We start from the raw sequence: 141,192 nt of genomic DNA on the forward strand, positions 1-141,192 counted from the left end.
GGCAGGGCCGGGCGGGCAGGGGGTCCTCCCCTCGAGTTCGCAGAGGGGCCCAGCCCTGCCCGCGCCACGACCTCAGGCTTGCCCTCGGGAGTGTGAGGCGATGGACACCTGCCGTGCTGGCCGCCTGGCTTGCGGTAACTGGTCACAGTGGCCGGGAAGCCGATTCTAACCTCCCTCAGGCCTGCCCGTTTGGGAAACGCACCTGTCTGAGGTGCTGGACAGCACTGCCACATGCCTCGATTCCCGGGGCCACCGTCACCGTCCACACACAGACAAATTTCACCTCGGGGGTCCCCTGTGTCCCCCTTTTCCAGCTGCAGCCACTTACTTCCTCGCCTGACCCCGTCCCGGGTTGCCAGTCCGTTCCCAGCTCTAGGAGCGGAACCTCAGTGCACAGCCTTCCAGATGGGCTTCCCCCGCAGCCCGGTCCCCGCGAGCCCTGCCCCAGGCTTTGCAGGTACCGTGCTGGCTCCTCGTCATCCCTGGGGGGGATGTCACAGTTCCTTAGCCGCTCACCTGTGAGGGACATTTTGGTTGTCTCCAGGCAGGGACTATGACAAGTGAACCTACAGAGAACATTTCTGTAGTGGTTTGCGTGGACATAGCTCTTACTTCCTCGGATAAAGGCCCAGGAGAGCAGCTGCGGGGCGCGTACACGGTAAACACCTGTTCAGTTGCGTAAGAACCGCCCACGCTCTTTCCCAGCGTGGCTGTTCCACTTCCATCCCCACCAGCCGCTGCGAGGGAGCCCGTTCTCCTCACCCCCATCGGCCTTGGTGTTGTCATCATTGGCGTGTTGTGTGTGTGTGTGTGTGTGTGTGTGTGTAGGTGTGTGTTTTAGCCATTCGGACAGGGGTGCAGTCTCCTATCCTGTGGTTTTAGTTCTGCTCATGGTGTTGAACATCTCTCCACGGGCTTATTTGCCAGGAAAGGTGTGCCCAGCTTTCCTCACCTCCCAACCTCCTTCTTGCTCTGACATGGTGCATGTGATTGCTCAGGTTTCTGTTGCTTTATTAAAAACCCCTCCCCTGATGTCATTTCAAGCGGGCACTTGACGTGCTCCCTCGCTCTCCAGCCACCCGCATTGAGGGGACCCCCCAAGCTGGCCGCCGCTGTGGCCGGTGATGTCCAGGGTGTGGATTTGATCGGCGCAGCTCCAGGTGGTTACGGAGCGGGGTGGGCGGCCCACGTCCTGGCTGCCGACGGGCACACCGGTGCTTATCAACGCTGCCCCAGGCGCTCTGAACTCAAAACTTGAGACTTCGGAGGGGCAGAGCCAGGACTTTTCCTTCTTTTATTACTGCCAGGCGTGGGCCACTAGCGACTCACCCGGATGCCTCACGCAGCCGCGGCCGCCCGTGAGCAGGAATAGCCGTGTGGGCTGAGCAGCAGGAGCACGGGGGTGGGGTGGGGGGCAGCCGGGGCGGGAGCAACTGCCGTGCTACCTGGAGGACACCTGTCCTTGTTCACGTCACCTCGCTCTGGCGCCGGGCAACGGACCCACCCGATTGGTCCCCTGATAGCTGCAAGCTATCCCCCGATTCCAATGGGATGCGCCCTGGGAAGGCTTCCAAGGGCAAGGGACCCCGCATCTGCCCATGGTCACTCTACCGCATGCGGGCATTCGCGCCAGCTGGGCGGCAGAGGAGGAGACCCTTCCAGACGCTCTGTCCCCAACGTGTTATTTCCTGAGGACTCATAATCTCCCCAAGGGCAGACTGCCACGTCCACCCCATGGGAGAAAGAAGACACCCGTGACTGAGTGAAAGGTCGCGCAGGGCCGCTCTGGAGCGGAGCCCAGGGCCCGGCCTCCTGTGTCGGGCCCAGGCTCCTTGCGGTCGAAGACCCGGGGTTCCCTGGAGGACCGCGGACGGTTTGCGGCTGCCGCGGCTCTTGCGGCTCCTCTTCTCTGAAGCAGCTCGCCCTGTTCCTGTCGTTCAGGGCCCGCGTTCTCCGAGAGTCCAAGGAGGCTTGGGATTTTTTTCTCTCCAGCGTCCTGTGATTTGGATTGGGTTTGTCTCGCGGTTTTCTCATGGGTGATTTGAGGACAGACGTTTTTGGCGGGAACATCACATGGAGGATGTGCGTGGATCTGGAGACACGCACGACCCGTGTGAGTTTGTCCCATCATTGCTGATGTTTGTTACTGTTTTTAAGTACACATTACCCTTTAGTAAGTAACCTGTGCGGTGACCTTCTGAGACCACGTGAGTATCCTCTTCCTCAGAAGCCTTCTACGCTACGGTTCAAGCCTCAAATCAGACCCTCACCTGAGTAAATTATAACACTGGTGGCAACAGAGCGGCGGTTTCTGTAATTCTAATGCTGTTTCTCTCCTCATTCGCTAGGATTATTTCATAAAGAAGATCTGCCCCCTCTTTTTAAACATGCTATTTTGGATTCATGAATACTTTTCTAAAAAAATTCAATGTATTATCAATTTTTTATACTCAGATTATCCCAAGGCTGTGCAGACAGGCCCCTCGAGTCAGCTACTTGGAGGCCCCCATTCACCTCCAGGCACATCCTTCTTCCTGGTGCCGTAGGGTGTTCCAGGCTGACCCTGTACTCGCCCGGCTCCAGGCCCCGGTGGCCGCTTTTCCCTTCGGTGGAAAAAGATGTAGAAACCAGGTCTGGGCACTCCGTGCGCACACCGCTGTTGGGGGACACCATTCCTCTATCTCTTCAGCGGAAAGAGAGCGTCAAACATGTCTTTTAAAAGAGCATGAGCTCACGCGGACGCCTTCGCCCCCCGCCCCCAGCGTCAGAGGGGCCGCCCCCACTGCCCCAGGCCTCCTGTTGCTGGACGTCGCCCCGCAGCAAGAGCCTGTGTGTCGACGTTTGTGTATTGCTGCATTTGTGCGACTGAATACACGTGACATAGCCTTCTCATTGCTGCACTGATATCGCCGCTGAAAACAAAGCCATTGGGTAAATTTCAGCATGTCTTTATCCTCACAAACATGTCCCACCGGAGGGTGTGCAGTCAGAGTGACCTTTTCAAAGGTTACTTGAATTAATTGTTATTTTTCTATGCGATCGTGATACCAGTTTGGCGCATAATTAGATTCATCTGTCCCTGTTTGCAGTCCATTGTGTTTGATGCCAGTAGCAAAAGCCAAGGAAAATAGGAGATCACTTTGTATCAAACACGTACAGAGCCCAAGGACAATGAAAAATGTCACTCAGGAAATTAAAATGCCAATTTTAACTTCAATTAAACACAATATTTCTGAGCAATGTGGGGGTTGGGTGGACTGGGCTCAGACGGGGGTGGCCCCTGGCTTTTCTGTCGCTGCTCCTGGGGCGAGAGGAAGACTTCCCCACGAGTTGCCCAGTCAATAAGGGCGAGGAGGAATTTCGGAGGCGGGACTGGGTCCCGAGAGGTGACCGTGAACCAGCTAAGACAGGGCAAGCACTGGCTGCTGAAGGAATGGAGGGGCCCTTCGTTATCTCAGTGGGTGGCGAGAAAATGAAAAATCAGCCTCCATCGGAAAGTCAGGCTCGCCAGACGTTTTTCTGAGTGACAAGTAGGGGGGCTGTGACCGGCAAGACAGCGCCACAGTGCGGACAGGCCTGCGTGGAACTCGGAGGGTTTGGGTCAGCTTCCACTGGGCTGATTTGTCACCGTTTCTCCTGGGCACACAGCTGCCATCTGATTTACAAACTCTTCTGACTGAAATCTGGCAGCCGAGCCGGTCCTTTAAATCTGGATTTCCCCAAAGTGCAGCTTGTAATGTCAATTAAGAACTCGATCCTCATGGGATTCACCTGTCCCATCATTTCTGCACTTAGTGTGACGTCTTAAATTGTGATCTGGGGAGGACTGACCAAGCAGTCGCTGCATCTGAGACTGAATGGGCAATAAAATGAAAGTGTCAGGTGTGGGTGACATATATATATTTCTGCCTCAATAAATAGCTGAACGCTTGCACACTGTGAGTTCAGCCCCGTTCCCCTGTGCCTCTTCTTAACGTTACTTAGCAAGGCTCCCCTCGTCAGCCTGGGTTTCCCTGGAAACCATTGATAAGATTTCAAAACATTTCAAAACAATATAACCGTTCTTTCGAGATGTTTCCTGGGTTGCCGAGGAAACCTGTCTCTTATTTTGGTTCCGCGGTGAAAACAATGGTATTCCTGTGTCAGGAGCTAACCAGTATCTGAAAACTCTGGAAGGGAGGCTCAGCCCTGAGTCTGAGGGTCCTTGGAGGTCCCTCCCCTGCACCCATCGCCCGCGCCCCTCCCGTTGGGGGCCCTTGCGCCCCAGGATGGCCGTGCTGGGAGAGGCGCTGCGCCAGGGCCCTCAGCCAGCACCCTCCTCTGCCCACGGCGGGGCGTGCCCATGGGTAGGGGCCGCGTGCGGCAGTGCGGGCCCCTCGTCCCCGCTTCTTGCTGCTTTCCAGAGAACACGAGAAATCAAGCCAGGTCCCACCCGGTCTTGCTGCTGCGGCCGCCCCCTGGCTGTGGGAAAGGCTCTGGCCTGGGAGGCAGAGTGGTTAACGCCACCAAAAGGAAGTGGACTCAGGTGGCCTGTCCACCCCTCCCAGGCAGGTCGCTCCTGCCCTGCCCCCCTGGTCTGGTCAGACAATGTGGTGGGGCTGCTGGGGCTGGGCTGGGGGCACGGGCCCCCGGGGGACGGGATGGGAACGGGGACTGGGACAAGGACGAGGGGCGAGCGGAGGGAACGCGTGGAGACCCGCTGGGCCGCGTGCGTCCCGGACGGGGCACGGCTGGGTGGGACCAGAGAGCGAGAGAGGACCCTGTCCAAAAGGGGGAGCCTCCGCAGGGGAGGGAGGGAGGAGTGCTGAGGGGGGCGTTCCCAGGAGTGTTCCAGAAGGGGCTGGAGGTTATCAGTGTCCAGCCACAAGGTGAAGAACCCGCTCCCAAGCGGGAAGTCCGCTTTTTGGAGAAAGCACAAAGATTTCCAGGGAAGGGAAACGGGGTGCTCCTCAGGCATGAGTCTGACTCAGGCTCAGGTGTGCTTCCTGGTCCTGCCCCTGCCCGCTGCCAGGGCGGAGGACAGGGCTTCGCAGGCTGGCGGCCTTTGGGCACACGGGACGACTGGGCGTGACTGAGTCCGCAGGAGAGAGCGGGCGGCGGGGGGCGGGGGCAGGCAGGGGAGGCAGCGTTGGAACCGAGCCTGGTGTCACACCTGTGGCTCCTTAGAGGCGGGCCGGAGGAAGTCCCCTGCAGGAGCAGCACGGCCAAAGCCCAGGGCCCGGCTGTCTGAGCCCAGTGTCCGGCAGGGGGACAAAGTGGGGGTGTCTGAGCAGCATCAGGGAGCCTGGGGTCCCTCCGCAGACAGGCGGCCGAGCCCACAAATAGGGCCCCAGCCACACGAACTCCCTCGGAAAAGTGGGGTATCTTCCTCTCCAAGGAAAAAGGGGAAGGAGGCAGGATCTTGGGGGATTTGGGGCAGGTAGGGGGAATAGTTTGGGTCCGTGGCTTCTCAAATCCTTGCAGTCGGGAAGGTGCGTCGTGCGTGCAGTGGGTGGGTGCGGAGCTGGCCGCATGTGCGCAGCACTGAAGTCCAAGCGCCTGGCTCTTCCCGGGGGAGGACGGCACCTGGTCAGTGAGGTGGGCTCCTCCGCAGGGGCCCTGGGGAAGAAGCCTGTGTTTGCCCCACGTTCCCTCCTGTCTCTTCACGGTGTCACCCCCAAAGCTCCCTTTCCCGCATCATCAGATTTCCAGCTGCTGGGTCACTCCCGCCGGCAAATGCACTGAACACACATAAGCACCAACTGCCTCGCGACCTCGCCTGCCCCATGGCTGCTGCCCTCGCTCTCCTGGCCCCTCGCGGCTCAGCCTCCGGCCTCCGGAGGGAGCCATCCCGCCTGCCTGCTGCGCCTCCCCTCCCCCGCGTGCGCCTTCTCCCTTTGCACTTGGGCCTCGCGGAGTCACAGAGCGGGATGCTTCCTGACAGACACTCACTGTGGCTCCGTGGGCGACCCACATTTGTTCCTTTGCTCTTTTGGTTATTTTTAAGCACCTGAGAACTCGCCTCCCAGAACACAAGCCAGCACTTTCACGATGCCCTACATGCCGCCGCGTGGTTTCCCGCCCTTCGCATCCTCCCAGCAGAGGCCGACCGCCACCCTGAACGCAGGCCCGCCGTCCCCTCGCTCGCCTGTCTGTGTCGCGTTGCCGAGCTGTGCTGTACTAGTACAGGGCTCATTCGTCCGCTCTTCCTTGAAGTGGTTCTCCCAGGCCTTTGCTGAGGCCGCCAGGGTTGCAGTGAACATGGTTGTGTATGTTTTGTGCTGTACGCGAGCACTCGCAGCCGGGGCTGCTGGCCGGAGCACGTCCGCGTGGCCTCCCGCGTGGCCTCCCGCGAGGCCTCCTGCGTGGCGCCGGCTTCCTGGGAGCGTGGCGGCCTCAGGGCGGTCGGACTTCTCTCAGGGCAGCGGGGGCTTCCAGAGCAGATGCTCCTGGAGACGTTGCTGAACTCCGTGACGTCCTTAGTCCTGGCCTCAGACGTCACACAGCATCAGTTTCTTGCTCTGCGCCGGTGGGGCGGTCACGGGCCTTCCTGGCTCAGGGGGTTGCAGAGGGCGCGCGTCTGACCGAGGAGTGGCTGGACGCCAGTGTCAAACTGCAGAGAGGAAGGGGAGGGACCGAACGTGCAAGAAAGGGAGTCCCGGCCGGGAGTGCAGGGTGGCGGTAGCCCCGCCCGGGGGCGCATTTCCCCAGAACTGTGTCGCGCCCCAACCCAGCCCATAGGGAGCAGAGCCAACCGCCCCTGCACAAATCGCTCTGCGGCCCGTGGTCACCCTTGCAAATGTCCTCGCCCCTGTCATTTCGGCTTGGCAGCTCCTCCTCCCATCGGATGGGATGGGGTGGAATTCAACCGGAATGAATCCATTCTAATGAGAAAGAAAAGTCTTGGCCAGCCAGCTGTCGTGAGACCATGTTCGCACCCACTGGCTTTTCGGCTGCCCAGAGGGAAAGGGCCCGGGGGCGGGGGAAGGAGGCCCGGGGTCTGGACTGAGGCACGAGGTGTCCTGGGACGTATGGAAGCGTGGGATGGGGGCGGGGGCGGGGGCGGGCCGGCAACCGATGCCTTCTTCACTGCGGGAGCGGGAACAACTATATCTCTACAATTTATTCCAGAGAAAAAATAAAATGTTAGGTGTATGGTTAGTAAGAGAACCCTGTGTTCTTCATGTTGCTGGCTTTTAAGGGGTTCGTATTTTCCCTCTGGGGATCGTTTTGAGAGAGGTGTCTGGGATCCAGGGCTAGTGTTGGGGACAATTTCTGCGTCGACAACGTTTGGATCTCGCCGTTATGCCCTCCTGGCCCCGCGAATGTCCACGCCGCGCACTGTGACTTCTGGCGGGGGCCTCCCCCTGCCCCCTCGCCATTCCAGCTGTGCCTGGGCTCTGGAATCCCTGAGACCCGTGGATAACAAGACCCACCAAACTCCAAAGCATGTCCTTGATCTGGACCCACTGCTGGGGGGGGCTTCTCATGGGAGGGAACAGAAGCACCCCCTTTACAGGCATCTGACACGCTCCCCGGGGGCTGGCGGGACAGCGGCCTGTCCTTCCTGGAGAATTCCTAGGGGGATTTTCAACATTTTCCACAAAGATACTTGGATTACAAAAATATTTTTTACATGCTTGTGTTGTTTTCCTTCAAAAAAATATCTTTGGGCCAACCATTCTTTTGGGGACCTGGACAGGTGGCCTAGTGGGTTGGCACATAGATCGGCCCGTGCGCCAAAATGTTGTGGGCTCGATTCCCAGTCAGGGCGCATGTGGAAGGCAAGCGATCAGTGTTTCTCTCTCACATCGACGTTTGTCTCCCTCCCTCCCGCCCTCTCTCTCTCTCTAAAATCCAAAATCCTCTGGTGAGGATTAAAAAGAGAAAAAGAAAAACATTCCTTTGGGGCACACTGCACCTCTCTGAGGGTGTGACCTCGCCGCTTTATGTCACTGTGTGGGCAGGGGCAGGGACTCTCAGGCCAGGCTGACCCGCGCTCACCCTGGGCTTCGGACGGAGCCGGGCGTGTTTAGAGGAGAAAGAGCGGGCGAGCACCGGAGGGCCCGAGGCCGACCCCCGAGCTCGGCGGGGAGGGCCACTGTGACTCAGGACAGTGTCTGTCCCACAAACCGTCGTGACTCAGCCCGCACGGGCTCACGTGGCTTAGGCAGAGGACCCAGAAATGGAAAAGTGACCGAGATGGAGCAGACGTCCCTCGTCCCAGGCCGCCCTGCAGCACTGGCTGCGGCAGAGAAAGGATGCGCGGTGGGTGGCTGTGTGGCCTCTCCAGCGGGCGGGGGTCTTCCCAGTGACCGCGGCTGCTTTCTAGGAGAACCGGTGGCCTCAGAGGCATTGGCAGCTTCGACCTGCACAGCAGTTGGCCCCGTGGGGAGCTGGGCCGGGGCCTGGGCCTCCTACCTTCCTGGGGCCTGGAGTGCAGCGACGACCCCCGGCACCGTGCGTGGAATGGGGTCTGCATGCGCCGCCCCAGGGCTCGGCGCCGCGGGCAGGAGGCGGGGCGAGGAGCACACCAGTGCCGTGCAAGCCGGGGCAGAGGCCTGGCCGGGAGGTGGGGAGGCGCCTCCTGGAGGAATCAGTCCCCAACTTGACAAAGCAGTAACAAATCAACACTGACTAACAAAAATCGATGGGCCCGATTTCTCGGCTATGGAGCCGGCAAAGATATTTTAACATGACAATTCCACGGGAGAGCTAAAACCATACAGCGAGAAGTTGATGGGGGCCTTTCTCAGGATGGGTCAGTCTGACAACGGCGGACCCCTCTCATCTTCACGTGGCAGAAGGCGGGCCGCCCAGACCCGGGCCTCCTGGAGCTCCAGGACCGGAGGTTCACGGGCTACCTGTGACGTATTGTTGTCTATACCTTGAACCTGGACCTAACCAAGCCTCTATCTCTAGACCGATTCACAGGAAATGTAAGGTTTAGAAGGAGTTTAAATGACCCCCCCAGGGGTTCAGCCAGCCAAATCCAGGCGTGAGACATTCTCTGAGGCAAATGGCCTGGAAAATCACTCGGCTGTTTCCAGCAAATACCTGGCGTGGAGAAACTAGAGGAGGAAGTGAAACAAGAGAAGTAAGCAACGTGCCAGTGGAAAGCAGCGAATGGGACAGACGAACCCCAGAGGCCAATTCCGGCTTCCGGAGGCTGCCAGGAAGAACCGAGAGAGGATGGTTATTAGGTAACACGAAGAAATTATCGCTGATCGGTCGGGTGCGATGACGGCATTGTGCGTGTGCGTTTAAGCTTTGATCGCCTCTGTGTTAGGGATCAACGCTGCAGTATTTCTGAGGGAAGTGATGTGGCATCTGGGATTTGTTTTAATTGCTCCAGGAAAATAAAAGAGTTTTGAAAGGACGGATGAACCACAAAGAACAGAATGTGGGTGATTGTTGGACCGGGGGGTGGGCACTGGGAGTCCATCATATTCTTCCCTAGACTTTTGTGTCTGTTTGAAATTTTTTTTTTCATATTAAAAGGTTAACAAAGCACGATAGTTCCCCTGGACTGGCAAAGATGTGGAGAATTTTTTTTAATTCCAGATATTGTATTATCCAGTTTAGCGGTTATCTCTAATTTCTCTCCTAAGTTCTTATTTTCCTTAAAACTCTTGAGCATAGGAGTCTGTTTTAAAAAAATAAAACCTTTCTTGACAAAGTCCATTTTCTCTCCATCTTCTAAATCTTTCCTGGGTCTGTCTGTGTGACTGATATTTGTCCTGGCTCTGCGTCATATGTTCTCACAGCTTCACATGTCCAGTAAATTTTGATGGCATATTGGCCATTGTGAATACTACACTCTTGAGTGTTCGATGTTGCGGGGGTTCTTGAGTGTCCAGTTGTTGCAGTGTTGGTGGGGAGAGGGCGGGGCAGGCAATTATTTTAATTTGGAATCCGGTTGATGATCTTGTTCTTTCTGAGTCTTATTTTTCACTTTTTTAATGACAGGTTTGGACGAGCCTTTATTCTCGGGCTACTCGTGTCTGTGACTGAAGCATGGCCTTTTGAGTCCTTTTCTGAATGCTCTGTTTATCCAAAAGGTCTCTCCCGCTGACTGGCTGGAACTGCGAGTGCTCTGGAAGCTGTCGACCTCAGAAATTCCAAGAGCGGTCCTTCCCCTGGCCTTGGAGAGCTGGTCTTCGCAGACGCTGTAGTTCACCCCTGAGGATTTGCGAAGACACGAGGCCGCAGTGCTTCCGTGTGGCTCCTTCCAGCCCATCGCTCTGCCAGTCCTGGCCGCCTGGGCCTCCCTGTCGCCAGTCCCCGATCCCAACTCAGTGGGACCTCAACGACCTGCTTGGATTCCCCCCGTTCCCGGGCTGGCTCTGGATCTGGGCAGGTGGTGTCTCCAGGTGGCGACATCAGGGGACTCCCCCTGACTTGTTGGTTGGTCTTCTCGCAGAATCCTGCACTGACTTTGGTCCAGGGTCGAATAACATTTGTTTCCTGTACTTTATCCAGTTTGCTGGTTGTGTATGGTTGGCGGGCAAGTTCAGTGCTGGTTACACCACCTGACTAGAAGCAAGAGTCCAACTCGCTCACTTATTTTTTTAAAAAGTGATTTAACCAGTCTATAGGCTCCTTCCATGAAATGGACGGAGGCAGGCCTGAAGGCTAGACCCAACCAGGAGCGGCATTTTATGGCCAGCATGAGGGACCCCCCGGGGGGACAAGACCATGGCGCCTTACATTGTTTCTTCCTTTGCTATTTTCACAGGAAGAAAAGAGCAGAAAAGTAGGAAAAAAAATACCCAGACAAAACAGTAAACCAGAGTAGAAGAGGGAACCTGTCCCCCTAGGCCTGAAAGACTTTTAAAGGAAATTCCATCCTTCGAACGAATAACGAACGTACAAGCTACCTGGGGAGAACAAAACCAAACCAAACAGAACAGAACGGATCGCGGAGGACCTTGCTCCCCGCCCTCTACCAACAGTAGGTCCAGAGGACGTGGTCGCCTCCGCGCGGGCAGCAGCGTCCGGACCGAGCCCGCCGTTAACCCGCACTGACCGCCACCCAGGGGGCTTGAGGTGCTTGAGTGGACGGGTGTTGGTATAAAACCGCTTTTAGGGGGAGTGTGAATTCCAAACAGAGAGGCCTGCTCCGGGCGGTGAGCAAGTTGGGAGTAAAATCCCCGTTCACCCGCTCTTCCGGAAGCTGCCCGCCCTGCTCTCTCTCGCGTCTGGGTCCGGGGCGAGGCGGCCTCCCGCTGTGCTGCGGCCCGGGTCGCCTGCGTGCGGCCACAGCCGATCTTGCAGGAGGACGGGCGTGTCTTAGAACCAGCGGACCAGGAGGAGGGCACCCTGCTCACTCGCGGACCAACATTCCCCGGTGATTCCCACTCGCCACACAGAGAAGCAACCACATCCCTTTACGCGAGGCTCCGCATGACTTCACAGAGGTCAGGCACCGCTGGGCTTCCTCCGTGGACCCCGGCATGGGGATGTGTAACTCCGGAAGGAAACGGGGCCCTGGGAAACGTTCGCGGTAGAGCCACGGGCAGCAAGGGGGCGGTCAAGGCTGTGCGTTTCTCCAGAAGACTAAGAGGCGCTTTGGCGGAGCCGCCGTGGGTCGTGGCAGCCCTTTCCTGACAAAGCTGAGCTGCAAAGCCACAGGTAATGACATTAGAGCCGGACCCCCGCCAGCGGCTTTCAGAGCCTGCCACACTTATGTTCGGCTCCTGCATAGGAGGTGGTTTATAAAATACGATGGCAGATTTGCTCCTTTACGCGCTGCCAGGCACAGCGGAAGATGCTACTTAAACGTGACATGAAGAACACTAAATGAGCAGCAAAGAGGAGGTTCCCGCATTAGCGCTGGCAATGGCTGGCTGTCTGCATTTTGGATATAATAAAAGTGCCAGCAAAATAAATACGTGTGCAGCTCCAACTTTGAGCTCTGCAAGGCTGTCAGACCAGACCGTCCGTGCAAGAATTCGGGTGACTCAACAGCATGACCCTCTTGTCCCCTCCTCCCACTTCTTCCCCTTCCCTTCCCTTCCTGCCAAAGGTGGTTACTGTGCTGGTCCCACCTGGCCACCAGGGGTGCAGGTGAGCGGAGCCAGACAAGGCAGCAGCCTCGAGTCTCTTGGGGGAGCCAGGCGTCAAGGAGAGAATCGTATTAAAGGCGGCGTAACCGCAAAGTGAGAGACGTTCTCTGGAGGAAAGGGTGATGGATCTAAGAGTGTTTCACAGCCTCCCACCCCCTGGAAGTGCTGCAAAGGGAGGGGCCGAGGGGACGGCCGGGCAGCGGTGGGAGGGAGGGAGCCGTCTCCAAAGAGGGAACCCTGTTTCGGACACGAAAGCTCGGACAATGGGGCGCAGCCCCCAGATGTGACTTTTCAGGTCTAACGTCACCCTCTGTACATCCTGTCCCTAGAGAAGGCCCTGCTAAGGCACAGCCTTACCCAGGCCGCCCGGGCGGCACTGTGGGGCCCCGAGCACACACAGATAAGAGGGTTGTGGCTCCCTCTTATCAGCGCCGCAGCCCTGGGGGAGGGCCTGCGCCCGACACCCGGGAAGCCTGCGCCGCTGGCTTCAGCCCCCGTGTTTACAGTGCCTGGCGCCTTTCACTGGCTAGTGCTTTAATTACGTTTTCATGCAGCTCCCAGGGACAGCTTAAAGCTGTTGTAGAGGCTCCCAAATCCTCTATGGAATCAGAGGACGTGAGATCTACCTCTTCAAAACATTGCAGAGCAGGGAAAAACAGAGGGCATTTATGTTAGAGAAACACGGATTAAAATTTATCTTCAGAAACCCAGTAAAAGGATTGAGATTCTCTCAAATCACAGCTATTGAATCACCTTACAGGTAGGCCTTTGTGTGCACAGAAAACATAAATGAAAGGCATTTTGGGTGATTTTTGAAAATACCGTCATGTGTGACCACGAAAAAGGAGCCACAATCTGAACACATCCTCCCATGAAACCTCTAAGAGGCTGAGCAACTAGCCAGGTATCCTGAGTTTTCTCTTCCGGAAATGAAGAAAATCTCCCTTTTTTCCCTCTTAATCTACTGGCACTTCTGCAAGGACAAACTTGACCATTTCTCCCTCATGCATTAACTGCTGATCCAGGCAAATGCAGCACGTTTAGAACCACCATTACGCTGTGATGAACAGGAGGGAAATGTTGAAGGCTGTGTTTTTCCGTCGTCTCTCCTTAAATTACAAGGTTTTCAAATTAGACCTTCGGCGTGAATGGAAAGGAGAGGGGCGGTTTCCAAGGGCGGGGATGCCGTTGGGCTGACACTTGGTTTCTGTCAGTGAGTGGGTTCTTGGCCTTTGGGGAAACACCACATTGCAGACATTTCTTAGCCTAATGTCCCCCAAACATTCGGCAGAGAAAAAGGCCGCTGGACCAAGAGCTTCTCTGGCGGGCTGGCGGGTGCCGGCGGGGCCGTGGAACATGCCTTCGTGAGACGCTGAGTCCACACCACGGCGCTACCAAGTCGGCATTAGTTCACTCAATGCAAAGCCCGCATCGCTGGGGACCCAGGGCTTCTATGGACACATTTAACCTGCTTTGTCACTCAGTTCAAGGGTCTGCATCCTGTCACTTCCAGCTCCTCTGTCTTCCTTTGAAAGGCGTCCCCGGTGGCCCGGCTGGCTCGCTGCCCCAGCCCTGGCCTTGGGTCCTCTGTTGGGAGGGATCTGTCCGTTCCTGCCACTCCGGCATCTGGTGGCATCTAGGGAGCCCAGAGGAGCCTGGTTGCTTCCGCGGCGTCTCTGCGGGCCGGCTCCTGGGCCTCCGGTGCAGGACGAGGGGCCCCGCGTCTGCCCGGGCTCGGAGCTTTGCCTGCGTTCCCCAGGCGGCCCAGCCCTGGGGCCATTTCATGTATTCTTTTCTTGTATGTCGGTTTCATTAAAGGGCATTTTACATTAAACTTACAAGCTTATCAAACTCATAAACCATACATGGATACAGCGCTGAATGTCAATGATATCTCAATGAAACCGAAAGAAAAGGCACTTTGCTTTCATCAGGAATCCTTTACGAGGTATGGGGATTACATGTGAGTCGTTACGAGCCACGTAATTACAGGTGTCTTTGAATCCTGTGGCACCAGCGCGTGCAGGTTTGTACCTCCCCAATAGGTGTGCAGGCCAGTTGGTGGCCCCAAATGACCTGCAGCATGTCCACGCCTGCCAGCCTGCTGTGGAGGAATAGCCCCATATACACATGCTCCCACGCACATGGCGGGGGCTCCGCTCGGACCGCACACTCTCCACTGGCCCTCCCCCTCCACCCTACAGGAACTCCAGTGGTTCAGATATCCCGCAGCCAACTAGGGGCTCCCCACCCTCCAGGTGACTGCATAATGATACTCTGGCTAAAGAAACGCAATGGAACTCTCCTGAGCGTAGCTGGCCAGGAAAGTTCTTGTTTCCCTTGTAAAAAGAGACAGACTGAGCCGGCCGACCCCACACCCTTGGTCTGTTCCCCTTCTGGCTGCCTGGGTCAGAGCCCCGGAGCCCAGCCGCACTGGCCTGACTGTGGGACAAAGCCACACGCTAAGGATGGCTGCGTGGGAGACAGAGGAGGTGGTTCCCGGAGCGAGGGCATAGGCCCCAGGCCCTCACCCACCTGGACTGCTTGCCGGGTGAGAGAAACAAGGCCCTTCCTGGGCACAGCCGCATGTGGCCAGTCCCCTGCTGCCCGCGGCCCAGGGCAGTCCTGGCCGGCTGGCCGAGGAGTTGTTGTGCATGGGACACGCACAAGGCACCTGGACAGGCGTGCCCTGGGTGTGTCGGCTCCTCCCTCCCGCTCCGGCCAGCTTTGTGCTGCAGGGCCCTCTAACGCTCATTAAAGCCCGGAATGGTGTAGTCTTTTGTGTGAACCATCTTTTTCATAGCTCTAGGCTAGAGGCTCTTAACCTTCTGTGGATCATAAACCTGTATGAGAATCTATTAAAAACCCTGGGTATTCTCCTCAGAAGATGCACAGGCCATAATAAACAAAAAGTGAGCGCAGCACCGGAGGGTTTCAGAGACACCCTAAGACCCCTCAGGGGGCTCTGGGGGGCCCGTCTGTGCCAGGCACACGAATCAGTCGTGATTATCTGCCTGTATGTGTCCACGGGGCTCATTAACACTATGCAAATTAGTACTTGTTTGAGTTTTAATTTTGCAAATGGGGTATCCGTCCTGTTCCTTGGATACTTGCCGCTAATTCTAAATGACTCTCATTTCATAAATTATTATCCAGCAAGAAATAGAGAGAGAGAATTATGACGATACCACCAGTACCGAGCAAGAATCAAAGGCACAAAAAGATACCCGGTGGAAACCGAGCCCTCCCCCAAATGCAGATTCCCAGGCCCCGGCAAGCCCACGGCCAAGTGTCTGGGGTGTCAATTTAGGAGTGATTTGTGCACAGCCCTGGTTTTTTTCTTTTTCTTTTTTTCCTTTAACAAAATGGGAGATTGTATACTCCCTGTTCCATTTTTTTTCACTGCCTGTATCTTGAAGTTCTTTTCACACCCGTAACTATGGACCTGCCCGTCCCTTTGACGGGCTGAACAGCACTCCGCCGTGTGAATGTCCTGCAGCCTGTCTGCCTGCCCCGTTACTGCTGACATTTATGTTGCAGCAAATTTAAAGCGCGCTCGGGGCTCAGCAGGCTCCGCGCCGCTTCCTTGTGGCCGCTGACGTCTGCGGGGGGTGCACGGGCTAATTACGTCTGCCCGGCTGAGGGGAGTTAAAGAGAGAAGCTTCTGGCGCGCCCTTCCCCACTTCCCATCACCTCCATGGGAAACGTTCTAAAGCGAAAAGCACCGTGTTTTGCTGGTTACCCCTTTGAATTAGGCACGTCGCCATTTCTGTCTCCTGCTGGACTTTTTGAGCCCCAGAGAACTGTCACCTGGGTATGGCAGCAATGGGGGCGACGCAGCAAGGACCCCGAGCCAGGCTGCCTGGGTTTGAATCGCGGCTCCACACTTCGTAGCTGTGTGACCTTAGGAAAGTGACTTAACTTCTCTGAGCCTTACTTTCTCCTCTGGAAAACGGGGGTAGTAATTGTACTTCTCTCACAGGGAGCTCTTGAGGATCAAACGAGTTAAAGTCGCCCAGCTCTTAGGACTGTGACAAGCACAGCGGAAGCGCTGGTGAGCGTTGGCTGCGTTCAGGCAGCGTGGCCTTGAAATAACACTGAGGAGCCCCTGCTTCGCGGTGATGGCGGCGTCCCCGGTCGAGGAGGCCCGGGGGCCGCCTCGGAAGCTCCTCGGCCTCTGGCGCAGACTCACGCCCGGCCCACCCAGGGACCTGTCCGGCCTGCCCTGGTGTGTGGGGGTCCCCGCAGGCCCTGCCCGAGGACACCGCTGACCGAACGGGAGGACAGTGCGTCTGCCCAGGCGGTGCCCACCAACGAAGACGGGGCAGCCGTAGACAGCAGCCCCCGAACTCAGAGCCCTCGTGAGGCCAGGCCGGTGGCACCGTGTCCAGCAGGGGAAGGGGAGAGAAGTCACTTCCTCTGCCCCACAGGGAGCCTGAGAGGCACCAGGCAGGGAGAGGCGGGCCACTGCTGAGCACCAGCCGCCCGCTGACCCGCGAGTGCCCGTGGCGTAGTTTGTACTGGAGAAGGCGCCCTCCGAACGGTTGCCCGGATCTTCATTCAAGCTCAGCAGGAGGTGACTGCCAGTGGGACGATGCGTGAGTGGCATTGTGGCTGCTGGAATATTCAGAAATCACAAAACAGAGCCCAGGCCCGTCCCCTCCTGCTCAGACGTGGAAGTCGTGTACGTGTCGTTCCTGTCCTGTGTTTCACCGTGAAATTCAGTATCGAGCTGGTCGTCACACTCCAGGGCACCTCAGAACCAGGCGGGAAGCCTGGTGGGGCGGGGGTTCACTGTGATGGCGGCAACCGCATTTTGAAAAATGACCTTACATAGCTGGATTCTTTCATTTTCTCAAAATTGCTAGGCTGGTACCCGTTTCACCTCCTCCAAGAGCTGTGGGTAGAAGACTGTACATGGGAATCAAAATAATATTAATATTCCAACCAGAGCCCTGTTGTGATCCAATTCACTGACTGGCAAAATACCCAAATAAGAGCGAATATTATATGCATTTGAATAACGCAAAATAAAGCATTACATTTTAAAGGCACTTTTGAAGTAATGATACTAATAAACCACCTGTTCGAGGTGAAATACTATGCGAAGCTCTTTCGTTTAAGGAGAGACAGTTGCCTGGCGACACTGAAGGTATCTAGTCATATTTTAAACAGAATTTTTTAATATGTTGCATGTCACAAACGGAAAAGGGAGTTAAATGGAGTTGCCTTTGCTTGGGTAGGGTGTGAATTTCTGAACGCAAAACAAATTTATTCTTATTTTGAGAGCTTGAAATACCCTGTGCATGACACGGTGACACCAGCCACCAGGACATGGCTCTGAACTTTGCCCAGTATTTGAAAAATGACAGCTGTCACCCACGTCCTGGGAAAGCACATAAATCTCCAGGGCGTGCGTGTGTGTGTTATTTCTAACTAGGTCAGTGCCCTGAAGCCCTCAATAGGCTTTCATCACCTTTTTCGTCTTCAAGTTTTCAACTCATCTATCACATGCAAAATGTGATAATTAGGAATACAGACGGGTGTTTCGGAAAAAACGCCTTGGAGAACTGGACTCCACTCACACGGATTTTGAACACACCTCTTGCTGCGCGAAGAACACACCTCCGGGGGGCGCTTCTGTTTGTACACACGGGGCCGCATTTGTCCGTCTCTGTGGCACAAGTGGCCAGGTGACTGGCCGGCACAGATTTTGCTGTGAATTCTTCATTCCGTAGATGTGGACTCTGACCAGGCTCTGAGTGAAAACTGAAAGTCACTGAATTCTGCAGGTCCACCTCCTCTAGACAAGGACCAAGGGCGCCTATCCCAGGAGTTGCCAAGCAACTGGCCTGCCTGCCCAGGGGGCCTGCTCATCTCCTGCTTCCTGCTTCCCTCAGGGGCCCAGGTGACTCTCTCCAGTGAGGCCTGTGACACCAGACAGCTCACCTGAGGCTATAGATGCTCACCAAGTCACCAAGTGTCTGCTATTCCCACCCAGGTGCGAACGTCCACACCTGGAGTGTGAACTGATTTTGCATTTGAAGTGTAGAAAAATATGTGGATATGTGAAAAATACAGCAAAATTACTCCAAAGTGGGGTTATTCCAAACCTGAGCTAAATACATATAATATTAGAGTGGGAAGACCACTGAACTGAAGTGAGTAGACACAGAACTTTCTAGAAAAAATTCCAGCATGGCTCTCCACCACCCCAGCCATCACGCTTATATTTGATCAAAGGAAAATCACTACAATTTCAAACAAAGCTCCTCAGGTACTTAGCCTCCTTCCCCTAAGTGACTTGACCCACAGTGGTCACTGGGAAGATGTTCATTCAATCAGTCATCCAACCAAGAACTTACTGAGTGTGACTTTGTGCGTATTGAGTGTCACTTTGAATTTGCTGCATGTCAGCGGGGCGCTGGGGCACCTCCTTGCCGGGTTTACAGCCTGGGGCACGTGCACATGCACAGCTCTGGTGGACAGACTTGGGTTCTGTTCACGGGAGGGGCAGAGGGACATCCAAAAAGATGTCCCAGAAGCATCTGGTTATCAGAGCAGAATCCTGAAGGAATAAAAAGAGTCAGAAATCAAGGTGCTTATTTGCAACCAACAGAAATTAACAACGAATAATCCTTCCTAAAAAGGACCTTTTAAAGGACAAGTGGGTAATTTGGCAGAGGTCTGGGTGATCGAAAGAACCATGTGCAATTTGGAGCTTCCAGAACTGGCTTCATGAGGAAGAGGTCAATGTGTTGGGGACACTGCCATAGCCCTGCATCCCTGACGGAGGCCACGGCTGGGCCAGGCCCTCCCCGTGACCACTGCCACCACCAGCCTTACCTCCTGCAAGCTGGCGATCGAATCAGAGATCCACGTGGTGGAAACCAGACATGCCCACACTTAGCTGCAAGGGAAGCTGGGAGCGTGTTTTGGGGGTTCCACATACAACGGCTGTTCTCAAGATGCTAAGCATCCAGAAAACATGCCGAAGTCACCAGCGCAGTGAGGAGGGCGGTCCAGGCAGGACCAGCCACGAGTGCAGAGGGCCACGGAGATGGTTTCCCCTCGCGTCTCCCCGCTTTGTCCAACGGTCCGAGTCTCGGAGGCGGCGCCGGTGCCATCAGGCGGCCCCTTCCTCTGCCGAGGAAGGCATTAGGACAACGACCACTATGATTTACTATCACCATCACTTACCAAAATAAAGGGCATTGAAACACCAAAAAGGACTGAAGGGCTTAACCTCGGCACCAGGAAGAGTTACTTGCTTGGCATAAATCTGGCCCTCAGGAAGACCCTCGGTGCACTATTTCTCTCGCTGTGCGTGTCGAGCTGGAAGCTTCATGGGGACTGACTATGAGCTGTCAGCTGGCACCTTCCATCTGCTCTAAACACGGGGGCCGCGGGAGGCGGGGGTTAGGCACAGAGGCAGGGGTTGGCACCACAGAAGGCTGGGTGGAGGGGACAAGGCTGTGGCTGCGGGCAGGGGGGAGATGGTGGTGACCGGGACTAAAGAGGCAGCCCCCAGAGAGAGAGAAGGAGAGGCGACTCGGCTGGACGCCCCCGTGGTCAGCGTGATGGGCGGGAGGGGTGCTGCCCGGGAGTCTACAGCACTTCCGGCCTCTTCCTCGCACTGGATTTCTTGGTCTAGAACCTTTTGGCTGCCCCTGAAGTCCTACTCAGAGCCAGGGACCTGAGCGCCTCCCTTACCCCCCCCCCCCCCGCCTGCCCCCCACCCACAGCTGTTGACACTCCTCCCCCGACGTTCCAGGGAAGCCAGTCCTGGACCTCGGGTCCTGACCGGCCCTCTCAGAGGCTGCCGGTCCCCTTGGCCTCGCTGGCCACCCTGCTCCTGCCCAGCTTAGTGACATTCGGAGTTGACTGTCCCTCCGCTGCCTCCTATGTTCTGGGCCCACGGCTTGCAGGTCAGCCTGGAGGCTTAGGGACTCCAGGTTCCTCCCCACTAATCCTGCTGACACCACCTGTCCAGGTGTATCGCCTCCCATCCCCACTCTCCAGGCCCCATGCCTGGCATTCAAGGCCACGCACCCCTGGCCCCTTGTCCTATCCCTCCCCTCCCTGGGCCCCTCTTGAATCCGTGCACACTCCAGCTTCTCTCGGGGACTCACCAGTCCCCCAACTTCCTCCCCCAGCTCCCCGCCCCCGCCTCAGGTCATAGTCTGTCACCTCCTTCTTCATAGCCCTTCACCACCACCTGACCTGGCACTGAATACTGACCTAGTATCACCTGTGTCCCCACCTGTGGGGCAGGGACCACGCCCCAGCGCCTGGAGCAGCGCTGGGCACACACGGGGTGCTCAGTCAATGCCTGGCTATCAGCAAACCCTCCCCACCCCCGAGGATCTTTCCCAGATTCCCTCCCCCACGACCCTGGGCATCCCTTCTCTGAATATTCAACCACGCTGCCCGTTTCTCAGACTCTTTCTGGTCAGCTGACGGAGCGCTCTAGCCCCCTGGAGTCTCAGGTGTGGCTGCCGGGCCTGGTGGCTCCTTAGTGGCCTGCACACTGGCTGGGGGGGTCTCCCTGGACAACAGCCGCTGGCCCTCCCCCCGGGGTTCTTCCCGCCCCTCAGTTCTGGTGGCTCTTTGGCTGCCCCCAAAGGGGAAAAGTACATTGAAATGGGAAATTCAGACAATTAAAAAGGATATTTAAAAAGTCATGGACACAGCCAGTTAATCAATTAATTTTTTTCAAGTTTCCCTTCTCCCCTGTTAAGAATATTAGAAAAGCAAATCTTTAAAAATACCATTCTTGCCAGCCTGGAACAGAAAATACTTCAAGCAATTCAAAACAAGGGGGATAGCAGAGCTGGGTGACTCAGTCTCCTTAGGAGGAGCTTTTTCCCCTTTTTTTTTTAAAGGGGAGAATCACATCATTTTCATTAACCTCGAATCAAACATTAGCAGTTTCTTCACGTGTGCATGTAGATAAGGAAACCCTGTGATGTTATCGCAGAAGTCCTTGCGATTTTGACGATTCGTAAACCTCAGGTACTTTTACTTCCATTGCTGCGTCGTAGCTGTCACGACGCTCGTCACGGCACTGAGCTTACAGCGGACGTGGCATCTGCTCCTGGGATGTGATTTAACGCATAGAAAGTACACGTGGTACACCACAATTTTAAAAATCTTTTGGTACCCGTGCGTAAATACAATTGCCTTCATTCGCGACCCCAGGTGTACCTTGTACATTCCTGTTATTCTGAGGAGCCCACGGGCTCCAGCAAACTGTCACAGGACCCAGGGCCTGAAAAGCGTGGAGCCGTGCACGCTCGCTCCACGGCCTCTACTCCCGCTCAGACGTAATCACACACGGTGAGTGCTGCCAACAGGACTAGGCATTTTTTCACATTAAAAAAAAAGTTGTGATGGAACATACATAGCGAAATGTGCCATCCTATTTTTCTGTGGTTCATGACCGCTCAGCAGTGTCATTAAGCACATTCACATTGTGCGAGCAATCAAGGATGAGCTAGCTCTTCACTGGAAATGACTGGGCCTTAGAAAAGGAAAGCTTTGTTTACATGTCAATGACACCTCCATTCCGCTGACATTTTGTTTTAAAAAGACGACTTAGATGGAGCGTAAATATGTGGAACAGTGAGGATTTTAGGGAAATGGACACCCAATAGCAGTTAAGGCCTGTTTGGCCCATATATTCCAAACGTGGCTCTGAGGGCCGCATCAAGGGGCGACAGCCCATTTCTCTGCACTCGAAGCGCGGTCGCCGGTGCGCGCCCCCTCTTCCTGCCACGGCTGATGCTGCTCCCTGTCGCCCGTGCTGTTTCAGTGGCGCGAGGGCACACCTGCGGGCGGGCGGGACTGAGCACCGGCCTCAGCGCCGGCCCGGCCCGTCTGCCCTCCCCGAGCCTCAGTTCCCTCCTGTCTGAAACCAAGGTCATCATGAAGGTTAAATGAGACAAACCCTTCGCAGACATAGCGATCGCTGGGCACTCCCGGTCACTGCCTTCCCCTCTCAAATTCAGGTCATTTTTTATTGTTTAGGATGCGACCACTTTAATCTATTTTATGTAAAAGCAAATTTTATTACAGCATAAATCATGGATCAAACCCAGTTTCCCTCATGCCAGGAAATGAATCATTAGGAGATGTAATTGCTTTTGGTGTGCACATCACTGCATTCCATCCTCCGCCGCAGGCTCCTCATTGAACTCTTCGTAAAATTGAAGCTGGTTTTGATGCAGTCACTGCTGGACAAATTTTCATTTATTTTTTTTTTACGTTGACTGTAAACACAGCATGAAGCCCATTCCACCCTCCTCCACCAGCCGCAGCCATCCGTGCCAGGAGAGAGATGCGGCCCTTTCTCTCACACAGGAAGTACGAGCACACCGGGCTCTGGGGAGTCGGCGGCGGGTCTCTCCGCGTGCGGCTGGCGGAGACGGAAGGAAAGGTGTCCGAGCTCAGGGACAGCTCAGAAAGACAGGGAGGTTGAGAATGGAAGACGGTCAAGAGAGGTTCGCAGGACAGGAGGCTCAGCCCTGAGGCGGCCACAGGGAAGGAAGCAAGAGGCTCCCTAAGTCTCGCTCTTGTCCCCGTAGACGGGGAGGGAGCAGAGCGAGAGCAGGAAGGTGGCCCAGTTGGGTGGTGCTAGAGTGGTTTGGACCAAAATCAATCCATCAATCAATCAAAATAAAAAATAAATAAAGAGGAGAGCCAACGGAGAAAGCCCGCCGTCTGTTTACAGCTGGCCGTGGGGACCTGGCGATAAAGATGCCGCCGAGCCGGTGGCGCCTCCTCTGCGGCGACTGCCTGAGCGTGGACCCAACTGCCCTCTCCTCAGGGAATCAGCTTTTCCTTTTTCCCAACTAAACCTTCCCCTGCAATACCGATTATCAAAAACACCTGCCAATACCAAAACCTTACATGCAAATTGTTACCATCATCAATGTCAGAATCCACTTCGGTAAAGGACTGGACATGTTGACTGAGCTCCTTGGACTGGTCTAGGGCACACTCAGTGAAAATATCAAAGCCACTCCCATTCATACCGGTCCTGGGCAGTTCTGGACTTGGCAGTCCCCGAAAAGGGCTCGACTGAGCTTTCTGAACCTCTGCCCGACACACCTCAGACGGCATAGGGATGTTTCCCTTTTAAAGCAAAGCCGACTCCCCTCCGGCTTCGGCATCGCTGTCCCCATCCCCTTGTCGCACGTGAGATGAACAGTGACGCCTGTAACTTCCAGCCCTCCCAGCCCCCGCCCCGACGAGGCTTCCTTGTTTTATTTAAACTTTGGTTGGTATGAGAAAAAAAAACACACACACAAATATCCAAATAAAGTTTACTGCAACTTTTGTAGAATTTAATTTGTGCTACAAGACATGTTGCATAGGAAACTATTTTAAGCCCCTGAGGAAAAATATCCATGGTTTAAGGTGCAACTGGTTTTGTTTCTTCTTTGGGGAGAAGGTGAGAGAGGGTCTCGGAAGAATGAAGGCGGATCGTCGGAAAGCGGAATTTAAGGTTATCTCGTGGGATGATTGGGGAATTGTGTTCTTGCAGCATAAAATATGTAGTGTTTTTTTTTTTTTGTTATCTTTTTTTCTAGCCAGTTGATCTTCAGGATCTGGATCAATAGATACTTAAGAATGTTTCAGCCCAACAAGGGATTGTACATTGATTATGCTGAGTGATTCATGAGTCTCAGGAAAGCCGATTTGGAGAATGAGCTTCGGGATCCACGTGTGTCCTGGCCCAGCTCGGCGGGGCCGCCAGGGTGGACAGTGTTTCTTCCGTCGAGCCCGACTCCCTCGTGAGGCGCCACAAGGGCATCGCCATCGTGGGTTCAACACGGCCACTCGATCTGCAACTGGAACAACGATCGGTGTGACCTGCCGCCAGGTCCCCGATTTTATGTGGGAGGCGCTTCCGTTTGCAGGCCATGTCCACCCTGCGCAGGCAATCTTTACATTGTACATGAACACTGTTTCCCCATGTGCTTCGCTTCCAAGGAGACGTGGGCTTGCCAGGAAGGGAGGGGTCGCATCGGGATGAAATGAAGTGGAGGGTTTGGCAAACGGCAGCAGGCACCTTGCACAGGGGATCCTGGGTGGCAATGTTTCCTTCAGGACCATGGTGGGGGGGCAGTTTGGTGGGGACCACCTCACTCGCGCCTCGGGCTGCTCTCTGGGACAGGCAGGAGCCCTGAGGACGCCTGCTCCCTTAGCTCAAGGGTGCCGATCGGTCACTCACGTCGGACTCAACTGCCCACAAAATGGTTCACGTGCACCGCGGCCGCTCCTTTACTGCACCAGGAGGCAAAGGTACAGGAGATAAAAAAAAAGAGGGACCGGGATGTTCTCAGAAAGGATGGGCGTGAGCTACACTCATTCACTGAAAAGCCACGGTTCCTATTTGATTTACATTGTTTTACAAACACGGAGTGAAACGAGGTCCAACACGCGAACAAACGCCTTCTGCGCTAGGTGCTGAAATGCGAGTGTGTCTCGGACGGAGCAGTGTCCCGGCGACTTTTAAATACATATGCACACCTGTAACATAACTTAAAAAGGTCTGTAGGGAACACAGAAACCTCAACAGCATCTGCCCCATCAAGTATTTTTTTTTAACCTTTGTGGTCCATTAAAAAAATTAGATACCACCTTTCTCATACGTCCCCCCTCCTCCCCATACTTTAAAAAGGGATTTTAAATTTAAATTTGTACTCAACAAATAGAAAGCTATTTGATTGGCAACAACCTGCGGTTGGAATTCCCTTCAGGCCCCCCCATGAAGGAGGCGGGGGCGGGGGGGTGGCATTCGTGTGCTTGGTCCTGGGGCGCGGGCCCGCCCGGAGCCGGCCCAGGGCAACCCTCACCTGCCCGGGCAGCTGGCCCTCCCCCTCCCTGCAAACGTGACCGCACGGGCGTCGGGGCAGACGGGGGCACGAGCCCCAGCGCAGCGGCCGGCCAGGGCAGCCCGCTCAGATCACAAAGTCGTCCTGGTCGGCGGGACTGAAGGCAGCCGCCCGCAGGACGTCCAGGGAGTTCACCAGGATGAGCGTCCCCGTGAGGTGCTTCCAGCGCTTGGTGATGGGGTTCTTCATCCTGTCCAGCCCGGTGTGCAGCTCCTGGATGACGTCGCGGTAGCTGTCTCCGATCTGGTGGCTCCAAGTCAGTAAGAAGTCATACGCGGGCTTCCACATGGCCTGCAGGGGGAGCCGTCCGAACGAAAGGAGCGGGGAGAGACAAAGGTGAGGAGGGACGGGAGGACTCTTGACCCTGTCCCCAGCCGCAGCTCCCCTGCGCGCTATTTAGGCTACCCTGGCCGCTGGGCTGTCTCTGTCCCCCGGGGCCAGCACACTTCAGAGGGAACAGCGCCTTCTGTGTGACAGTGGGGATGCAGCACTTTCTCTCGGGGCCATTTATTGAGAAATTCACCGTGTTAATAAAGGACCCCCTTAGGCTGGGGACTTCCTGCTTTCCAGGTCTCCAGAAGCTGAAAGCGACCCCCCCAAACACGGGAGAGAACAGTGTCTGAGCAGGAACCCAGCAGCGCCAGCCCACGTGACACCGCCTGCCAGGCCTTCGTGAGGCAGGGACCTGAGGAGAGACCCGGCTAGACCGGGAAGTGTCGCCAGCACACGCCACTCACTCTGACGGAAGGTAAGTCAAGGCGGGGATTCGCAAGCGAGGGGCGGTTGTGCCGTCCCACGCCACGGCAGCGGCCGTGCCCACGCCAGGGAGGGAGTCGCCACTCAACACTGGAAGGAGGATGAGACCCACCCCCACTCAGTGAGGACCTACTGCGTGCTGGGCACACGCTGTCACGCGCTCTCTCATTTTGTCCTCCTAAAAGCGCCATGAAAGACAGGGCCACGCCTGCATCCGACAGGCTGAGACGCGCTGCCCAGCTCACCTCGCTGTCCACGACCCCATTCCTGTCCCGGTGGGGAGACTCGTACGCGTCCATCTGCTGCTTGGACACCTTGGCGAGCTTCTCCGCCAGCTCCCTCCAGCGCTGCGCCACCTCGACGGCCGTGGTCAGGAGCACGAAGTCCTGGATGAGTCTGACCACCAGGCCCTGGCAGTCCATCTTCAGTAGGGCCTGCAGGCGAGGAGCAGGGCGTGAGGCGGGGCCGCTCTGAGGCCCCACACCGCCGCCGTGACTCCCAGCACGGGGCAGAATCGCTGATTTGTCACGCGGGGTGGACGTGCACCTAGAACCCCAGCCTGTGCCCAAAGTTGGAAATAGTCTTTGCAGGTATGATGAGGTAAAATGAGGTCATACTGGATTGGAGTGGGCCCCTCAGCCAATGCCTGGTGTCCTTACAAGACTAGAAAGAGAGACACAGGGACAGAGAGAAGTGCTGAGATGGCAGCAGAGACAGGGTGATGCAGCCACGTCACTGGAGCAACCAGGAGCCAGGGCAGAGGCGCGGACGCAGCCTCCCGCAGAGCTGCCGGGGGAACCAACGCTGCCGACAGCTCCAGAAACGCGAGGGAATAAACTGGCAGGTTTTTTTTTAATCCTCACCCAAGGACATCTTTTCATTGCTTTCAGAGACAGAGGAAGGGAGAAGGAGAGACATCGATGCGAGAGAGAAGCATCAACCGGCTGCCTCTTGCATGTGCCCTGATAGAGAGTGAAACACATGACCTTGTGGTTCGAGGGTGACGCACCAACCCACTGAGCCACCCGGCCAGGGCTACGCTGGCACTTTTGAGTCTCCACTTTGGGGCACTTTGTCGCGGCAGCCCCAGGACAGTGACCCCCATGGTGGGCGTGGACGTCAGATGCTCATCCTGCTCCCACTCCCGCTGGGGCAAGTGAGAGCAGGCGCCGCCCTAGGCCAAGACCGACAGCAAGGCCTGGGGTTCTGGGTGTGCGTTTTCCAGAATCAGCAGGACTGCCAGGCCTTGTCCAAGCGGAAGGAACTTGCTGCGTGTCCTCAGGACAGAGAGGGCTATGAAGGGACTCGGAGGGACAGGCATGCCCAGCACCCCGGGAAGGAGGCAATGGGACAGACCCGGCTCATGTCCCTGCTGGGCCCTGACAAGCACGGGGCCACCTTGCAGCTCAAGTCCCTTCTAGGAAAGGGTTGGATGAGGCAGGTTGTCCGACACGGGGCTCCATGGCCCAATGTACCCGTGTGGCCCCAGCATTTCTGGTTTCAAGCAACAAAACAAGACCCGCCACAGCAAGCCAGCAGGCTCGCTGGCCTGCCTCTGGCGGGACACATGTGGCTCGCCACCCCGTGTCACACAGGTCTGGCTCAGTCCTGCTTATGACGGGAATCACAGCCTGGCTTTGAGAGGCCAGGACGACATCACCTGATGGGACCCCTGGATCGGGAGGGGTGTGCCAGGCCCTCTCCAGTGCCACGAGGGCACCCCGAGCTTAGAGCCTCTCCGCTGCCCACACACTGTCCCCAGCGCCCCAACAACAGAGGAGGACTTGAGTCCCTGGGAAGCCGGCCCGGGAGCCCCCTGGAGATGGCTTCCCAGACTCCCTCGGGCCCACGTCTGACGGCTCCTCCTCCGCGTCCGGCGGACCATCCTGCCAGGAGCACGGCCTGGACCGCAGCCTGTGCATGAGTGCCCTTCAGGGCGCCGGCCCCGCGAACCGGGAGCCATCGTCTCTTAGGCTGGAAGCCTCTTGTTCAAGGAGAACGCTTCGAGTTCTTAGCAAGCCGGGCTCCTCGGAGCTCTGTCTGCGCCCCTCCCAGCGCGCGCGCGTGCATGCACACACACACATACACACACACACACACGTGTGCGCACACACAGTCTCTCATCTCTCGTGAGGGGGCGACCGCCCGACTCCACAAGGGACGACAGCCTGAGCCGAGCCCTCTCCTTCCCTCGGGGCCGCGGCCGTCACGGGACGAACGCACACCGGTACCTGTTCTCCACCCGGACCTTCAAACGCCCTCGGAAAAGCTTTTCCAAGACCCACAACGTGTATGGGAAGAAGCATTAAAGGACTTATATGCCCTGAAAACAAAGTATAGACTTTGTTGTTTTCTCCTCTTCATAAAACAAAACAGAAACTCCGACACTGAGACAGGGCTTACAGGCGCGAGGAGGGTGTGCGTGCACCAACGGGGCCTCCCTGTCCCCGCACCTGACACCCGCAGGACTTCCCAGTGATTTCCGGTCACTCTGGAGCCCTCTCCTTTCAACGGTCAGGGGCCCCAGGGACACTGGGCCCCCTGCTGGGCGGCCCGGCACCACCCCTCCCCCCGACTTGCAATACAGTCTGGGGGCGTCACTGAAGCTGGATGATCACAGGCATGGCTTCTGCTAGAGAGTGGAGTGGGTTGGGCACAGAAAGGTCATTCCCTGTGGTCACAAACCGTGGGGGTGACAAAGGGCAGGCAGAACACCCCAGGAGGTCCCTGTGGTTATACCAGGTGCCCCCTCCCGACCAGCTGACCTGGAAAACAGGCACTAAAACTGCCAATAGAGGGAACGGAGCCAGAGGACGGAAGCACGGTCTGACCTCAGGAGATTGCGGAGGTTGGATTCTTGGCAGGCGTTCGTTCCCCTACCAAACATCTGAGAGCCCAGGACGTGCCCGGCCCCTTCTCTCGTGGGCTTTGTACTCAATTAGGGCAGTAGCAAGACTCATGAACCCAAGTCAACAAGGCCGTTTCAGATTCTAGGAAGCAGCACTCAGACGACATTAAGGGACGATGAGGTGCAGCGTCCCAGGAACACACAGTGGCTTTATCAAGCGTTGCAGGAAAGGCCTCCCAAGGGGGGGTTTCAGCTGGCGCCTGAAGGAGGAGAAAAGCCAGCCACAGGGGACTGGGGGGCAGAGAATTCCAGGCAGAGGAAGCGGCGCGTGGAAAGCCTGAGGCTCCAGGAGCGAGCCAGGCGCGTGCAAGGGACAGCGAAAGGGCTGGAGTGGCCGGTGGGCAGGGAGCATGCATGGTCCCCAGCGATGGGGCGGGGGGCGGAGGATCGGCCTGGACTCTGAGCGCAGGGGACAGATGGACCTGTTTCCTTCCCATCTCCCCCTAAGTCTGCTGTCCAAACACTTTCCCCATTTCATCACGCTCTCCGAACCCAGGGCTCGTTAGTGAACAGAGAACCATCTGCAAGCGGAGAGCGGTGGGGAGGGCGAGGCCTGGCTTCCAGTCAGTCCTTGGTTGGCGCTGGAGGAACCCTGGCTGCTCAGTGATTTCTGAGTCCCTGTAAATCAAACACCTGGTTTCCAGAAACTCCTCAAACACGCCGGGATAAGCCGGTCGGCGGTTTCTAGAAGTCTGGCCAACCACTCAGATGGATGGCTCAGCGATGAGGAGCAGATAGTGAAGGAGTCAAGAGGAAACGTGGCAAAGCCGGTTTCACTCACCAGCCCCGTCTCCCCCGGGGCACCTTCCCGCCAGGGTCGGTCTGAGTTTCGCTTCTGCCTCCCGGGGGGCTCTGGGAGCCCTGGGGGCGTGGGGCTGGGGGAGGGCCACAGGGTCCCACACGCCCAGACCCCCACCTCACACAGACTCGCCTAAGCAGGCCAGGCGAAAAATCTACTCTGGGTTTCCCAAGTTGAAAACAAACAAAAAAGGAGTGATCACTAAGCCTTCTGAAAAGAAATGAGGAAATGAGATAAAAGCCACCTCTCCTCAGAGGTTTCCCACAGCCCGGAAGGGGCTGCGCCGGGGTGGGGGGGGGGGGCGTCCTTGTTCGCCTCTGCCCACTCCCGGGGAGCGGCTGCCGCAGCTGCGAGGGCACGACCGTCCGGCTCACGCTCCAGGAAAGCACGCGATTCCATCACCGGCGGAGAATTCTAGCCCCAGGCTGGTGGGAGGCGGCTCAGCCCCTCGCTGTGTGGGGTCCCCCAAGGAGGCAGGCGGGGCGTGGCCTCACAGGTGGGCCAGGGGGCTGTGCCCGAAGGGACCGGAGGCATCCCCGAGCGGGACCACACCTGGTGCCGGGGAGCTTCCCTGTGGCCCTGCTCACCCCCCAGCCATGACAATCCCGTGTCCTTGCCACTAAACCTGCCCACGCCCCCTGATCCCCTAGTTGCCAAGGTCACCCCTCGACCCGCCATTTCCAGCTCCTGGCTCCCTCCTCGGGGCAAGGCCAGCCTCCCAGGTGTCTAGCACTTTATACCTCCGTGGGCTGCAGTCAGGGCCTTGCTGTACGCCCGTCCCTGCAGCAGAGCCCGGGCCACGGTGGACCCTGTCCCTGCTGTCCCTGCTGTCCCTGGCTCCAGGGGGTGGCAGAGAGTTGGCTGTGCCACCAATGACCCTCAGGTGCACGCCCATGTCCTCACAGGCCCCTTAGACACACATGGCCACACCTGTTCCGAGAGGTGCAGGGTGGCAGGTGCTGGGGGAGGGGGCGGCAGGCGGAGGAGCAGAAGTGGCAGAAATGCCAGGGGTGCTGAGTCACACCTCACCGAAGTCAGGAGGCAGGAGAGGCTCTCTGGAGTCTGGAACGAGGGAGGGAAGCATGCGACCAAGGCACCCAGGTGATCCCATAGGACACCATGCTGGGAGGACGGGGGAGGGGGCCGCCCTGACGTGGGACCCTTTTCCACGTCGGCCCTGGGACCCCCACCTACAACTCCGAGCAGCGCCCGGCCCGCTGGAGCCACCAGCGGTGGGTGAATGCTTCCTGGGGGCCGGGTGTACCCTGCAGTGTGCCACCCACTTCCCCCTGTTAATTCTCTGGATTCCAGTTCTCGGCTGTCCTGGCAAAACAGGCTGTTCTGGCCCCGCCTCAAAGGCACATGTGAAGGAGGGAGAGGAGGCAACACAGAGACCGGGTGGAACCTTCCAGTGAGACGTGGAGAGATAAACCCGCCAAAATAAAGCCAGGCTAGGGGACCACGGTTCTTAACATGTGAGTCACAGGTACCCTTCAGAGTCTGATGCAACAGACCCTCGCCTAAGAGATCTAAAGGGAGGTGGTTGGAGCGTAGGCCCCCGGGCGCCCCCACCCTGCTGAGCTCCCAGGGGTGCATTCCAAGACCTCGAAGGGGCCCCAGAGTCTGCGGGAAAAGGGTCCTGAACAACCTTTGCCCTGTGGCTCCTGAGCTGTTTGGGCAACCCCCGCCCCAGGTCCCACGTGAACGCCTTTCTCCACATGTAAAACCCGGTCCCTGCCATCTGGGGAGCAGAGAGGAGCCCAGACACCGCTCGGACGGTGTCAGGAAAAGGCCGAGTGCCGCCCTCCCGCCCCCAGCCCCGGGCCCGCTGGGCGCTCACCATCATGAGCTCCTTCTGGAAGGACTTCCGGTCTTTGTTCTCTGCGTTGTTACAGTCCTCCTTCAGCTTCTCCAGGACGGAGGCCACCCGCTCGGGCTCGCTGTCCAGCTCTGCGCGGCAGAAGAAGGTGAGCGGCAGGTTCTCGTAGCCCAGGGCGTCGGCGAAGGCGCGCCAGCTGCTGATGTTCTCCATGAGCAGCGTCCTGACGGAGGCGTAGATATAGGTGAGGAACTTGCAAGGCCGCAGGATCTGCTCCAGCAGAAGCGAGGTGCTCAGCTCGGGTCCCGAGAGGATGCCGGGCCGCGCCCTGCCCACCACCAGCACGTTCTTGGTGTGCACCAGGCCGACCTTGCCCTGGTGGAAGCCGATGTACCACTCCTTGGTCCGCAGCTGCCCCTTCAGCCGGATCTTCTCCTCGCTGAGCAGGGCAACAGCATCCCCCTTCTTGTACTCCAGCAGGTAGTGGTTCTTGCTCTGCCGGACCACGGTCTTGAGCAGCTTGCCGAACTTGAGGCTGGACACGGGGCGGTCCTGAAAAGTGGGGTACTTGGTGGTGGCAGCAAACGGGGACAAAATGATTTTGCCGACTTCGTTCTTCTTGAGAAACCGCCTCTGCCCGGACGGCTTGATGGCACTTTTGGGGGGCGGCTGGGGGGTCTGGACGCAAAACTGGGTCAGGATGGCCTGCTGGTCGTCCTTCACCTGCACCCTCAGGGTGAAGTCCGAGAGCTCGCCAGCGCTCTGGCAGGTGATGGGGAAGATGAGGCGGCTCACCTTGCCCAGCTTCATCTGGAAGCCCCGCACCACCCTGGCCTGCTCGCTGGCCTGGACCTCGTAGTTCGTCACGTTGGAGAACATGCAGACCTGGAGGTCCTGGGGCCTGGACAACACAAACTGGTGCCTGCCCCAGAGCTGCAGGGCCACCGGGGCGGGGCTGGGGGCCTGGCGGGTGACCTCGCTGACCAGGAGAGTCTTTGGGGCACAGTCATGCCCGAAAATGGTCACCACCGTCTTGAAGGACGGGTGGATGTGTTTGGGGCCGTAGAGACCCACTGTGACCTTTTTGTTGATGAAGTCCCACACGGTGGACGGGTAGAGGATGTTGGGCCCCCGGGCCACGATGACCAGGTACATGCAGGGCTCCAGGTTGTCCAGGTGCACCTGGACCGTGTCCCCGTAGCTGTAGGTGAGGGGGATGGGGACGTAGGGCCCTTCCTTGAGGTCGCTCCTCAGGCACTGGAGGCCCACTGTGCTTTTGCTGAAAATGTCGTTTTTCACCTCAGCCGACACTTTCATCTCCAGGACGATGACGGTTTTCACCTCCAAGGTGCTCAGCTTCACCTCCAGCACCGGGCTGATGCTGCAGCACCTGTCGCTGTTCAGTTCCAAGGGGGGGTCCAGCAGCGCTTTCATGGAGATCTGCTGGGTCTCCCCGGGGGCCACGTGGCCCTCAGGCACGTGGATGCTGATGCTAGTGTCGGGAAGCTGCACGGAGCCCCCGGAACCGTCCAGCTTGCACACGATGTTCGTCTCCACCGCCTGGGTCTGGCCCCACCCGGGGCTTTGGCCCAGCAAGTCCAAGTCGTGGCAGGACCGCGCCAGCTTCCGGTGGCTCAGCCAGGCCGCGCGGAAGTCCTCCCGGCTCTGGAACTGCTCAGGGGCCGGGGACTTCAGGCCCGTGAAAAACCCCGACGAGGCGGGCGCGTCGGACTTGGCCTGGAGGACGGAGAGCTCCGACAGGCTGTAGGAGCGTTTGCTTCTGAAGAACGGGTTGTCCCGCCTGATGGGCCCTTCGGGGGGGACCTGGTTGGTGGCCGGCGGCTCATCGAAGATGCTGCCGGTGCCGTTCGTGGCGGCCGAGCTGGAGTCGGGGAAGGAGGAAGAGCCCGTGTCGAAGAGCAGCAAGTCCACGGTGCTTTTGGGCGCCGGCTCATCTGCGCCGGGCACCGCCGGCACGTGCCCATTCAGAAAGGGGTTGGTTTGGGCCCCGTTCCAGAAAGGGTTATTGCTGTAGGTTTTGCCCAGTCCCTTCTTGTCACCCGTCCATCCTCCAAGCAAATCGAACTCCTTGGCTCCTTCGTCTGGGCTGTCGGGAAGGTGGTCGATCATCCCGCTGTCACTCAGGGTGGAGTTCCGGTAGCTCAAGGGCTGCACGTAGGAGGAGGGGATGTAGCCCATCTCCGTGGTGTTGTGCGCGTACCACCACTCCCCGCCGGACGTATCCAAGACGTAGAGGTGGTCGCCCTTGGAGAACTTCAGGGTGGTGAAGTTGTTGGGGCAGTAGTCCTTGATGGCGATCACTTCCTTCGCGTTTCCAAAAGGCGTGGGATTGTCTCCTAGCAAGGCACTGGGGGAAGGCACTGCAAGAGACACACAGGACAGAGGGTGAGGCCGAGGCCGGGGGGCTGCCGGGTGCTGCCCGAACTAGGGACACGGGCCCGAGAAACACCCGCCGCCAGGTGTGGACCGTGAGCCTGGCGCGTAACTCGCGGCGGCGAAGCAGAGCGGAACCTGGCGTGTGACGGACACGTGGAAGAGCGCACCGTGGTTTTTACCACACCTGGCCACGTCCAAGTTTGACGCACACTGTCCGGCGAGGCCCTCACGGCAGCCTCCGCACCGCGCACAGAGAAATGCACGTCAGCACAGTGAAACAGTCACCGCGTCCCCGTGTATCCAACGCCTCGTCTGGATCGAACTGCTCTTTATCTGACTGACTGACCAGAACTGCCGCTGCGCAGTGAAGCGCCGCAGGGCAGGCTGCCCCGCAACGCACCCCTTTGGCACGTGGATTATTTCGATCTGAAGACAATCGAGGCCCCGAAGACTCAGGAAGAGCTTCCTTACTTGCTTACAAGAATTTAGACAGAGGGCCTGTTCCGGGAAGAGAGCTCGCACCAGGGCGACGACACAGGGAATGGGCCGGGCGTGGCGGGCCGGGGGGGGCTCCCAGGGCTCGGAGACCACACACGTGTCCCCCTGTCTTTGCAGGGCGGTGGCGGGGGGTGTGTGTGTACATTTGTCTATCAGCCATGGGTCTTCCCATCTCCTTGCAAATTGTCTCCCTCTGAAGCCCGACGCCCGCCCCCTTCTTACCTCGCCATGGCACGTACTCTTTTTGCCTGACTGCCTGGTCTCGTGGTCTTAGGGGGGCCTGTGTATGTCATTAAATTTTCCTCCCGTCGATGTCTTATGCCCATTTAATGATTAGACCAGCCTCAGAACCCGAAGGGCAGGGGGAAAAAATCATCCTCCCCCAAAGTAGGGAGAGACACTCAATGGGATTTCCTTAGAAACCACAGAGGTGTTCCGAGTTCGGTAACCCCATGGCTAGTGGCCGGGCCCTGGAAAAACCTCCGAAGGGCCCCTCACGTGCAGGGGCGGAGTCCACACTCTGCCAGCCACACAGAAGGCGCGCCCTCCACAGGCCTGTCTCTCCACCTTCAAGTTGAGTCCGCCCTTCATCTAACTCTTTATGTGACACGGGATTTTTCAGGCCAGTCTCTCTTGTTCAGCCTCCTCGAACGGATCATTCAAAATAACAGCCTGGAAACAGCCTCTCCCGCCTACCATAAAAATCAAAGGTCTACGACGGGCTGAGTTCACGTGCCTTCTGAACCACGGTTTCGGCAGTCCGAACAAAATCCCAACCCGTGAAACAATGACTCAGCGCATTCGCGGCTCTCGACATGGAACTACGAGTGGTACCACGATGAACAACGGGGAGGGCCAAACAAAGTCATCTAAACAAGCGGCTTTGAACAATAACAGGTAATTTCATATCTAGAAGTTTTATCTGCCTCCCCTACACGACAGTGCGCACTCAGAGTGCGACATTCCTTCTGATGGAAATAAGCCTCACCCCCACCCGAACAGGCCTTGTTTTACAGTTTGCTCAGACTCCGCCTGCCTGGAACACGCAACAGAGAGAAAGGAAGCCTTTTTTTATACGCTGCCGTTGTAAACGAGCCACGGACGGGCTCCCCTTCTAGTTGCACCACAGTAACGTGTGATTAAATCAACAGGCGCTGTTCCTCCAGGGGCCTCCAGGGGCCCCCAGAGAGCCCACTTCCCACCCCGTTTCCCTTTCCCTCGAAAGGAAGTAACGAGCCTCTATTGCCTTTCCTCGGCAGAGTCTGCAGCAGGAAGTGTCGGCGCACCTGTGCGAGCGGGGTAACAGGGGCCGGTACGCACCCCTGGCCCCGAAGACTGTTACCCACACTGCCCCCCGTCCCGGGGCTGCAGGGAGCCTGGCTCTCGGGCCCCAGACCTGGGCTTTCAGGCCAGGCCCTCAGACCCCAGGGCCTGAGATTCTGTGACGCAGACAACGCCTCCTTCTTCAACGGGCTCTGGTGGGGATTAAAGGAAAGCGTGCTGAGAAAGAGTTGAGTGTAACGATCGTTTCGTTACCGTCGACACCTGCATCCCAGCCCCTGTCACCAACCACTATAGCAGGCACCTCACATATGTTTAGTTTGGGGGCGGGGAGGGCTCCAGTGCCCCATTAGGGTAGAAGCTCCAACACGTAGCAGGTGCTCAATAAATAAATATGCACTGAATTACGTATGGATCATCTCTTCTTGTCTCCTTACAACAGAGGCCGTAGCAATGCCGCGGGGTCACGGTCATGGCCAAAGGCCAAGTGAGGATTCTGCCTGGCTGTGCCCTCTACTATGAAATCACACTTAACTCCGAAGGCCCGAGAGCGAAGAAAACCAGCAGCACAAAAGGCAACGGCTTCGAAGGGGCGGCGGGAGGGGTCAGTCTGGGGCCAGGGACAATAGGAGACCTCCTCTCCCGCTCTGTCGTCTGGCCCAGTAACAGAAACGATTTTTGTTTTCTTGACACCTCTAATGAAAATGTCACACGAAAATGAAAACCAAATGAAAATTAAAGAAAACCTGCAAGCTATTAAAATCTTGTTAGAATCCCTCAAAGGTTACATCCCTCTACCGTTCCTCCAGAATAATTCCCGTACAGACATATTTTTTAAATTAAAAAGCAAAGCTATTAGGTTGGCTTTGTACATAGCCTAAGAAAATGTATCGATGCAAATTACCACTTTAGTCTTACCAGGATGAAGAATAAACATGGCTTTACTTAAAATTCCCAGCACTCTTCTCAGAAGGTTATTGTAATAGATTGCGCCCAAGGACCAGGCTCCTTCCCGCGGGGCTGTTCATGCAAGTGGACAGCGGTGTGAGCCCCCTCCTGGAAGGGGCCCTCCCCCCGCCGCCGCCCGCAGGGCGCCCTGGGGCACCGGGCTGGGCCCCCAGCCCCGGCCCCGCGGAATGCAGGGAACACCCCATCGAATTCCCGCTTGATGAATCCCGGAAGTGCCGACCAGACTGACGGCTTGATTTCAATACACGAAAGCTCCCACGCGCCAGGAAGTTCGGCGCACCGGGCGGCGCGTTTCCTGCCCTGCTGCCTCAGTTCTTCTGGGGCAAGACAGGATCCGGAGCAGGGCACTTCCCGACGGGCCGTTTGGCTGGAAGCCACTCCCGCCTCGAAGCCTGGTCGCCGTGCGGACTGCGGAGGCGCGTGGAGCCGCCGGGCCGGGTGCAGCCTGGGCCACGTGTTGCCCTGGACGCGGAGTCTGGAGGGTCTCTGCCGGCCGCCCCCCCCCGCAGCACACCCTCACCAGGCCCTGCTCACAGCCCCACTGCCTTGCTCGCCGTCCTCCCCAGACCCTGCTGTTCTCTTAGGACCCGCAGCTCCTCCCAGGGGCTCATTAGGGGTTAAGAAGCAGCTCCCTGCCCCTCGTTGAGACCCTGACCGGAGCCCTGCCGTTTCTGCTCACGCGTCCCAGCCGTGCGGAGCTGGGCTGAAGGGAAGCAAAGAATGCCCTCTCCCAGGCCGCGAACACCGAATGGTTTGGCGGGCCGCCCCACCACCCAGCAGCGCGGCTGCTCTTGCTGACGGGCCTCAGGGTGCCCTCAGCCCGGCTCCGCGCGGAGAGGCCGTGGGGCCGCCAGCCGCCAGCGTGGAGAGGAGGCAGAAGCAGCGGAGGACAGAGTGGAAGAGGGAAGAGGGCAGAAGGAGAACCTCCTGCTCAGGGGCCCTCGGCACATCAGGGGAGAGGAACAGGGCTCGAGCCAGGACACGGCCGCTGGGGGCGGGACGATTCCGGCGGCTCCAACTCGGTGCCTCGGGCCACGGGGCGGAAGGCCCAGGTGCGGCTCCCCGCAGGGCGGGCGATTCCACCGGGATGCGGGAAACGCCGCGGGCAAGTCGATGCGCGGGGGCGATGATGGCGGGGGCGCACGGCGCCCTCACAGCTCCCGGCAGACACCGGCCACGGCCTCGTGAGGCTGGGTGGCTTCCAGGAAGACAACAACCCGCCACTGTCCGCCTCGGTGTCCGAAAGACAGGCATTCTCACCAGCCCGGTTTTGGGGTGGATGTGAGAGAAACCCCCAGGCGCACGTAGACCCCGGGCCACCTCTACACCGGGGGTCGGCCAACTCTGGCCCCCCCGACTACGTCCGCCGGCCATTTTTGTGAATAAAGTTGCATTGAAACACAGCCATTTCCATTTTATTCTTCTCCAAGACTTCAAATATCCCCCGCGGGACTCTGTGGGAAAGGCTGCGGCCCCCCCATCCCCTCCCTTCCCGAACGTTTGCAGTGACTCATCTTCCTCCCGTTGTCTGTACCTCCGAGCTTCCCACCTCAATGTCACTAAAACGCACAAAAGGGAAAACAAACCCATTCTGTATGAAGTTCCATGACTAAAGGGAAATTCAAAACACCCTCCCTACACACCAAAGAAACAAACCGAGGCACGCGGTTTTACCTGCCGGGACTGCACCGATAGACAGCACAAGGACGTTCAGAGAGCGACCACGGGCCGACCGGAACGTGGACTCGGCAGCGCCAGGGCCCTCCGACCCAGGCCTGTCCCCAGGGGCTCACCTTTGACATCGTTAAAGCTCGCTTCTGAGAACCCTTCGCTCAGGTCGATCAGCGTCCCCTCGGACTTGCACCGAGGGAGGCCGCCGGCGTTGGCGGCGCGGATCCGCTGAGCCGCCATCCTGACACGCTCCTCCCGGGGGGACCGCTAGGGCACCATCCTCCTCCCGCCGGTCACTCCGGCAGCGGCTGAGGCCTCCGTCTCAGGCGACCATGCTGCGCGAACGGGGTGCCAACCACGCGATGCGCTTCTTCCTGGAAGCAGAGGAAGGAAAAAATGTTCCTTGAGGAAGTGAAACGTGGGTGAAGTGGTAACTTTAAGGGAAGGGGGACTCATCCCCTTCCTCCCAGAGGCCATTCCAACACAGACGGACCCGCGTCACCTCCCGCGGCCCCCAGAGCAGAGCAGGCTCCCGCCGCACACAGCCCAGCGGTGTGGCCCGCCCCGCCGTGGGCACCCGGTCCTCCTGGGGCACATGAGGTTCGTGTCACCGGTCCCAGCGCCTGGCTGGCCCCTTCACTACCGTCGAAGAGGAGGGCGGCACAGGGTCTGCACAGGCCATACTGTTGGGGCCTCCGCCGGCCTGGGGAAGCGGCTGGTTCCGCTGCGGGGACAGCCAGGGCCGTGACGCTGGCCCCGGCTGTTCTTGTTAGCACGGGGCCTCTGTCGGGGCATATTCCCTGCCCACACTCTCCTGAAATTCTCCCTGGGCCCCAAATAAACAAACGCTCATAAATAAAGGCGCGAGGGGCTATTTGCTTATATAAAGTATTTTCATGAAACCTTCCATTTACTGAGCCATGGGGCCGCTAAGCGAGCAGGGGAAGTTTCTGTGAGAAGGAACCCAAGAATCGCTCCTGCGACCTCAGTCTGTCTCTGGGAAGGGACGCACGGGCATTTAGAGGGTCCCGGAGGCGAAGGTATGGGTGGCCGTGAGCGACCTTCACCTGCACTCAGGAAAGCAACAGCTAAGAGCCCGTTCCACAGCAGCGAGCGTCACCTGCCATTGGACAGGCCCCCGCTGGCCACGCCCAGCACAGCCGGCCCGCGATGCTCAGAGCCGAGGGCAACTGCGTGCAGGCGGGATTCATCCCAATGGAACGGGGTTCCTGTACCCGTCTTGCTTTTCTATCCAAAGACACCTTGAAACGAATGCAGCGTCTGGCCCGTGTGCCATCTTTACTAACCAGGGGGGCCCGGAGGCCTGCCCACCGCCCCTGTGCCCCGGGCTGTGTGCGGCGGTGGCTGAGGGCCCGTGGGGCAGCGAGCAGCTGCAGGCGGGCGCCCACACTGGGATGACCCTGTGCGAACACTGAGCTCCTCTAAGACTCGGCCTTCCCATCCATAACGTGGGTGACGAGTGTCCTGTCCCAAGTGGATCTGTGTGAGGAATTCATGACCCACATGGCATGCTCGGGACAAGGAGCAGGGCTCGTGGCTGCTGTCCCCAAAGCGGGGGCATCAGCAGCCCTGGTCCTCGCGTGGGGTTTAGCCCTTGCCCTGGAGACCCTGGGAAGGTGCCAGGCTGAGAAAGGGGCCTCTGGCTGCAGATGAGAAAAACGGGCGCAGCAAATGCCGTTGTCTTTGAAAGCTACTGACGCAGCCGAGGGGGTGGAATGCAGGTGGGCGGCGAGGAGAGGAGAGGAGAGACACCAGGAGGAGACCCACGGCCCTCGGAGTCCCAGGCAGACGGCCGCGTCCTCCGCAGAGGACGCGGGCAAAGTCCAGGTGGGTCGGGTTATCTGAGGCTGGGCAGGTGCTGGCCGATCGCGCACGGGGCACCTATAGGACACTGAGATGGCTCTCCAGGGGAGTTGGAAAGGTGAAGGGCGATAAACATGTCAGAGCGATCAGATCCTTGGCCTCTGCACCCCTGCCCAGCAAGCAGCGGGGCGGCGCCAGGGCGCTGCGGGTAGTCAGAACGAATCGCAGACCCCTGGGGCTTTTGGAGACTGATCACCGTTTTTGTTTGTTATTGATGGGGGAACAGAGGTATGGCCCAGAGCCCGTGGAGCGACAGGGAGGCTCAGTGGTCATAGAAGACCTGCAGTCCTTTTAAAGACGCAAAGATGCCCTCACGGGGGCTGCCATGCAAGGAACAGACAAGCTGCTAACAGCACAGCCCCGCCTCTTCTCCGCCGGGGCGGAGCCACGGCACCGAGGCCGATCCCCCACGGCAACCGGAAGCGGCACCATCACACTGAGCTGAGCGTCCCTGCGTGCGCTCAGGGCCCTGTGGGCAGTCCAGAACGGCAGCTTTGTCTACTGGCAGCAGGGACAGTCTTGAAAGGAAGCGTGGACGCCCACCAGTGCCTTCGTGGTGAGCACAGGGTGCCATCGCCATTTGGGGACATTATTTTACAGCAAAGGAAGAGGGCAGCCAGCCCCGCCGGGCTAAGCCTGGCGGACCCCCTCCGCCTGGCACCTCCTGGAGCAGGTGCCCTCCAGCGAGCGTCGGAGGGGAGCCGGGGGTGGGGGGTGCCCGAGCCTCCTGCCCCGGGGAGACGGCGGGAGGTGCTGCTGTGCTCTCCCTGGGTCTTTCCAAACCCGCCGGGTTCGGCAGGCCTTTGTGCAGAGCTCCCCTTCGCAGTCCGCCCACCCGCGGCTGCTTTCAGACCAAACCTCTCAGGTCTGTCACTGAGCTCCGCGCCCCCCCCCGCCCCCCGCCCATCAAGGGCCACGCTCAGGCCCCGCCTCTCCGTGCTCCCACACTCCAGCTTCTGCTCCTGACGGCCTCCCCTCACCTGTGCCCCCAGGAAACCTCTCTCCACCTCCTCCTGCCCCGCCCGCCTCCGCAGGGCCTTGCACACCTGCGTGACTCACCTGCTGGCCTCACCTGTGCATGCGGCCAACATCCCCAAGCCTCAAATTCAAGTCTCATGAGCTCATGTACCGCACCCTTCGAATCAGTCCTCACTTTATTACAAAACTACTCTTGGGAGAAACGACGTGATAGACAGGGAGAGAGCCACACATTGCCGACACGTGTCTGGGAAAGCAGGTGATGAATGTTCCCTAATATTACTTACATTTTTTTACCTTTTTATTGCAGATATTTAAACCATGTACAGAAACAGGAAAGTGGTAAAAATAATACATGAAATAGGAAAACAGCAAATAAATAGGGAAAATAGTATAATCTATAGTAAGTATAATGATGTGGTTATAGACTTATAAGAACATACGCCTGAGCAGCTAAGGACAGAGTCACCCCCAAAGCCGTCGGGGACGCACCTGTCTGCTGGGTGGACCCCTCAACAGCGCACGGTGGGCAGCTGGCCCAGGGCTGACGTATGTCCTGTGCAGGAAACACACCTGACACCTGAGTTGTCTGCGGGGGAGGCTGCTAGTGCCCGGGGAGGGCGAGCCCCTCCGACCAGAGCTGGATGCAGGCGGCTGATGGACTTGGGGAGAGCTGTGTCTGCTGAGGTCGCCGGGGGGCTCCCGGGGAGACGCCGGGAAGGAAGAGCGGACCCCTCCAGGCCCCGGACGGGCCCTGAGTGAGTTTCCACGCCCACTGCCTGGCTCCCAAGAACTCCGCTGGCCGAGGAGGGAGTTAGATATGGGCTTCTGTAAGATTCTGGGCAAGCTGACTGTAGAGAAATTCTATTTTGTTGAAAACTCTTTAGAATCAGGCAAGATCTTTTCAAACTTTGTAACTATTACACACAATTATTTTTCACCTTTACCCAAGGAAAAGTCACATCAGATAGAAAGGGAAAGACACGTGTTTGAGACCCATAGAGGAGCCTGTGCCCTCTGCTCAGGAGAGGGTGGGGGGGTCTCTACGCCACTAGATGCCGATCTCAGCAGCCCCCAGGCCACGTGCACCGCCAAGCTCTCAGATGTCTACATGAGTTTCCAGAATGTTCCTGCTGAGACTAACTTCCAAAAAGCAAGTGGGTCTGGAGATCCACTATGGAGACACGCAGTTCAGTCTTCACGCGATGCCCCGACCACGCCGGCCGGGGTGGCAGTGACCGAGGCGCTTCGGCGGCCAGCGAATGGGCACCAGGCAGTGTCAGGGAAAACGACGTCAGGGAGGGGGCACTCGGGTTGGCAGATGGACTTCGGGTTAAAGGGGTCAAAGGGAACTTAGGAATCCACTGCGACAAGGACGACAATAATTACGACGGCATTGTTGCCATCCAGTTCATCGGGCCTGAAAATCCAGATGTTTCTATGAGTCCAAATATTTGCCAAATTGACCCGAAACTTGCCACACCTTTCTGCTGTGGTGGAGGTGTTTCCACGGTGCCGATCTGGTCGCACGGCACGCAGCGCAGAGCGAGCGGATGGGTGCTGGCCCCCGTGAGCCCCGGGCCGTGTCCGGGCGTGTTTCCCACGGGCCCTGGGTCCGGACGCCGGCCACGTCGGGAGCGTGTTTCTCCTTCCGCCGGGAGAAGGCTACGCCCAGGGCAGTGGGTGGCGGGCTGCTTATTTAAATAAAAACTGAGGCTTCAGAGGTATTTTGGGAGCTACACCTGAGAAAAATCTCCTTCGAGGAGCCAAAATCACCCTGTGTCAAGTGCGCCCCTCCCCCCAGGTGGCCGATGTGACGCGGTTACACACAGCAGGCTGGGTTCAGGAACCCCACCCCATTCTGGAATCTAAGTTACAGACATGCTGAGCCACAAATGGGGTTACCTGGTGGCCTGGCCCCCACATTTGAACACCCTCTACGAGAGAGAGGCGGGACTTCCCCAGGGACCCCAGGCGTCGGCCACCTGTCTGGGGCAGCCTGCGGCGGCAGGACCCCTTGGTCAGGGCGGCACCAACACTGGCCCTCAGGACAGGCCAGAAGGGCAGGCTGTAGCAGCCACTTCATCACTCGTCCCCGTCCTCGCAGCCCTGGACTTGCCGTCTGCTCCCTGGGTGGACATCAGGCCCGGAAGACGGGAAGGGGAAGGAGAGCCAGCCTGTGTCTGGCTCATTGCTAGTGAGTTTCCCTTTCCTTGTAGAAAGGCCGCGTCATTGGGAGAGACGAGAGCCTGCTTCTAGCTCCGCCCCAGAAACGGGAGGGTGGCCTCCGAACAGGGGACCTCGCTGTGCACCTAGAGAATTGGATAGACTCTGGTGGCGAGCGCGGGCACCGCATGCAGCCCCTCAGCAGATTCCAGAAGCACAGCGCATCCTTGTGGGGGCCTATCTGCCAACGTTCTGTCCCAGGAACAAGAGGAAAACAACAGATCACGGGCCCCTCTCGGGGGAGGAGGCCCCGGGGACCCAGCGTGCGCAGAGCACAGCCCACCCGCAGGAGCTGGGCACGGAGACGGCTCTGCCGGGCGAGCGTGGCCCTGCCTCGTCAGGTGGCTCACTCTCCACGCCTGAGCTGACTCCGATTTCTGGAGTAGGAGCACCAGGTTGATTCATCCCATTTCCCCCGGGGCTGAAAAAGAAAGTTGGCTTTCTGGCCAGTTCTCGGGGATTTAAGTCACCAGGCCCTGTCGACAGAAACTCCATCAAGCCCGCCCCCCTCCCTCCCTCCCTCCCAAAACTGTGTTCCAGGGGATGAGAATCACCCAGAGACCCCTGTCCCTGGCTGACCTGTCCTCCCGCGAGCAGCCGCCTGGCCTTCACGGGCCCCACTGAGGCCAAGAGGCGGGAGGGCTGGGGGTCTCTGGGTGCCAAACTCTCCTTCCACCCCCCACAGACACCCCTGGAAGGATACGGACGCGGCAGCCTCCACAGCACCCCAGCTCCCTCTGCTTCCTGACCCTTGACCCGACCGGCCTGGGCAACAACCCAAGTGGAAAAGCCAGCACGTGACTGGTGTCCCCTTTCTAGGCTGTCCCTCTCTCGGCAGCGAAGCCACAGGCTCCGGTTACGAGAGGAACGACATGCACAGAGAAACTCAGCCCTTCCCCACCCCCCAGGGGCTTTATTGCCCAGTCACAGAAGCCTCTGCTCGAGAACCTTCCTGTGCCCCTGCCGGAGGGCACCAGGGTGCGCTGGCCTCAGATGCCAGCGCGGTGGCTGGGGTGTATTTCACTTCGGGGCAACAACTGAGCTCAGTGCGGGGGCGGCAGCGGCGGCCGTCTGGGTACAGCCCTGAGGTCCGAGTGCAGAGCCGTGCGCCCGGGTCCCCGGCCTGAGAAAGGTGGCCGTCTCCCCAGCGGGCACCACGTCAGCTCAGCCAAAGCCACCGAGAGACAAATTCTAGGAACAAAACCCTGCCAGAGACAGGGGGCAACAAACTGTAAGAGCACTTATGTTCCTAGACCCTAAAACTCTGAGAAGGAAGGTTCCGGGCGCCACAGACACACCGTCAAGTCCTTTATCTGTCTACCCGAAGCCTGTGACTCAAACCCACCCCCAGGCTCTGCGGGGTGAGAGGCAGGGGCCCTAGGCCGTGGCGAGCCTAGAGAAAGGGGCAGGGTTTCCACCATGTCTGCTGGGCTCGCAGGAGGCTGGCCGCCCAGACACCTCAGATGACTTGTCATACATGTGAGCGTGGCGGGCGCGCGTCCTCTGTCCGTTACCCTGCTGCTGAAAGTGGCAAGGTGTTCAAAGACTAACCCACCCAATGGGTGGCGCGTCACTTGCTCAGTGACCATGGGTTTGGCGGGGATGTTCATCATGACAGCGGCTTGTGGTCTGCCTCCCCGAGTCACACGGGAAGGCCAGCCCACCCAAGTGAGAGAGCTGGCAGCAGACAGGCTGTGAGGGAGGACCTCGTGACCAGCCCCGACCACAACCGCTTCTGGTCCCCAGCCAAGGACGAGGAGGAGAAAGCACCCCTGTGTCTGAAGGAGTTCCGACAGCGACGAGAAGAGAAGGCCACTCACTTCGCGGGGCCGGGCAGGGGAGCCCCCGAGGGCTGACCCGCCGGACAGGTCACCCGCACTGCAAAACATCAGCCCTCCAGGGGCCTGTGATCTCCAAACATCAGTCACTGATTTCCTGTGGTTCTTAAGAAAAAAATAAATCAAATATGATTGAGTATTTCCTTTTAAGCCCAGTTCAGTTTATTCGAGGCAGCCAGCTGTTTGGAACGCGGCTTTCCGTCACTTTAAAGAGGAACCTAGTCGATCGGCCGGACAGACAGACACGGTCTTTCCTTGTACACATGCTGAACTGTACACATTTCCTCAAAGCTCAGCTTGGATGCCGCTCTGAGATGCATAGCTCTGGCTGGGGCCACCATTTTACAGATGAAGAAACGGAGGCTTGTTTGGTTTTCACTGAAAGGGGTTTTCCCTGAGGTTCTCTGGGGAGACCCAGGTCAAAACACAGGCCTGAGCGGCGGGGATGGCTTCGAAGGTCCAGGGCCGCCCGACCCGCTGCTGGCTCTCGGTACAGACGCGCACGGGCCGCGTCGGAGGTTCAGGCTCGAGGCAGGAACTGAGTGCCGCAACGGCACGGCAGGAGCCTCCGAGAAGAACGGGGCGCGAGGCTGAGCAGCAGCCCCTGCGGGGCCCATGGCAGAACCAAGCCAACAAACGGGACGGCTAGAAAGAGCCAACAGGTCCGGGCCGGCTGGGCCTCTCTGCAGCCTGGGCGACAAGCGGGTCGCTGTGCCCCGCGCTCCCCACGATGAAGACGCGGCAGCTCTGCCCGCTCAGCCTCCGCCTGCCGCCCGGCCCCAAAGGCCCGGCTCGGGTCCCCAGGGCCTCGCGTGGTCTTCTGGTGTGACCCTCTGTTTCCTCACCTGATCCTCGGTCAATTACTATAAACTATCACCGGTGTCTTCCTCCTCCTCCTCAGGCTGCAGCGGGGACTAGCCTGGGGCGGTGACGCGGCGCAGAGGAGACACCGCGGTTTGGAGTCAGACCCAAGGGCCAGGCGGACGGCATCACCGGCCAGGCCAGGGGAGCGCACGGGGTCCCCCCACAGCCGTGTGCAGGACTTGGACGAACGCCCGCCCCTACACGCCGCAAGTTCTGCTTGGAGGAGGAGCCCGCATTGGTTCAGAACCAAAGTCGCCCCTCCTCACCTGGATGACCCCCGCCCCCTTCATCAACAGGGTCACTTTGTCCCCAGTTTGAAACGCCACAGACAGGCAAGTCCCTCAGCTCCCGGTGCCTCCAAGTCCTCCTCTGTACAGTGGGGACGACACCCCTCCCTGCCCCTCCACGTGCCTGGTGCTTAGCGAGGTGCCAGCATCAGCCCCAGGCAGGAGCCCCGGTCCCGGCGCCGCCAACACTGTGCACGGGGGCCTTTGGGGATGGGGGCCGCCCTGCAGACTGCGGGGCGTTGGGCATCCCTGTTTCCAAACAACCTGAGGTGTCTCCAGCCGTTGCCACACGTCCCCTGGGGGCCAGAATGGCCCCTGCTGAGGACGGCCGCCTTCGGTGAGGCCGGCACCAGCCTCGTTACCCACCCTCCACATCTGAGCACCTGGCCTGTGCGCTGCGCTCCCTCCGGTTCCGTTCCCCCCCATCTCCGGGTCAAGGCCCGGCCTGTCCCCGCCTCCCTGCCACGGGCACACCTGTGCCCCAGAGGGCTCCCAAAGGACGGCTTCCCCGCCCTGGTTCTGATGACAACCACCTGGGGACACTTTTAAGCAATACTTTTACTTTCAGAAAGCTCTCAGGAAGTTCTCACGAGTCGACAGGACCCTGCGGGCTGGACCCACTCAGCCCCACCCCGGAGAATCTACCGCCGCCCCTCCACTGAGAACCCAGGCCCCATTCTCATAGCCTCGGGGCAGACGGTGGTCCGAGACACTCCCCCGCCTGCCTTCCCTAGGCCCAACCAAATCCTCTCTACCCGTACGCTCTCAACCCTTCCCCCAGGCCCTCCAAAGCCCCACTCTGTGCGTGTGTTCCTTGCAAATAAATAAATAAATAAATAAATCCACGGACTCAGCAGCCAATCTACCATCTGCTCCGTCACCCCTCCCCCACCCCCGCCAGGGTCCTTCTGTGTGGGGCTGCTGACTCCGGCCTAACCTCCCATCGGAAACCCGAACTCGGCACGCTCGGCCAGGCCTGCCGCTCCCCTGGCCTGGAAGGTTCTCGCCGCCTCTGCCGTGCCGGGCCAACCCCGTCCGTCCCCCACGAGCCCCTCCAGCCTGCTCTGCTGTCACTGACCCCCGACCCCCACCCCGAAACCACGAACGAAAAGGGCAGCGACGCCTTCCGGGTGTTGCACACACACCCCGGAGTCAACACGCCTGCTGCGCGAAGCTCCCGAGGCCGAGTTCTTCCATCGCCGGGCACCGAGCACACACAGAAGGACACTTGAAACGACGCGTCTCCATCGGCCGCAGCCTGGAGGGCCCATGTGACACACGTCTGCTCACCAACAGGCGACTTATTCTGGAGTGACGCCCAAAGCCCACGCTGTGGGCCCGGTAGCAGGCGGCCCGGCGTGGCCTCCGGAATTCTGGGACCCTCTCGCCGCCCGGAGGCCTGCAGCCCCAGGTCCCGGTGCGGTCGCCGCTGCGTGCGGCAGGGCCTCGCCGCCCTGCGCACGGAACTGGCCCAGCTGCCCCTCGCTGGGCATGCGTCCAACAGAGCTTTGTCCTGTGCCAGTCCGTCAGCGAGACCACATGAATACACAGCCAGGCACCCGCGTCACGAGGGGCCCAGGAACCCAGCGCGGAGCGGCCCCGCGGGCACCTCGGCCTGGACCGTGGCCACGTGGACCACTGGTCATGAGGAAGAACACCCTTTCCAGTGGAGTCGGTCACATGCCCCACTTAGAGACACGAGAGGTGTAAGCGCATTTTGGAGCTTTCTTTGTGTGAGACACATACAAACACACACACACACACACACACACAGAGGCACAGACAGAGACACACAGGTAACACACTCACACCCAGGAGAACAATAACAAGGACAGAATCCTGGCAGGTAACTCATCAAAAGAACTTCAGGGACCATGTTCTTAACCACCGCCCTCCTCAGCCGGCCAGCGGAGCCTCTTCCGATGACCTGGCTGTCCGGTGAGGACCCTGAGCCACTCACTGAGGCCGTCACTCACTGAGCTGTGCTGTGGCACAGAGGGGCTGGGACCCCCCGCGAGGTCCAAGAGCCTCTGCTACAGCCACGGCGCCTGCTGCCCCTCCCGGCCAGCTCCCCTCGGGTGCTCTCAGTGGCTGCCACCGCCCTGGGACCCCACGCTAGAGCAGAAGGGAAGCCACTGGTGTCCACGACGTCCCGCCCTGGTCCCGCCTGATACACCCCCTCTGAGTCCACGCCGCGGCTGTGGCCGCCAGCCCTGGCACCCCAGGTGCCCCCACGGTCGGATCTCGGGAGCTGACTGTGACTGTTTAACTGTGTCTCCCCAGGCAGGCCGTCCACTCGGGGCCGGCACGGACGGCGCCTGTCTTTTGGCTTCCCTGACCCACCCCCCACTCAGTGCCTGGCGCACCGTGACCGCCACTCAGTAAGAGGTCTTCAAACCAACGAAGGGCTCGGGGTGGCTCTAATCTCACTGCACGCAGATGCGGCTGCTTCTCCCTGTGCGTCTCGGGCAGCTTTCAGTCCTGCCAACCTCCAGGCGATCCGGAGCGGCGTCTCCCTTAGCTGACGTTGTTAACTACCCAGGCGCTGGGCGCTTGCCAAGCACTGTTCGCGCTAAAGGCCCCAGGAAAGACAAGACCATCCCCACTCCCAGCAGGCCCGTGGACGCGAAGTCACAGACAGGAGTGACGGCAGAAACCGCGAGGCCAGCAGCGCCGCACGCACGCCGCCGTGCCAGTCCTGTGCTGCCCTCGAAGGGGGCGGGGCCTTACTGGAAGCAGGATCCTGGTGGATGTGATCGGGCTGAGATGCGGTCCCACTGGACGCTGGTGGGCCCTCCGCCCGATCACAGTGTCCCTAAAAGAGGGACTCCGGCTCGAGACTCGGCCCCACGGAGCAAAGGCGGCCACGGGAAGACGGACGCAGAGACTGCAGTGATGAGGCTGTAAGACAGTGACTCCTAGATTTCGGGAGGGACGGGAAGCTGGAAAAAGCAAGGATGGCTCTTCCCAGAGCCTCGACCCTGCGGGCAGGTTGGGTTCACGCTTGTGGTCTTCCTACGGTGAGAGGAGGCAATTCTGTTTTGTTTTGTTCTCTAACTCAGCACCGGAGAACATTCTTCCTCTCTATTTAGAGAGAGGGGAAGGAGAAGAGGAAGGGAGAGAGAGAAAAACATCAATGAGAGGGAAGCATCAACTGGGTGCCTCTCCTACGCACCTCTGCGTATCGCATGCGCCCTGACGGAGGACCGCACCTGCAACCTGGGTCTGGGCCCTGATGGGAATCGAACCCACATCCTCGCAGTTACGGGACAAAGCGCCAACCAACGGAGCTGCACGAATCCGGGCCGTTTCTGTTGTTTTAGGCCACACAGTCCTGAGAAACTAAGACACCCAGTGACAACTGCTGGACACCGCGTGTGTGTCGCGCACGTGAACATCGTGGCCGCCCTGTGAGACAGACAGCGCTGTCAACTCCACGGTGTGGCCTGAGGTGCAGGGAAGCCAGGGGACTGTTTCCCCAGCGCTGAGCCGCAGCGTCCGGGCTGCAGGGCCCAAGGCCAGAGCCCAGCTCAGGGACCAGATGGATCAGCGCGTATCGGAGCAACTCTGAGGACACACGCTGTCCCTCCACCCGTCCGGACGGCAGCCTGGAGCCTGGAGGACCCCGGGGCTGCTACGGCGGCCGAGCAAACAGCCCTGCCAGAGTGTCTGCCCCTGCGTTTTTTAAAGCAACGCGTAAATGAGCAACCCTCGAGTGAGTCAGCTGGGCTTGCTCAGCCCCCGCGGCAGGTCGGTACCGGGCAGAGATAAAGAGACTTGAACCGAAACGACAGGTGTCCCGCAGGACAGGGCGTGCCCACAGGCTCTGCACACAGACCACGTCTTCTGAGAGCTTGGTGTGTTTCCCTAAGTTTGACGGTGCCACCAGGAGAGGCCCAGGGACAGGGAGCCAGCGTGGCCTGGAGCCGGCCGGGAGACCCCTTCCTCTCGGCGCTAACCGCTGAGCCCCGGAGGATGGTTACTTACACAGAGAAGACCAGCAGGACCCCCCGGGGAAGGGGAGAATCGCCGGCCGCGGAAGCAGCACCGCGGCTCACACCGCGTGTCCAGCCCACTGCTGGCGACACCTCCTCTAGGCCCCTTCCCTGCAGGAGGGCTGTGCTGTCGGTCACCGGTCACCGGTCACCGCAGAGCCTTGGCCGAGAAGCCAGCAGCCCCGGGGGCTGGGGCCCCCGTTCCTGCAGCCGGGGCTCCTGATCACCCTCCCTCCCGCGGGCCCACGGCCCCTCCTCCTGCGTCGCCGGCCCTCACCTCCCCTGGGAGCCACACTGCTCCCACGGGGGCTGGACAGGGCCCCGAGGCGCCCCCAGCCCTGAGACGGCCTCATCCGGCAGCTCTCAGACCCCTCCCCTGCCCTGCCCCTACCCCTACCCCTACTCTGCCCGCAGCTGGTCCTGCCGCCTCCCTTCAGGGATTTCTGCTCCTCTGCCTGCCCTCTGGGGTCCAACGTCCCCAGGGTCCATCCTCACCTTCTCCTTAGGGGCCTCGCCACAGCCAGGCCGCCCCCGGGGACGGGAAGAGGGCAGAGGGCTGCCTAGTCTCTGCCGATGCCCAGGCCCAGGCCTCTAGGGCAGCACCGTGCACAGAAGAGCTGCCCCCAGCCCCTCACCCCAGACACCTCCTTCCCCCAACCCCTCAGTTCTCTCCCTGGAGCAGCAAACTTTTTCTAGAAAGCGATGTTTCCGAACCTGGCACTACCGGCCTTTGGGGCCTGAGCATCTTCCTGGGGGGCGCTGTTCCGTGCCTCGCAGGATGGGACCCGTGTCGACCCACCGGGGCCGCGGCACCGCCGACCCTGGTCGTGATGAGCGCAAATGCTCTCCCGTCGTTGCCCGTGCCCCCGGCGGACGCCAGAGGGCCGGCCAGGGGCCACCGTGGGCTCTGTGGGCCACTCGGCCACTCCCTGAACCCCTGGGCCCTGCCTTGGAAAGGCAGGCGCGGCCCACGGCGGGGCTCCACCCAAACCTTCCCCACGAACCGGCAGCACCGGCCGCACCCCCGTCCTCGGGGGCGGGGAGGGGGGCTCAGTCCTGCCTGGGTGCTGGCCTGCAGGCTGAGAGCCGCGCGACAAGGTGGAGAGAGTGGGCCCGGGGTCCGCAGACGGCGGCCCGAGGCGCCTGACGCCCTGGCTGCCCTTGTCCCGCCGCCTCCTCTGGAATGTTTTTGTAACCGTTAAAATCCATTGCAACTGAAAGGGAAATATGTCCCATAAACGTGTGACGCCACAGATTTCTGGCTGGTCTTAGGTACAATGCCCTGAAGGAAGGAAGCAAGTGGCCCTTCTGAGATTTTCTGCACGCGAACATGTCCATCCCCGAGGGAGGGAGGGAGGGAAGGAAGGAGGAAGGAAGGAAGGAAGGAAGGAAGGGGGAAGGAAGGGAGACCCTACTGGAACAACGGAGGAAGAGACAGTGGACGCGGGGCAGGGCTCCCACCTGCCACCTGCCACCCGCGCCGAGTAGGGAGGGGCGGCTTTCTCAGGTCCCCTCCCCGGCCGCCCGCCCCCAGGACAGGGGTAGAGGCTGGAGCCAGAGGGCTGGGTGGGAGCAGCAGCAGGGACGCAGCCGGCACTGGGCACCTCACCCCACCCTGCAGGGACGCAACCATGGGGTTCCGAGCCCTGGAAGGAAGCTGGAGGCTGGGTGCAAGGGGGCCCCAGGGTGGGTCGCCCTTCCAAAGCCAGCAGGCCCCGCCTCCCCTCTCCCTTCCCGCCCCTGTACGGTGTGTGCGAAACTTGCACACTCGGGAGCCAGGAAGGTTCAGGAGACACTGCTCCTTCTGAGGATGCCCCAAAAGGCACGGGACAGGAGCGGTCAGTCCAGGCTGTGGACACAGAGACGCAGAGAAGGCTGAGGACCGACTGGGCCGGTGGCTCCCCGGCTCGGAGGAGCTCGAGGTCTGTGGGGTGAAGGCCGCCGGCCCCGCAGGGGCATTGTCACTGGGCAGGGACAGTCTGCGCTGTCACTTGAAGAGGCAGGACAGGAAAAGGACCAGATGCTCAGATTAGCGTCATTTTACAGATGTTAAATAAAGGGACAAATTACAGAGGGGCGTGTGCGTGTGGGGGACAGGGTCCCTCGGCGGAGGGAAGGGGGAGGGCGCCGGGCTACGCTGCAGGGGTCCCCGTCCTCCCGCGCCCCCATCCGCTCCGTTGGCCGGGGCTGGCAGGAGGGCCTGCACTCAGACCCACCCACAGCCGGGGCAGCCCGGCTGGCAGGGACACAGGGTCAGAGGGACAGACCAACAGCAGCCAGCACGGAAGAGGCCCAGAGGGCTGTTTTCTCAAAACAAGCCTCCCGTGTGCTCTGACGCAGGCGACCGGGGCCCCCCTGGAGAGACCCGGCCGGGTCTGCTGTGGACACCCCGCAGCGAGCGGCACCCCCCAGGTCCCTCGCGGTCCTGGCGTTGCTGTGTCAACACAGAGCTGAGTGAGCCACAGGGACAGCAGCGGCGGGCCTGCGTGACAGCGGTCCATGCTGGTCCACGCTGCCGGGGCTTCCCACAGCGGGCCAGGCCTGGCTCTTGGGGATTTAGAAAACACTGGGGACAGGCATGGGAGGGCAGGAGTCACAAGCTGGGGGTCTCTCCAAGACCTCTTGGAATGGACACCAACATATAGCACGTCCTGGCCACACCACTCACGAGAGCCAGAGGATGCGACGGCCCGGGTGTCCCGCGCCGAACACGCAGGCCGCCAAACCGCGGTCGGTCCGCCCTCCCAGAGCAGCACGGCCACGAGGGGAAGGGAACCCCGACACGCGCTGAGACGCAGGGGGAGCTCTGACGAGGTGACTGCACGGAGCCACCTGTGAGACGCGCCCGGAGCCGGCCAACCCGGGCAGGCAGGGCCGTCGGCGGTCGCCAGCGGCTGCTCACAGGCCCCGTTCAGGCGGCACAGCGTTTGGAACCAGACAGAGGGCGTGGTGGCGCCACTTTGTGAATAGACTAAATGTCACTGAATAATGTCACTTTGAAACAATCGATGTTGTGTTCAGTAAAAATGTTTTTAAACAGGACCCTCGTAAGGAAGTAAGGTCACCCTAAAGGGGCACAGCACAGGACAAAGGTGACCCACCTAAGTGTCATCTTTGTGTCATCTAAGTCCACCCAGGCCCTCTGTGGCCTTCTGCCTCAGCCGGGTGCCTCCTTCCACTGACGGACAGTTCTAGAACCCTGATAAGCCCTCCACCCAAAGGCCGACCCCAGGCCTGTGGCTCCGGGGACCCCGTGTGAGGGCGGTGAGGTCCCGTCTGACCTCAGTCAGCCCCTGGTCAGCTCCCCGTCTGTGCGACGAGGTAACAGTTCAGGCCTGGCGGGACCCGCCCCTCCCTGAGAAGATCAAGGACAAACCTGAGTGCTTTGCAAACTGGAAACCGCTGTGCAACATGTGGATATAAATAAAACGGCCACAGAGGAGCTCGCCGAACTCCGGAGGCGCCGCTCCTCTCCCCAAAGCCGCCGCATTGCCAAGCCCACGACCCCGGGGCCGCGCGCGCCATCGCTGGCGACCCACCTCTTCCCTCGGGGAGCCAGTGCCCTCGTTCTCCGCAAGTGCCGCCTCGAGGCCTGCGCGCCGTGTAGCCCGAACCGTTCCGGACCCTGTGTCCCGTCACCTACCCACAGACGGCCTGAGTCACCTGGACCCCAGGTTTCCAAAACCACCTGGTGAGCCCCTTTGATGTTCAGGTTTCATCCAAGTGCAACAAAAACCCAGAGATCATTTTCATAAGCCAGGTCTGCCCTGCTCTGTACATGGGCAAATAGTATCTGGACTGAGTGAGAAAACAAAAGTATTAAACAGACGAAGGGAATGCAGAGTTTTAACCGGTGGCTGCCAGGCTGAATCCTGGTGTTCGCTGAGCACTCCAGCCCGGGGGAGCCACTCTGTTCCTCTGTCCGAGTCGCCCCGATTTGCTCGCCTCCCAGAAGGGAAGAGCCGGCCTCCGAGTCGGGCCGCGAAGTTTTTTGAAGGCACAAACCCTCTGAGGATCCAGACAAGGGCCAGGGGCTTTGTCTAGAAAACCGTCCACATCGGTAAAACTTCGCTGCGGACCCTCTAAAAGGACCCTGCTGCTGAGAGTCCATTAAGGTGAACGCACCTCTTATGTTGCTGATAAAAATTATGTTTGCCCCGGCCCAGGTAGCGCAGCTGATTAGAGCATCGTCCCAATATGCCAACATCGCGGGTTCGATCCCCCGTCACAGAACATATCAGCATCAACCAACGAATGCATGGGTAAGTGGAACAACAAATCGATGCTTCTCCCCCCGCCCCCGCCCACATCCTCCTTTCCTTCTCTTGAAAAAAAGTAATTAAAAAAAATTATGTTCCACAAATTGGACTCCAGACCACTGTTCTCGTCGCAGGACATCCCAGGCCACCCGGAGCCGCGATGGACGCTTTCTGAGTTCCAGCAGAACCCGAGGGCAGTGAGAGGGGAGGCACCCGCGCATCCCAGCTCCTCTGCAGGCACACTGAGTGCAGGCGGGTTTATGGGCAACGACAGAGGAGGGAGGAGGATTGGGCCGTGTTTACTGAGAGCAAAGTCCAGGGCTGCCAGGGGAGGATGGGGAGACGGGAGAGGGACAGGTGTCCCGACCACACGCAGCCAGGGCGACGGCCCCACCGCACAAGCACCGCCAGGCAGCCCCCGCCCGGCGCTGACGGCAGAGCGGGCCGACCCGGATCCGGCGGACAGTGGACGGCGGGCTGTATCAGGAAGACACCGTGTGACCTCGGACAGCCGCCGGCTGGTTAAGTCTGCTTCCTCCGCCAAATGCAAAGCTGGCCTTCCGAGTCCCTTCCCACCCCTGCGCAGGGTGGAGGGGGTACTGGCTGCACCGCACGTGTGACCCCAGGTCCCGTGTCCCCCCCAGCGGGGACAGCAGCATCTCGGCTTGCCGACCGCCTGACAAACGTCAGAGCACGCACGCCAGAAGGCCCGGGTCAGTCCAGCTCGGCCCTCCCCGAGACCAGCTGCTCCCCGCCAGCAAAGAGGGGCCCTGAGCAATTCCCACTACCCGGCAGGTCGTGTGAGTCCCTCTTTGGACCCTCGGACCGCTGGGGCGACCTGGGGTCAGGAGGGCAATGTGACTGAGAAATGGCATGAACCCAAGTGTCAAGGCAGGCCACCCCCCGGGCCACACCGATGTTCAGGGCCCTCAATAATGACAGCAGTTGGGGGTCCCAGAGAGGTCACGTGGCTGGCCCCAAGGGATGGGGCTTCGGCAAAACCAGGGACAAGGAGGGAAGGAGACGGGCAGGAAGGCGGGGAGGGAGGAGGGCCAGGAAGCTTCCGCATGAGCCCAGGTGAGGACGAGGCACGCCACCTCCTCCCTCCCCTGGCAGAACCAATGGCCGTGCCTCCCTGGCCCAGGGGCGCCCCAGCCTGGACGCCCCCTGGCCCTGCCCCCACCCCCTACAGACCAGCAACAGACACATTCACAGCCTGCCAGCTGACACGCAAAGGCGTCCAGGACTGCTGTGCTTGGCTGCGGGCCATTCCCGGCCAGGTGTGTTTGGAGTGAGCCGCGGGGGCCAGGTGACCAGGGAGAAGCACAATTCTTGAAGAGCAGCTTCATTTCTCAGATCCCGGTGCCCAGGCCCTTGGCGGCCTGCGGTGCCTGATCCCTGACCCTCCCCTGTCTTCTCTTGAGCGAGTCTGAGCGCCTATTTCTTTTTACCTCTGAGAACCTTCTGAGGCTCCATTTCCGCAGGGGAGGACACTGAGGGCCAAGGAGATGAATGTACGCAACGCACGCTCAGGCGCTCCTAACGGAAAGTCCCCTAAAAACAGGACCAAAGCTGCGAGTGCCGTGCCTTGCGGCCAGTTCTCTGCCCCAGGAATGAAAGGCCTTCTCTCCACCGCCTGCCCACCCGCCCTCCAGTGCGGCGAGCCCAGTCCACTTCACATAATGAACTAACAAAGGGGGGAAACGCCAGCCCCAGGGACCGGAAAACCCGGGCTTTCTGATTACATTGGACATTTCTTTGTAAGTCTGAGCAGGTTTCAGTGAGAGACTGGAAGGCTCTTAAAATAAACAATGGTGGACTCTTTCTTCACTCACACCTTTTATCTCCAAAGCCTCAAGAATGTTAAAAATTTCTCCGCATCCTGCTCTAATAAGCGTGAAGAGGCAAGGCCGGCGATGAGGCCCAAACGCGCGGCTCTTCGGGACGCCAACGCCCCCGTTTGTCTGGCGTGTGGCGGGGTGGCTGGGGGCCGGCTCAGGTTGCCGGTCTGACCGCAGGCCCCAGGCCTCACTCCTGGGGGGCTGGCAACCTCCCGCCTTCAACGGCGGCCCTTTATTCACTGAAGCGGTAACAGGTGACAGATTTTAATGCAAAGGTTCTGAAAGGGGCTGTGTAATGTCTTGGGTTCACGCAGGGCTGTGGGGTTCCCCTCCCCGGGTCCTTGGGGGGTGGTCAGGCCTGGGGACCACAAAGGGATTCTACAGCGGATCCGACCACAAATTCCCAACCCGATGGGCCAGGGTGGATAGTCGTGCCCACGACCCAGGACTTCTGAGTGGCTTTATCTTTGCCTGAAGCAAGCCCTGTCCATTGTTTCGGTGCATCTAGGTTAGCACGCCTTTGAAACAAGCCGCAGCCAGCAGCCAGCAGCCAGCCTCGAGAGAGCTCGGAATCTTTCAGGCCCTCCGGTAACTCAATCTCGCCTGGCTTTCTCCCACGCCGCCCTGTAATCCTCCTTAGGGTCCTTCTTTAATTCCAAATGTATAAAAGAAGCTGCAAACTGTCATTCTCAGTAAGCGTTTTGCTCAGTCTGTCGAGATCTTGCTTCCAGGAGTGTCCTTTGTTTGGCTCCAATACGTTTTTATCCAAGTTCACTACAGGTCTGGACGTCCCAAGAGGAGCCCACACATGGCAGGTGCGGAATCGGTGCTTTTGGGTCACCTGGCTAGGGACAGTCCCTGCAGGCCTGGATGTCTCGGTGTCAAGGACGCTGGCCTTAGCTGCTCTGTCCCAAGGACATCTGAAAGTCGGGATCGCCCCGACACAGACCAGAGCCCTAGTCAAACCTCAAAAGTGGCGCCAAGGAAGGAGGGAAGAGGGTGCTGGAAGGTTTATTCACGCGTGGGATTGGGCGTTCCCCGGGGTCATGGGCGTGGAGAACCCCAAGATAGCACTGGTTATACAGCACTGAACGCGCTGAACGCCAGCGGAGGTGACTGCCGAATGGTTCACTGGGTGTCAGTGAAACTCACAGTCAGAAACGTCTGGAGATCCCCGGTCTGAAAAATAACCCCAGAAGAGCCAACGTCTGTCAGCGATTCTCCATGTGACCCAGACAGAGGGCGCCCCCTCAAAGAGGGGACAAGTCCAGGTAGCCGACGGGGCCCTCCTCTGAGATCAGCCAACTCATTTCTTAATTCCATCCTTGACGTTCAAGTCAATGGATGGTTCTAAGAGAAATGGATTTCACCGGTTTATTTTTACCCTAATAATCAGCGGTGCGGCTCACGTTTGTGGCTCGTACGACATCTGCGCTGGCTGGTGCTGGCCTTGCGCCCGCCGCCCCAGGTGAGGGAGGCCGCAAGGGAGCAGCGGCTTGGGGCGCACAGACATGGGCCCCAGGCCTGGCCTTTCTCCTCACTAATAATGGCCTTCCGCTCCTGAACTCTCTGAGCCTCCTCCCCTCTCTGTGACGTGTCCCAGGCTGGAGCAGACACGACAGGCTGAGGGTGCCCCGCTGAAGTGCCCTGAGCCGGAGAGCCGTGGAGACAGGCCGGGCTCCCCTCACCGAGCGCCGCCCCGAGGCGCTATTGGGCCAAGTTCCACTACGCCCAGTGACGCCAGCCATTCGCACTGGTCTGGGTGTGAAGGGCACTGGGGGGACGTCCCCTCTTCCCTGTGCCCTCCCTCGGCCCATCAGCTCGGGCAGCAGCGTCCACATGCACCTAATAAACTCTTTCTGACGATGATCACTACAGGTCAAGGTCCGGACCCCGAGCTGCAGGAATTAACATGCAAATCACAGAACGAGGCACCGGCAAAGCCTGGACGTAGAAATTGAAACCCCCCGGGAAGCTCCATCTCAGAGTGAACTTGAGACAAATCAGATCTTGAATATTAAGAAGCACAGAGAAAACACGCAGTTATGTTTCGGGGTGGGGGGGAAGGCCACAAAACGTGGTCGAATGTGTCAAGACACTGCTTTTGCCACGGCCAGTGATGGTGACTTTAAATGCTGGGGCACAGGCCCCCTCTGGCATCTCCCAGGCAGGTGAAGGTACGCCTCCCTCTCCAGGCTCCCCGGCGTCCTTTATGCCGGGACGGGGACAGAGGGCAGGCGCTGGCCCGTCTCCAGGAGGCCAGGCTGGTCTCCTTCTCTTGTTTTCTCTTCCCAGATATCTCGCTCTCATAAGCCTGGCTTGGCGCCAGAAAAAGCAAACCACGTCAATGACACCCAGGGAACTGCAGGGAGGGGGCCCAGGCAGGACCCCCGTTCACCTCCTTCCGTCCAGCCCCGGAGGGGGCCTGCTCCAGGCAAGCTGTGCCCCGGGCTCAAAGGGGAGGCCACGTGGGCCCACACAGGAAGCCGCGGAGCACAGCCCACTGGTATCTCTCCAGTTTATCTAGAGAGAAGCACCGCGCTGCATACTTGTGTTTGATTTCAAAAACCCCAGCACCATGCTGCATACTTGTGTTTGATTTCAAAAACCCCAGCACCCGGGCCAATACCAGGCCCAAAGAATGCTAGGAATGTGGATGCCTTTCTCTGGGTCTCGCCGCCACCCAAACAGACCGCAGCCTCCGGGCCAGGGGGCCGCACTTATAAGGCAAGACCTGCAGGAGGCTGCTCCAGCGGCCAAAGTATTTTAAATCTCCGAGACCTCCGGGCCGCTGAGGACTGGCCCTGGGACCGGAACACGTGGAATTCTTCCCTAATCAAAGCCCCAGGTTCTCCCCTGAGGACATCCCAAACATTCTTTCTGGCCTAAAGCACTGGTCAGTCCTGGCGAACAAAGACCCTTGAAGACAAAGAAAGTGGGGACTGGGGAAAGTTGGGACAAAATACAGTCTTCTCGCCCCTCCCCCAGCAGAGGACTGGGTGATGAAAGACAATCCTGAAATAACTCCAGCAGCTCCCTCTTGACTCAGAGCGGCTGTCACGGCTCAAACGTGGGCCTCGAGGAAGCAGCCCAGAGCGGCTCCGCCTCCCAGCTCCTCGCTGCCCAGCTTTATGCAAATGTCCATATTAACTCCGTCCACAATCCTTTCACCTGGGAGGAAAGGCTCTTTGTGGTTGTTCTAAACACAGGAAGGCTGCAGCCTCTGATGCTGAGGATCTCGCGTAACCGACTTCACAAAGGGCGGTTTCCTTCTATCGCCGAGAGAACAGCCAGAGCAGCCAAGAAAAGAGCCGAGAACCTTCTACCAGGATAGCATTTACTCTTTCCTATCTGCTGCGGGTGCCAACGGCCTCCAGTTATTCCTCATGAGCACTGCTAGTGCGTCCTTTGAACATTTCTGCTCTTGTAGTCCAAGGACAAACACTGTCCCAGCGGCCAGCGGGGGCCCCGGAACGGCGGGGCCTCCTGGGCTCCCTGGGCTTCCATCGCGTCACCGCTGGCCATTGTCTGGGGGCGCGCACCCTCTTACGTTATAAGAATAGTCCATTGTGTGAACACAACAGGGCAGCCAACTTGCGCTTCGCCCGGTTCTGGGTAGAGCAAGAACATTTGGGGAAGCTGCAGAAAGTAAACAGAAACGAGGGGCTGTTCTGGGAACTGTGGCGTCAGGTGCACCGGGCGACACCTGACCTTTCCGTGAAGACAAGGGCCGTGCGGGAGACGGTTGCAGCGCCGTGAAAGGCCAGGGGCCATTGGAAGCTTCCGGAAGGTGCTTCTCCCCCTGGAGCTGCTCTGCATGTGCATGGGGCTCACCTCCCCACACACGTCTGTGCACCTCGGTCAGGACACAGCGGCCTCCACGCAGCAGGCCCAGGTGCGGCGACCCACCCTGTGCGCATGCACTGCTTACCTGCAACAGGCCACCAGCTCCTGACGTCAGAGGCGGCGTCCTGGGACCCGGCCCTCCATCCCGAGAAGAAGGGAGAAGCTGCAAGACAAGACAACGAGGGAACCGTGACTAGGATTCAGGCGCACTCAGCTCAACGCCCCGCGTCTCCGCTTTCCCGCCAAGGCTCGTCTGGAGCAGCTACACGCACGTGGGCAGGCAAGGACGGGGTGGACACGGCGAGGTGGCGCCCACGTGCCCGTTCTGTCCCACCTGCAGGACCCTCTCCTAGAACCGCCCTCCGGGACCCCCACAGGGGGAAACGGCGGACCCGCACTGCTCCCAGCTGCGGAGGACGCTCAGGGAAGGGCCTCCCGGGCGGAGCTCCCGGGTCTCCGAGGGCTTCGCTGAGACTGCAGGGCAGCCCCTCGGGCCCCCATGGGCGTCCAGCACCCTGACTGCCCACCCCCCAGGGAGCCCCGACAGGGACAAGGGCTCTTCCTGCTATTCCTGCCCCAGTGGCGCGCCTCCCCTCGCCTGCCGCTCCGTCCGCTGCACACACTGGCGCTGTCAGCGCAACCGAAGAGCCGTATGAGCTGACCCCCAAACACATCCCGTCACCTTCCAGCAGCAGCGGGGCTTCCTCCCCACAGGGCAGGGTCACGAGGCGGCGGCTCAAGTCGCAGGGCGCAGACACGGTTAAGTGCAGAGCCCACGTCGGTGACAGATCCCTAAACAAGGTCGACAGCGACAAGAGGGGAGACGCACGGAAGGTCACCCACCCCGCAGTCCCCTCCAAGCTCCTTGCACCCAGGCTGATGTCCTGCACGGGATCCCAGGGGGGCTCTGGACTTCCGAGGGGCCCCAGGCCTGGTGAGGCTGGGACACGGGAGGCAGGAATTCCGCTCTGGACACCTTCCCTGAATCAAGGCCACCGGGCTTGCAACAGGGGCGCCAGGACGGCCCCTCCTCCATGTAAATATTTCACATGCAATTAAATCGAGCACCGTGACGCGAGAAGACAAGGATGATCCCCCGCTGAGGTGGGACAGCGGGCTGGTTTCCAGGCCGCCATTCCCCCCGCCCCCTCCCCGGGGCTTCGACAGTAAAATGATCCCAGCTGCACAGAAAGGCGGGAGGGCGGGAGGGAAGGAAATGGCCCAGAGGGCTGCACCGTGTCGCACGGACACAGTAAATCCTGCGGTCCACGCAGGCCTTCCAAAGGTACAGCGATGCGAGCAATCCCGCGCGCGGAGCGGAGCTGCATCCCAGCTGGGGAACCCCGCGGGGAAGGTGGCAACGTGAGGAAACACATCCCGACGGGACAAAAGACGATTTCTTGAAGGAGGTGGGAAAATGGGGGCTGGGGAGAGATGCTCAGGACACGGGACACAGGGGCCGCTGTCCACCCATCGCCTTTTATTTCGGACGCCCGCCGTGTTGCTCACAGGTTTTCAGAAGATTCGGGAGGTTCTGCCCACTTCGGAATATGCCTCACAGTGCTCGCAGGAGCCCGAAGGTTCCTGCCAGGACAGGGCTGTTGAGAACCTCCTCCCGTTAAAAGGGGGAAAAGGAACTGAAAAGGCACCAGAGGAAGTGAAACTGAACAGCAGGGGCCTCTCCAAAGCAGATTTATGGGTGCTTTTCTGCAGCCCCAGTCTCCAGTGTTTCCAGTTTATTCGACAGTGAGTGTGCGCTTTTTTCCCTGGACTTTCCAAAGGGACTCCCCCCAAGTCAGCAGGCCAGCCTGACAGCTGGGTGCCTCCTTTCCTTCCTACCCCGACCCCCTGCGTCTGGGCTGGCGAGGCCACCGAGCCCCCCGCAAAGAGCGCGTCCTCTGGAGCACCCACCCCACCCGCGGCCCGAAATGGGCGGCAGCGGCCACCCCGCTGCAGACAGACCGCGGCCCGTCTGCATTCCCGCGGCTGCCGGGCTTCCCCCTTCACCAAGGGCGCTTCCTGGCCGGCACCCTCGTTCACGGCTGCCTGACGCGCCCAGTCCCTGGGCGTCTGCGGTCGGGCCCTGCACGCTCTCTGGGGCTCTTCACTGGTTCCTGCCAGGACTGGTGGACAGAGGGCTTTCCTTGCAGCCCAGGCCTGAAGCTGAGCTGTGCCTCCTCCCGGGACCCCTGGCAGGGCGCCGGGTGGGGGGTCCCGGTAAACTCGCACCCCATGCCCGACGTGGGCAGACCCAGAGCTGCCTGACCAGGCTGACCCGGAGACAGCAAGACGGCATGCCGGACTTTGGGCAGGGACGGGGCACAGGTGGAGCCCTCCGACACCCTGGCATTGGTGTGGGGGCGGGGCAGGGGTTTGGCTGCGAGCGGTCTTGCCGGTGAGGCCCGGCACGTGTGGATCTGGCGGGCAGGGCCGGCTGCCATTTCCACCTCCCCCGCTCCTTGCCCTATCGCTCCGAGAGCCCCAGGTTTCCGCACATGCCAGCTTTTCCGATAGGCAAGCAGGCACGATCTCCCCAATGACCTCTTCTCCCGAGGGGGCCTCCATGTACCGTGTGGGTCCCTGTGCCCTCCCAAACCATGCAGGATTTAGTGCGCGATCCTCAAGTCTGCATCAAGTCCCAAAGGCCGCAAGACGCCAACTTCCTCACTGTGTGTGTCTGGGTGCGTCAAGGAACGTTGATGCCGTCATTAGACCAGATTTGGGGGAAGTCTCCGAGAGCCACAGAGCTGTCGAGAGGCAATGCCGCGAAGACAAGACTCTGTCACCTCAGGGGTCTCCAGAACAAGTGTCCTCTACATCCAGTGACAACAGCTGCGGCGCCGCATGTGCATCTCTCAGAAGCGGCTCTAGCAACAGCTTACAGCCCCAGCCGGTGACGCAACTGCAGAGAGTCTGTCAAGGCTCGGAGGGTAAACCAACAATGAGAGGTTCACAGACCTTAGAAAACTAGTCACGCAAAGACAAATGACGACTCTGTCCCAAATTCTCATCCTCTGACAGTCACCAACAAGACACCCTTCTCCTCTGCTATAGATGGAATTCTGCCTCCCACAATCGTATGTGGGAGTCCGGACCCTTGGGACCTCAAAATGCAACCTTATTTGGAGATGGGGTCTTTGCGGAGGTAGCAAAGTTAAAACGACGTCATGGGGCGGGGGGGCCTTAATCCAAGTCGACTGGTGTCTTTACAGAAGGGTTTGAAACCTGGAGGTCGACTCACGCAGGGAGACGCCACTGGGCCTTGAAGGCAGGAACCACCCCGGGGTGGGGGGACGCCTGGCACAGTCCCCTCCAGCCCCGGAAGGAGCCAGCGCTGCCGACGCGCGACCTCAGACTTCCAGCTTCCACTCCCGTGAGACTGGAAGCCTCTGCCGTTTAAGCCGCCTAACCTGCGGTCCTTGTTAGGGTGGACCTGGCACATCGGCCCACCCTCACTGCAAAATGGAAAAACGGATTCTCCTGCCTGGCCCGACCTGGGGGCCGCCGCGCCAGCGATGGGTATAAAGAGGCTCCGAACACGCCTCACCTACAGGTGGACCCGTGCCAGCCCCACCAGGAGCGGGTCCTCGTGGCTGGGCCCCGTCTCTCAGGGCAGGGCCCGCACAGTTTCCCGATGCCAGCGAGCTCCCCGAACTCCATCCTCGGTTCTGACGCCCTTAGAACGGGCTCAGGGGCCCGATCCGCTCACTCGCCCAGCACAGTTCTTCACGGGTAGAGGTGAAACAATGCAGGATGGCTTTGGGCCAGTGGAAGGCTGCGGGGCCTATTCCTTAGGATTCCAAGCTCCTGTGACGGACGCGTACGGATCCAGTGGCCAAAGGGTCCCCAGACCCTGCACCTGCTCGGTCAGGGCTGGAGTCTCCCCAGGGCAGGAAGGGGCTCTCCTCGCCCCCAGCCCATGCCCGGCAGCGCCACGGGAGAATGGGAAAGTGGAACCTCGTAAATCCTTGCCCTGTTCGAGAAGCAAGCTTGGGCCTGTGTGGCCAATCCAGTGTGTCACTGGGTCCTTGTACAGCCCACGAACGAAGGCTGTTTTAACTTTTTTAAATAGTTGGGGAGAAACGCAAAATAAGAACAGTATTTCGTGATGTGAAAATTTTATGAAATTCAGCAGTGTCCCTAAGTTATCCTATGACAGGGCCACGCCCATGTGTTCACACTCTGTCCACAGTCCTTTCGTGCATCCAAGGACAGAGGGACTGTATGGCCCACAAAGCTGAAAATATTCACCATCCGGCCTCTTCTAGGAAAAGCACACCGACCGCACGCTCTACCAGGCCTGCGGCAGACAGCCCAGCCCAGGCCAGGCCACGCGGGCACAGCACATGGGCACGCATCCACGGCGCGTGGCTGGAACCAAAGTCCTGGCCGCGGGAGCAGACGCATGAGAGGCAGCACCAGGGAAGGAAAGGAAACGCCGGGAAGGTGTCAGGGGTGACTAGGCACGGAGACAGACGTGGCCTCAAAGGCAGACTTCACCAAGTCCAAACTGTCCTCTCGAGCTGGCTCCCCGGCCAAGAGGGAAGGCAGTGCCGGCCTCGGCACACGGGCCCCCGCCGCCACGCTCCGTAAGGATCCACCTATGCAAAGCGTGCTCCAGACAAGCCTGGATGTCATGGCCTGGCCACAGACCCTAAGTTTTTCACGGCTCACGGTGGGAACTCGAAGAAAGCCAATTCACAAAGTCGAGACGGTAATGCTTGAGAAGACGGGCACAGCCTTTATATTTAATGCTATCAAAGCCAACGGCACAGGAACAGCTCAGGAAAACAGCGTTTCAGGATGCGGTGGATGTTACAGCCAAGCCAGAGTGTCTGACATGCCCCGCGCCTCCCCCACCGCCGCGCCCCCCGTCCAGTGGTGAAACTTTCTTACGCAAAACACGGGGCTGGTTCGCTCTCTCCCCAAGTGACGTAACACCTCACGTTGGCCCACGGATGTGAGGAGGCACAGCCTCCCCTCTGCCCTCCTGTGCTGACTGTGCACACAAAGGGGGGACTCGCCGAGAGCCAGCCAGACGCCCGCCACGGCTTCGCTGTGCATGTCCACAACCTCGCCATACCTGCGGGCTCCCACCTGGGACCCGCCACCCACCAAGTCAGTGGCTTGGCTCCCCGTGCAGCTGGCGTTTCTGACCGCCTTTCCTCCCTGGGGGAGGCTTCTGTCTGTGCGGGAGACAGGAGGCACCAGGCGTTAGCGGTCCCCTCTCAGGGAGGTGGACGCCCACACCCGTGGCCCAAAGCCACGCCCTCCTCCTCCACAGGCCTGCGCCTTTTCACAGAAATTCGTATGATTTAATGTACACGAGTGAGTGGCCACAGTGAGACCCGAGCAGCCTCTGCGACAACCGAAGTGGAGTATTTCAGAAAGACCGGACACAGGTGAATCACTAACCCTGGGCTGGTGCCCTGGGCCGCATGAAACCCGGGCGGAGAGAGGAATGAAACCGTGAAGAGCTCTGCGCTCAGCGTTTACCCAGGGTCTTCACGCTGTTGCTTGATTTTACACTGGAGATCAGTGGACGCATGCGCCTGTTAGCTGTGTCACTACGGTGAACGAACTACTGTCAATGACACAGAAATGGCCTTCACTCGACGTTAGGGAGACCAGAAGATAAACACCCATTGGGCTGCTTTTCTTTTAAAAAATAAAACAAAACTAAACATTGTTCTTCTTCCAGGCTCTGACGGCGCGTGGCTGGAACCAAAGTCCTGGCCGCGGGAGCAGATGCACTGTCCAGTTTCCCGGGCACTTTCCCAGTTGGACCTGGCCCCCATTCCGGGCTCCACCAGGGTTCTTGTTAACCGCCACGTGAGAGCTGAGGGAGGAGACCTTCCTGGGGAGGCCTTAGACTTCTGATTCTGACCCGGAACTTTCTCTGGGACGACGCAGGGGACGGCAGCAGCCCGGAGCCGCGCGTGGAGTCTGGGTCATGGGAGGTGGTGGGGCGGCAGGACTCCATGATGACCCCGCGGCGCCCCATGGGTTCCGTGTTGGCTCTGCCCTTTCCCTGTGACCTGCGCTAAGTCCCTTCCCCGGGCTCTGGGCCTCAGTTCCCGCAAGCGGAGAGAGAGCATCCCCACGGAACGTGGCTTTCTCCTCTTCTGTCCTCCCCCCCTGGCCTCCGAGGCGTGACGGGCCCTCTGCCTTTTTCTTCTTTGGCACGTTAAAGGCCAGACACGTAGCAGAAACCTCAAGAAGTCCCAACATCCGAGGGGGGCGGCGGGGCTCTGCGTTGGCCGGCTCAGACCCCTCCCCTGCAGGGCTTCCTCAATCGGACCGCCAGTCTCCACGCCCGGAGGCCTGCGGGGGGGCCTGAGAAGGCGCATTTCTCACTCACCCCCAGGCGATGGCGAGGCTGTTGGTCCCCAGACCACACCCTGGGAACCACTGCTGGGGGCACATTTGCAAAGGAGAGAACTAAGGCTCAACGGTTTCAAGGACGGACCGAGGTCAAGGAGTGGGGAGCTGGGGTCACGCCCAGCGCAGTGGGCAAAGCCTGCCCCCCGGGGACTCCGATCCACAGAATCATGGTCCAGTGCGAGGCAAACAAAGGACGGCTGAGCAGGTTGCGGTGAGACAGGATGTCTCCGAGGGAGGGAGGGAGATGCTGGATGGGGTCCCGATGTCGCACTTCCTTCTTCCTCTCCTTCCATGACCGATGTTCCAAAACCTCCCAAAACCTCCCCCGTCTGTTGGTGCAGGAAGAAAGTCAAGATCCCGCCTGGACCAGACACAGGGAGTTTCGGGATGAGTCCCAGGACAAGGCAAGGCACAAGCGGTGCCCCCACCAACCTTAGCTGAACCAGGACTCGAATGCTGGCCCTGCCACTGAATGCTGTGGCTGCCGGTGTCCTCGGCGGCGGGCCGGGTGGGTGACAGCAAATGATGCTGTCACCAGGGTCCCCAGCTGTGTGGCCTTCACGGGCTGTCCCCGAGCAGGACCGCCAGCCATCTGCCCTCTTGGATTCCCCTTCCTGGGGTCAACTCTTCACCCCGGCAACCCGTCACCCTGGCAACAGTGAAAGGGGCAAAAAGTGGGGAAGAACGCAGCCCTCTGCGGCTCAGAGTGGCAAATCCCATTCCCTCCCATACCTGACTCACCCCGGGCGGAAGCCCTCAGGGGTCCCCTTCGCCTGTTGAGCTTGGCAAAGGGGGAGCGGGGCCTCGTCTGCCTGTCAGGACCATGGAAGCCGCCACCGTTTAGAAAACCTTACAAAACCTAGCCACTGCGGTTAGGTAAAGGGCAGAACTCCGATTTTACAAGAGCATCAGGGAAGTCACAGGCCGTCTCTGTGCATGCACCTCACAGGGCGGCCCTCCCTCTTCAGACAGCAGGCCACGCCCCCAGCGCACAGACGGACTCGGACGGACTCGGACGGACGCGGGGTCAGGAACAGAACCGCGAGAGCCAACGCTTTCTGAAGCCCAAGCCCTGCGTATGCTTATAAGAGGAGCATTCCGTGTTTTTAAACATTTCCCCCCAGTGAACCCTCCGTTGCGCATCTCTCCATCGAGACAAGCGCCATGTTAGCCAGAAATGCAAGGCAGTCCCCACCCCCAAGGGATAGCCTGCTTTTAAAACAAGGTATTTAAAGAAAAAAAATGCAACCTTCAAAAAAAAAAAAAACCCAAAACTTGTTTATTTCTTTTTAATTAAAGAACGCAGACGTCAACGGGGCTATCGAAGGCCAGCTGGGCACCGGCGCGGTGTGCTTTTCGGGTGACGTTTCCATTGGTTGTCACGGGGGCGGGGGGCCAGCAGCCCCACTGCCAGCAAGGCTGAGCGAAGTGCACCGCTGCGGGGGAAGGCAGGTCCCTCCCGGTCCCCTGAGCTCCCAGCACAGGCTGGAACGCGAGCGGAAGCAGGGCCCGGTCAGAACACAGCAGTCCGGGTAGTTATCAAGGGGCAGGAGAGGTGGGCTCACCCCCCACCAGGACCCCCGCCCCGCCAGGGACTGCTCCAGGTCCCGACCGAGTCCTCCCTCCGTCACAAGCCACCGTCCTCTGGCAGGAAAGATTCGCACGGCTACAAACGCAGAGCGGCCCCTCTGCTCTTGCTCTGAGGGGCAGGAGGCTGGCACGGTGCATCCCTCCGCCATCCCACGTGGCCTCCCTCAGGCTCTGTTCCCCCAGACCGACAGCGGGACCGGCAAGCTCACCGAGCACACGCGTCCTGCTCTCCGGGGGGAAGGAAACGCGGGCACTGAGACAGGAGACAGGGCTGCAGGCGCCGAGATACGCAGCTGCTCGTGGACAGAACAGGACGGGGAGGGAGTCCTGGATGGAGAAGGGGCGCCCAGGGCCCAGCGGGGGGGCCCCTCGGCAGACGGGGCTCCCAGCAGGTGTCAGGAGAGGATACCGGGCGCCGGAGCTGAACCCCCCTGCGCCTGTCCCTGTGCCCCCTCACCCTCCCCGCCAACACACGGGAACTCTCTCTTGATCTTCCGGGCACCTTCTGCTTCGCTGACAGCTGGTGACCGTGAAAACCGACCAGGGTGGGGAACACCTGCCTCCCCGGGGACCCCCAGGGACCTGCCAAGCCTGGGCTTCGTGAAGACCACACAGTGTGGACCCTGAGTGGGGGGGGTGGAGTCTGGGTGTCCCCCTACAGCAGCCCAGGCCTCCGCGCCCGGGCCCCCTGTCCTGAGGAGGGCCGATTCGTGGAGGGTCCCCAGCACTCACGGTGACCCTGAGCTCGGCACCCACTCGGCCTTTGCTCCCCGCCCCCACCTCACGCTCCCGGTTCCCCACTCCTGCTTCGGGAGGCCGCCCCTCCCCCCAAAACTGGCCCCCGGGTTCCCTCCTCCGGCTCGGCATTTGGGAGGGTCCCAGGCCAGAACGGACGACCACGTGCAGCCAGCCCCAGACCCAGGGCCTCCGGCAGCGTGGCGTCAGTGGGCGTCCCGGCCAGTCCCGTGCACAGCCCGGGAATCTTTCGCAGCGTGAGGAACTCCCGTCTAGAAAGCTGAGGAAGTATTTTGTTCCATCAGCAAGATACACTTAAACCCAACTAAATCTGGAGAAAAGCAAAGGGTATTTATACTGCAGCTGACATTTCTGCATTAAAAATATATCATTTCCCTGCGGCTTCCAGCCAGGCCCTGAGAGCCCCCGGCTCCCGGGGGCTCCTGGACCCTCAGCCGGGCGGGGGCGGGAGCCCCAGAGCGGGAAGCCCCATGAGTTAGGAGCTCCAGTCGCGGACCCTGAGGGTTTCTGCTCCAATGCCACCCCCGCAAACCCCCAGACCTCCGCGTCACTCCCCCACCCCGCGGCTGCTCTAACAAACTGCCACCTGTGCGGTGACTTGAAACACACATTTATTCTCCGCCAGCCTGGAGGTCAGAAACCTGAACCCAGTTTCACTGGGCTACAGCCAAGGACGGGTTCTGAAGGGAGGCTCCATCCACCTGCCCCTTGCGGCCTCTGGCAGCGCCAAGTTCCCGGCTTCACTCCCTCCTCCACCTTCGAAGCACGTGGCTCTAGTCTTGGTCTCCATGACCATGTGGGCTTCTCCTCTGTGGTAATCTTCTCATGCTATGCTTTTAAAATGACATTTGTCACTGTATTATATTTAGGGGCCATCTGGATGATCCAGGGTAGTCGCTCCGTCTCAAGATCCTTAAATTAAACACATCTGCAAAGTCCTCTTCGCCATATAAAGTAACAGCCACAGGTTGCAGGGCCCAGGGTGTGCGTGTCTGTGGGGGCCTATTCAGCCGGTGACACTCCCAGTGAAAACCAGCACCCGCCTTCGTGCCCCACTCCCTCACTGTGGCTCCACACCTCGCGTGTGACATTTCCTTGTCTACTGTTTGTTCGTTTCCTCTTTTCTCCCAGAATAAGTGCTCCATGAAGGCAGGTGGTTCACGTGGGCTACCTGGAGCATAGCAGACTCTCCGGCAGCTGCTACAGAGCCCCCGAAAGCAATCAGCACGGTAGCTCTGGCAGGTGGACCTGTACGGTCTGGGGGCAGGAACGCACCCACCTCATGTGCTGCTGTATCCCTCCCCCAGGTCTGCACCCGGCACACAGGAAGTTGCTCCATTAGCAGCCGAAGCTGGTTCCCAAACATGAAACGAAGTGCCCAGGTGCCTGGGGTCCAGCTGCACGTCGGCTTGCCGCCCACGGGGTCCCAGGCGCGTCCCTCCCCCAAGCCCACCGCGCCCTGCCTCCCCTTCCGCCTCCCTCTCTGCTCAGGACCACGACGTGCCCGCTTCCTCCTGCCACTTGCCCATTTCAGGGCTCTCCCGACCTGGCCCTAGCCCACCTCCCGCCTCCTCGGCACCCCCTGCCCACCCCTTCACTCTGGCCGGGTCAGCCCCCCACAACCCCACGCACACCCCACGCCCTCCTGCACGGAGCACGCCTTCAAGGCCCGGCCCCCACGCCCACGGCCCCAGGTCTCTGACGACTCTCCCACGCCCACCGGAGGACAGCACTTCTGAGCGGGCCAGCGCAGGTGACCTCACGCTGGCAGGTGAGCTCGGGCTGCGGGCTCCTCGGGGGTGAGTCTCCGACTTGCGCTTCCACTTCCCAGTGCCTTCCAGCCCTTGGGGCTTGCATCAGACGGCCCGGGAGGTCAGGCCCCGACTGGGCACAGCATGTTCTTGACTGCAGGCTTCGCCGCGGCAGGACGGGCCGCCAGCCCAACGCCTGCGCGAGGACGTGTCCAAACAGAGAAACAGGTAAACCCGGCGAAGCCGCAGGTCTGCCCACAAGTGCGCCAGCCCACGGGGAGCAGGCGGGGGCCCTCCCCACCTGCGAGAGGCTCAGGCAGCACAGGAAACCAAAACCAGGACCACACAGTACTGTGGGGGTGGAGGGAACGGGGCTGGGGGCTCCAGTTACATCTGAATTTTAGATACCCAGCACTCTGATTAGTGTATGTGCGTCCCATACAGACACTGCACCTGGGTGTCTTGCAGTTTTATTTGCTACACCGGGGACCCCCAGGGGGTACGGGGTGCCCTGCCTGACCATATCACTCAGAGGGGCTTCCCAAGACGGCAGGCTCAAGGGGAGAAGCGGAACGTGGCCTTGGGGGGCCAGTGATCAGGAGCCAGGTCTGCCATGGGGCCAACGTCTACACAGACTTCGCTAACAAAGGGCTGCTCTCCCGAGATTTACTTCTCATTAAAGAGCTTTTTTAAAAAAAGGCAACCTTCCTTGCTAGCTGTAAAAAAAAGGTGGCTCCAACGCTCTTTTTCCCTTCCAGCATAATTCTGCAAGAATCCACAAACAAAGCCACAGCCCGGCAACAACAACGATCACCATGGAAACAGATCACCTCCATCCCAGCACCGTGACTTCACCTCCCGTTCCCGCAGACCCGGCGGCTGCAGAGCGGTACCAGAAGAATCCTTGTGAAAACAAACACCGAGCCGCGGAAGGGCAGGAAATGGAGCAGCTCTTTCTAATTTTAACTTTCTCCAGGAATGCGTTTGCTCTCAGAGGCTGGGTACAGGCTCTCCAGACCCCGGCATTCCTGTGGCAAAGCCGGCAGCCCCCAGATTCCACAACAAAACGCAGGCTGAAAGCGCCTGGCAGAGGGAGGGGCCCAAGGTGCAATGCTGACTCATAGGTTCTCCAAAATGACTAAGAGGCCAAACCGCGGCATTTGAACAGGAAAGCACTCCCAGACCGGAGCGTGAGCCACAGAGGGGGACAGCGGGCGTGGACTCCGCCTCAGGAAGGCAGCGGCAAGTCATTACGATAAGCAGGAACCCAGGCATGAGGCCAACGACGAGGGGGCCACGGGCCAGAACTGGGAACACCTCGAAAACAAGCCTGCCGATTATCCCCCTGGGAGAGGACGCAGAACGTGCCTCATTGGATTTTTAAAGCCCACGTGGCCAGGCGACAAACTGGGAGGCAGCCTTTGCCATGCCCGCAGCCCAGAAAGGCTTATTTTCCAGAAAATTCAAAAAACTCCAATTCAATTAAGAAAAATGGGCCAAAGCCGTGAAAAAGGTCTTTGCATCAGAAGAAACCAGCAGAGGCAGTAAGCATTAGTTTATGGCTAATAGTAAGGAAAGGAGGAATTTAAAAACGAGTCAGGTGCCTACTGACACCCCCCCGACCAGACGTCCCCCCAAAACGCAGCAGCCCGGGGCCTCGGCCCCTGCCACCTGGGGCTCTCTACACAGCTGCCTGCTCCCCCAAGACCAGCAGGGCAGAACACCTGGTATCAGGAAGAAAGTCACCCACTTAATCGAATCCTGGAATGGCCTCCCTCCCGTCTGGTGGCTTCTGTCCGTTGGAGGCAGGTTGCTGGGCGGCCACTTCAGGGTGGGAACCCCACAGGGTGTGACCCTGGGGAGGTGGGATTGAGGGGCCACAGGAGAGCTGGCCTGCCACGGACAGGGCACCGTCCCATGTATACAGTGGTTATAAACATAAAAAACAAAGGGCTTTGCACAGGGACCCACGCTTATTGCTATGTAGTTAAACTACAAATAAATACAAGGAAACAATGGCCACAACATTAAGATAGGGATTGCCCTAATGCTTCTTGCAATTCGATCAAACACATTTTGGGGGAGGCAGGCGAGAAGGACATGGGCTTGGGCTGGGGCACCGGGAACTTCAAAGTCAAGGGTGAAGTTCCACTTCTTGGCCAGGGTAGTGGCTGTGCCTATCTCTAGGGGCGTTTAGAGCTTTGGTGATTTTCTATTCATTCCGAACATTTTCAAGTATTGTTAATAGCTCAAGACTTAGGGACCCCATGGCTTGGCTCTTTGGTACCCCATGGAACCGTCAGGACAGGTGCCCTGTGCCGCGTGGGACCTCGGAAAACGCCCCCGCCTCCCAGGCACTCGCCTTGCCCCGCAGAGAACAGAGCAGCTCCGACCTAGAAGCACAGCCCCACCTGGAAATCCTTCTCCTGCTCCCGGCCAAGCTGAACTCAAGACCTCCGGCTTCTACCTGGCAGCCCTCTGCTCCTGAGTCAGAATCCAGCTCCTCCCGGGCTGCAAGCGGCTCCGAGAAGTGGCCCCACCCCCGCGTGCTCCCGGGCCTGTAATCAGGGCGTGGGTGGTGGGCTGGGCAGGTCTCCGCCTCTCGGCCTTAGCCCAGCGCTGCCCCCCAAGGCCTCGAAGTGCCCGGTGGTGTGGGATCTGTCCCTCTCAAGGCATTTGAAAACAAGAGCCATCGGTGGCTGGGAGCTGGGAGCCACCCAGGCCACATCCTGTTTGGCTGCGGCGTTGATTCAGTCATGCCAATATTGCGGAACAAAAGAACTTTCTGCACGGGCTTAAGGGAGAGACGCCTGCCGCAGGGAAGGAGCCCAACCAGAGCTCACCGCACTGGCCGGGGGCACAGGCTGCCCAGGCTCGGGCCTGCTCAGCCTCGGGGGTCATGGGACCCACCGCTGACAGCGGGCCAGCACCTGGGACTCTGCATTTTGCCCAGCCCTCCATACCCCAGTGTCTCAGGCTCTCTAGCACTTGCCGAATGGGTGCGTGACCACGCTCTTTTGGAGGTGCAGTGAGGAAATGTACGCTGTACACAGACCACGAGTCACGTGGACGAGGGCAAACCCTGTGAGGCGCCGGCGGTGGCGGCCACCTGCGCTCCGGGCATGGTCTGAAAAGGAATGAGGACCCCCTGGAAGCCTGGCACCCAAACACCTGGCTCCTCCTCAAGAGCTGAGGAAGGGACCAGAAATGTGTTATCTCAAACAGGCCTGGGCATTTCAATGAGGACAGTTGTGGTTTTTAACTGCAATGTGCCGTGAGTCCCAGTCGGGGACCAGGTCAGGAGGCCTGGCTTTGTGAAGCAGAGTGGTGAGCTGAAGAACCTTCTGGAAAGCCCAGACCACAGGGAAGGGGCTCATCAGTGACACTCCAAAGTGGCCACCTGGCCCTTTGCCACATCACGTGAGAAGGGTGAGCCTGGACGTTCCCAGGCCTCTGGTGCTCACCCAGCACAGGGACTGCGAACTCTGCAGCGTCAGCACAGCACCTGGGACCTGCCCTCTGTCCCCGCGCGGGCCGCAGGGGCGGCGTTCCCGAGCCGTCCTGGGGCGGCCCAGGGTCAGGCGCCTGGCTCCCACCCGGACCTGCCTGCTTGTCTCTGAAAGGGGCAGCTGCGGGCAGTGAGTCAATGAAACACAGCGGCAGCTCCAGGTCCTGTCCCCACGTGGGCACACACAGACCCCCTTCCCAAGGCTCCTCCCACCGGCCGCCCCGTGTCCCTCTCCGGCCGAATCTCGTCCCTTCACTCGCATTCCGGCTCCCCTCCCAATTTATCCACCTGAAGACGCCGCAGGCCCAGCCCCAAGGCACAGAGCACGGGCCCCCCACCAGCCCAGGCCGCACGTCGCTGGACCGCGGGGCCCCTGGCCACTCAAAATGCAGCTCCCAGACCAGCAGCCCCTCGGCCAGACCTCCCGGGTCCGGGCCGGCCTCCTACCAAGACCCTGCCCGTGCACACAGATCCGGGATGGGCTGGGCGGGCGGACGGCGGGTCTGTCTGCTCTCCCGGGGTCGGGTTCCGTGAGAACCCTTCTCTCCTAAGATCGCGGACCCAAGCGCAGGGCCCGGGCCTGCGGGCGTGGGTGCGCTCAGCCACTTGCCCGGGGCCAGGTGGGTGCCGGGGCCAGCTGCCACGTCCACCGCGCACCTGCTTTACTCGGCCATCCTCGGAGGGGAGACGGCCTCACCCAGCTCCCATGCACCAACCCCTGGCCCCGAGGGGACAACCAGACAAGCAGGGCCCTGGGCCACCAACAGGAACCCCCCGCCCCCGCCCCCGCCCCGCCCAGCTCAGGCCTAGCGCGCCGGCCTGGGCATTTCAGAGGTGTATAAACAGGCCCATTGTCTCCGCCGCTCTGCTCCCGTTCTCGAGTTCACCTGGCAAGGAGACGCCGCCGCTTGTGTTTGGAAACCAGCTCCCTGGCGGGCCGGGCGAGCGGCTCACCTCTAAACGCTGGGTCCAGGAGAACAAAGAAGGCGCTGTGGGCGAGAGACAGGCCCCGGCCTGACCCGGAGGGGGCTGGGCCCCCAGAGCCCGGCTTTGAGGAACTGGGCAGCCGCTGGCCGGGGTGAGGAGGGCCCGGGCTTCTCCCTGGCCGGGGGTACCTGCGTCTGGACACTCGCTGTGGTCGCCGTGCGAGGCGGACGTGGGTGCAGAAGGCAGGGGGCGCGAGCCCCCCGCCACCCACCGATGTCCCGGCCGCGCTCTTCCAACGCACTCGCTTTCAGAACAGACTTAGATCTGTAGAAAAGTCGGGGTGAAAACAGCCCATTGTACGTAGGGGATGTTTTACACAAACCTAATGGTGACCCCAGAACACAAATGCAGAACTGAGACATGAAACAGAAGAGAGGGAACGGAGAGAAATCGCACAAGAGCTGTGTAGAGAATGCAGCGGGTTCCCAGCCCCGCTCCCCCGACTCCTGACTTCTCACAGCAGGACTGCGCGCCCAGGCGCTGGTGAGGTGGGCATGGTGCACTGTTCACTCATCTCCACCCTGCGCCCAGACTGCCACTGTTTCCCCCCCGCGCCCCTCTTCCACGCCAGGATCCCAGTCGGGGCCCCATGCGACGTGTGGCTGTGTCTCCCACGGCCCCTCTCGGCCGTGAAGCCTTCTCCCGGCGCGGGGCGACCCTGGCAGCCTCGGGCAGGGCCGGCCAGGCATTTCCTAAGTGCCCCTCGCTTGGGGCGTGCCTGACATTCCTCTCGTGGTTACTGTGGGGTCATGGTTTTGGGGAGGAAGGCCACAGAGGTGAAGCACCCTTCTCACTTTCTACCAAGGGCACACCTGTCGGCGCGGCTCGCGGCTGCTGAGGCCGACCCTGGTCCCCAGGGTCCTATGGAGCCCCTCTGCAGGCCCCACCCTCCCTCTCTACTGAAAGATTTCCCCGCATCCACTGCCAGCCAGAGGGTGTGAACACAAGCTCTTCTATTTTTAACAAAACAAGCAAAGCAAAGTACCCAGCACATTCCCAGGAAGAGAGCCTGGCTCAGCCGCCGCAGCTCCGTGGAAGCCGTGCAGCTGCCTCTTGGCCACGGACACGCGCTCCGGCCCCCTCAGGGGGAGCGAACCTAGAGGCGTGGGGCGCGCGGCGAGCCGTTTAACACTGCGGGGGGCGGGGGGCAGGGAAGGGGGCGCCTGGGAAGTGTGACTGGAGATAACCTGGCCTGGGTTTACAAAGAGGCAGTTTTAGGGGAGCCCAGACACCAGCGGCCCGGCTCGCCCCGCGCACACCTGGCCAGGTGAGCCCGTGCTGGGTGCAGGTGGCTGCCCTGCAGGGACGGAAGGGCTGCCTGCTGAAGCCCCTCGAGTCTGCGGTGTCCTTCCCGGGGGTCATCAGGTGACGGCCCTTAACCCCAGGGGCTCAGGCACCTCGGGAGGACCCACGGGTCCCAGGCACTGGCCACCACCCACCTGGAGAGCTCGGTGTCTGTGTGGGGCTTGACCGCATGGGACTGGCGGACACCTGAGGGTGCAGGGGGGCGGGGGGAAGTAGTAACACATCCTCTTTCAAGACCCTTTTGGGGAGAGACACAGGGCGGGAGGGTTAGGAGGGTGGGCTCCAAGTAGGGGCACTTTTGCTCCATTTTTGACCTTCCAAGCTGGGGTGGACCACTCGGTGCCTCAGTTTCCCCACATGCTACACAGAGAAGCTCCCAGTAACCGCCTCACCGGTGGGATTCTAGAATGAGACGTGAGCTCCTCAGGCAGGGGTGGGTGGAAGCTCTTGTCACCCCACAGAATGCAGGCCCGGTGGCCTCGGTGGGTGGCTGAGCCGCCCTGGGGAAGCTGCCCCCCCAGCGCAGGGAGAGGGCAGCAGCGGGGGCACGCTCGGCCCTGCCTTGCACTGGCCGTCCTAGGAGCTGCGGTCACTGCCCCCATCACTTGGTGGCCCGAGGGATTCCGTGCCGGGACAACGAACTCCGCAGCCAAAGCCGAAGGCCTCGTCTGCCGCGGAGCCCCCAGCACAGAGCGGCCGCCCCCACCAGGACCGGGGCTCGGCTCCCGTGCCACACCAGTTCAGAGACGTCCAGTCCGCACCGGCCCTCCCACGAGGGCCGGGCCAAGGGAGCACCCGACACCAGCTGTGAGCGGCGGGGCGTTGCGGGGAGGGGCGGCAGAGAGGGGAGCCGGGAGCTGTGCCCGGCCATAAACGCCTCGCTACCCCTGCACGCAGGGCCAGCCCGTCACGCACGCAGAAGCCTCGGGGCGGGGGGGGCTGAAGATTCCAGAAGCCGCTGGGCTCCGAGGGGGCCCAGCGCGCCGCGAGCTGTAACTCAGGAGACCACTGTGGACTGCGAGCTGAGTGTCTGCGGGACCACCCAGCCCACCCACTCCACCCACTCCACCCAACGCGGCACTGGAGGGGCCGCAAAGCAGGGTCAAGTCCAAGACGGCCGCCCACGAATCCTGAAGTGACCATTTTCCCACGGCTGGTCAGACGCTGACCCGCTGAGACAGGTGAAAACATTCCTTCTCGAAGGTTCAGGCACCGCTGCCAAACCACACCGGTCAAGCCAGACCCACAAAAACACTTGGCAGTGAGTGGGCTTACAGCCTGTGTGAGCAGCGCTGCCTACAGCCCCCCCAAACCCAGGCTTCAGAAGGGGGCGGGGCTCCAGGGCAGCCTGCGGCCGGGGGAGGGCGGCAGGAGAAGGCCTCGCTGTCTGCCCCTGCGGGTCGGCATGTGCTCGCCTTCCCCTGACGCAGACGGCTCCCCACCAGTGCTGCCCCCGACTGCTCTCCAGCAGCACTCCGGGCTGCAGGGAAGCCGCTTACCTGGCGGGGCGCTCGCTGAAACCCTGTCTGAGAGGGCAGGACGGGGCGGGCAGTGTAGAAACTGGGGAGCGCCCAGGAGTGACGCACTACGCTGACCCCCATCAGCCTCGATGCAGGCGTCACGACCAAGTGCTGTGAACAGCTCCCGGAGACGGCCCTGCGCCTGGCAGCCACGCAGGTGACGTCCGTGTGGCCTGCTCCCCAGGACGGCCGGGGGAAGCAGCCGCAGGCTGCAGGGTGGGTACGAAGGACCCCGTTTCGGCAACGACGCCCACGAGCCTTTATCTCGCAGCAATGAGTGGGGGGCCACCAGGTGGTTTTTAATTTCTCCTGCGGGGTCGGTTTTCTACACGTACGATAAGCACGGGTTGCTCATGAACCAAAAGAAAACACGTTCAGCGGGCAACCTTTGGAGTCTCCGGGCGGCTCCCCGTCTGAGATCTCACACCTGCAGGGCGATGCGCGTGTTTTATCCGTGGTTTTCACGACAATGGAATTTAGCTACAGGGACCCTTTGAACTGCTGCAGGGGGAGCGGCTTTCTGGGAGCGATGCCAGGGGAGGCTTGCTCCCAATTTCACGGGAGGAAGTCCCCTTCTCAACGGTCTGGTCAGACACAGGCTCCCCAAGCTCATGTGGAACCGGAGAAGCCCACGACATCGAAAACAACTCAATTGGGGTTTCATTTTTACCACAAGCAGCTTCTGCACCAATGCAGTCAAGAAAAAGGATCATCAAAAACACTTTACAGAAAATCTAAATACATGCTCTTGAAAAAGGGCAGGCCGGCCCCGGCTGGTGCGGCTCAGTGGGACTGGGCACCTGTTTGTCACCCCAAAGGTCGCCGGTTAGATTCCCAGCCAGGGCTCGTGCCTGGGTTGCGGGCCAGGCTCCCAGGAGGTCATGGGAGAGGCAACCGATCGATGCATCTCTTGCTCATCATTGACGTTTCTCTCTCTCTCTCTCTCTCTCTCTTCCCTTCTCTCTAAAAATAAATAAATCTTTAAAAAAGTTTTTTTAAAAATTAAGAGAGAAAAGAAAGAAAAAGGGTAGACCAGCCAAGAAGTAGAGGAAAAGGTGCTCAGCCTCACGCACCAGGAGGGACTGCAAGTCAAAACCACAACACCGCCTCCCCTCTCAGCCCCAAGGACGGGGATGAGAACCAGAAAGGAACGCGTGTCGGCGAGCGCAGAGAACCCGGAACCCTGTGCGCGGCGGGCCATCGCCAACGAGCGGCCACTGTGCAAAACAGCATGGAGGCTCCACAAGTAAAAATAAAAACAGAACTATCACACGATACAGCCATCCTACCTCTGGGTGTGTAACCAAAAGAATCAAAAACAGGGGCTGGAAGGGATATGCGCACACCCAGGGTCAGCGCAGTGGCTCGACTCACCACAGCCGAGAGGTGCGTCCTGTACCTTTTCTTCTTTTAACCACAATTAAAAATAAATAAACGAAGCTTCTAAAAAAAGAGGGAGGTCGCGCAGTAACCTGTTCTGCATTCCTCACGCAGTGTCTGAAGGCGTTTGGGTCTGCACGACACACCACAGCGACACACCCCTGACCTCCTTCGGTGCCCGCCCGGTGCCCCATCGACGGCTGGAAAGCAGTCTACAAAAACAAACAGCATGTCCAGTGTGGCTCCGTGGGTTGGATGGCGTCCCACAAAGTGAAAGGTCACAGGTTCAGGCCCCGGTCAGGGCGCGTGCCGGGGTGGCAGGCTCGGCCCCCCACCCCCGCCCCGGGCTCCTGGTAACCACGATTCTGCTTTCTGTTTCCGTGACTCTGAAAGTTCTAGGTAGCTTGTGTAAGCAAGATCATTACCGCATCTGTCCTTCTGCGACTGGCTCATTTCATGCAGCAGAATGTCCTCAACGTCCGGCCCCGCGGCGGCCTGTTGGAGGGCTTCCTTCCTTTCAAGGCTGAGCACCCCCTTGAACGCGCAGACCGCATTCTGTTTATCTGTCCAAGGACGTTCGGCCTGCACCTCTTCCTCTTTCCCTCTCTCTAAAACTACATTTGTAAAATGTTTGAGAAAGCAAACAATCCCCTCTGCCGTTGCTTGTAGAGGCAAAAAGCGATCCTGACCCGCAAAGCCGGCCGATCTCAACCTTTTCATCTTATGGCGTGTACGCTAATTACTGAAATTCTGTGGCACACCAAAAATATATATATTTTGCCTATCTGACAAAAGAACAGAATCAATCAAAAGAATAATTTTGATTGATTTACAAAAAATAATAGTCATTACCTACCCTTTTTGCTCCAAAGTGCTTTTTTAAAAAATCAGGTGCCTGTACTTGTATATAAGGGTTGCTGGTCTCAAGAATTAACCAATCAAATGCAACCTTATTATGCAACATGACGTTTAAGATGCAACCCTATTTTATAACCTACATACTTATGGTTCAGGACTGGACATTCACACCCAACTGCTATTGTTTATTGTTGTATTGTGTTAGTTGTTGTCATTTTTTGAACTTGACGATCTAAGGGAAAAGAGGTCGGTGCCCTGAAATAGTCAGCTAGTGCATGTTTTAAAAATCCTTATGGCCCACAGGTTGAAAATCGCTGCCCAAAGCTAATCAACAGAACATGGCAACGTGGAACAGGAAACGTGGCAACATGCACAACAGTCCTCAGAAGAACCGGACATGCCCAACGGCCTCGGCCCCGGAAGGCAAGGCCAAGAGGTCCCGTCCGGGACGGCCTCCGAGGGGAGCAGAGGAGAGCCCAGAGACCCCGCCGGCTCCCGCGGGGCAGAGCGACTCAGTTCTCACTTTCCAGGTGTCTGTCTGTTTGGAATTGTCACAAAAGCACCCATTATCCTTATAACTAAAAGAGGTAAGCACACCAGACTCTGAGAAAAACCAGCCTCAGGAATGATACCACTCAAGACACAATGCCAACACGGTGCCTCTAAGCTGGTGTTTTCTCTGGCTGGGCGGAGCCACCCAGGATGCTTTGAAAATCAGCGGTGCTGGGTGCCGGCCCCAGGCCTGCCGACCCTCTGGATGTGGAAGCTGGGCAACACCTGTAAGTGGCCCTCACTGTGACTCCCACGCAGGAGAAGGCAGAGGAGCCCCGCAGAGACGTCCCTCAAGCTCAGGAGTACCATCCTGTACGGAGGGATGCTGTCCAGCCGGTCCTCGGCGCCACCGCTCACTCCTGGGCTCTCAGTGACGCAGCTGGGGCTGGGACAGGCAGGCAGGAGGCCCCGGGGGAGGTCCGGGAACACGCATCACTATGGGGAACACTGTGGCCTCTTTGGGCGGGGCCTCGAGGACGCAGGGAGGGGCAGGCTAGAGAGAAGACGCTCAAGGCTGGCCAGCCCGAGCCACGCGGCCGGGCTGCAAAGCTGGGCTCACTCTGGGAAACCAGGAGGGGCGTGGGGGTCTGCGGGCCGGGAAGAAACACCATCAGCTCTCGTTCTCGGAAAAGGGCCAGGGCCAGGACTGACCCGTGCCCAGCGCGCTGAAGGACCCGTGTGTGTCAGCGAGGGAACCAAGGAGTGAGTGAGCGGGAACATGGTGGGGGTGGGGGTGGGGTCGGCCTCCAGGTGGAGGCTGGGGCCGCGGAGCCGCGCGGCTCCCTGCCGACGCTGGCTCCCACGGGACACTGCAGTCACCCGTTGCTGCCTATGACAGCACGCAGCCTCCCCATGCAGACACGGGCTCCCGGAGCGCTGGGTGGGAGGATGTGACCTCAACTCTCTCCCAACTCACCCCCAGATCAAGGCATCAAACATACAAAACCAAAGCCACCCAGTAACGCAAACAACGAAAAAGGCACAGCAGGATTAGCAGATTCGACAAGGCACAGGTCAACTCTCCCGGTGAAAACTACACCCGCCACACACCCGCCGATGCTGGGAGGGGAGACACAGGGCCCGCCGCCGGGGCGACTGTCGCTTTGCCCAGGGGCAGCCTCTGTGAGTGCAAACACTGCGCTCGTTCTTGACACCCCCCAAATCATTTCAGCTGAAATGTTTCCTTTTCTGAGAGTGAACAGCTCAGTAGACTAGACGCCCGGGACTTGCTCTGACCTCTGAACCAGAAAGGAAGGAAGCTAACAGGGCCCGAGAAGCACATTTTTCGAGGAAGAGGCCGTGGTGCAACCAGCTGCGGGTGTTACGGCAGCAAACGTGAAACACTCGACAGGGCGCTTCAACCCAGGGAAAAGCACTGCTGCCGCGCAGCGCGAAATAACCCCGCAGCAGACAGGCGACCGCGGCGGAGCGTCAGAGAAGACAGCGCTCGGGACCAGGAACAGTGAATACACACACGATGGAGAGCTTTGAGAGGACGAACCTGTCAAGTGACAAAAAGAGCCAATTATCACACAGAATAGAGCATGTAAAAAGAAAACTGTTAGTCCTGATCCAGAGAAAATGACAAAACCAGGCATGTTGGGGACCAGGTGCCTGGCTCCCGAAATACGGCCACCCGACAGACAGACCATATGGCACAGAGCGAAGAACAGAACTTAATTGATGAGCTTCGTCTAATTGATCCGTATAACACCACCCGTCCCAGGGAAAACGCTGTGCCAGGACTCGAGGATCCTGGGAACAGAAGGGTCCTGGGAACCTCCACCAGATCAGAAGTCGGAACCTGGACGGACTCCCACCGGTCCCGACAAAATGCTACGGGAAGTTAACTAGACGATGAGAGGCAAGAAAGAGGGAAAACAGAAAAGGAAAAAAATTAAATACTTAAGAACCACAAACCCTCTTGGGTTAAAGAGGGTAGTGAAATGAAACCCAGAGGCCCCCTAGAAAGGACAGGACACCGGGGTCCGCCCAGCTGTGGGCACTCACCCGCCGGCTCCCTGTAGCACCCAGTCAGGGAAGCACAAGGGTGACCCCCCACCCCTCACCGCACGGTTCCAGTGATGTTGCTACTTCCAAACAGTCCCTCTGAGCTCAAACACCCAAAGAGGCAATTCTGGAGCTTTCCATCGGTTATCACAAAGCTGGCCCGGGTGCCGGATCTCCCCGTGGACAGAGCACAGGGGGTCCTGCCCACCCTCACCATACGGAGGGACAGCCCCAGGGGGCTTCTCCACGGCAGCAGGAGAGCCACCAGTGGCACCTTGACCCTTCCAAGTGGGGAGCTGCCCACACGGCACTTACTCTTCACTTAACATAAAACAACCAACCAGAAAAGCACCACAAAACAGGCCTTCTTAGGCACCCAGATTTCTTTCTACAACACCCAACCCTCGGCGGTGGGGGCGTATGAGTCTAGATCATCCGACTGAGCGCCCCGCCTGGCGCGGCACGGGCCCTCACAGCTGGCAGTTTCAACAGAGACGAGGGGAGGTCGCAGACAGCCCGTCATGCACCCAAACAGCGGGCTCCCAGGTGCGCCCCACGCAGGGGGCGGGGGGGGGGCGGCAGGGAGACGACGGAGCCCCTCCGCCCAGATCCCCACGCTCCCAACGTCAGTCCCGCCCCATCCTCAAGCCCTGGCTTCCACTGGTGGACGGGGATCAGCCCCCTCAGACCACCCACCTGGCTACTGCCTGTGCATTCTTGTCCCACCTGGGGCTTCACCCTGCCTGCCCCCTGCCCCACCCTGCCCCGCGCTGCTCTCCGGTCTGGCAGGAAGCATGTTGTTCCCCCTATTGGTGAAACAGGCATCACCAAAGTCCCTCACCTCACATGGCCTGTGGAGATGAGGAGTTTCCAGGTAAAGGGCAAAGACTACCAATGTCCTAGCTACTGTCATACGTGCAATGTATCCGTGTTCTGTGGGACCGCCCAGGAGGGACAGAGGGACAGAGAAACCCCACTGCTTAGCACAGCGGGATTCTGCGTGTCTGAGACGTCTATTGACAGGTGCAAGGTCAGCTTGATCCAGCTGAGCGGTCACCCGCTCCCTGCCAGACAGGCGATGTCCACCCCAGCTGGACACCAGGACTGTCTGCCATCGATGAACACGACTCCATTTCCGAAGTTTCTGAGTGTCCTCATCATTCCGAGGAAGCGAAGGGAGTCACAGGCGCGGGCCCCTCCAGCGCAGGGCGCGAAATCGCACCAAGGCAACGCAGGACGCCGGCGTCTGAAACACGCGACGCAGGGGGATGGCCGCGGGAGCGTCTGCACCGCGGGGCGGGTCCGAGGGACACTCCTAGAGACTCCCGCCCGCGAACCGTCTGGCTTCGTGTCCCCTTCCGTGACCTCAACGGTTCCACTCTCACGGTCTGCGTGCCCACAATGGTGCCCGCGCACCGAGGGGCGGGGTGAACACGCCTCCTCCGTTCGTGTCCAGGCATCAGCCCCGCGTACCTTTACTCCCAGGTACCGACCATACTCACCACGTCCATGCACCCATCAAACCACCCCCTTGGCTTTAGCTGCGTCATTGGTAAGACGCAGATGATGACGCTGACCCCCTGGGTTTCCACGAGGTCCAGGGACCTGGGAGAGTGCCCGCCTGTAGGTGCTTTACAATTCTCAGCTACTGTTTCTCCACAAACATTTAAAATTTAGTTTGTTTTGCAACAGACAATAGAGGGGGTGGGAGGTGGGGGGGGGCAGAAGACCTCAGCGCCCCCTCCCACCCTCCACCAAAGCTCACCTGCCAATTTTCACACTCAAATAACAATGTTATTCCTGTAGGCTCCCTATTTGCAATTCCCAGCAGGAAAATCTGAAGGCAAAGTCCGGCTACTGAACAGCCTGACATATTCAAAGTCACGCACTGGAGTTTTCTAATTTACAGCAGCCGTAAATCCGCAGCCGTCCAACCGCCTCGCTCACCTGTTACCTGCAGCCTCCCACCCGCCTGCCACGGGATCCCTGGTGTCCTCTCCGTTTTCCTGATCATCAAAATAGCCCCGCTGCTTCCCAGAATAATCATCAGACTCCCGATTCAGCAAGCAGCCAATGTCTTGACAGTTTCACGGACGGCAGAAAAGTGGTGTTTACATCATGTTCCAGCTCCTAGGTGTGTCCTTTTCTCCTTGAAGCAACGGTTTACTCTGCGCCTTGAGGACAGCTGGGTGTCCCCACCGGAGCAGAAGGCTGTATCGAAGTGCCCCAGAGGCAGACGCGGGAGTGGCCAGGCTCACGAGGGTTAAACGCAGCAATCTGCTGGCGTGGGGCAGCCTCTCAGCAGCGCCCGCAGCACGAGGGGGGCTGTCGGGGGCAGCCGCCGGCCAGCCTGGGGCCCCGGGCCATGGCCTGGGGGCAGCCTCAAAGACAGCGGGGGGCCATCTCACAGGATCCCTCTGACGTTGTTTCAGAATCTCTGCATCTTCATAATACCTTTTTGTTTCTGGAATATAAAAACGCTGCGACTCCCTTGATGACCGACCGGTGGCTTCGTATCCAAAGTTTGGCTTTTTATATAAAGGTGACCCTTAAGAGGGGGCCGTTTAATCAGGGGATCTCACAAGAGCCCACGAGGGAGAGGCGCCGCTGTGGGAGACCGCGTGGGGTCCCAGGAGCCTGTGAGGAGGGAACCCCGCATGAGGTGCGCCGGGCCCCTCCCCGGCCCCTCTCCACCCGTTTCTCCAAGGCTCCTCCGTGCCCTGAGACAGGCGCAAAGCTGCCCGCTGCCCCGCCGCCCGCAGACGCCCCTGAAAGCAGCCACCTGGACGTCCCCTGCACGTACCCAGTCACTCGCCACCCCCCAGACCCCTGCCTGCACCCACACAACTCCTTCACGCCCCCCGACGTAGTGGGGCTTCTTGGGGGAGGCTGTCCTGCCGCCCGCCAGGCGCACCTCGGGAGCCCGGACCTCCGCCGACAGGGCCGGGCGTCTCCGGCGGTTTCCCCGCCCCCGACCTGGCACACCTCTCACACGGCCGCTCACTGCGGGCAACGGGGTGCAGGAGCTCCAGCCACACAGGAGCTGATGGGAAGGGAGGGAAGAGGGCCAGGACGGCGTCCCCGAGAGTCACCAAAGGGCCTGGGGCTCCAGCCCCCCAAACTCCAAGCCCCAGGAATAAATGCCAAAGCAGGCGAGCAGATCTCCTGGCTCCCGCAGCCCGCAATGTGCCGCCTCAGGTTCCGCCTGGCGGCCGATGACTCAGGACACCCGGGTGCCAAGCCCAGAGGTGGCGGCCAGGCCCCTCTGCAAAACCAAGCTCAGGAGACAGGCCAGAGAGGCTCCTGCTGTAACTCAGCTTCCTCTCCTGCCAGAGGACGAGGTCCTGCCCGCCAGCCCAGCCGCAGTGAGAAATGACAGTCACAGCTTCACCACCAGGGACGGCACGGAGCGCCTTCCTCTTTGTGAACCTGGAGCTGCTGAAAATCAGGGCTGTGCCGCGACCTGTGCCACATCGGCCTGCAGCCTGTCTTGTCACAGCCGATCGTAGTGACCCGGGGAGTCTGCAGGGACCGTTTTTGAAGCCGGACACATGGAAATCACTCTGCCTCCCCAGGAGGCCGCGGGCCCTGCAGAACCCCCAAGAGAACTATTTCTCATGTCCTGAAACACACAGGTCCCCCCATGTTGTAACATTCTTGTGTGCATCCTAAAAGTGGGGGTACTTCCACCCTCACCCCAAAATGCACAGCGCAGGGCATGGTAGGATCTGGACAGTCAGAAATGAAGTCCCCCCAAAGGGAGGGGTATCGGCAGGTCTAAGGCTGATGGACAAGTTCACTCAATTTTATTCAAGATGAAGCAGCTGTACCCCATGTCTCCCTTTCGGGGATGCTCTCCTGCGTCGCAAGAATACCTTCACCCAGCAATTCATATAATTAGTTCTGTGTAGATTTTAAGTGCAATAGAAGCCAAAAAAAAAAAGAAAAAAAAATCACTCAAGGGACAAACGTCCAGGCACGTTAGGATGTCTCAGGACAGTCCCTGCGGTCCTGTCTCTGACACCGGGGCAACTGGAAACTGCGCAGGAACAGGGCTTGGGAAACACGGAGGGTGCAACCCCTGCAGACCCGACCGGAAGTCTGAGCACCAGATCAGTCCCGGTTCCTCTGAAGACACGCCCGCAGCAACTGGAGATTAAAAAGCCGCGCTGGAGAAGCGTAGCGTGCGCCGGACCAAGGCCGGCTGCAGAATGACCAGGGGCCAGGGCAGGGCCGCAGTTCGCTGCCACCCCCGCTGCCTCTGGAAGGTTTAGATTTACAGGCCAACGGTCAGAGCGGTCACCGTGGGTGGCAGTTTCACTGATGTGAACTTTTTCTCCTTTTGCACTTTCTAATGTTTCTAAAATGAACGTTACTTGAATAATTAAAAGAAAAACAAAACCAAAACCGTAAGTGGACAGGGTTTAAAGAAAGGAAGAAGAGTCCTAAGAAACGAGTCCTCAAACATTTCCTAGATCCAGAAAGGACTTGGATTGAACGCAAGATGCTTTTCACCTCCCCGCCCCCACCATCCCCCAAGGCCATCAGGGCAGGTCAGACCCCGCCCCCCGGCCCCCGCCCAGGGAGGCCTCCAGCAAGGGGCTGCCAGCCTCCCGCGCGGCCCGCAGAGCCACGCTCCAGCCGAGGTCTGGGGCCTGGGTGCACCTGGCTACTCCCACGGCTCTGAGAAACAGGCCAGGTCTGGGGGCCCTAACCCTTGTGCCGCCCCCGATGCATCATCGGCCAGAGAGCGCCGTACCCTTTCTGCAGGTCAGGCGGAGCACCTGACACGTCCAAGTCCTGCGCTCTTATTTAATTCAGATCTCCACGTACTCAACACTTAGGAATAATCCACAGTGCACTCAAGGGGCAGAAGGGGCCGCGGTGCCGAAGGGCTCCCGGGTGGAGCGGGGCAGGGAGAGTGCGGTGGAGTCCCTGCCTCCGCACGTCCGTCCCCAGCCCCGGGGGTACGGAGCACCGCTACCGTCTGACAGATCAGGAAGCTGAGGCTGGAGAAGTCCAAAAACATGCCCAAGGTCAAAACCAGAAGCGAACAGAAGCCAAAGATTCGAACACAGGCAGGTGTGTGGCGTGGAGAAGCCTTGATGTCAGGACAGGAAACGAAGCAGGTCCTAACAATGGGCCGCTGGAGATGCTGCTGAGAAAAGGCCCTTCCCACGGTCCAGCCCGTGAGGCCCTCCCATCAGCCACCCCCGTCCCCTGCCGATGGCCTGGACACGAAGCACAGTGGCGGAACGACATGGTAAATGACGAGTCTCTTAATTCTTCATAAGGGTTTTCCTTGAATCAAATATGATGACTTGCAGTTACTCACAGTGGGTTGGTTGTTTCATAGCTGATTGACTGAAAAGGAACAGCCACTTACAGGAAACTCGGGCACAGTGACACAGGCGAGAGGCCCCGTAAATCCACAAAACCCCACAGAAGTCCTGTTAAAAGGCGAACTTAAGTATTTCAAGTGTGTGTCCCTGCCCCCCCAAAATAGCAACCATGTTTGAGAGAGGAGCATTTATCTAAATGTCAAATTACCCGAAACATGAACTCCTCAGGCTCTTAAAATATTTAAGGATAAAACGTGTGCGTGAGGAGACGCGCGTCCCCGGTTCCCGCCTGGAGAAAACGAGCTCCCGGCGGCCGTCCCTTCCCCAGGGCTGACGGCTACGGCCCTGACCGCGGACCCCGGAAGGGTTGGCACTCACCAGGTCCCCGATCTGTCTCTGTGAACATATAACTAACTTCGGCCCTCACTGAACAGTCCTGAAATATCATGGGTGGTTCTAATAAAACACTTAAAAAAACAAAACACAAAACGCTTAGGAGACTCCAGGGAATTCATTTTTGATGCCCAGCAAGTGATGGATCTCCTGTCATGTCACCTGGAATCCTGAAATGTGACCAAAATACAGAATTCCGGTTTCCTGGTCCAGCACCGCACAGGCGAGCTTTCCAGTGGCTGCCGCCCAGTCCGAGAGAGGAATGGGGCTTCCCTCCTGCCCGCCCCTAAAACGTAAGGGAAACAAAGCGAAACAAAAACACAGCCTTGCAGGGGATATTTGGGGCGGGGCTCACAGGGAGGGAGAGCGAGAGCGAGAGGGACCTCCGCAGGCTGCGGTCTGCGCCCCGCCCCCCCCCCCCGCACCGTCTCCCAAGCTGCTCTGGTCCCAGGGCCCAACACTGGACAGAAATGACCTTCGGGGACCACGTCAGCTCCAGCGATTAGTTCCAGTTCAATCTGAACACACTCCCTCCTTTTCCATTTATGCGCAGAACACAGGTGACTGCCTGACGGCACTGGGAGTTTAAAAAGGTTTAATGTACGTGCGTTCTTAGATATTTCATTTACTTCTTTGTATCCTGAAGCTAATAAAAATGCAAATTCTTTCCAAAGGGGCAGTCGCGTAAAATGGACACACAGAGCCGCCGGGCAAGCCTGGCTGAAGGAAATGTCAAACCGCACCGAACATGGGACGCGTCCCCGCCCACAGCAGTTCCAAGTCAGCCGATCACGACTCGTAGGCCAGAAATGACGTCGTCACAGGTTGTAAGTCTTCACCTGTCAAGCGGTCTAGGGAGAGGGTGTCGGCCTTGCCGCCGTAAGGCCCCGTGGGAACCAACGCCCTCCGTGGCCACCTGGGCCAGCCCCTCCTCACCTGTCAGCGCCTCGTTCAGAACACGTGCAGACACGGACGCAAATGAAATGCGCCCCGCACCCGGCGGCACCCCGCCAGGGGACAGCAGGCAGGTGAGGAGGCAGAGGTCAGCCCCCACCTGCGGCTCCGGAAGGTCTCCCGCAGCGGGGAGCTGCAGGGAACTGCGTCTGAGGGATAGGAGGGGCCCCCAGGCAGCCCCCCACCAAGGCGACGGAAGCCAGCGGCAGATGTCCAACCCAAAAAGGCGCTGGGGGAAGCCTTCGCACCAGTTCCTCCCGAGGACAACCATTCACGCCCCTCTCTGGGGCCACCCGCCACTCACGGGACTCTCCCTGACTCCCTGCTGTCCACCCTTCCCTGACCCTCCCCCCAGACCTCCACGGCCCCAACGTCCCCACACGGGGTCCCTCCTGTCTTGATACCCTCAAAGGACAGTCTTATTTATCACTAACATTCTTCTCTGTGGCCGAGATTCTGTGCTATTTTTTTTTAGAAGCTTCCCACTATCATCACAAGACTGTGGCCCCTAGTCTCTGATCATTCGCTACTCAAATCTGCCTGCAGGGGGCAGGGAGGGGGGAGTTCCCACCCCCAGCCTTCTCCTCCCGGGCCCCAGGGACACATCTGCAGCGGCTCCCCCGCACCGCCCCGCCCCTTGGCCTTCCTGCCCCATCGCGGGGCTGACCCCGACGGGGCCCCCAGGCCCCACTCTCCACACTCAAATCTCCACTCGGCTTCCGCACTCATGGGTTCAACTCTAAGGGCGGCCTCTCTCCATCGGCCCCTCCCTGACCAGCCGGGCAGCCCCAACCTGTGCACAACACCTTCTTAAATTCCGCTCCCCAGGGGCCTGCCTTGCCTCTTCTCAGTCCCGGATCTGCTAACAAGGCAGGCTCAAAAGTTCAGCGAACCTTGCTTCCCACGTGCATGCGGCCTCCAAAGAACGCTCTCACTGTTTTAAAGCAACATTACGGCTAATTATGCTGGAGAAAAAAATTAATCAGCATATGTGTGCCACCAAGCTCAAGGACTCTTACGAAAAAAGTCCTTAGCTGTCGGGTTCCTCCTTTCGTCGCCTGGCAGTCCCGGGAAGCTCCTCTAGACGCAGGTTCTCTGCCCGGCCCGGCCCACCCGAGGGCATCTCCTCACGTCATCCGGGCCCCTTCTCCGTGTGAGACCGGCGGATGCAGCCCAGGCGGGGCCAGCAAGTGCGCCAGCGCCGTGGAGGGGCAAGGCCGCAGGAATGAGACGACAACTGGCAGCCGGGAAGACGGGGTCTCTGCCCGCCTAGTCCCCACTCGGAGCTTCCGCTGGAAACCCTTCCTGGGCTCCACAAGGAAAGCTCCGCCTTCTCAGCGTCCAATTCCGCGTCTGCCATGCCCGGCCCTGAACTGCCTCTACCGGCCAGAAAAGGAGCCAGCCGGACAGTTAACCTGGCCAGCGCGCAACCTCAGGGGGCGCCCTGATCATAAATCCCTAACCGGGCAGGTCGCGGGGCGGGGGCGGGTGGGGTCCCTACCTGGCCTGGTATAACGGTAGGTGGTTACCCGCCAGGCCTATAGAAAGGACTACCTTTGTCTCAGGCAAGCCCTGTCCACGGTTTCTGGGCATCTAGGTTCACACGCTGTCAACAGATGGTCGTTGGCGCCAATTCAACGCCCACAGGCACTGCCAATCCGGGGTGTGGTGACGGAGGGAACTTAGAGAGCCTTGGTCCCGTGGGTGGCCCAGGACTGCAGGGGAGCCTCAGGAGGCAGCTCAGTGCCGGCTGCTCCGCGAAGGGCGGTGCGCATGAGAGGTCCCCCTGCAGAAATGGCGGCTTTTTAAAACTGGAGCCCAGCACGCTGCCCGGAGTCCTTCTTAGTAGGCGCCTTCCTTACCTCCTCTCCCTTTCAGGCCTCACAGCACCTTCTTCTGACTCCTGGAAGTGTAACTGCACCCCCCCCCCCCCCCCGCAGACAGCACACAGTCACGAGAACTCTCCCATCACCCAGTCCCACCTCCACGCCCGCCTCCTTCCGTCCCCCCCTAAATTCTACAGGTGCGCAAGGACCTGCCAACTGGTCCCGCAGAGCGTCGGAGATCTCGGTCCCCGGCAACGTCGCTGCTTTGGCTCCCATAAACTCATAAAACTTCACGGCTTGGACATTTCTTACAGTGACACTTTCCAACTTTCTTCTTCCACGCACATTCCCTACACCGGTGGACTTCGGCCCCGGAGAGACATCAGAACGGCGATTGTACCTGGGAGCTTTTAAATGCTACTCACAGCTGAGCCCCTCCCCCTGCCCCCCGAAATTCTGATTCAACAGAAGGGGGCAGAGAAGTTTTTAAAAACAGCCCCCAGGTGGTTTTAAGGTGTGGCCTGAGTTTTGAGGCTGGCCAGCAGAAGGCAGCCAACCATTTCATCCATTCAGGAGGGGGCTGGGCAGGTGGGCTCAGCCCAAGAAAGGTAAGCCTGCCTGGCTCTTCTTGGCTCCTACAGGTTGTTCCATATTTAGTAATGTGCAGCCTCCACACTGGCAGCCTGAGGTCAGCCATGGTGAGAGGTATTTACACCCGGTAATTGGCAGATGCTACACGCAAGGCTCTTGGGTGCTCCACCGCCACCCCCAGGGAGCAGGTTTCTCTGCAGTGGTTCACTGCAGGCTGGGGTCCTGCTACCTTGGATAAGCTAGAAAAGGAAATATTTGTCTTCCATTCCAGCGGGCAGACTTAGTAGGCTTCCAAGTTCTGAAGAGAGGGCAGGCTTTTCCTAAACCGCACAGACTAGGGGAAGAGGGAAGAGGGAGAGAGAGGAAGGAATGGTTTATAAGAATCCGGAACCACAAAATCGTTTCTGCAGAAAGTATTCTTTTTGATCTATTCAGACGAGTTGGGCTAACCAACTTCGGCAGCGTTCAGTCCAGGGACACTAGTTTTTATCCAGGAGATAAGAATAATCTCAGAGCCTGTCATTCCTGAGATTGGAAACCTTATCTTACATTTACTTGGCCGCCTTTCCATAATCTTAATCTTATTCCCGTGACCTCATCCTCCCAGAATACTTTCCCCATGAGGTGCCTGGTGCTGCGTTATCGCCTCTTCAAAACCGAGGTCTTTCTAATAAATCCACTTTCACCTCACAGACAGGGCGAGGGTGCCAGCCCCTGGGAACAAAGGTGCACGTATGGCCGTCTTCCCTTCATGCTGAAAAGATTTCATGGATTTTAAAGATTTCTGAAGGTTTTTTATCATGGTGTGAGGAAGGCAGGCTTCCTCCCCGTTTCGTGCCTAATGCTACCAACATTTGAAGTGACCGGCCGTTTGTTTAATTTCAGCTCCCTGGGAGACGTCAGCGGGGAGATCAAGCTGGGCTCGAGCAGATCCAGGTTCGAGTCCCAGCTCCAGCACTTAGTGAATGAGCTATTACGTTGGGAAAGCGACGTAAATTCTCATAGTTTTGGTGAGGATTTTAAAGTGTGCACACAGGGCCTCAGCAAGTGATACCTATTTCTTCCCCCTAAAACACCCCAAATCTTGATTTAAATTAGGCTAACTCAGTCCACCATTCTCTCCCTCGAATCTGCAGGCGCCTTCTGCTGGTTCGGGAAGGTCTTTGCTGGCCCCACAGCCCGGAGGCCGTGCCTACGGTACGGGACCCCACCTTTCCCTCCCTGAAACACACCACACACGCCCTCGATTTCTCGAACAGCGTCTGCACCCTCTTGCCTGCTTCTAACGGCTGAAGATCAACATCCTTTCCCGTGGGCTGCTGGTCCTTCCCGGTCCGGTGCTGTTGTGCATGGAACAGGGATGCCCTTGTGCGCACGGAAGGTCCCGGGTAAGTAGTAGCTGGATTGTTCCCTGGGTGTGTGGGGGCTTGAATTACTTTTCTGTCACTCCTCCAGAGGGTAGTGGCAGAACATGGGGCTCCTGTTGTGTGAGTGGCAGGGGAACCGGGAGACCTGGCTCCCGCGGCCGCGAGCCAACCAGGACAGCTGGAGCGAGGCCGGCCTAGGCACCATCTGCAACGTCTATTTCCCCCCTCGGCGACCTTTCCCAGTCCCGGGTTGTCAGGCAGCGACCTGGGGACAAAGAAGTCCTAGAGCCCACCTCCAGGGCCTTGGGAAATAAAATATCCCAGGGGCTTGACTCCAGTTCTCAGAAGGAAAATGGCAACACGGCCCAATTCAGGTGTCGAATTTGAAAATAACAAAGCGAAGGGAAACCCACATGGCTGGCCCAGGGCCCGCTCACTGAACAGCCGCTTCTTCTCAGTGAAAACAGGGCGAACACCTCCGACTGGGAGACAGGGAGACAGGGAGGGTCTCCGGAGCTGGGGCGGGGTCACCAGGGGCGAGCTGGAGGCTCAGCTGCTTGTTTGGGCCAAGGGCTTCCCGAGAACCTGGTGGAAGCCGGGAGCCTCCTCCCCAGGAATGCAGGGGTGGGGGGGCACCCACACCTCCCACGCCTCACTGGCTGGGATCCAAGGCTAAACCCCACTCCCATTAGCATATCTTATCATCAGACTAGAAACCAACATTAGAATAAGAAAGCAGTCTGTTCAGGCGGCCTGCAGGAAAACAATTCCAGGCAGCCCGGGAACAGAAAGCAAGTTCACAAACAACAGGGAAGGGGAAAACCCAGCCAGACGCCCCCCTCCCCCCACCCCGTTTAGGAAGCGCACCTTACTAGACAATGAGCCCCACTAACGACCCTTATCAGTGGTTTGCCCAGCCCCCTTTCTGGGTCCTTCCGGAAACCCCCGGTGTCTGGGCTGGGATCAGCCAGGAGACCTTGGGCAGACCAAAGTGTTGGTGGGAGCAACAATAAAAAAAAAAATGAAAACTATCAGATGACAAACTGGAGCCCGTGAGGCGTTCACAGAAAGAAGATCTTCCCCTGCGGTGTCTGTTCTGGGGGAACAAAAGGCAACCTGTGCTCCGGCCCCCCAGCCCGGCCCCCTGGCCTCTTCACTGAAATTAACAAACGGCCAGAGTCTCCCCTAATTGTTTTCCAAGGTCACTGAGGTGTGTGGTGCCTGAGACTTGAGACAACAGGAAAAACACTAGAGCTCGCAGGAGCTTCTCCTGCACGGCCCATCTGAGCGGGTCATTGTTCATTTAGTAAACAAGTGAGCCAGGGCGCAGACCCCCGGGAAGCCAAGTCTGCGCACTTTCTGAGCTCCTCTCCCAGAACTGGCTGTTCCCTCTTGGGTCAGCGTGCCCTCGGCAGTCCACGCAGGGACACGCCTCAGGCCTGGGCAGCTTGGGGCCTGTGTTAATATCCATGCTCCCTGACCCGCTCCCCCTCTGCCCAGATGCGGAAGGCAGAGAGGAGGGGATTGTGGGCACACCGTCTGTTTTCCAAGGCCCCCCATTCTCTGGGAGCCTTGGCCTGGCCAGGCTGCCCTGAGCCGGGGACCAGGGCGGTTCTCCAGGCCGCGCCAGACGTTCCCGGGGTCTGTCCCCTGGCCAGGGTGGCCAGGTGGGAGGCAGACTGTTTTATGTGATGAGGACGGCAACACAGGACAGCAAGCAGAAACGCTCCCTCGTCTCTTCAAGTGTAGCCGCTGTCCATCCAAGGATGGCAACATGCTTTGCAAACCACCCATTAATTTTTATGGTGGCCTGAGAAGCAGATTGAGAATCATTACCTTCATTTTTACAAGGAAGGAGCCAAAACCACAGGGGAGGGTGGAGAGGCACAGGGCCAGTCCTGCCTGAGCCAGTGTCCCAGACTGACCACTTCTCTCTCTCTCTCTCTCCCTCCCTCCCTCCCTCCCTCAGGCCTACAGAAGGCATGGAAAACACCTCTCGCTGGAAGGGGGGCTGGCACCCGCCCAGAGAGAAACCAGGCCCATAAACCCAAACTTTGGTGCTCAGGGACAATCCCATTCTGATGGGTCGGAAGGGAAGAATGAAATAGATTACTTTTGACTTCAGCTAGAGGCTCTAGTGGCCACTTATTAATGAAATCTGCAAGCGTGGGACCCCGAAGAAGATGAATAAATATTAAAGGTGGTAGGAATTGCAGGATCAGTGATGGCTGGTTTCTGTTTTATAAGTCTCTATTTCCATGTTTTCTACCCAAAGAATAGATTATTGTTTTTGTGATTAGAACGAAAGTTACGGGAACTTATTACTACTGATAAGCAGACAGTAGCAGGCTGCAGCACTAACTTGGAAGGAATGGTACGAATAAAATCCTGTCCACTATGCACGTAGAGAGTCCCGCGGCTCCTTGAGCCAGCCAGGACCCCGGGGAAGGGCCAGAGCCGGCCTGGACCCCCGCTGCAGGGCCAGCCCCGGGCTCGGAGCCACAGAACCCCAAGGCTGAGACCATACTGACCAGGAGCCGCGCCGCGGCGCGGGCGTCCCGGGAAACATCCCTTAGAGAACAACGTGCCCCACCCGCCGGCCGCCGGTGCTGTCACCTCGCGACTGCTCGGTCACCGCACGACTAAGCCAGAAACCTGGGTTTTCATTTCCATCCTAAAACGAGGGATCTCCTAAGTTGAAATATGCATTGTCACCAACAAGTTTAACCCGGGACCACGCGCCCTTCCCTCCACCTGGGGGCCGCAAGAGGGGGCGCCCTGGACCTTCCAGCCTTCGGGGAGCCACAGCCGCGCGAGGCGAGTGAGCTCCCCCCATATCTGTGCCCTGCAGTCGATGTGGGCCACCCCACACGGCCGTCCCGGGAAGCGCCAGGGCCAGGAGAGCGAGAATCTGCCAGGCTCAGGCAAGGAATCCGAGTGCGGCTCGGCACCGGAACCCCTACCCGCCCGCCTGCGCGGGTGACCGGCGAGTCCGGGGAAGTCGCAAGAGGCGCGCGAGGCTTCCAGAAGCCGCCAGGCACCAGCCGCACCGAGGTACCCCGGACCCCGAACTCAGGCGGCGGGAGAACGATCGGCGATCGATCGGTGCCAAACCCGCCGAGCCGGAGCAGGCGCCGCGGGAGCGAGGCCGGGCGCGGGGCTGGAGCGCCTGCAGGGGACCGCCCGGCGCGCCGACTACCTACCTGGCTCGCATCGCGTCCCACCGGCTCCTGCGACTCTCCTCGCGGTCTGGGAACTCTCCCGGCCTGGGGCGCGCGCGGCTCAGCGGGAATCACCGCGCGGCGGCGGCGAGGGGCTGGGACGCCGAGAGTGCCCGAAGCGCTCAGCCCCCGCCTCCGCGAGTGGAAGGAGGTCCCCTCGTCGGGGCGGGGTTCGGGGGCGGGAGCAGGGCTCGCGAGGGAGTGACCCGGGCGGGAATCGCCGGAGCCAGCAGCAGGGGTGGTCTCCGTGCCGGGGCGGGGTCTAAGGGGCGGGACAGAGCGGTGGCCTCTCAGGAGCAGGGCGTGGACGAAGCTGAGCGGAGGCGGGGCGATCGAGAGAGGCGGGCCGAGCCGAGGCCGGCCGGAGGCCGGGGGCGGGGTCGAGCGGCTGTCGCCCGAAGGCCGGAGGCGGGGCGTGTTACCAGGAGCGAGGCCGTGGCACTTTGCCGCAGGCGGGGTGGAGGGGCAGTTGGCTCCGGGTCTCCAGAGTCCCGCGGGATCCCGCCTCGGCGCCTCATTCTCTTCCTCTTCCCGGCGCCGACCAGAGAGCAGACTCCGGGACGCAGGGCGTCCCCGGGATCGTGGTCCCTGGTACTGGGAGCGTCTGGATGCGGCCGTTTCATAGAGACCTTTTGGCCGAACTCCTGTGCCTATGACATTCGCATCCTCTCACTTCTTCCCCGGGGTCTCCTGAATGAGGTTCGGATTCCCGAGCGGGCGTCAGCCAGGCCCCGGAGGGTAGAACCTAATTCTAAGAACACTTACAACACGCTTGTCGAGGACCCCGGAAGGCAAATGCTAAGTTAAAAAGTCAGAACAAAAAAAAAAAAGGGCAGACATATTGAAAATTACAAAGGAGGACTTCCTGCTGAACGAGATGCAAAAGGCATAGGTAGGGTCCCGACCTTTTGCACTTGGTGTGGCCGCGGCACCATTGGGTCCGGTCCAAGAACCTGCCTAGCACGTAGCAGGCGCTCAGTAAGTGCTCAGTAAATGAACTCACCATTTACTCTATGGTAAGCACTTTCCATGGACTGGCCCATTTTATCCTCAGAAAATCCCACACTTGGCTGGTTCCATTAGTCCGTTTCACACAGGAGTAGACGGAAGCTGGGAGGGTTGATTTGAGCGCAGCAAAGTGGTGGACAGAATTTGAGCGGAGTCCACTCCAGAAGCTAGGCTCTAACCACTGCACACCGAGCCTCCCGACTGCCCGACCCCCTCCAGACTGGGGCCCCCTGTGAGGCAGAAACCAGGAGGAAGCACAGGTCTTCAGGGGGAAAGCAAAGCCAACGTTTGTTATTTCAGGTCGAGAGCTAGACGCCCTTTGAGCCCCTCTTCACCTTGCCTTGTGAGGCAGATATTATTATTCTTGTTTTACAGGTGACTTTAGACCTTATGTGCTGTATCAGGATCACGGGGGACGTGGAACTCGAAATTCAAACCCATATTTTGGGCTTCCTCTGCTTGGGAGAGCTCACGCCTCCCTCTACCTAAGGAATCTGGTTCCTGCCTCTGGAATTGAAGTCCGTGTAACTTTCAGTAGAGATCTGTGTTCTGACTTCGGTGTCATCTCTGTGTGGACCATTGAATTCCCGAAAATGAATATAATCGGCCCTGCTAACCTAAAAATAAGAGGGCCTTTCAAAGTGAGAGGCAACGAGCGTTTCTCTGAGATCAATAGGAACAGCTATCTGGGGCTAAGCCGATCCAGGCGGAAGCCCAGGTAGCGTTCAGCGTAGGCAGCCAGGCGATGGGTGTGAGAGAAAGGGCGGTGACATCAGGGGAGGGAGGCATTTCCGTCGGTGCCGTAACCTAACATAGCGATGGTCACTCTCAAGAATTTTTAAAATATTTTTCAGTCCAAGCGTCATGGCAACTTCCCCCTTCTCATCTTTGCAAACGGTTCATCGGGACACGGTGTAGTTTTAGGCCCAGAGCAAAGGTTACTTGGCTCTGTTTTAACATCCAAAGATGTGAGATGTGAGACATGCAAAGCAGCTCCCCTGGCCTGGCAGCTCCACGCCGCGTCACAAGGGCCCTGGGTGTACTCTGTGCACGGCCCTTTAACGTGTGCTGCGATTTCAAAAGGAGGGGCAGGCACAGAAGCGTCAGAGAGGAGGAGGGTGTCTAGGGACAGGTGGAGGCCCGGGTGTCCTCGGTGACAGGGGACACAGGAGGAGCGCTGAGGTGGGAGCCGGCTTGCCGGGCTGGCACGCTATCTTGCCCCTCTGTGACTCAGTTTCCTACATGAGTATGAAAAATCAATGCAGCACGGGAAGTGCTTAGCCGAAAGCCTGTTTTAGCTACAAGTATTGCTGCTACTTCAAACGACTAACATCCTCTCTGTGCAATTTTTTTAAAAATGCCAATAGAGCACTGCAGAAGATAAGCTGGTAGAAAATGGACAAAGTATGAAAAATCATTCCCCGGGGCATCATGAATGGCCCAGCGCACAAGAAGCTCCCCAGCACCCGCTGCAGAGAGCGAGGGCAAGCTCAGAAATAGTCAGGTAGAGACCGAGGCCAATCCGGGAAAAGCTGCGTCCACGGAGGGAGGGAGGAAGAGATATTAAAATCACCAAGAACCAAGTGCTGTGGAAGCGCACGGCCCAGTGAATAAACGAGGCTCCTGCCAGGTTTGGGGGGCATGAAGTGGGGGCCGGGAGTGTGCCTTATGAAGTCCCCAGTCATAGGAACAATACTAGTATCGTGGTTCCTTCCACGAGCTCTCCTCCGGAGGAGGTCATGGAGGTCAGAGTGTTTAAAGGGAGCATTAGGAAGGGCAGGAAGCCCCCTGTACCTCCCACCAGGACAGCCCGGGCCAGGGCTGCTGAGAGCTGGGAGATGCCCGGCCTGCGGAGGCGAAAGCTGTTCGTGGGCTGCTCTGCCTTGCGCGTCCCGCAAGACGAGGAGGCCTCGGGACGTCGCTCCTGCTGAATTTACACTTTCTCGTTCCACCAGTTTTTTTCACTTACCCTTCCAAAGACAAAAGAAAAAACATGAGCTGCTCATAACATTCATAACATTCAATTACCCAGGAAGCATGTCTAGTGGGAACATGTACAGCAAAACCAGTAGCTTGGTTTTTTAGGTACAAAACTCATGCAAGTTTGTATCAAGTGGTTCAGAAGGTGAGCAAAATGTGCAGAGGCATAAGAAAGCATCTGCCCCCAATTCCATAGCCTCTCACAAGATTCTGTGGTTAATGGTGTGTTTTACGTCTATCTAAAACCTTTCTCTTAGCATTTGTGTTTAGTGTATGTGTGCATGTATATATGCTACACGTGTGTGACGTAAGTGTGTGTATATACCCATGTATACCTACACATGCACAAATAAGTACAGAAAGACAGGCCGAGCATGGCAGGGTCTGAAATCCGGCTGCCTGAGTTCAAGGCCAGCTCCACCATGAAGGCCTGGGTGTTCGCTCCTGTTAAGGTGGGCGCCACAGTCACAAGGACTGAATGAGATAACGCATGCACGTCGCTCAGCATAGAGCTGGACACGCAGTACGTACATCGTTTCTCAATGTAAACTGTTGTCATTAATATTCACACATACACACGCTTTTACAAGTTACTCTTTGGTTCACATAAACCCAAGAGAACAGTCCTAGTTTTATATGAGCTATACATGAAAAGGCCTTCTTGCAAGCCACAGTAGCTACCAAGAGGCTGAGCACGTGGTCCTGAGCGAAAAGGGTCAGCGAGGCCAGCAAGAGTGTGAACCGCACATGTCCTGGATTTCACTTGTCCCATCTCGCCATTAGTGTGGGCTCCTCTCCAGTGGCTCTGCTCCACGCACAGGAAAAAACCACATTTTAGGGAGTCCCCTGTGCTCAGGGAAGTAAAACAACGGGGAAGTCGGAGGAAGGGGGGGGGATGGGTTCGAACTGTCAGCTTGTTACCTCTGTTACAAAAATCAGCAGTCACTGGCGTTTAATCCACACCATTCAGGATTCATTCTAGAGGCTTCTCAAAATAGACACGACACTCCCAGAAATAGCAGCTCAGACAGGAATAACTCTCCATGGACGTATGCTTTCTAAAGCTGCTAACGTGTTATAGCATTTTGGACACCTACAAGATACATTCCACATCAGGAAGCAGCTACTCAGAAACCTCCTATGGGCTTCTCATAAAGGGATCTCTCGACGTACAAGGGCATTCTCAACAAGAAAATAAAAAGAAAAATGTTCCTTTGGTGAAGTGAAATCAGTAACGGCCAAAATGCCCATGTCAGAGGGAGAACAGAAGCAGATATAAACCATAGTTAAGCGAGAAGGGAGAGCTATGTTCAGGCCAAATAAGCAGATGGATTAGATCATCTGTGAAGCCCTCTCAAGCCCCAAGATTCCAGATCCGCTGATTCATTTAACACATTTATGTGACAGGGGGCAGGGACTGCGTTGCGTCCCCCCAATTCCCATGTTGAAGCCCTAACCCTTAACCCTCTAACCCCCTGTGTGACTGCATTGGGAGACAGGGCCTTCAGAGAGGTGATTAGGGTTAAACGGGGTCACAGGGATGGGGCCCCCATCCAACGGGATCGGCGTCCTTCAAACACCAGGGAGCTCTCTCCACACCGGCAGAGGCAGGGCCATGTGGGGACGCGGTGGGAGCGTGCCATGTGCCAGCGAGGGAGGGAGCTCTCACCAGAGAGCAACCTTCCTGGTCCCTTGATCTTGGACTTGCAACCTCTGCAGCTGTGAGAAAATCTGTGCGTGTGGTCTAAGCCCCGCAGTCTGTGCCCCGTGGCTACGGCAGCCCCAGAAATTGGCTACATGGCTGGCAGTGCTGCGGCCCCAAGGAACAGAGCAGTGAGCAGGCTCCTGCAGAATTTAAAACCAGGCAGGAGACACAGACATTAACTAAGCCTCTAAAAAACTCCAGAGCGGTCCTTTTCTGTTTGGCTCCCCACAAACTTGACAGCCACCGCAAAAGAAGACCGTCCTGGGCTCCGAGGGAGTCAGAGCCGTTCCGGAGGGGGCTGTGGCCGAGACAGAGACACACAGGCGGCAGGTAAGCCCCGGCGAGGGGCGCGGCCCACCTGGAAACTGTGCCCGAGAGGAGGGAGGCCTCCCTCCGGGCTTACTGCTCCTGCTCACGTGGTTCTGAAAGGATTTAGACAGTTAATAGCCATGACGCTGTCATAGGGAAAACAAATGTTTAAGAGCCTCGTAACGTGAACTAAGGAGCTTTTTCTTTGGTTTTTGTTTTTGTTTTTTTTATCCTGGCAAAACCGATCAGAGTGCCACAGACCTGAACTCCAAGCTCCCTGGCAGAGAGAAGGAAGCACAAAGTAAGCTACGACTAAATGTATCATCCGCTGGCAGGGACTTCATCGCTTCATCCAGAGGACCAGCGTGTCCCCGCGTGTTGTGCACAGCTCTTCCCTCTCAGGGGAGAGAAAACATCTCTTGGTTCCCAGGGCCCTGAAGTTTCCAGAGACATCCCTTGATATGGTTCTGTTTTCATTTATTATAATTTGCAATGGATAATTTGACAGCCTTTGCAATCTGGAAGCACCAATCTTGGAATTGTGGTAAGTTTTCCTGACATTTTTAAAAAATAAATCGAGAAATACACTGTCTCTCCATTTTCTCTTTCTGAAATGTCTGTTATCTGACCTCCTGGATCAATGCCTTATTTTCCTCATGCATTTGCTCTTTGTCCTTTTGCTCTGTTTTATGAAGCGTCAAAATTTCCTACTGAGGTTTTTCTTCCTGCCAACGTATTTTCCAAATTTTTTACCGGACCTTTCGTTTCTGCCATTGCACTCGATGTATGTTTACATAAATGGTAGCATCCCCCCTGGCCCCCCACCCCACCCCACATACAGCTCTGCACCTCACTTGCTTGGTTTTTGCTTCACTAGGCCGCCCTGGCAAAGGCTCTGCAGCGCTTGACAGCCCTGCCCCCTCTCGGGGCACAGGGCCTGGTGTGTGGGTGCGCCAGAACCGACCGAACCAGCTGGGCCTGTGCCTCGGAGGGCGCCCGGCAGGCATTAATTGAGGTTCTGGGCGTTGCAAGCAGAGGGACAGGCAGGCAGAAAGGCGTGGGGTGCAGACAGCGAGACACATTGAAAGGCTAACCCAGGTGACTCAAGGCAGATGGAAGAGCGTGCGTGTGAGTGCACTCGCGAGTGACGGGAGGAACGGGCTTTGGAGTCAAATGAGGGACAGACCCCTTTCCTGGCAGGAACTGGGCTCACGACTCCGCATTTCAAGCAGAGCGGGAACACGATGAAGGCCGTTCTTCGAAAGTGCCCCTGTCAGGCGGGGGTGGGGGGGTCCAGAGGGCGCGAGCTTCGGGCCAGGGAGGACAGTTACAGGCTGTTGCAGAAGCTGGGACAAGAAGCATGTCACAGAGCTGGGACAGTGGGAAGGAAGGGGGCCCACAGGCAGAGACAGCTGATGTTCAGGAGGCAGCGACAAGGAGTTTGGGGGCCACGAGGAGGGGACGGGCAGGGGTAGCCTGGAACCACACCTGGGCTCCGGCCGGTGGCTCGGCGGCCCCGTCTACGTGCCTGTTCTGCGGCCTGAGCTGACTGAGGCCGACAGAGGGAGGAAAATCTACGTGGAGCCCCGCTCTCAAGATCACCGCAAAAGCACTTCGGGAAAAGCGACCAGAATGGAGAAGGGACAAAACTGGTAATTACAGAAATAGTGTAATAAAATACAAATCATCCCTAAACGAGAACTCAAAATTGAGGCAAATACGGCTGGAGAGAGCAGCTGGTGAATAGATAAAATATACGAGGGTAATGCTGCTAAATTTTTAAGACACTATTTTACAAAGTTTTTTTTTTTTTGGTTTTTTTTTTGGTTTTGCTTTTTTTTTAGTATTGAACAGAAAGATTTATAGGGAAAAATAACAATGATGGTGTTTAAAGGTCCAGAGTGATTTGCTGTGGCCCATGGGGGCGGGGCCGGGGGGAAGTGGGGCTGGACGTCCGCAGGCAAACCCACCGCCTTCCCCAGAGCAGATCGGGGCCACTTTCCCGCTGCCTCGGACGGCTCATGTCCCTCGAGTTTAAAAGTGCATTTCAAAATGCATTTAAAAATTTTTTGCTGTAACAACAGAATTCAAAGGTGCTTTGCAGGGACAACAGTGTGGCTCTTGCAGGGGTGGGGGAGTCGGGTATCAGGGAGCTAGGTGTTGGGAGGAAAAAAATTCAATTAAAAAAGAAAAGAAAATTTTTAAAAAAAGGAAAAAATAAATAAAAGCCATTTTGCTCTGCAAATCACTACAGAACCCTATACAGCAAACGCAAAAGGCGGGGAGAGAAGGTGCATCTAAGCAAACTGGACCAGAAAGCAAACAAAAGAACAGTACAGAAGATACCACAAGCCAGGCTGACTAGAAAGGATGCTGAGGAGTGTGAGCGGGGTAATTCTTTAAGTAAACGGAACAGGAATTGAATTAAAGAAACAAAAGCTAATGATACGCTGCTCACAGAAGCCAGGCCCGAGACCTGCAGACGGGGACGGGGTCAGGAGAGGCTGAACACCTATCAGGGAACTAAAAGGGATCGAGGGAGGCTGTGCTGTGTTGGTGTCAGGAGTTCAAGGCCGAAGCACGCGCAGGAGCACGGAGCTGCGCGAGCTGAGAAGGGAGACGTGGGCACATGCTCTGCGGGCTCACCTCCCCGCCCCCTCGTTAATCACCCTCCGTTGTCACGGCCCCACTAACGATCCCGATCTACACCTCCTGCCTCGTCTGTCCTTCCATCCCTCAGTTGCACCCTCTCCGCGCCCCACCGCAGGTGTCTGCTGACCTCCCCTGCCTAGCGTCAGCCACTCCGGTGTCCCCAGGACGGTCGGCGTCCAGGGACTTTTGGACCTGAGGTGGGACAGTCCCAGTCACACGGGGAGTTGGCCAGCTTGCGTCCTCCTGTCACAGAAAGGCCCAGGTGCTTTCCCCCAGGGCGCGCACCCCAGGTTGTAATTCCAGGTTTACTTCTGTTTCCTTTGTCTCTGAAGCCTGCGCTTGGGACAGAAGCGCGGAGGGCTGTGGCCGTGGCAGCGAAGGGCAGAACACCGGCGCGGCGTGGCGCCCCGTCTGCGCTGCCGCACACTCAGTCAGTGTTGGGGGCTTGAACAGGGGCATGACAGTTGGCACCTTCGCCTGCCGCAGGGCAGCATCAGCGTCGCGGTGGGCGACGTGTTGCGGGGAGCTCCACGGTGGAGCGTGGGGCTCCTGGATCTGAGGGTTTCCGTCCAGAGCCAGCTAAGGAGGAAGCAGGGCCCTGAATCCCGCAGAGCTCATCCCGGGGTTGTCACAGACGGGGGAATAAACATGAGTTGTTGCAAACACTTCTCCGTTTGCCGGGGGAGGGGACGTGGCTCTTCCCTCTCGGGGAGAGAAGGCCCCAACCCCCGTGTCCAAAGGCTTTTATTGAGAACCGTATGCCCAGGAGTATACAGCAAAGCTCATCAATCAATGTCAAAAGGCTATATTTACAGAAAACAGATAGAGATCATAGAGAACAATGGAAGGAACACTTGCGATCTGCCTCAGTCGAGGGTCTGTGAATAAGGGACATCTCCTTCCCAGCAGGAGCCTGTTATCGTCGGTTTTGAGGGGAGAACTGAGCAGGCTTCGAGGAACTTACTTCTAGGCCTGATTGTCCCCAGGAACCGCCCCATCCAGTTTAGGGCTGTACCTGCCTTTAGTATTGTTTCAAGCCTGAGCCAGGTGGGCAGGGCAGAGCCACCAAGAGAGAAGGAGGCTTCTTTCAGACGTTATGGGGACTCCGGCCGTGTCCCCGCCCAGCCGAGGGGTGGGGGCCTTTTTGCCTTTTCTCCGTGTCCCCCAAGTCCTCGTCTGCTGCCCATACCAGTCGTGTCTGTCTTAGGTCGTCCCTCCTCGTGAGGGAACTTACCCGTCATCGACAAGCGACCATCACAGGGCCAAGCAGAGGGATGCGAGGGGGGCAGGACCTGACGGGGGACAGGTTTCACCTCCTCAGTGGCCTGTTTTCCCAAGGCCTCCTTGATTTTTTCCAGCCTTGGGGCCCTCTCGCCTGTCGGCGAGGCTACAGTCCCTGAAATCAGGCGGGGCGTTTCCCAAGAGTCAGGACATGCAAGGCCACTGATGAATAATTGGCTCATTTAAATACATTTTTTAAACAGTGCAAAGTGAAACATAACTGTGTGTGTGTGTGTTCCTTTCGGCCGCCCTCTCTTACAGAAACCCTCCGGGAGCGCCTTGTTCACCTCGGCCCCATCCACCGCCTTCACGTTGTCTGCGCCCCCGTTTGCTCCCCAAAGACTGGACTTCTGCCTGCGTTTCCCCTTCCGAAGATTTTGAAATTCCTTCAACTTTGTTGAGTAAGTTTGGATTCCGCAAAGAAGGAATTAGAGTCACCATTTATTACTCAACGAAGATGTCTCTCCTCATGGTGTAAGAATTGCTCATCTTGGTACCGTTTACAGAAACACTTTGGCTTCCCTAAATATTTATTAATGAAGTATTTTTATTGGCAAACAGGTCTCCTAAATATTTATTTCTAAGGAACTCTCTGGCAAAGTTCTGTTTATGAAACTGCCTGGAGAAAGTGAGAGCAGCTATTACTTCACAGGACGGGAGTGATTTTAGCAACAATTATGAAGGGTTGTTTGGCTATCGGCTTTGCCGCTATTTTATGAGCAGATTTGGTTCCGTCACGTTTGGAAATACTTACCCCAAAATAGATGCATGCAAAATTTCTGCAGGAGGAGCTCCGCCCTCAGTCCCCAAGAGGAGAGCGGAAGTGGAGGGTCAGGAGTTACAGTCCCATTTTTGGTCCCTGGCCTTGCAAGCTGAAGGACGCAGCCCAGTGCTACCTGGCTCAGCACCAGGACACACACACACACACACACACACACACACACACACAGCTCTTGTTCATCAGGGTGGGGCGGCCGCTCGGGCTCTTCTCTGCCTTTCCAGAACGCCTCCCATTCCTGTGGTCCACCGTCATCCCCGTTCAGGCTGAGCAGGTCTCCATGTCCTCTCTTAAGATCGTATGGGGCCACCTTGAATTTCAAGTTCGGCCCGTTTTCTGGCCGCATGTAGCAGATGTGTCCCCATCTGGGGCTTGGAAAATGTGGTCCTCCGCGACTGGGGGCCCTTCTGCACTTGACCTGGCAAGAGATGATGGGTTTTCTTAAGTCCGTCCTCACCCAACTCTCCGAGGAGACTTTGGGCCTAAGTTTGTTGTATGTAGTTGCTGGCAAAACAAATGCCATTTTTCCCCCTTGGAGTGTGTCATTTAAAATGATAGGGCTGGTTTTATTCTCTTCCCTATTTCGGCTCTTTTTGGGGGGTGCTGGGACATGCGGGGTCTCCTACACCCTTGGTGCGCTCAGGAATTTGTGCCCTAGCACAAATAAATTAAATTAAATAAATTAAATAGGTTAAGGACCAACGTCGGCAGCTGGTTTACTTGAAAACGAATCAGGAGGGCCTCCCCCTGACCCCGCTGGCATCCGCCTGGCTTTACTGGAGCAGGGCTGGAGAGACACCCAGCCAACAGGGGCCAGCCCTTGAGACTCGGGACGGTGTCACGCCGGTGAGCGTCATCGGGTCAAGCGGAACCCAGGGGAGCCAAACCTGAGAGTGGCCGCATTACGTCACTTGTTTTCCAAAAAATGCTCCCGGCTCTTCTCTTTCTCTCGAAGGTGAAAGAGGCCGTTCTGGGAAAGGCACTTAATAGCTGATTGGAAATGAGACCCTGGAAGCAGAGATAAAGAAAGAGTTTATTACAAGATTGCAGAGAGCTTCGTGGTACTTTATGTAACTGAATTATTTGCGCTAATGGAGGACGTAATGAGAAGATAATGCAAAACGGACATAAACCTAATGGTCTTTATGTCTAGCTTAAGAGTGCGTCTCCCTGCCTTCCACCAATTGCCCAGGCGAGTGTTTCCTTAGGCCGCCCCCCCCACCCTGAAATGCACGTTGCCATCTGCGGTGAGCAAGCCCCAGCCCCTCGCAGGAAACGCTTCCCAGATGACTGCAGCAGAAAACCTGCAATTTACTATTTATTCTGGAAATGCACAAATTGGATAATCTACATTCCCCTAGCTGGGTGTTGATTAAAAACAAGCAGACACCAAAACATGGTGTGCGAGTAAAGAGAAATGCAGTAACAACGGGCGAGGTCAGCAAGATTGAGCGAAGCGGACACTTTACGAACAAGTCCTTCTTGCTACTGGTCCTCCTTGCTACTCGTCCTGCTGAAAAGCATGTCTTCAAGATGTCTGTGGAGTTTGTCTGCAGCTCAATGTTCTGCAAACAGCAATTTGATCTGTAAAATTCCCCTACCAATTATTCTTGAACTGCCATATGGTATCCTCTGATTGTTATCTTTAGCTGTTATTTAGAATTTTAATCATTCACGCGTTTGCAGGCTTCCTTTTCGTCTTTTTAATTGCAGGGACTCCGTCTTTTTCTAGCTGGGGTGCTCTGACGTGCGGGCACTGATGTCTACGCAGAGCGGAGCTCCAGTAAATGCTGATGCGATTTGCTTCTCTCCTGTTAGAATGACCGAGTGGATTTTAGGATCACGGTTTCATAGACCTTGTGGGGGCCGTCCCCCCATCCTGAGGACAGGGGATCGGGACTTCAGCAGGTGAGTTCCGAGAGGACACAATTTGGCCCGTGACAGAGTCTGCAACGCTGCCTGGCACGCTGACAGCATTTAGCCAACATGGGCACCATCACTGCTTGTAGGTAGGCAGGGCTCACCCCGGGCCTGGGTTTCTGAAAACAGCTCCTCGTGCCTGGCCATCCGACCCCAGAACGGTGCAGGGTTGATGGACCGGTATTGCTGCTGCTGTTGTTTTTGGCTCCAGCTGCTTGGACGGTGCTGCGGGAGAACCTCAAGGGCCTCATGGACGGAGAAGGTGGGGGGCGGCGGCGGCCACCTCCGCTGTGTCTCAGTTCTCCTTCGTCGCTGGTTTGTCTCTGAGCAGGGGCGCCAGGCGGGTTCACTGTAAAACACACAGTTGTGGTGCTGGTCCCTTTGCTCAGCTGTGGATCTAGGTTTGCTATGAACAGGCCCAGCAAGATGGGGCAGCTTTTGGCCATATTCGCTGATGAAAGGGCTGGTTTTCCCAGAGTGGGCCCTTCTGTGGGTTCTGCAGAGAAGGGCAGATAATGTTGAGCACTTGCTTTTTTTTTTCCAAAATGGTCTCCCAGATCTGGCATAAGACTCTCGGACCCCATTCCCCAGCACCCAGCTCAGGCCTGGGGCGGGAGGCCTCGCGAGGCTGCCACAGCCGCCTGAAGCCTGCGCTGCCTGCCTTGCCCTGTCTCCTTTTCAATGCCCCAGGGACAAAGGTCAGGCAGATGGGCGGGCACAAATTACGAAGTGCTCGTGCCTCCTTACACTTCGCATCCTCAGACGGGCCGAGCATAAAGAAATACACGCTGGAACTTTAGCAACAGACTTTACACTCGGGATTATGTTCAGGAGCAAGTTTTAAATATTGCCGAGAAGCAGGCTTTAAATATGGGTCCCCTGGTATTTCCAGGAACCTGCCTCTGAAAGGGACTTGGACAAGGAGGGCTGCGTGTGCCCACGCTGCTCCCCCGAGGATGGCTCTGGGGGGGCCCCCGGAGCGCTAACACCGAGTTCCCTGCTCTGAATATTTAACATCCTACAAATGTATTGGATGTACAAGCTGAGTGCATAGCCGTTTGTACTTCACTAAAATGCATTGTCAAAACGATGTACTTATTCACTTGGCTATGTATCCAGGATTGGACGTCAAATGTCATAGTCCAAGTATAGGGGACCTCAGAAAAGGCAGGTATGGCTGGAGGCAGGACATTGTCATAGCAACAGGAAGCCTCTGGCTAACAGAGAGTAAGATCATTAGCATCATGTTAACGTAGCGTTCTTAAGGAATACCTATCAATCTGTCATCATTTTATTCGCTTCATGACCAAAACTAGACTTGTTCTTAGAAAGGGAGCTATTTAAGAAAATACTGTGATAAGCTACTTGATAAAAGTCTATAACCCTGAGGGTGCAAATAAAAGAGAGCTCCTCGGCTCCATGTTAAAGAGAGAATTCCAGAAGGCAGGTGCGAGGCAGGAGGGGCGGAGGCCGCAGCGCCACACTGCCGGGCTCGGAGCCGTGGAAGTAGGCGAGGGACTGCCGAGAACGGGCGTGCTGGCTGGGGGCTCTGTCCCCCGCAGCGGTCCTCCGCCCTTGGGTCACCTCGGCGTGACCCCGACACTCCGCCCCGAGGGTCTTCACCGCTGGGCAGAGTCCGGCTCTGCGATGAGGCGCCCACTCGCTGCGTATGCCACGGCTTACACAAGAGGACTTTGGGTTCAGCAGTGTACCTCAGCCAAACCTGGCTCAAGAGTTGGGCACCCTGGAAGCCAAGGCCGGGGGCTCCCAGGGGCGCCCGAGAAGCACCGGGAAGGCGGCCGGTTCACCCGTCCAGCCCTCCAGGCAATGGAGGGGCCAGGACAGGCAACAAATGTTAGCAGAGACGGCGAAGTCGGGCTTGGGAGCAGGACACATACAGATCCTCAGTTCGAATCCAAGCTTGGTTGGCCCACAGCTGGCCACTCAGTCAGAGAAACCAGCATCTGTAGGTGGACTCCGTGAGATTTCCCCGGGGGGACCCCCCCCAGGACGTGACGGGGGCTGACGTGCGTGGGAGGGAGGGCTGGTAGCTGATGTAGCAGATGGAGGCTGAAACAAAGGTAAAAAATGCCATGAATGATCCTCAGTGGGGTCACGGACCTATGTCCGGGGTGGTGCCCTGTGGACCACTTGCCATGTGCAGGTAGCTCTTTACATTTAAAAGGTCCTTTTCACTTGTCATGCCGTGTCATGGGTCCTGCCATATGAACGCGTGCTGGGAAAGCTCGTGTTGGCAAAGGCATTTTTTGCATCAATGAAGAGTGTTGTAGTAAGATACCTAAAACAGAGACCAAACACAACTTCAAAGAAGGAGAAAACTGTTGCTGAAGGGGAACAACGTGGAAGTCAAGGCCAGGCTTCCGTGGGATGTGGCTGTTGATTTTTTTCACAAGAGACTTGGAAGAGAGCTCCTGAGTTGGAGGGGCCGCCATTAATCCAAGTAGAAATATGCGCGCCACCAGACACTGGAAAAACGAGACGCATCTGCTCATTCCTCTACGTAAAGACTCCTTCCTTATTGAAGATTTAGGGTCTGTTAACAGGAAGTGGAGAGTAAAATATTTACAGGCCCTAGGACCAGGAATTTTTTTGCCTCTGGGGACAAATGAAACTTCTGACAGTGAACGTTCCCACGTGAAAGGTGATTTTTCTGAGGTTAGTGAATATGCCAAAAATGGGACTCTCCTCAAAGAGTCGTTTAAAATATATGTCATGTTGATTCATGAAACAAAGCGAGAGGAACAAAAAATGTAGGCTTCTCCCCTGAACCATGAGCACAGAAGCAATCAGACATTTTTTTCTCATGGAAAAAACAATGAAGAAGCCAAGACAGAATTGCGGATAACAACCATGGGGATGTTAGTGTGGTCTGGGGACTTGCTGGTGCTCCTCCCCGCAGCTGTGTGCTTGCCTCAGTTTCTGACCAGAGTGGCCTTGGCGGTGTTGGGGATCCAAGCCTCCGTCCCTTTAGGGACACGCAGAGGGGACTGTTCCAGTTCTCTGTGTGGCTCGAGGGCTGGACCGCACGGAGCCCTTCCTCACACCCTCACCGCAGGTCTCTTGTCTGTTGCCTCAGAACATCCCTTTTGTCACCGGAGACTGACCAGGGCAGACCCAGCAGGTCTGTGCACAGCCTGCCCCAAGGTCCAGGGCCCTGATGCTCAGGCGAGTGAGCTTTGACCAACGGGAGTGGAAGCCGGAGGGTCCACTCGTCTGTGCTCGGCCCTCCAGGTGGATGGCTGGGATTGGCCTTCACTTCTGAGAGTCTCACTAGAGCTGTCCTGCAAGACAAGAGTCGGCTTGTCCCCAGATGGTGGCCAGCTGGTGACGCACTCTCTACACTTACATCCCTCCTTCCCTGCGGAGTTGAACTGGGCCTACAAAATACTCAACAAGATGTACAAATGACTAACTTTTAAAAACTCCATAGGTATTTGGAGCATTTCTCTGTTAGCTGTTCTGACTATTTGTACATAGATATAATAAATATATTCTGAATGTATATGCACGTATAGACTTATGTGTATAATCAGAATGACTGGACTTCGGTTTGTCAATTTAGTTATACCTCCTCCTTTATTTCAAATTGAAATTTGCAAGGGCTGGCATAGCTGGTTGCTCCTTGGATTGACTACTAATAATTTGTGGGTCAGGGTGGCTGCTCCTTCTACTCTAGGGTGATTATGTCAAAAGCTCCCTTCTGGACGTTGTCGCTGCTGACCATTGAGACTTGGTCTGCCGGCCACACCCCTCCTTCCCATGTGCCCCCTGTAAGTGACCGAAGTCCTATAGCTCAACCCAGTATTTTCATGTGTAAAAATAATTTGCAGTAGTATCAACTTTGTACAATTCACAGAAGGGTAAAATTAGCTCAAAGACAACGCTCAAGGGCGCTGGACAGGGACGCCAGACAAAACACAATAATGTTTTTATTTATTTTTTTTCCCACGTTGAAGTCATCCACAATTTTCCCTAAAAGCAGTGGGAACTGAGAGTGTGCTTTAAGAATCGAAAGTCTCCAGTAACAGTTTTTAAACAAAAGTTTCTTTGTGATCGCCTCCTCTCGGTATATACACTATTCACTTATTTACCGGAAATCTGACTTTAAAAGCAGTTAAGTGTGGGAACAAATCCTAATTAACACCCCCTTCTCCCTGTTTTGTTTTGTTTTGTTTTGTTTTTACAGCAGGAGTTTTTTTAATAGCACTGTTAGGTCAAATCAAATGATTTTATAGACTTGGAGGAACGACTTCGGTCCAACCATACTTCCTATGCTGGTTCCTGCCTCTTCTGTCTCCCAGTCTCAAGGACCCTCTTCTTTGCTCAGCTGGTGCCTCAGGGACATTCCTTCCTCCCCTTTCTTTCTTGGACAAATATTTAAACTTAGCCAGACCAACCCAGAGGGGCCGAGCAAGGTTCCTGCTTTGCAATCAGCCCAACTCTGACGAGGTGGGTCCTCCCTTACTTCTGAGCCCCATGGCGCCATACCCAGGCAGGGCCGAGTGATTCTGCCTGGACCTCAGCTTTGGTCCTTATTTCCATTCCTGGAAGGAACCTGGTATTTGTCCCACCTCGGCTCCCGGCCCTGACTGCTGGGACTGGCTGTGTCTCTCCCCGGGACCGAACTCTAACACATCCCTGTGCTCAGTTCCCTCCAACCAGACCAGTGGCAACTTCCTGCTTGATGTCTGAGCATTTCCTATCCTACACTGACTAGCCTCCCTCCGTGATCGCCATAGATTTCCCGAGTCATGTCTGGGCAGCTTTGTGTCCCTTCGACATGGCGGCCCCCCGGCCCCAGCCTAGAGGGAACGTCTCCGTAGGTTCCCCCTGCAGCTGCCCCAGTGCTGGGTCGAGGGCCAAAGCCAAGGGCTTCCTTCCTGCAGAAGCGGCCGTGGATGTTAGAGATTTAGGTTCTCCCAGATAGGTTGTACCCTCCGTCAGAAAGTCAGGAACACAGAAAGACCTCATGAACGTGTTTTCTTTAGTATTCATTGAACAGATCTTTCACAAGCACTTACTGTGCACCTGTGCACTTGGGCTTGTTATCCTTAACCACTAGAACACAGATGTGTTGAGTGTGATGTGAATTTAGACCAAGTGCTAAGTCCAGCCACACCTGCACACCAGCGGTGTGACTCACGGTAACACAGCACCTCAGGACTGTTTTTTGGATTTTAGCAAAAGTCATGTAATTAAAATTACTCACTTGTCTAGAGTATGGAAAGTCTGGCTATTTCTGTACAGCGTCAGCTCTTTTTATAAAAATTCTTCAGTCCTTCTATCTAAGCAATTTTCAACCAGCACGTCACAAGAAATTTTTTAGAAAAGGCAATACCTGACTGTTTAGTCAGGGGCGCTGACCTCTTTTCCCTTAGACTGTCAACGAAAAAAATGACAACTGCCAACACAACGACAGCTGTCGGGTGTGCATGAATCAAAAGTGTATCTATTTGTTTTGTCAGGTCAGCAAAAAATATGTATTTTGGCCTGCCGCAGAATTTTAATAATTAGTGAATGCATGCCGCGAGACGACCAAGGCCGGAAATCTCTGCGCCATCTCAATGGCAGAAGAGCCCAGTGCCAACAGTAACCATAACCACCACCACAAATATTAGTGATAACACCTTGAGATGGGTTGTTGGAGGAGAGAAAGGTCCAAGTCGATCTCTTAATGCCTTGGAACCCGCAGAGCTTGGTGGGGAGGCTGGCGCTCTATCAGCCGTGATTTCGGGAGGCAGGAGAAAAAGCCGAGGCTCTTTGGAATAAATGCCCCACCCTCCCTGACTCAAGAAGAGTGCACATCGGTGGTCTTCCTGGCTCTCCTAGGCGGCGCTTACTTAGCAAAAGCAGACGCGCTTCAGCAGCGAAAAGTCTGCCTTAGAGATCACCTTTGAAGGTGCGTGTGTATCTTTGGCCGTCTGTAGTTTTCTTGTGTGAATTGTTTGGTGTCATTTTCTCTATGCATGCTACTCTGGGGGCACTTGTGACTATATTTGTAAACGTTTTTGTGTTTTTACACAGTAATGCTATGAATCCTTGGTTTGTTGTGCGTATTGCACAAGAATGTTCTGATTTGCTTTTTATTTTACTCACAGATTTTTACTTCGTTCTGTTTGTCTTATGAGAAGGTGATGTTCGGACATCATGGCCGGCGCCCACGGATGGGGTGTGAGGAGCTGGTAGAGGGCGGGGGTCGTCTGCACCCCTAAGAATAGCTGCCTGATGTCAGGTTTGGCAAGAAGATGTCTCACCTCTTGTCCACGTCTCCCAGACAAAAGGTGGTGGTGTCCCCACGCAAGGAGGGCGTGCAGGTCGTGCCAACGATGACTTCAGGAAGAGCTTCTGCTCCTGAGTGGGCAGCCCTGGGTGGTGCCCCAAGTGCTTTTGGGGGAATACACGTAGGTGGGTCCAACCCTACCTCTGGGACAGTATGACCTACGTACACTCTTGCACATTAAAGCACAGTGTCTTAGTTGGATTGAGTGTCCATTTTCTTGCTTCTTTGTGGAGACATTCTTGAATCTGGAGGTCTTTTCAGATTAGTGCGACACAGTCACATGTGGAGGCCAGGGAGATGTTGCAATGCGGATTAATTCATAATCTGTCCGTCTCCGTGTACGTATGCACATACATGCACGTTACTCTCTCTGTTCTCTCTGTAAGGATTCACGTCACACACACATGCACACACATAAATATAACAGGTGTGGAGTATGCTTCCATGTCTTCATATTGACAACAAGGACAGTGAATGTTGGACTGGCAAATAGTGTTATTTTTAATTAAAATATTTTCTGAGATTTAATAAAAATAAGTGGAAAATTTCAGCTCTGCATATTGGATTTAAAATTGAGATACCCTTAATTAAAAGCTTATTTTTCAATTTTAGTAGCTAATCTTGGATATTTTACAAGAAAGGTATTATTTAAAAACTTATGAAAACAATTGTAGATATCTTCATTCAGTTTATATTTTTTGAGGAAAATAATTTAAATTTTATACATTTGGAATGCAATTAAATTGTACTTTTTAATCCTTTAGGTCATTAGTGTCGATGGGATACAAATTACATAGAATGCAAATTACATGGAAAATTTAAAAAATAATACTGATTTTTGCAGAAGTGAAAGACAAGAAAGTACTTTTTACAGAGTAAATGTAACATTTTGTCAGTTCTGTACATATTTGTTGTATGACTCACCACCAAATATGGCCGCTCAGCAACAGAACACCCAGATACAACGCACTAATTATTAGATTAGTCTTTGACATTTTGCCGACTTCTAATCATATGAAAAACCGTGGCTTCAGGCAAATTTTTTGTTTTTGTTGTTTGTCATGACAGTATATCTGCCAAGTTAGAAGGATACGACAGATTTACTTGAACAGAGTGTTAGCTTGATGTGCAGCTTCCGCGTATTCACACGTGTGCTGGGGAGGCCACCGCTGGCCCTGTTTGCGGCCTTGTCAGGGCCCGGTGGTCCCTGGCTGGACCTCCACGCTGACGTGCCTGTCTCTGGGGTTGAGCTTCTAAGTCCCAGTTCCACCCTGAAGTAACACAGATTTTTCAGTGGTATTTTTTCTATTATACAAGTATGGGTTTATTTTTATAAAAAATCCTTAATCTGCCTGGAATTCCTTTTTGGTTTAAAATGAAAAGTAAGGACTTAATTCTGTCTCCCAAATTTTTAGCCAACTGTATAAACATGATTTGCTGGAAAAAAATCTTTCATCTCCTTACTAGTTTGTAGTTTTACCCTTACAACACGCTCCTTTTGCCCACAACATGGGTGTGCGTCGTTTTTGCCGGCTGGGGAAGCCACCGCACTATTTTAATTTTTTGTCTTTGTTTTCTTTTTTTTTTGTCTTGTTTTGTTTTGTAATAGTTTTCATTCTCACTTGATTATCTTTATTTTTCAAAAATTTATTTGGTATTCTTAAGAATTTATTTTCCAGATGAACTTTACAATATTTGCCAAGTAACATACAGTTTTCTTCTTTGTTAAAACAAACAAAATGTGTATAACTTTTGGGGGATAAAAGAGAAAGTCAGTCATCTGCTTATTATAGCGTGATTTTAAAACAGTTTTTCTTTTGGGCCCTGGAAACAATGAAAACACATTTTGCAAACGGAGCAGTTCTGTTCTGCTTTGCTTTCCAGAAGGACTGCTGGGCACAGTGCGTAGCGTGTCGGGGGTCCAGCCCCTGCAGGGCCCAGGGGCCCTCGTCAGCTGGGAGAGGTCCCGCTGAGAAGCTAGTGGGGACCAGCTGACAGCCCTCGCGGGGCGATGAGACATTCCCCGAGAAGCCGCCAACCAAAGTGGGCGATGCTGGGTTTCAGGGACCTGTCCCACTACGGCTGGGCCCGAAGAGAAGGCGCCGGGGAAGACAGAGGAGGGAGGGAGCGATCTCCCTAGAGGGCCAAGATGAGCCCCAGTCCCGGGAGGGCCTTGGGGCAGGAGGTGAGCCAAGGGGGACCCCAGACTGTGCCCACGGGCAGAAATGTGCGGAGGAAGTACTGCCGCGTGGGGTCCGCAGGGGACCGGGGCTGCCGTGGGGCCTGGGCCTGGACCTCACCGTGTCTACAGACCCAGTGAGTCTTTCTGAGTCCTCAGTAAGAACTCAAGTGCCACCCAGCAGCCCCCTAGAGAATTGTTTTTGGTTCAGTCGTTTCAGCATTAGAAATTAAAACAACGTATTTTTGCACACTGATACGTTCCAGGCCTCCTGGAAACACCCCTTTCGCGGCAGGCAGCCTAGAAACGCTTCAAAAGAGCCCAGCGACAGAGGCTCCTCCGGGCTTCCTCCCACGAAAGCCGGGGGGAATTTCAGCAACACCTGCCGGAGCCTCATACGGGGGCCTCTTCTCGCTGGACCCGCCGTCACACAGTACAAAGTGTGAGCAGCTGTCTCCTCACACGGTGGTCAAAGACATGGGGGTATGGGTTCTAGAAAATGCTCCTGTCCAGATAGAACCAGCTGCGTGACTTGCAAGGGCCCGGGGTAGAGAAATGAACCCAGCCCGGCATCTGCAAGGGTCACAGGCCTGTAAAGTGGAAGAGGACTCAGTGGTGTACGATGGATGAAAGCACCACAATCTAATAGTTATACATCTGCCTGGTGCAAGGAGATGCATAATTGCCTTAGGGGAGAATTTTTTAGCTTGAGAGTTGTAAGATAAATAAGTTGAAAATATCTAGAGGATCAACACTGAAGGAGATGAGAAATGTGTTAAGGGGAGTTGGGGAGCAGAGAGAAAGGGACAAATGTACCCAGCCCCCGGCTGCTCTGGGTGCGCGCCGTGACAGCCACCGTTCGGGTGGACCAGAGTGCACGCTGCCATGGGAGAAGACGTCATGTTGACGGCAGGGACAACGTTAAGGAAATCCACCTGGTAAATTAGTGACAGGGCCAGGGGCAAAAGGTGACATGCGACTCAAAGAATAAAATAAACAAAATTAAGGGAGCAGCAGAACCAAAGTTTGAAGTAATCAAAGATTCAAATATTCAGATAAAATTCTAACTTAGGAAATCTAAGAGATGTAATAATGACAAGACTACATGTAATGGTGAAGTCAAGTAAAAATCGAGAGAAAAACAATATGAAATATTTTTCAATGATCGTATTAGTCTGCCAGGGCTGCCGTACCAACAAACCACACGCGGCGGGTCAAGAAACAGAAATTTGCCATCCTCAGTCCTGCAGGCTGGAGTCCGCGCAAAGGGGTTGGCAGGGCTGGTTCCTTCTGAGGCTTCGAGCGGGACCCTGTCCCGGCCCCTGTCCCGGCCCCTGCCAGCTTCCGCTGCTGTGCTGGCCATCTTTGGGGCTCCTCGGCTCATAGAAACGTCACCCAGATCTCAGTCTTCATCGTCACATGGTGTCCTCCCTCTGTATGCTCCCTTATCGTAAGGACATCTGTCATGTTGAATTAGGGCCACCTTAATCCAGCTTGACCTCATTCTAACCAATCACATCTGCAGTGACCCGATTTCCAAATAAGGTCACATTCTTACACACTTGGGGCTAGGGCTTCAACACATGAATTTTGGGGTGGGGGGGAGCGAACTTCAAACTGCAAACAAAATAAAGATAAACCCAGGACAATAAAGAGATAATTTAAAAGCTAAACATTGAGAGCTTCATTTCATAGACATCAACTACACTGCAACAGGCAAATGTAAGACTTTCAAAATTAGGATGTTAAACAGAAATCTTTTATGTGAACAACACAACAAACAACAATGAAACCTTGCTGGAAAACAAAACAATTCAATCAAACAATGGGCATATCCAACACCCTAAAACACCTTCGTGAGGCTGAGACCCCCTGAAGGGGTTGCTCAGGGTGGAGAGCCAAGAGGGGGTGGGTTGACCTGGGACAAATTCATGTCATCGTGCCAGCGTACGCCCTCTGACCCCCAGCACTCTCTGTGGGGAAATCCTTGCTGTGCCTAGCCTTCTTTCCAGCTTGGCTAGTGTGCTTGCGTGGGTGTCTGTGTACTTCTGCGTGTACTCATGTGCTTGCGTGGACTTGGGTTTGCGTGTGCATGCATGTGCATTCCGAGCCTGGAGCACAGAGAAAGGCAGCCAAGCCTTTGAAAGGTGAACGAGTGTCCCATGAGCTGGGACGAGAAAGCTTCTCAGGGCCCTTGGGAGAGGAGCTGGCTCTTCAGGAAGCAGGTGCTTGGGTGCAGGGTGATAAGAAGGATGACGTGGGGAAAAGGGAGATTGCTTCTTTGTGTTTGTCTCTTTTCCCTTTGGCATTTTTGAGACACCGAAGCCCCGAACTCCTTTCCGTGTTCGTTCCCTTGGCTGTGACTTCCTGCAACCCAGACCACGCGAGCGTTTGTACGGGCGGCGGTTTGCGCAGGGTTATTTGCTGCGCACAGGCCGGGCGGGGGGAGGGCCCGTCAGGGGAAGTGACCAGCAGGACCACTCCCGGGGAAGGAGTGTCGGGAAAGCCAGCGAAGCAGCCTGAGCGGCCGTGGGCAAGGGCTGAGGCCACGCCCCGTTTTTCCTCTCCTCACCTAAGTGACTTCCAGAAAGTTCCCAAAACTTCTCATCCTCCTTTGCCTCATTGGTCATATGGGGAAACTTGATAATGTTATAATGGTATTATAACATCAATCATCACAATAATGACTAAATAAAGCTGTCTGGCAGGCTCCCGGGCAGCGTATCGCAGGGGGCCCAGCTGAACTGTTAGGTGTTGTCAGCCGGCTGAAGAGCAGGCGTGAGGCCCACGGTCCGTCCCTGGCCCGTCTACACCGGCAGTGTCCGGAGCCCCAGTCCTCCCGCGTCCGCCTGTGCGCGTGTCCACGGCTCCCTTCGCTGGGGTGCCTTCTCCCGGCGACCCCGTAATGGGTTCCACCTGAGCTGATACAGCCGGGAAGCCGCCAGCGCTCGGTCTTGGTTAATTATTACGCATCTCACAATCTCAAACGTTCAGACAGTAGTGAGAAGGCACCAGACGCGGTGCCAGGACCCACGGGGTGCAGGGCATGGGATGTGTGGCCTCTGGGTCCCTAGGGCCTGCGCGAGTGGCAGGAGAAGCCACCCGGAAAGGCGATTTCTCCCTGTCCTGCCTCACCCCTGCAGCTGTCTCCCCGCTCCAGGCTCTCTTGGGGGCCTTTCAGGAGGAGAGGGAAGAAATACTCCAGGAAGCAGAATGAGTCAGCACTGGATGGGTATGTAATTAAACAAGAACAAAAGGAAGAGAATATATTTGAATGAATAATGGGGAAAATAGATCCATTTTTGTCCTATTAGAATATTTGAAATTCAAGATAACTGAGGTTTATACATATTTATAGCATCTGGTACATGTCTTCATCACCCTTTCCATTTGGGAAGACGTGTGTTATGTAACTGGAGACAAGCTCACAGTGATTTATGATGGACCTGGAGTCACACACTTGCTCCCACCCCCACAGTTCTGCCCGGATGGGGGACCCGCCGGACCCACCTGCCCCCGGGAAGCCGAACTTGCTCTTGACTGTACTTGTGCGGGGTGCCAGCCAAGCCCTCGGCGGGTTACAATTTGGCCGTGGCCCATCCACAAAGCTGAGAAAACACCCGTAACTACCGTCACTCAGGGGTGCGCTAAGAGCCTATCTGTTAAGCAGTAAGGATCATTCTTCCCAACTCATATTTTTTACCCTTAAAAACAAATTTATTGCTGTTATGACAGTGCCAACTTTTTTATAGCTTCTGGTGGCAGCCGCTGAAAGGGAATTTATTTTATGTGAGTGTACTTGAGCTGGTTGGACAATCTATAAAGAATAAGGTAATTTTTTTCCCCCAGTGAATTCATTCAACTCTTTGCAATACCCAAATGTTTCCAACTCAGATGATTTGTAGAGAACCTTGGCGATTTTTGTCTTATTATACACTGGAGACGAGAAGAGTATGTTCAGAAAATAACTATATTTAACACATAATTTTTTTCAGCAAATAACTTAATAGGCTGTAGGCACGTCCACCTCTATGGATCACAGGCTTGCAATTAAGGAATGGCATTTCCCTCAGCTAAAGCCTTCTCCGTATCATTATGTTACCAGGCCCAAGTGTTGGCAGTGCCAATTTCTGTATAATTATTTTATCCTCATCCAAGGATATATTTTTTAATGGTTTTTTTTTTAGGAGGGAGAGACATCGATGGGCAAGAGAAACATTGATCAATTTCTGGCTTCCTTTAAGGGCCCTGACCAGGGATCGAACCCCCAACATTTTGGTGGATGGGACAATGTTTCAAATAACTGAACCACTTGGCCAGGGCTAATTTTTATTGTTTTTTACAAACAATGTCCTCAGGTAATTCACTTCCCTAGGACATGCTGGTTGTGTGCCTCTCTTTCCTTGTGGAATGTGGCGAGGGCTCTTACAGAATGATAGCACATTTCTTATATGAAGTTGGCACCCCACTCGTCTTCCAGCAAGCAATGACATCTGTCGCTAAGAGTGGCTGGCAGCTGACGGTGGACACGGAGGTGGATCTTGGCGTCGACTCCGTCGATGCTCTGCCCTCCTGGTGCTCACGCGGTGACATCCAGGGAGGCTTCCCTGCGGCCCCGGCACCGGCCCCAGCGCCAGCAGGCACGGCCGCTCAGCGGTCCCTGGTCCCCTCCGCTGACTCAGCTCAGCTCGGTGTGGGGAACCCACCCTGCATGTGGTGGGGAGACGGAGATCACAGCGCCCTGCGCGGGGCATTGCCTTCCTCCCGGGCCTCCCCTGCCCGCCCCAGCTCTTCTCTCCCTTGCCTGTCCCCTGGCTGGGCTGCCCGGGAGGACGGCAAATGTGCTCAAAGGACACCTGGAGAACGTCTGGCTGGGCGGCCCCCGGCTGTCACGTCCATGACACGGCCGGGGCCCGCAGAGTCGCAGGGGTAACACGCTCCCTGAAAACTGCGGCAGACTGGACCTCTTTCGCCAGGGCTTCGTCGGAGGGTTGAGTTCCGTCAGGAATGTTCCTGAGCAAACGGGGGAAGAAACAACACGAGGAAAAGCGGTGCGGCTTGGGAGTGAGAGGCTGGGGCGCCGGGGCCGGGTGGGCCCAGGGCCGTGACCTGCAGCAGGTCAGGGCGCCACGCCACACCTGTTTCTTATTTTAGAGACAAAGATAACGAGGGCGGGCCCATCGCTCACTGGCGGACGCGAGGATGACGTGAGCCGGCACTGAGGGCCCTGGCCCGGCACCCAGGGGACCCTCTCCAGAGGGGACTCGAAGGAAATCAAAGCGTCTTCTCTTTTTTTTTCTCCCTTGATTTTATTTATTTATTTTTTGAGAGAGGGGAAGGGAGGGAGAAAGAAAGGGAGAGAAACATTGTTGTGAGAGAGAAACGTAGATCGGTTGCCTCTTGCAGATCCCAACCAGGGACCTGGCCGGCAACCCAGGCGTGTGCCCTGACCGGGAATCGAACCGGTGACCTTTAGGTCCACAGGCTGGTGCTCAACCCGCTGAGCACACCAGCCAGGGCTCAAAGCATGCTCTTCATTCCATGCCACCCCCCACCCCCGGGCCCCGACTCCTGGCCCCCCGAGTCATGAGAGCTTTCCTTCCGCCCTCCCTGGTCCGGGGGAAGGGGATGGCAGGGAAGTCCACAGCACCCGAGGGCGTCCTGCGGGAGCTCCGCAGCTAGGATGTCACCAGCGCCAGATGAGATGGGATGTGCTGACAGCAGTTCCTCTCGAGGGCACAACGCTGCCTTCTGGCTAATTTGTCCACCGCCAGCAAAGCGCTGTTGCTGCTGGGGACCAAATGGCGTTCCTGCAGATTCAGCCCGCGGCACCTCGACTGCAGCAGCACCTCAGGTTGAGACTGTATTTAGAGTCTGGGGCTTCGTAAAGTCTACCTATGTGCAACATACAAACAAATGCTAATGAAATAGTTTTCAAATGCAAATGTATACAGATATAAAATAGGTATTCAAAATAAATGCATGGTTTTGTATGACTATATAAATATAGAATAGGATATATAGAGACACACCAATAGAAAAGTAGATAGTACACGTAAATAAATATTCACAACTACATTTTTTACAAATGAAACACTGAATTTGTCCCAAATCAGGGCGGGAAAGATTTGAAATGCTATCTCTATGTTAAGCCAGATTTCCATGCATGCATGTGTCTATTTCTGAATTCTCTGTTTTGTTCTATGAATATATGTCCTTTCCTATGCCAATATCACACTATTTTAATTATAGCATTGTAACATGTTTCAGGACTTGGTAAGATAATTTCCTTCTCATTCATTTCGTTTTTAAAATTCCATTGCTATTCTTGAATATTTTCTTTTTCGTATGAAGTTGAGAATCAAGTTCCTATAAGTTTCTGCTGAAATTGTTCCTGGAATTACATGGGATTTAGAGATGAATGAGGTGACACTCAATGACATTATGACAGTAGAGATTCCCAGCCAGGGACGTTCTGTTTGTCTGCTTGGCTCTGCAGGTTTTCAGTTATAGGAGTAACCGATTTCTCTATACAGGTCCAGCACTTTTCTTAGAAGGTTCAAAATAATATGTTGGATAGTTTTTGTTATTTTAAATGGAATGTTTTTTAAAAACCTTTTTATAGTGAAAAGTTTCAAAAGTACCTACAATTTGAGAGAGTAAGGGACCCTCGCCTGCCCAAACCCAAACTTCAGCCATTGTTACTCAACTCCTGCCTAGTCTCCTTCTCTCCTCACCTACTTTCCCATCCCTGCCCAATTATTTTTGAAGTAAATCCTGGATTTCATGTCATTTTCATGATTGACTCTTTTGTATTGATTTTGGGGCCGACAGTGTATTTACTTTTCTTATTAATTTTAATAACATGTAGTTAATTTATGTTGCTTCTTTAGGTGGAAGCTCTTTTTATTTTACATCTCCGGTCCTGAGACAGAACACAAGGTAGGTCATTAATTCTTGGTTGGACAAATAGAAATGTGTTCCTAACTGTCATGATGGCATCTCTGAGCTGGCCATGCGCCCCATAGAGGCCACTCAAACCCCCAGTAGCATGTGACACCGAGGGGCAGTTCTCCCCAGCACACGGCAACCTTAAACTTATACTCGGGTTTAGGAAAGTAAGGCCAGCCCCCTGTGCTGTTTAATATCCCACAGACCATGTGCCCCGTGGCCACCAGGAGAAGCCTCCTACACTTTGGACCAGCCTCCCCCGCTGCCCCTGGCACCCCCAGGTCTCAGCGCTCCGAGGTGCGTGTGACTTGGCTTCGTTCTTGAGGATCAGCGACAGCGAAAGTGGAGCACAGCCTGGCCAATCATTAACGTGGAGTTTCTACTGCTCAGAACCCGAACCCGTTTTTCAGCCTTAAAACAGGAATGGTAAATGTTAGACTCGAAACCATAAACACCCTGAAAGACGATGTAGGCAGTAAAATCTTGGACATTTTTTGTAGCAATGATGTTTTTGACATGTCGCCTTGGGCAAGGAAAACAAAAGAAAAATAGAAATAAATGGGGATACATCAAATTAAAAAGTTCTTGCACAGCAAATGAAACCATCAACAAAATGAAAGGACAACCCAATGAGTGGGAGGAAATATTCACCAATGATACATCTGATAAGGGGTTAATATCCAAAGTTTATAAAGAACTTGTAAAACTCAACAACAACAAAACCAAAACACAAACAATCCAATTAAAAAATGGACAAAGGATCTGAATAGATGCTTCTCTAAAAAGGACCTGCAGATGGCTGATTGGCATGTGAAGAGATGCTCAACATCAGTAATCACCAGAGAAACGTAAATTAAAACCACAGTGAGATAAGACCTCATACCTGTCAAAACGGCTGTCATCGACAAATCAGAAACAAAAACAAAAAACAAAGCAAGGGCCGGCGAGGATGCAGAGGAAGGAGAGCCCTCGTGCACGGCTGGCGGGAACGCAGACCGTGCGGCCGCAGTGGGACGCGGCGTGGAGTTTCTTCAAAAAATTAAAAATGATACTGCCTTATGTCCCAGGGACTCCCCTTCTGGGGATATAAACGAAGAACCCCCAAACACTAATTCGAAAGAACGTACGCACCCTTATGTTCATTGCAGCGTTATTTACAATCGCCAAGAGGTGGACGCAGCCAAGTGCTTGTCAGTAGATGAGTGGCTATAAAAGCCGTGGCTCATTTACACAGTGGAACACTAGGCAGCCATGAAACAGAAGGAAATCTTACCCTTCGCGACAGCGTGGACGGACCTGGAGAACCCTATGCTCAGTGAAATAAGCCAGGCAGAGAAAGACAAATACCATAGGATTTCACTTATATGGGGAATCTAACGAACAAAATAAACTAACAAGCAAAATAGGAACAGAGAGACCAGACTGACAGCTGTCAGAGAGGAGGGGCTGGGTAAAAATGGTTAAAGCGTTAAGCAAAAAAAAAAAAACAAACAAAAAAACAAAACGAAACGAAAAAGACCCCCAGACTCATAGACACAGACAACAGCACCGAGATCACCGGAGGACTGGGTGGGAGAGGTGGAGACAGGTGAAGGCCGCGCGAATGGTCGGGGGAGGCTTGACTTGGGGCCGTGAACGCATGGTACGATGTACAGTTGAGGCCTTAGAGAATCGCACACCTGAAACCTATATAATTTTATTAACCAATGTTACCCTAATAAATTCAACTAAAACATACATTAAAAAGTAAAACATGAAAAGAAGCGGGAAAGAAACGCGTAAATGCAGCAGGCAGACGTGCACACATGGGACTTCCGTTTCGGCAACTGCTAGGCCCACGGGACTTTTAGAGAGAGAGGCTCTACTTCTTCTGTCCGCAAGCAGACAGACAGAGACGGAGCCTCAGCCACGGCCTGGGCGGGCCTCGGACCAGAGCACAGGGCCAGCGGGCTCGCCGCGGGCCGGACCTGCAGACACCGCGCCCCCGCCCCGCCCCCCGCCACCCAGGGCACTCAGCCGCGGGTCACGAGAGCTGCCCCCCTAGAGGCCTGGGGTCAGCCCGGCCTGGAGGTGTCCCCGAAAGGGGCAAACTGTTCTTTGAGGCCAGTTTCAAATGCAAGAACGTGGCCTTCTCAATGCCACTCTCCGTGACGGACGTCATGCACACACCAGTAGAGGCTCCCTTTGAAATTCTTTGACCTTTTGGGTTATTTCCTTCTGCCTTTTATGGGCAGAGCAGACACGTGTCCTTCCCTCCCAGGTAGGTCTGCCGGGGAGTGCTCGAGGCACGCTTCTTCCGTGCCCGCCTGATTTTCCGGGCTGATCCGTAACACACCCTGCAGGGTTCTTCCTTCAAGAAGCTGGCGCTCTCGCTGGCTCCGCACGTCCTCGAAGACCCCCAGTCCTCCAGTTCTCAGCTCTGGGGCGACTTGGCCTGTTCTTGCATCCGAAATGGAGCCAGCGTGGTCAGGTGCCCGGGCTGGGGAGATTCGCTGTCATCTCCAGAGGAGCGGCAGCAGGATGAAAAGGGCGTGACTCCGCGTTCAGGGCCGCGTGACAACCCTGGCGGAGTGCGTTTATACTCCAGAGCCCTCCGTGGCGGTGTTGTGAAATGGGTACCTCAGTCTTAGGGTGGAGTCAGACAGGGCGGCAGGTGGGGGCGGATTCGGCTCCGGCGCCCTCTCCTCACCCAGCTCCATTGTCCAGCAAGGAAAGGGTCAATGCCCGGCCCTAGTCATGGGACTCACGTTTTTTTCCTGCCTTTGGCTTCAAGCAACACACATTTATTTCAGCCTTAACTAGAGATTAGCCCCAATGTTAAAAATTAGAAAACACAGAAACTAGAATTGGCTACTTAGGCAAATTCTCCCTCTCTCTGAATTACTGCTTCTACCTTCAAGGTGAGATGAATGGAATATAAGAGCGTTGACCTTGTTTGCTCCAACAGAATATTTTTACGGCAGAGGGAGGCTAAATTATGTGTTCTGGAATTCCCCAAGGCAGCCATTCAAGAGACTATAATTAAGCCTTGGTATTATCAAGGAATCAAACCTATTTTCCTTCCAACTTTCCTACAGTTTAAAAACTATTCAGGGTCTTGACTTCTGGCAGCAGCGTAGGTAACTCATCAGAACTCTAAGAACAACTCTAAAATAGTGAATGACAGTCAACACGTATTCTTATTTTGCTTATATATTGTTATTGGTTTCCTAGGGCACTGTAATGAACTGCCAAAAACTAGGTGGCCCATAAACAACAGCAATTCAAGACCTCGCACTTTTGGAGGCCAGAAGCCCACAGTCAAGGGGCTGGCGGGGGTCTGGGAATATCCTTCCTGCCTCGTCGCCTCCTGGTGGCTCCCTTGGCAGGTAGGTGGCTGCATCACTCTGGTCTCAGCCTGTGTTGTCACATGACCAATTTCTTCCTGTCTCTCGGTTTCAGACCTCCCTCTGCCTTTTTCTTCTCTGAATAAGACATCTGTCTTTGAGCCTAGGGGCCACCATACCGCCAGGATAATCTCATTCTGAGATACTTAACTTGATTACATTGCAAAGACCCCCCCCCCTTTTTTTTAATAAGGTCACATTCGCAGGTACCATGGGCTAGGTGGGACTTGGACATATTTTGGGGGTCACAATTTAATTGACTTTAGGTATACACTATATATCTATATGTTTACCCAGCTACCAGGGCCCGTAGCTGGCTGCATGGGCTCCAGAGGATTAAGCTCTGATGTGAAGCAGAAACTCAAGACTTGGGCTTTTGTCTCGGCCTTGCTGAGGACACGGTTGAACTATTTCTCTGGCGAGACGGAGGGAGATGGGACGCCGGACACCCAGGGGCAGGTTTCTGCCCGAATAAACCATTTGCCAGGTCACAATCTCCCGTGTGTGGGTCCTTGGAGCGCTTTCCTCATGATCCTGAGGAAGAGCCCGATTTTTACCACCACCAACGTTACTTTCCTGTGTTAGCCGGCTGCTCGTGCTCCAAGGACGACAGAGAGGGAAGGACCTGTGGTGGGAGACTTCCCTTTTTTTCAGCCCATCCTTGCTCATCGGCAAGCCCAGAGCAGAGAGCGTTCACAGAAGATGTGCGAATCGTGGAGCGACGCAAAAGTGGTTGGGTGAACGGGGTGCTGCACAGGCGATGCTCTGGGTGAGAGGGAGACGGAACGTGTGCGTGTAGGAGCCACAGAGTCTACGTCGTCCGATTTTGGCTGGTCAGCCGGTGCCAAACGCTCTCACATTTGCATTTAAGCAGGAATTGTACAATATAAGGAAGAAGAAGAATATTCATGGAAAAATTTTACATTTTACTTTTTTCTTACTTAAAATGACATTGAGTGGCAAATAAAATACCCCCAGAGACTGAAAGAAAGCAAAAAAGCTTTATCTTCTGTTACATTTAATGGCACGTTCTCCCTGCCATTTTTATGGGGATGCACCTTTTTATTTTGAATTAAAATTGTGTAATCCTGTCTCCCCACCGCAGATTGCCCATCCGTTTATTGGCGGGGGGCAGGCCTCTTGGGTCCAATCAGTTTGTGAGCTTGAAGGGTCACATGAAAGAAACATGGCTGCCTCCGCGTGACCCAGGGGGCAACCTTTTTGGGTAGTTTTCCTTAGAAGGGAGTACTGTTTTGGAGTTCCCTCCGCTTCTCTTCATCCACGGGGGCACTGCCATGTTTTAAACAGTGTTGTGACGCATTTGGGGCACCACGTGTCCTCAGCCTATTACACTGAAGAGTGTCATTTTTAAACTGCTTCTGAGAAACTGTTAATATAGTGTCACCTCCCTTATTATTGACCTAAACTATACCTTTCACACACTAGGGTTCACGTTAATTAGAAAGTAAGTGATTGTTTTGAGTCAAGGCAGAAAATGAAACGATTTGCGGGTATGTAAACAGTTTAGGTGAAGCGCCGCGCAATGAGTCCAACCATGGAGCTTCCACATAGCCTCTGAAAAAAATCGGGTTTTAATGAAATACTAGGACCTCAGGTCCTTGTTATATCTCTGGTAATTTAGATGTGCCTCGCCGTGAAGTCGTTCCTCTCTGGTGGCCAGCAGGTTCTGACGTGGGGACTTCGCGAGCACGGAGCATTGAGGAGGCGCACGTCTTCCCGCACCAGGTTGCTCCCCCTGGGGTAGGCCCAGCCCCCACGCTGGGCCGTGGGAGTCTGTGCGTCTGTTCAGGCGCTCACCGCCACCACCTCCCTCCCCGCCGCCTCCCCCAGCGCTGCACTCAGGGTCTGCCGGTCCAGGCTCAAAGGCCTGTAACGGAACAGAAGGCCCAAAGCTTGCCGAGAATGCGGGATCTCCTCTTCCGTGAAGACCTCCGTGCAGTTTCTGGAAGATTCACCATCTCAGAGGCTCCATGGCTGTTGACAATCTCTCCTCCCAGAAGAAGTGGAACCCTGGACTCATGATTGTCTCCACCGGTTCCCCGGGAGTTTATTTACATCAGCAGCATCGCAGGCGGGGGCGGGGGAGAGGTTTGGCGACTTCCCTGTCATCCCAAGGTTCGCTTGCTTTCCCTGGCTCTCATAGCTTGTCCTCAGCTCTTTGAACTGCATCTGAGCACCTAGCTTGTGACGTCGTCACCGCTCACCTGAGACAAGGACAGAGCTCTGACTCTGTATCATAAAGTGCCCTGCGCCCAGGCACCACACACCAGCTTCTCTGAGATGCACGTCACAGCAGCTCCGATTCGGCCCTGCGATCGGCCGGCCTCTGAGAGCACCAACCTAATACTTCGTTAGGGTGCTCCAGTGGGAGAAACAAAACAAATCTTTGCTCTTCCTTCTGACTCTAGTCTTAACCACACACACACACACACACACACACACACACACTCACGCGCGCGCACACGCACACACGTTCTAAATACTCTGCATGACTTTTAACCAACAATAACAACAATGACAACAAAAGCCAAACAAAAACAACCCCTCCCCAAGCCCTCAAGGGAACAGAAGCTAAACTATGATCATCTCGCTGAACCTAGATGAACTTTGGGGTCATTAGCCAGCTGTGCCAGGAAGCATACCCTGTCCGTGAGGTAAGCTTCGGTGCACCTAAGGCCGATGACTCAGGCTCTCTGGGATGAAGCTTCCTTAAGGATGGCAGCGCCTGGCTTGAAAATTGTTGTGAGGATTAAAATAAAAACTAAAGACTCCTTACTCGGTGCCTGGTACACAACCTGGCTCCGCACACGGAGGCCTTTCTCTCGGTCCCCACCTGGGAGGACTCTACTGTGGTACACAGGGGAGGGTTCCCCCGGCCATGTCTGGCCATGTGTCTCCCAGGGCAGCTGCCAGGCTCGGTTGAGATCACCGGCTCCTCTGGGGCTCTAGGGGCGTGTCTTGATTGACTCCAGCCAATCGCAGATACCTGTTTCTTCTCCTGCCCGTGTGATTGGCTCTGAAGACGGTGACCCAAAAGCAGGCAGCATGTGCCAGTCGCCTGGCCATGGGGATTTGTGCAGGGCTGGCCCCATCAGCCTCTGGATGTGGGCAAAGCTGCTGAAGCGCTAGTGGCTGTGGGGGCCACCTTGTGACCTTGCCAGAGGGAGCCAGCTGGGGGACAGAGCCAGGGACAGAAAAAGGTGGAGCGGGAAGGATCTGGTTCTACAAAGCCCGAGGGGACTTACCGTCTGCCACCCTCCAGCGCACTGGCTGCCTCGCTGAGCTTGCGCAGGAAGAGGAGGCCATCGGTGCTCACCTTGGGGTTTCGATCCCGAACTCCAGCTGGGCCAGAGCGGGGCTGCATCACGCAGGACCTCTTCCTGCACTTCCTCCAGCTGAATCCCTCTTCAGGGTCTTCTAAGGCCATGCCCTCCATGCCAGCAGCGTGAGGGAAACTTCCAGTTCGTTTCATGGTCCCCTGATGGGAGGAGCCATCTGCAGAATGCCACACCTCTAGCGGTCACTCCAGACCATGGGCAGTGATTTTGAGAGCACACGTTTAACCAGTTCTCTGACTTCTACCTACACCTTCCGAGACGTAGTCCTAAAAAAGAAAACCAGTGTGTGTGACTGTATCGCCGCATTATATGTTTACATGGTTTAATTAAACTAGGAAAGCATTGCATTTAGTTGTAAAAATTCTGAGAGTAAAAAAAGATAGGAACTGAAATATCTTAGTACAGTCCTGCCACATGACTTTCTTCTCTCATCGGCTCAGAGGTAGCCACTGTTAACTGTATCAGCCTAAATTTTTTTTTACATAAGTAAATGTATTAGAGTCATTTTTGTAAAAGCCCTGGTTTGTGTTTTGAAAAGATTTAAGGGAACACTGAAATAATGAGGGGATCTGTGAACTCACTCTGCAAGCAAACACCAACAGCCAACGGACCGAGGAATCCTAAAGCCGCCTAAATTCCCACAGTATGGGCTACACCAGTGAATTTGATATCATCCAATGGAATACTATACATACGTAAAAAAGAATGTAGAAGACCTACATGTACTGAATTTACGAGATGTCTAAGGTATGCCATTAAGTGAAAAAAGCAAGTTATAAAATAGTATGTAGTGTTTATCCTTTTTTGGTGCAATTGTATAGTATACAATACTATATTATTACTTAATCTCCTATCCTGCAAATTTGCTATGATTATTAATTCTAGGAGTGTTTTGGTCTATCTTTCAGATTTTCTACACAAATAATCACATCACCTATAGACAAAGACGGTTTTATGTTTTCCTCCCGATCTGCGTACCTTTTGTTTCCTTTTCTTGCCTTATTGCACTAGCAAGGACGTCCAGGACGGTGTTGAAAAGAAGTGGTGGAGGAGGACATACCTGACTTGTTGGAATCTGAGCAGGAAGCTTCTAGCTTCCAGCCAGTAAGTATGCTGTTAGCCATAGCTTTTTTGTAGATGTTCTTTATCCAGTTGAGAAAGTTCCCCTCTATTTCTAGTTTACTGAGAGTTTTTCTTTTTCAGTCATGAATGGGTGTCGGAATTTGTCACATGCCTTTTCTGCATCTGCTGACATGGCCGTGTGCTCCTTCTTTTTTAGTCCATGGACGTGGCGGATGAAAGGGGCTCTGTGATAAGTCTAACTGAAAGCAACCTCACAGGATGGTCAGATCATGTGTTTCTCACTGGGCAGGCCATCGTGGGGCATCACCTCCCAGGCCTGTAAAAGGTTTGCCTTTGCCTTCAGTATCAGAAGAGAGAAGAATACGACAAAATGAAGACAATAGTGTTTGTGTCTCAGACGGCAGAGAGAGAAGTCAATAATTTTCCTGTAAAGCAGCTCAGGGAAGATCTCTTCCCTTCTAGACATCCCAGAAGCGTGCTCACCCAGTCGTTGAAAGAAGCAACAGATGTTGACATGCTGGTTTTGCGTCCTGTCCAGAAACAGTCTCAGGAAGCATCCAATGCATCCCCAGCTCCCTTTCCATAGGCCCCGGGGCCCGGGGCGCTGCTGGGGCAGCGGCTACACGTCTGCTGGGAGGGAAACAGAACTGCTGATTCAGCAGATGTGATGCTTAATTGGGAAGTGGCTGTCTCTTTGTCAGAGGCAGTGAAAAATCCCGGCGGGCTCACCTTGCTGAGGATGCTGTCCCGCAGCGGGGCGGTGACCCTCCCTGCCCAGCCCCGCCTCGGGCCCTCTCTGCGCGCCTCCCTCCCACCCCCGGATGTGCCGCTGCACCTGCAAAGCGATTTGGCTCCATGTTCCCCGAGCACCCATGTGTATTCCAAGCTTGTCGCTCCTGTTCATTTTCTTTCCACACCCAAATCCACTCCTTCCTCTCAGTTGCGGTGTCACAGTTCCGCCCGCACTTCAAACACTGGCTGTGCGTTGTCACTGCGCGGGACGGGGCCCCCACCGGAAGCGGCGTCCTCCCTGGCCTTCCGCTGACTGCTGGCCATGTGACCAGGCCAGCACCGGGGCATCTTTTCGGAAGGGAAGAGTCTCAGCTTTTATCCTTGGACTCATGGGTCGTTCTTTGGTTACTCTTATTTCGCTCTGAATTTCCCTTCCCGCGGGCAGTGGAGGCGTCTTGAGCTGGCTTCCAGGGCCTTCCTTCCTCCGTCTAGAGGGTTCTGTCAGTCTGTGTCCTCGGAGCTGGACGCTGGCAGCGGCCGGGGTGCAGCACCTGAGGACTTCGTCCTGCTAAGTTGCCAGGTGACACTGGCCATGCTGGGGGACCTGGGACAGAGGCTCGCTGCCACGCGCCCCCACCCACCCTCCCATCTTAGCCCAGCAACGGGGCACCACTCCCTCCCACGTGCGCTGTCCGGACCACCTCCGATTTTCCCACTGGCTTTCCCCTGAGCCTAGGACCCCCCTCTGCATCCTCCCAGAGAGGCTTCCTTCCGGGTTCCATCCCTGGATCCAGAGTGACCTGCCATGCCCCAAGGCTCAGTTCAGATTAGCCTGCAGATCGGTCAGCTCCCAGTCCAGTGTGACTCCTTCTCTCCTTCTCTGGATAGGTCTCCAAGTCCCCATGCCTCCTATCTGTCCTACAGGGTCACCAGAGCCCACCCAGATGTCCTTTGAGGACCGAGTTAGGTCATATCTGAAGATAATTCTTTGCCACCATTTCCTGGATGGTTCTTTTCCTCTCTGACCCTTTAATACTCCAATTTCTAGTCCACACGCTGGACTATTCAGCAGAAAGTTGGCCTACTGCTCCAGGTTACGGTCCCGAGGGACAACGCTTCGTTCCTCAGCTGGGGAGGCAGACCCACAGGCAGCCCATCTGGGTTCGAAACCAGACTCTGCTGGCTGGAATGACCTGGGCCTGGTGTGCAAGTTCTCTGAGGCTCAGCTTCATCATCTGTGGCAGGAAAATGACAATGCGAACTTCTGGGGCCGCTGTGAGAAGTGAGTGTGTAATGAGACAGGGGACAGTTGGGCACTATCCCTTCTGCTTCCTTCCCCACCACGTGCCAGGAACCCACATCTAGCCCGTCAGACAGGGACCCGGGGATATCAGCCTTGCCTGGGAAACACAGTCAGATTAACTTGGACGTGAAGCTGTTTTCTATTTGTAAAATATTGTCATGTGTCAGGCAGGAATAATGGCCTTAGTGTGTTTAGCCAATATTATTATTTTTGCATTTCCTGAAACACACCACGGTGTCATCGTGGGTACTCCCAAACTGAAAATTGCCTCGTTGAGAACTTTATGTAATCAGATCCAGAAAGCAAGCAAACTGCGCCGTGGCCTTCTATGCCATTTAAAGCCGGCTGCGGTGAGGGTTATTGGCTTGGAAGGTTTCTGTAGTTAAGGGAGGTACAGAAATGGGGTAGATTTAATGGGACGGCACATGGAGGGACATTAAGAGGCAGGGAAGCAGAATGCTCATGACATTTCCTGGAGGGAAACATGTGACCATCTGTGCGAGAGGCCAGCAGGCAACGGCGGCCGGTTGTCTGACTCTCTCTGCTCCCAGCAGCGAGAAGACGATCCGTGTGAACTGGAAATAAAGAGAACAGCTTCATCTAGACGCCAGCAGACTTCTCGCCGTAGCCGACTAATCCGGCGACACCTTTCAGATCCCGCAGACCGTGCTCAGAGTGGAGCCGGGTCCTCGGATACGGACTCAAGTCCTACAGAGACGTCGCTGGCCCTTGACCAAAACCTCCAAGGAGGGCTCAGCTCCAATTAGCCTCCTCTGCCCACGGCAGTGCAGCCCTGCTCTGGGTATAGTCTGGCTTCTTCCTTCCTTTCTGTTTTTAAAGAAGGCGAGGTGAGGCTGGCCAAGCCAAGCTACTGACCTAAAAGGGAGCGAATTCCTGTGGATTCAAGACAGAGCCCGCAAGGGACAGCTATCACTGAGCTTCGATTCCCTAACCCACCCAACTCAAGGACAGAGCCCAAGGTCACAGTGCTTCCTGCACGAATGCTGTCTTTATGGGGCAGAGAAAACAGTATTGTCCGCAGGGACACATCACTGGGACAGCCCGCCATCCTTTGTTGTTCTGGGCACATTCTCGACAAGGCCAGGAAGCACAGAATGGGAGTTGCATTTAGAGGCCTGAGTCAAGTGCCATCTCTGTACCCGGGACCTGGGGCACATGGAGGCCTCCCCCCGGTAAGAGATGTCATCTGAGCTTTTTAGTGAACCAAGAGAGAAGACGGCCTGAGCCGCACGTAGAAGGACCAGGCCCGCCGACGCGTGGAGGAGCTCTGAGGGGGCCGCATCGGCGGGGACCGGGCTCCACGGGGTCTCCGGGGCCCTGCACCTGCGAGCAGCCACGTCCCCACGCTGTCCTCGCTACCAGGTCTAATGCGCTACCTCGGGGCCTCTCCTGAAGACTTATTCTATCCGAGGCCATGAAGAGTTTACAGGGAGAGTTGAATTTCATAGACTCCTGAGTCACTTCTGGAAAATTTTGTTGTCATCTCCCTTGCGAAAAATGGCCAGTTTCTTCTCTCCTCACCGAATATCCACTGTCGAAGCAGGTATTAGAAAGGCAGGCTGTATGTTTGCTATAACACAGAATACGTAGATTTTATTTATCGGCTGTACGTGGGCGGGGTGTGGGCAGGGAGAGCTTCTGTGTCTGGTGCCAGAGAAACATGACGATAGCAGGAGGTGGCCAGAACAGTCTTTGACCCTTTCAATCTCAAAAGTTGAATCAGGGGCGCAGGTGCCAGCGGGGCCCACGAGGCTAAGGCCTGGCTCAGAGGAAAGGGAGCGATGGTCGTTATGAACGTCCTGCGCCGTCGTCGCGACGCCGGGCCACGAGAAGTCGTACGACCCCTGGCCGCTTCTGGTTATGCAGAAGCTGCTGAGGAACTGTGCATCCAGGTGGGCACATCCGTCTGCAGAACAGACACCTGGAGGAAACCTGCCCCCGGCCTCGGGGCGTCCGATTCAACGTTACCTGAGGCCTCAGGCAGCCCCTCGGAGAACGTGATGACTGCTGGGGACAATTTCTCACGAGACGCAAGTGTGCCCCCCGGACGCACACAGCTGGCCTCAGACAACTGCCGTCGGTTCACGGGGGCTCTCAAGTGCTTCCAACACTCCGCGTGAACACGACCCGCAGGGGGGTGATGGCAGGATCGCCCCCACGTGGCGAACAGATCAAAAGGGTTGGGGGTAGGTCTACACAGGGAGGCACATGGACAAAAGCCACGAAACAGTTAAAACTCTGACGCTCGTATGTATAACAGAAGCGGGACCAAGCCTGTCTTGCCTTTGGCTGACCCGGCTTTGGGCGATGAGTCTAGGGGCGCGGCCTCTGGGCTGCGGCCATGTCGACACATCTGGGGAGCTCTGCTACGTCTCGAATGGAGCGAGATCAGAATTTAAAGCGCTTCTCTGAGAAAACCCAATAGCAATAATAAGCAAGTGCACACATGAGTTTTAGATTGGGAAGAGAACGCGGTGCAGACGATCGAGGGAAACGACAGCACGGCCGGCTTTTGGAACGCCCGTCAGACAGGCGTGTTTCGCCGTGGGCACATCAGATTTGACAGGAGCGAGGTGGTGGCGGGGGTAGGCCCCTTTCATAGTCACGAGGCGTCGGGCCGTAATCCAGCCTGTTCATGCGCCTTTGCAGAAAAGAGTCCAGCGTGTGCCCTCTGGAAGCCGTCTGTATCCTAACTGGAAAGACGTAATTCATTATAATCAAACCAACCTTATAGACGCTCTGCGGTTCGCGTTTAATTATGAATTCCGCAAGAGGTAGCGTGTCCCTTTGCCTTGGTAGCCTGGCCTAGGCCTTTGTCCCCGCGTAATTATGAAGAGTGTCCTGTGAGCTCCAAAAAGAGTCCCAGGTGGATGACAAATGATGTGTGCGTGGTTTGTTTTTTTAACTAAGTAGGAAAGACTGTTCCTAAATGGGTAGAAAGTACAACTAAAACAGATTTGTGGGACTATACTTATGTTCCAAATATATCAAACCTGGTAATTTTTAAGGGACCAGTAGAGAATGGTAACATCCAAGAACTGCCATCATTAATGCATTTTGACCCAATTATAATGACATTTATGGGGTTTTTTGTTGTTGTACCAGATTGCTTATGCATGAAACATAGTACAACTAGAAACTTTTGAGAACATTGCTGAAATTGGTCCTTCTCTGGTAAGCTTTTTTCTACTACACATGCCCCAGACTTCTGTCCTTTACACATTTGAATAATGAATACATAGTAATGTCGTTCATTTGCTCAGACATTAAGATTCTGACTCTCTCTCTGTTTTGGCAGAAGAAAATCAGACAAAATAAACATAGAAAACCGACAATACATCTGGGCCATGTCTCAGCACCGCCATTGAAGTGTATCTCACTTGGGACAGAGGTCACTCTAACGTCATTTAAACTGCCTCCAATGCGCTCCCCGCTCCCAGTGCGTTTCCCGGGCTGACATTGGGCATGGGGGGGAAAACACCGCTCAACTTCCCTCCCAAGGACACCTCTGCTGTTTGCAGCTTGGAACAGGAAATGCTTTAATGACTACATGGTACTTTGTATTTAGTTAAAATCTAGCAAGTACAAAGCATTCACAAACCTTGATGTTCCGTGCCAAGCGCCCCGGGCTCCGGCCGCCCGCTGAGCCTGTTCCCCGCCTCCCTTTCGGACCCTGTGCAGCCTCTCAGAGACCCCCGCGCACACACGCGCGCCACTACAGACGCTGGGTCAAATGTCCTATCCCCACCTTTTGACCCAAACAGTGGCACACGAGGCACATCGTCCTTCATCATCTTTGTCACCTGAACGATATATCTTGGAGACATTTTTCTATCACACCTGGAGAGTTTATCTTTTTTTTATTTTTAACTTTACAGTCATGTACTGGTCCACAGAATGGATGAAGAAACCAGCCCCCTATTGATGAATGCTTGGACTCTTTCCAGCATTCGCCATCACACACAAAGCTGCAATGGATCATTTCATTTCTCTGCAGGCAGGCCCGTCTGATGAACCCCCCAAGTGGCATGGGTGGACAGAGGGGACTGATTTGTTCTTTTGGTAGAGACTGCCAAGTTATTCTCCAATAGAACCGCCCAGACTTCCACGCCCATCAGCTGCGGACAAAAAGTGTTTGTTCCTCCAGAGACTTGCCAAGAGGCTCTTACTGTGTGTTTCAGTTCCCGCGCAGCGGTAATGTGCTTTCCCCTCATGACACGGGAACCTCGGTGCGTTTCTCCATCACATCGACAGCCCTTTGCGCTTTCTTTTCTACCGAGTTTCTATCCACGTCCTTCATGTCATTTGTCCTTGTTTCTGTGGGTTGTATTTTTAAGTCTCATTTTTAATACTTTCCAGGAGCTCTCTACGTATCAGGGAGGCTGGCCCTTTGCCTGTGATTTGACTTGTAAATATCTGTTGTACATTTGAATAAATTTCCATCCCTTTGATTGTAAAAACTGGAAGCGACTGACGGACGGTAGACACCGGATGAACTCACGCAGACGGCCGGTCCGCGTTTCCCCGGAGGCGCGCGTCGGCCCTCAGAGCCTATGTTCATCCCCTCGCTCTGCGCTTCGTCCCGAGTCCTCTCGTGGTACCTGCTCTTTCACTGGAGTAAAGCTGAGTGCTTCTTTCAAAGTGCTGGGAGATGAGGGCAAAGCCAAATAAAGAGAGACGCACGCCAGCCATTTACTATTCCGTTTACTGAACTCCTACTATGTGCCAAGCATCATACTGTTTTTTTTTTCAACACGATCAATTACTGACAATAAAATACGGGCCATGTTGTAGTTTCATCTGCGACCTTAATGCCCCGCTGCTGTGTCAGGTGACATGTTCGCGAGGTCCAGGGAGTAGAACGCGGACGTCTTCTGCGAGGAGCGTCCTTCTGACCGCAGCACCTGTTGACGGTGTGGCGCTTTTGAACAGGGTTTACAATGCCCCATGGGGGCACGTGTCACCTTCCACTCCAGCTTCCTGTCCCAGAGTCTGGGGGACCGGGGGCCTCCACGGTGGCTGGGTAGCAGGCCCTGCCCGTCCCTCAGATCCGCCTCAACAGGTCCTGGGGGCGCAGGTGGGTTAGAAGCACCTTGACACGGTCTCTGGGGACTCCTGAAGATGCTGAGGTGGGGGGGCGAGGCTGGGCTGTGGCTTCCTCTCAGTCTCTGGGTGCAGCGCGATGCCGCCTCAATGGCTGCGCCAGGGTACCTTGGGGCATCTGTCAGAAATTCTGCAGACCTACAGACTCATAGGGGTAAGGCAGCATTTAACAGATCTCGTGTTTTGTTTTGTTTTTTCTTTTTTTTGAGACAAGCTCTCCAGGGGCTTGTTTTTGAGTGAACCAACGTGCTCCATTACCGTGGTCCCAGCGTGAATTCCTGACACATGGTGGGGACCAGACTCTGTTCTAAAATTGCACCGAAAATCCTGGATTCTAGGGCCCTTTGCGGAGAGGGTGCCCGCACTGTCCAAGCCCACGAGTCAGGTTACCAAAGCGACTTCACGGAGTAATTGCTTCTACACTTGCGGGCATTTGGTGGAAAGAGCTTTTGTTGTTGGTTTGTATCAAATAACAGCTCACGCTTCTTGCAGCCCTCTGGCCCGCTGTGTTTCCCAAAGACGCCCCAACCTCCCCTCCCAAGGTGGGGGCTAATCCTCGAGCCTGGATGCGCTTGTCGCCTGCAGGAGGTGGCCGCGCCACTTCCACAGCTGGGCCAGCAAAGGGCGTGCAGCCTCCTGCTTGTTCCCCCGGGGTCCCCGCCCTGGGGGGAAGCCAGCCCCCACCTCGGAGGCCCAACTGCTCCAAGGCCGCCGAGCCGGAGAGGCCCCACAGGCGCGCCGCAGCGGACGGTTGCAGCTGAGTCCAGCCGTCCAGCTTTTCCTGCAAAACGCCAGCTCGAGTCAACGCTCTTCACTCACACATTTGCACTTCGCAACTCCCCTGCTCGCTCACAGGTATTCGCAACTCCAGAACCAGGGCTCGCGCTGTCTCTGCGGCCCCCTGGGGATGTGTGCGGAGCCCCAGAAACACTCGAGTGGCACAACAGGCATGCCCTCGCCGGGGGTCCAACAAGGAGCCACTCCACCTCCTTCTTCCAGCTCACCTGGCAAACAAGTGTCCTTGTCGCGGTCCATGTAGTGCCATGTTTGTCACATGTTTGTGCTTTTTCCGGGTGATTTTGCTGATTCAAGTGGCCCCCGAGTGCCATGCTGAAGGACAGTCTAGGGTTCCTAAGTTCGAGAACGTGGCGACGAGGCTTGTGGAGTACGTGTTCAGTGGGCCTTGTTCAGGCCCGTGGGAGGGAGCTGAGGGCCGTGAGTTCCCTGTCGATGAATCAACAACACGGTCCGTCCGTGGAGAGGAAGGAAGAGGCGATCCACCCTTCGTACGTGAGCGCAGCCTGGTAGCCGCCCTGGAAAAGCGGCCGAATTCGCGGACTCGAGAGCTGACGACGGATATGGGAAAAGGCGTGGTGGACAGCATGTGGGGGTCCGAACGCCAAAGAGACCCCCAGGCGCAGTGCTCAGGGAAGGGGGGTGCTGGACCTTCCCAGCTGGCGTGTGAGTATAAAGAAACACTGCCGATTCTAATTCTAATTAATCATTATAGTTCATCTCACTAATTATTGAAGAAGTTGACGTATCTAAGGTGTCTTTAAACAGAAGCCCACACACACAACAGTGGGTCAGTCGGCAGAAACGCTGCGGCCGGAGGCTCGTGGGGCCCTCGCCAGCGGTCTCCCTGGGAGCCTCGGTGCGCGCTCACTGTGCTCGCGGTGGGTTTGTAGACCAGAACCACGTGACTACCGAGACCCGACTGTTCGTCAGTCCACAGCGGGGAACTGCAGGGACACGTCAGCCACCAACCTGCGGAGCAGAGAGGTCTCCGGCCCCGCCCCCCCCATTCCCGCCCCACGGATCTGTGAGATACCATCACATGGTTGCCTTTGAACCCACCAGGTTTTGGAGGAGTTGGAGACGCAGCGGCAGGCCCTCAGCAGAGCATTAGGTACCAGGTGGGGTGACTTTGGGAGGCGTTCTCTCTTTCCTTTCTAACGATCTTCGTGCAACGTGGGTTACGGTCAGCAATTCCCAGGCGAGGAAACAGACCGGTGACTTGCTCTGGGCCGCGGGGTCCTGAAGAGGCGGCACAGTGATTCAAACCCAGCACTGATGCTGTCCAAACCCAGGCCTTCCCCTCCTCCCCCCTCACAGCCAGCCACCTCCAACTCGACGCGCTATGTGATACTGAATAGGCCTTGTCTCGCCTTTTGAGTCTCCCAGGCCGTGGAGCTGTGGTCACTAGGAACTCCACGGAGTCTGCCCGTCCCCACCGGCAGGCCCTTCAGTGACGAGAGGACAGACAGCGCAGGCTCCGAGCACGCAGGCGGTGCTGACACAGAGCAGAGCGGTCCCCCAGAGACAAGGCGTCCTGCCAGAGACAGGTGGGAATTATTCGGGTGTGAGAGGCCGGGATGGCTGGAGGGGAAGCTCCGGGGACTGTGGGGAACAGCCGTCGTGGGGAAGGGCTCAGAGAGGCTGAACGGGGAAATGTTGCACAGCCGCCGACTCACGTCCACGTGGGAGCCTCCTGTGGCCCCACTGTGTCAAGGAAGAGGCTGGCCACGCGCTTGTCCCCCGAGAGTGAGGGCGAGTTACTCCAAGAGCCACGGAGGGGCGGTGTCAACTCCAGGGCGGACCCTGGGGCTCCCAGTGTCAAAAGGGGGTCCCAGCTGTATGGTCCCACATGGCCTGGAGTTCCAGAGGGGACCTTGCTCAGGGCCACGGCCGCTGGTGGGCAGGATGGGAAATGAAAGAGGGCGTCTGCCCTTCTGCTGCCAGGGAAGCCAAGGCGGCAGGGAGGCTGACCGAACCATGGCG

General features: G+C 56.8%; 1 protein-coding gene across 2 annotated transcripts; it reads right to left on the reverse strand.

Moving 5' to 3' along the window:
* Positions 1-24,873: 24,873 nt before the first annotated feature.
* SH3BP4 (SH3 domain binding protein 4) lies at positions 24,874-96,458 on the reverse strand. Of its 2 annotated transcripts, none has more exons than XM_054571277.1 (6): positions 96,343-96,458; positions 60,151-60,228; positions 38,170-38,421; positions 31,253-33,612; positions 25,951-26,139; positions 24,874-25,240 (listed from the first exon to the last, which is right to left on the reverse strand). In XM_054571277.1, the coding sequence occupies exons 3-6, from the start codon at positions 38,285-38,287 to the stop codon at positions 25,016-25,018; spliced, it is 2,892 nt and encodes a 963-aa protein (XP_054427252.1). In that variant the 5' UTR covers positions 38,288-38,421; positions 60,151-60,228; positions 96,343-96,458; the 3' UTR covers positions 24,874-25,015. The 2 variants fall into 2 exon arrangements, with proteins under 2 accessions (XP_054427252.1, XP_054427245.1); XM_054571270.1 differs by lacking the exon at positions 96,343-96,458 and adding an exon at positions 72,958-73,235.
* Positions 96,459-141,192: the final 44,734 nt, after the last annotated feature.

This window comes from Pteronotus mesoamericanus, unplaced genomic scaffold, assembly GCF_021234165.1.
Source record: "Pteronotus mesoamericanus isolate MK-2021 breed Mesoamerican mustached bat unplaced genomic scaffold, CSHL_Meso_final contig_1018, whole genome shotgun sequence".
Classification (NCBI taxonomy): Eukaryota; Metazoa; Chordata; class Mammalia; order Chiroptera; family Mormoopidae; genus Pteronotus; species Pteronotus mesoamericanus.

Coding starts and splice junctions, on each gene's coding strand:
- SH3BP4 (XM_054571277.1), bottom strand. CDS start 38,287: ATGGCGGCTCAGCGGATCCGCGCCGCCAACGCCGGCGGCCTCCCTCGG. Junction 33,613..38,169: donor GAGCTTTAACGATGTCAAAG/GTGAGCCCCTGG, acceptor TGTCTCTTGCAG/TGCCTTCCCCCAGTGCCTTG. Junction 26,140..31,252: donor TCCAGAAGGAGCTCATGATG/GTGAGCGCCCAG, acceptor CCTCGCCTGCAG/GCCCTACTGAAGATGGACTG.